General features: G+C 46.9%; 10 protein-coding genes and 1 pseudogene across 10 annotated transcripts; 5 read left to right on the top strand and 6 right to left on the bottom strand.

The window, feature by feature from the left end:
- Nucleotides 1–17,311: 17,311 nt before the first annotated feature.
- Nucleotides 17,312–26,405, top strand: LOC123187286 (NAD-dependent protein deacetylase SRT1). Its single transcript, XM_044599099.1, has 16 exons — nucleotides 17,312–17,431; nucleotides 17,672–18,296; nucleotides 18,726–18,876; nucleotides 19,749–19,778; nucleotides 19,866–19,958; nucleotides 20,298–20,417; nucleotides 20,832–20,932; nucleotides 21,050–21,158; nucleotides 21,632–21,711; nucleotides 23,164–23,242; nucleotides 23,997–24,050; nucleotides 24,127–24,220; nucleotides 24,600–24,679; nucleotides 24,858–24,925; nucleotides 25,050–25,152; nucleotides 25,795–26,405. Exons 2-16 carry the CDS (start codon nucleotides 17,728–17,730, stop codon nucleotides 26,095–26,097), a joined length of 2,034 nt encoding a protein of 677 aa, XP_044455034.1. The 5' UTR covers nucleotides 17,312–17,431; nucleotides 17,672–17,727; the 3' UTR covers nucleotides 26,098–26,405.
- Nucleotides 26,406–27,446: 1,041 nt separating this feature from the next.
- On the bottom strand, nucleotides 27,447–29,855 carry LOC123184561 (uncharacterized; annotated as a pseudogene).
- Nucleotides 29,856–42,334: 12,479 nt separating this feature from the next.
- On the bottom strand, nucleotides 42,335–44,247 carry LOC123184559 (UDP-glycosyltransferase 92A1-like). The gene has a single exon (XM_044596656.1). The coding sequence runs from the start codon at nucleotides 44,195–44,197 to the stop codon at nucleotides 42,497–42,499; it is 1,701 nt and encodes a 566-aa protein (XP_044452591.1). The 5' UTR covers nucleotides 44,198–44,247; the 3' UTR covers nucleotides 42,335–42,496.
- Nucleotides 44,248–48,252: 4,005 nt separating this feature from the next.
- On the bottom strand, nucleotides 48,253–49,210 carry LOC123184558 (uncharacterized). Its single transcript, XM_044596655.1, has 2 exons — nucleotides 49,028–49,210; nucleotides 48,253–48,931 (listed from the first exon to the last, which is right to left on the bottom strand). The coding sequence occupies exons 1-2, from the start codon at nucleotides 49,049–49,051 to the stop codon at nucleotides 48,488–48,490; spliced, it is 468 nt and encodes a 155-aa protein (XP_044452590.1). The 5' UTR covers nucleotides 49,052–49,210; the 3' UTR covers nucleotides 48,253–48,487.
- A 219-nt stretch (nucleotides 49,211–49,429) lies between these two features.
- Nucleotides 49,430–51,155, top strand: LOC123184557 (uncharacterized). The gene is made up of 3 exons (XM_044596654.1): nucleotides 49,430–49,549; nucleotides 49,632–49,899; nucleotides 50,617–51,155. The coding sequence occupies exons 1-3, from the start codon at nucleotides 49,466–49,468 to the stop codon at nucleotides 50,763–50,765; spliced, it is 501 nt and encodes a 166-aa protein (XP_044452589.1). The 5' UTR covers nucleotides 49,430–49,465; the 3' UTR covers nucleotides 50,766–51,155.
- Nucleotides 51,156–74,786: 23,631 nt separating this feature from the next.
- On the top strand, nucleotides 74,787–77,019 carry LOC123184556 (protein FAR1-RELATED SEQUENCE 3-like). The gene is made up of 4 exons (XM_044596653.1): nucleotides 74,787–74,962; nucleotides 75,130–75,294; nucleotides 75,445–75,703; nucleotides 75,798–77,019. Exons 3-4 carry the CDS (start codon nucleotides 75,509–75,511, stop codon nucleotides 76,671–76,673), a joined length of 1,071 nt encoding a protein of 356 aa, XP_044452588.1. The 5' UTR covers nucleotides 74,787–74,962; nucleotides 75,130–75,294; nucleotides 75,445–75,508; the 3' UTR covers nucleotides 76,674–77,019.
- Nucleotides 77,020–77,188: 169 nt separating this feature from the next.
- Nucleotides 77,189–78,746, top strand: LOC123184555 (protein FAR1-RELATED SEQUENCE 5). The gene is made up of 2 exons (XM_044596652.1): nucleotides 77,189–77,457; nucleotides 77,580–78,746. The coding sequence occupies exons 1-2, from the start codon at nucleotides 77,236–77,238 to the stop codon at nucleotides 77,913–77,915; spliced, it is 558 nt and encodes a 185-aa protein (XP_044452587.1). The 5' UTR covers nucleotides 77,189–77,235; the 3' UTR covers nucleotides 77,916–78,746.
- A 17,135-nt stretch (nucleotides 78,747–95,881) lies between these two features.
- LOC123184554 (uncharacterized) lies at nucleotides 95,882–97,369 on the bottom strand. The gene is made up of 2 exons (XM_044596651.1): nucleotides 96,739–97,369; nucleotides 95,882–96,628 (listed from the first exon to the last, which is right to left on the bottom strand). The coding sequence occupies exons 1-2, from the start codon at nucleotides 96,910–96,912 to the stop codon at nucleotides 96,350–96,352; spliced, it is 453 nt and encodes a 150-aa protein (XP_044452586.1). The 5' UTR covers nucleotides 96,913–97,369; the 3' UTR covers nucleotides 95,882–96,349.
- A 1,207-nt stretch (nucleotides 97,370–98,576) lies between these two features.
- LOC123184553 (uncharacterized) lies at nucleotides 98,577–100,143 on the bottom strand. Its single transcript, XM_044596650.1, has 3 exons — nucleotides 99,869–100,143; nucleotides 99,448–99,541; nucleotides 98,577–99,354 (listed from the first exon to the last, which is right to left on the bottom strand). Exons 1-3 carry the CDS (start codon nucleotides 100,033–100,035, stop codon nucleotides 99,280–99,282), a joined length of 336 nt encoding a protein of 111 aa, XP_044452585.1. The 5' UTR covers nucleotides 100,036–100,143; the 3' UTR covers nucleotides 98,577–99,279.
- Nucleotides 100,144–110,134: 9,991 nt separating this feature from the next.
- On the top strand, nucleotides 110,135–114,621 carry LOC123184552 (uncharacterized). The gene is made up of 11 exons (XM_044596648.1): nucleotides 110,135–110,900; nucleotides 111,008–111,166; nucleotides 111,275–111,403; nucleotides 111,505–111,748; nucleotides 111,862–112,575; nucleotides 112,677–113,025; nucleotides 113,121–113,316; nucleotides 113,416–113,514; nucleotides 113,624–113,889; nucleotides 113,989–114,064; nucleotides 114,168–114,621. The coding sequence occupies exons 3-11, from the start codon at nucleotides 111,314–111,316 to the stop codon at nucleotides 114,192–114,194; spliced, it is 2,061 nt and encodes a 686-aa protein (XP_044452583.1). The 5' UTR covers nucleotides 110,135–110,900; nucleotides 111,008–111,166; nucleotides 111,275–111,313; the 3' UTR covers nucleotides 114,195–114,621.
- Nucleotides 114,622–129,440: 14,819 nt separating this feature from the next.
- Nucleotides 129,441–131,262, bottom strand: LOC123184551 (UDP-glycosyltransferase 92A1). The gene has a single exon (XM_044596647.1). It carries the CDS (start codon nucleotides 131,178–131,180, stop codon nucleotides 129,612–129,614), a length of 1,569 nt encoding a protein of 522 aa, XP_044452582.1. The 5' UTR covers nucleotides 131,181–131,262; the 3' UTR covers nucleotides 129,441–129,611.
- Between the last annotated feature and the right edge of the window lie 11,188 nt (nucleotides 131,263–142,450).

Raw genomic sequence — 142,450 nt, 5'->3', positions numbered from 1 at the left:
CTACTCTCCACCCAGCCGGTGCTTGCTGCCCCAATCAGTAAAGAGCCTCTGCTGCTTTACATTGCAGCCACAGGACAAGTTGTCAGTACAATACTTACGGTCGAGCGGGAAGAAGAAGGAAAGGCCTTCAGAGTTCAGCGCCCAGTATATTATGTGTCTGAAGTTTTGACCCCTTCAAAACAAAGATATCCTCATTACCAGAAGCTTGTATATGGGATTTATATGACCACGAAGAAGGTTGCACATTACTTCTCTGACCACTCCATTACAGTCGTCAGCGACGCCCCACTGTCAGAGATTCTGCACAACAGAGATGCAACTGGTCGAGTGGCAAAGTGGGCGATTGAACTCCTTCCCTTAGATATCAAGTTTGAAGCAAAGAAGGCTATCAAGTCCCAAGTAATCGCAGATTTCGTCGCCGAGTGGATTGAACAGCAACTTCCGACTCAAGTTCACTCGGAGCACTGGACCATGTTCTTCGATGGATCTAAGATGTTGAATGGTTCCGGTGCTGGGGTAGTATTAGTCTCCCCCCGAGGAGATAAGCTCAGATACGTTCTCCAGATTCACTTCGATTCCTCCAATAATGAAGCAGAATATGAAGCACTTTTATATGGGTTGCGCATGGCCATTTCACTCGGTGTCCGTCGCCTCATGGTCTATGGCGACTCAGATTTGGTGGTTAATCAGGTGATGAAGGAGTGGGACGTCAGAAGTCCGGCAATGACTGGTTATTGCAATGCAGTGAGAAAGTTAGAAAAGAAATTCGAGGGGTTAGAGCTTCATCACATCCCCGACTGAAAAATCAAGCGGCTGACGATTTGGCAAAGATAGGCTCCAAGAGAGAAGCCATTCCCAGCAACGTGTTCCTGGAGCACATCCACTCACCGTCAGTCCAAGAAGATCCTTTTACAGAAGAAGCCCCGCAGCCGAAAAGTGCCACAGATCCGACTAAAGTCGAAGTTCCTGCTGTGGTCGACCTAATCATGGAAGTCTTGGCAATCACTCCTGACTGGACGATACCGTACATCGTGTATATACTGAGGAAAGAACTCCCGAAGGACGAGGAAGAGGCTCGACAGATCGTCCGTCGATCCAAGGCCTTCACAGTCATAAAGGGACAGTTGTATAGAGAAAGTGCGACTGGAATCGGTCAGAAGTGCATAACACCAGAAGAAGGTCAGATAATCCTTGATGATATCCACTCAGGGACCTGTGGTCACCATGCGTCTTCTCGGACCATTGTGGCTAAAGCATACCGAGCGGGATTTTACTGGCCAAGAGCAAATGAAATGGCAAAGGAGATAGTCGACAAGTGTGAAGGGTGCCAGTTCTACTCCAACATGTCACACAAGCCTGCATCAGCCCTGAAGACCATTCCACTCGTCTGGCCCTTTGCGGTTTGGGGACTGGACATGGTTGGTCCACTGAGAACAGGCAGGAGCGGTTTCACACATGTGCTTGTGGCAGTCGACAAGTTTACCAAATGGATTGAAGCTAAACCTATCAAGAATCTTGATGCTTGCACTGCTATCAGTTTCGTCAGGGGGTTAACATTCAGATATGGAGTCCCGCATAGCATCATCACTGACAATGGGTCAAACTTTGATTCGGACAAGTTCAGAGCTTTTTGCGCCTCTTAGGGCACACGAGTCGACTACGCATCGGTCGCCCATCCCCAGTCGAACGGACAAGCTGAAAGGGCAAATGGTCTGATTCTCAAAGGACTAAAGCCCCGGCTGATGCGTGATCTCAAGCACGCAGCGGGCGCATGGGTCGACTAGCTTCCGTCGGTTCTGTGGGGATTGAGGACCACCCCAAATCGGTCGACTAGAAGAACTCCGTTCTTTCTCGTTTACGGAGCCGAAGCAGTCCTGCCGAGCGATCTACTTCACAATGCGGCACGAGTCGAGCTTTACACCGAAGATGAAGCAGAACAAGCCCGACAAGATGCAGTCGACCTCCTGGAAGAAGAAAGAGAAATGGCTATGATCCGATCGACCATTTACCAGCAAGACTTGCGTCGATTCCATGCCAGAAATGTGAAGAGTCGAGCCTTTCAAGAAGGGGATTTGGTCCTCTGAGTGGATCAACAGAAACCACACAAGCTCGCCCCTACTTGGGAAGGCCCCTTCATCATCACCAGAGTCCTCCACAATGGAGCATATCACCTTTACAATATCGGTCGCCAGATCGACGAGCCGCGAGATTGGAATGCGGAACTGCTCCGCGCCTTTTACACTTGAGTTCTCTCTCGGATAAGATGTAATAAGAAAAACTTCTGCAGTTCATTTTTATCAAAGACAAGAGTGTTCCAATAATTGATGTCACTTTTGTTTGCGTACGAAATCCCCCAGTGGGTGACTTAGCTGCGAATCCATTTCGCCTAAGTTTGTAAAAAAATCCTACCGAGTGGAGAGCAAACCTCCCACTCGGAGGCTTAGCTGCAGCCCAGTGCTCGCCTAAGTGTTTAAAAATCCTACCGAGTGGAGAGCAAACCTCCCACTCGGGGGCTTAGCTGCAGCCCAGTGCTCGCCTAAGAGTTTTAAAATCCTACCGAGTGGCGAGCCAGCCTACCACTCGGGGGCTTAGCTGCAGCCCAGTGCTCGCCTAAGAGTTTTAAAATCCTACCGAGTGGCGAGCCAGCCTCCCACTCGGGGGCTTAGCTGCAGCCCAGTGCTCGCCTAAGTGTCTAAAAATCCTACCGAGTGGAGAGAAAACCTCCCACTCGAGGGCTTAGCTGCAGCCCAGTGCTCGCCTAAGAGTTTTAAAATCCTACCGAGTGGCGAGCCAGACTCCCACTCGGAGGCTTAGCTGCAGCCCAGTGCTCGCCTAAGTGTTTAAAAAATCCTACCGAGTGGAGAGCAAACCTCCCACTTGGGGGCTTAGCTGCAGCCCAGTGCTCGCCTAAGAGTTTTAAAATCCTACCGAGTGGTGAGCCAGCCTCCCACTCGGGGGCTTAGCTGCAGCCCAGTGCTCGCCTAAGAGTTTTAAAATCCTACCGAGTGGCGAGCCAGCCTCCCACTCGGGGGCTTAGCTGCAGCCCAGTGCTCGCCTAAGTGTTTAAAAATCCTACCGAGTGGAGAGCAAACCTCCCACTCAGGGGCTTAGCTACAGCCCAATGCTCGCCTAAGAGTTTTAAAATCCTACCGAGTGGCGAGCCAGACTCCCACTCGGAGGCTTAGCTGCAGCCCAGTGCTCGCCTAAGTGTTTAAAAAATCCTACCGAGTGGAGAGCAAACCTCCCACTCGGGGGCTTAGCTGCAGCCCAGTGCTCGCCTAAGTGTTTAAAAAATCCTACCGAGTGGAGAGCAAACCTCCCACTCGGGGGCTTAGCTGCAGCCCAGTGCTCGCCTAAGAGTTTTAAAATCCTACCGAGTGGCGAGCCAGACTCCCACTCGGAGGCTTAGCTGCAGCCCAGTGCTCGCCTAAGTGTTTAAAAAATCCTACCGAGTGGAGAGCAAACCTCCCACTCGGGGGCTTAGCTGCAGCCCAGTGCTCGCCTAAGTGTTTAAAAATCCTACCGAGTGGCGAGCCAGCCTCCCACTCGGGGGCTTAGCTGCAGCCCAGTGCTCGCCTAAGTGTTCAAAAATCCTACCGAGTGGAGAGCAAACCTCCCACTCAGGGGCTTAGCTGCAGCCCAATGCTCGCCTAAGAGTTTTAAAATCCTACCGAGTGGCGAGCCAGACTCCCACTCGGAAGCTTAGCTGCAGCCCAGTGCTCGCCTAAGTGTTTAAAAAATCCTACCGAGTGGAGAGCAAACCTCCCACTCGGGGGCTTAGCTGCAGCCCAGTGCTCGCCTAAGTGTTTAAAAATCCTACCGAGTAGAGAGCAAACCTCCCACTCGGGGGCTTAGCTGCAGCCCAGTGCTCGCCTAAGAGTTTTAAAATCCTACCGAGTGGCGAGCCAGACTCCCACTCGGAGGCTTAGCTGCAGCCCAGTGCTCGCCTAAGTGTTTAAAAAATCCTACCGAGTGGAGAGCAAACCTCCCACTCGGGGGCTTAGCTGCAGCCCAGTGCTCGCCTGAGAGTTTTAAAAGCCTACCGAGTGGCGAACCAGACTCCCACTCAGAGGCTTAGCTGCAGCCCAGTGCTCGCCTAAGAGTTTTAAAATCCTACCGAGTGGCGAGCCAGTCTCCCACTCGGAGGCTTAGCTGCAGCCCAGTGCTCACCTAAGTGTTTGAAAAATCCTACCGAGTGGAGAGCAAACCTCCCACTCGGGGGCTTAGCCGCAGCCCAGTGCTCACCTAAGAGTTTTAAAAATCCTACCGAGTGGAGAGCAAACCTCCCACTCGGGAGCTTAGCTGCAGTCCAAGTACTCACCTAAGTTTGAAAAATCTTACCGAGTGGAGAGCAAACCTCCCACTCGGGGGCTTGGCTGCAGCCCAGCGCTCGCCTAAGTACGGAACACAACCCAACCCGCAAGGACGACGAGGCGCAAATCGACTGCTACCTTCTCCTTCGGAGCTGCACCACAAATACAAGGTTATTTCGAGTGAAGATCTAGTTCCACTCGACGGATCGACCACGAAGATATTCAACGATAAATCAAGTTCAGATAAGACCCAAAGGTCCCAGGCCTCAGATCAAAGTACTCGAGCCCTCGGCTCGACAGAGTTTAACGGTTACAAAATCCACTCGGCATTCCGAGGCAAATTTAAAGTGAAGCAAAAAAGTTTTTCATTCCTCAAGCGGAGGACTGGAAGGGGCGACGAACTCGTCCAAGTCGATCCCATCTGCAATACGAGTAGCAGCAGCAATGAAAGTCTTCATGAAGTCTTGAAAGCTGTGCTTCCTGGTATTGGCAACTTGGATGGCGGCCAGCTTTTCTTCTCGCGCCTCCTTGCAATGGACGCAGACCAGAGACATAGCGACATCAGCACCACATCTAGCAGAAGATTTCTTCCATTCCGCCACTCGACCCGGGACTTCATCCAGTCGAACCATCAGGGACTCGAGGTCGTTCTGAAGCGTCGTTCCAGGCCAGAGTGATGTGTCGATCCGCGACATCGCAACCTTCAGCCGAGCAAGATAGTCAACAACGCTGGTAACACGAGACTCCAGTCGGAGCACGTTCATAGCAGCCTCATCCTTCATGAGAGAATTGGCGGGATCCAAGCCAGGCTCCACTCGACTGGTTTCCTCTTCGAAGCTCTGGCAGAATTCTGCAAACACGATTCAAGAATAAGACAGTGGCCTTACGCGGGCTTGGTAACTGCAAGACAGCCGGGTCAGAGTAATTACCTTTGAGCATGACGAATAGCTTCTTGGCGAGTCCACCGAGATAAGCCTCCAGATCGTTTCCCTTCCCCGCCAGCTCACCTGCTTGGTCGTGCAGAACCATTTTGTCGTTCTTCAGTCGGCTGACCTCTTGATTAGCTGTCTCGAGAGCAGTTTTCAGTCTGGAGTTCTCCTGTTCAAGAGTTCCGACCGAAGCCAGTTTCTCTTCTACAAGCTTCGTTTTGCTCAAGGCCTCCTTCTGTGCTTCGGCAAGATCTTGATCCTTCTTCTTCAGAGCTTCCTCCAGTTTATCTACAGAACGTCGAGTGAACTCAACATCAAGAATGGGCAAGAAAGGAAAGTCACTCGTCAAGAATGAGAAACCTCACCAGCCATACCTTTTGCTTCGTCTCGCGCCTTCTGCAGGTTCTGTTGAGCGAGCTTCAAGTCAAGGTTGAGCTGGATCTGTTTGTTCTCCAACTCAGTGTAGAGAGCCACAAGTTCACAGGATTTCTGCAAAAGTCAGTCGACAGAGGTCCAAGATAAGTTGCTTCCGAGTAACCAAGAGACAATGATGACGTTTCTAAGACTACAACTGAATCAAAAACATTCAACAGTAGTCTCGGGGACTACACCCAGTGGGTGCACTCAGCGTGCCCCACTGGTTTTGAAAAAAAAATCGACTGCCCGCAGTCGACCGGATACAGTTTCATTCGACATGGCCTGGCCAGACCGAGTGAAGAAGTAAAACTACAACAACACAATATAAAGACTACAGTCGACTGCCAGCAGTCCACAGTAGTCTCGGGGACTACACCCAGTGGGTGCACTCAGCGTGCCCCCACTCGACCAAAAAACTTAACAGAAACACCCAGTGGGTGTACAGATTTAAAGATCTTCGGAAAAGAGATTCTTTAGACAGCATACCCTAACAGAACAAGAAGTGAATCGACTGACCTGGACGTTACTCTGAAGAGCTGAACTCACGTCATAAGCCGCTTGGCTGGCTTCTTGAACCACCTTGACCTGCTCCATCATGATGCCTGCCTGGCGTATAGCTTCCTTAGCTGCACCCACTTGGTCCTCAGGGACGTGGTGTGTGGCAAAGAGCGAAGGCGGATTTACGGTCGACGTCGAGGGTCGCACACTTGTCAGAGGATCGGCGAAAGTCACAGAAGCCCGGGTGGTATCGCCACCGTCTCGAGCTACGGCCTCAGGCGCCGGAGTAGATTGTGGGGTCTTGCCAGCTGACGCCTTCCTGTGCCGTCTCGTTCTCAGCGGCGCTTCGTCTTCGTCGTCAGGAAGGTTAATAACATGAGGAGGAGCTACGAGAAAAATTCAATCGACCAGAGTTATAAGAAATCGCCAGTCGACTCAAGGCAGAACATCAGTAATCATACCAGGGTTGGAAGTAACAGCATCTTCCATCTCTTGATCATCGTCCTTGACGGAGATCTCAGAAGTAGGAGCACTGCAAATTTCGAAAGACAGTCAGTTGGCTGAATGAATCGACCAAGGATCTGTCAATGGTCGACAAAGGAAAACAAGTTCTATTATTACCCAGAAATGGTGGGGACAGTCATCTTCATCTTGGGCAGAGCTTTGGGCGGCTTGGACGGCGCCGCACGTGGGTGCTTGGGAGCTTTTTCAGTCGGCGCTGGAGAAGAGGTCCGAGGGCGCTTCGACGACTGCCCAACGGGAGCAGTCGCCTTACCACGTTCCCGCTCAGGGTCGTGTGTAAGCTTGGATCGCCTTTCCGAGCGGGGAGGTTCAGCTTCCTCCTCCTCCTCCTCTTCGCTGGAGTCGACATCGTCGTCTCCCTCTCCTTCGCCGTTAGATTCCCACTCTCCTTGTTCGTCTCCACTTTCGCCTCCGCTCACCTCCCCTTCTTCGGCCTGCTCCTGTGCTCCATTGGGTGTCGAGTACATCTCTGTAGTTGCCTGGAGAACAGCAGACAAGTCGAAAGTCAGTCGACCGATTCAAAGAGAGCAAATGAAGAAAGCAAGATCTCAGTCGGGAACACAAGGTCAGACCTGGTCCACATCGTATGTACTGTCAAGCGGGAGAACCCTCCTGGCTCCTCGGGGATTGTCTTTGTTCCCTGTGATGCTCGACAGCCACCCTTCCAGCATCTCGTCAGTGACCTCCTCTGGGTGAATCCGAGTGGTGTCGTCGAGACCCGAGTACAGCCACATAGGGTGGTCACGAGCCTGAAGCGGTTGGATGCGCCTCCGAAGGAAGACCTCCAACAAGTCCATGCCCGTCACGCCCTCTCGGACAAGCTGAACCACTCGACCAACCAGCACCTTGACTTGCGCCTTTTCCTCTGGCATCACTTTCAGAGAAGCGGGTTTTTGAGCTCGGTCCAGAGAGAAAGGGGGAAGACCAGTCGATTGCCCTAGGGTCACCTAGTCTTGGCAATAAAACCAGGTCGACTGCCAACCATGGACCGACTCGGGAAAAGTGATAGACGGAAAAGAACTTTTTCCCCTCATCTGGATCGCCAGGCCCCCGCACAGCTGGATCACTTGCGTCCGTTCGTCACTCGACTTGGCTTTCTTTACCGATTGGGAACGGCAAGTGAAGATGTGTTTAAAGAGTCCCCAATGAGGGCGGCAACCCAAGAAACTTTCGCACAAGGAAACGAAAGCCGCAAGATACACGATGGAATTGGGAGTGAAATGGTGGAGCTGCGCTCCGAAGAAGTTCAAAAAGCTCCGGAAAAAAGGATGAGGAGGTAGAGAAAATCCGCGATCGATATGGGTGGCGAGGAGGACGCACTCACCGTTACGAGGTTGGGGTTCGACTTCTCTCCCCGGGAGACGCGCAGCTTCATGGGGAATGACTCCCCCCTCGACCATGTCGTCAAGATCTTCCTGCCGAATCACCGACGGCATCCAGTCGCCCTGGATCCAATCCCTGGGCAGAGCAGTCCTTGAGGAAGATCCGCCCCGAGCGGACTTCTTCCCCTTCCCCTGCACCGCCGCCTTCTTCGCGCGGTCCAAAGCCGATGTCTTGTCCTTCACCATCGTCGCCGGCGAGGCTCGAACGGACCTACGGCGACAGGGTGAGAGCGGAGGTGGCAGAAGACCTTGCGGGGGGGGGGGGGAAGGAGGAAAGGCGAGAGCACACTGTTGGGGAGCCCCGAGCCGGCAACTTATAAGGAGCCGCTTCCGAGTGGCTGACCGGTAGGCCCAGGCGATGCCGTCAAATCCCGCAAGAGGCGCGCGCGCGGTACGTGGTGAAAAAGGTGGCGTGGGGATCGAGGAGCTTCCATCCTATCCCATCCGATTATTGCGGCCGCCCCCGTCCCGCTCGCTTCCCGAAATTCAAATCCCGCGAAATCCACAGGCTGCGGAACAACCCATCAAACAGAAGATCCCGCTTGTGCCGGCGCTCGGTATTTCACAAGTAAGGAAATTCACTCGACGAGAGACCAAGAATGGATCAAGGTGACCGAAAGAAGTCGACAACGTCATCCGTGACGATTGATCCAGTACAAGACATTCGTATAACGCTAAGAACCAGTCGGAAGGACCCCCAACTCCTTCCCCACTCGAACCTCGATCCATTCGGGGGCTAATGATGAAGCTATGTACCTAGGGTAGGGGCATGGACCTGTCCTAAGAGCCCTACCCAAGGACATCCCTGAAAGAAGTCACCTTTCAATCGACTTGAAGGTATCCCACTCGACGGATTCAAGACACTCGACAAGGAAGCTACCACTCGACTGACAGGAGATCTAAAGTCACTCCGCAAGCAAACGGTCGGCCATTAAGTAGTCTTTATGGTCATCATAGCACTTTATTAGGGACGTTACCAGTAACGTCCAGTCTTAATGTATTTTAACCCTGCATTACTGAGGGCCGGAGGGGTCTGGCGAACTCTATATAAGCCACCCCCTCCTCAGTAGCAAGGGTTCGCACCCCTGTAATCCATACACACATAATCCAATCGACCGCCTCTGGGCACCGAGACGTAGGGCTGTTACTTCCTCCGCGAAGGGCCTGAACTCGTACATCCTGGTGTGTTTACAACTTTTCCATAGCTGAGATCTAGCCTCTCCATACATACCCCCCTACATCACTGTCAGAGTTAGAACTACGACAGACACGAGCATCTATTTTGTCAACTTCAACTACGTACATCGTCAAATCTGTGTGTGTATGAGTTATGCCATTTTTTATTGAACTTGATTGTACGTTGAACATAAGAGACTGAGATGTAGTATGTAGTATAGTAATACATATTAATTAGCAAGGCTACTGAAACCATGATGTGATGTAATTATCGATGTAGTTAGAACTCACACACCTTTGTTTTCTAATTGGATAAAATCTCAAAACGTCTCATTTATTTCGAGAGTAATTAATCTGATTCGATATGTGTTCGACTTTACTACTAGCGATGTTAGTCGGTGCTCCCCATGATACCAGTTACCGGCAACCTTTTCTCCTCATTTTTGTATGTTGATGTGTCTGTGCTCCTGAACAATTATTTGCCAATTTTCACATTACTTTGAGATGACAATTTGGTTTTTGAATGGAACATATGTGAGCTTGTTAGGATACTCCAACATGCCAATTCAGTACACTGATATGATGCTAAGTGCAAACACCCGCTCTTATGTATGAACCAACTTATAATTATTTCAATTAATTATATGTATACTTGTCTAATATCATATTGAAATTGTATGCCCGACGATGAGATATTTTTTTGAAAATGTGGGTAAACCTTGACCTCATGCCAAGTGTGATGTTGTTGTTAAGGTGACTAAAGATATTTCCAACGGGAGTGTGTGAAATACTTTGCTAGATTGGGTAAGTGAAAGATTCTAGGAAGGTAAAATTTAAGCTGTACACAAAAAGAAAAAACACATTTGTGGTATAAACATCACAAGTTTATGGTGTCTTCATGATGTGTTCAGTTGAGAGTATACATGATGAGAGTAGGAAACTACATGATATGTTTTTAGTTTTATTAATTGATCCATTCAAACAAAAAAATAGAATATTGATCCATCAAGCAATAAACACCCAATATCCGATTTTGAAACAATGGGCAGTACATATAAATCAAGAAATATAGATAAATTTCCATTGTTATGGAAATATATTGAGCGAAGAATGACTCACAGTCAGAATAAGACTAACATATAGACTTAGCTAGACTGCGCCTAGAGCCACTAGTTTAATCACTCGGAGCGAGGGAACCGGGCGTTTTGAAAGCAGCAAGGAGAGACTAGATCCACTGATTTGAGTAACTTTGCTTGCAGAATCGTACCTTTGAAACCATATACAATATCGGAATGATGTGAAGGGTGAATCGACTCTGCCAGTAGGAAGATGCGAGCATATATTTTGTCAACCTCAGTTACGCCACCAGATCTGAGTGTGTATGACGTATATATGACCCTTTTAGTACAGTTCGACCATACGAGGTATAGCGTGAGAGGTGTAACTACATGTGTATAAGTCAATGACTAAACCTCAGCGTCGCATTGTTTCTAGACCGATGCAAATACAATTTATGCGCTTATTTTTCAATAGGATTAATACAAACAATGAGAAAATACCTCAAATAGTTTAGATTATTCAATGTACTTAATTCAACCCAAGATTGGCTTGACTAATTAGTCGGTGATCGTTGGCATCTCTTTCCCCATGATACCCATGTCTTGCCTAATTATCTCGAACTCCTCGTACAGTCACATGCTATGAATTTTACTTGTTCCCAATGCCCATATTGGCACTGTTTCTAACTGTTTGGGTAAAATATTTTATTGTATACTATATAATTAATAATGAGAGATAATGAATCATTTTTATCATAAATATAGTCTCTTCACACAATCCAATACTGAGGCATTACAATAAATACTCATTATCCCATTAAACTCACATAAATAGATTAGTAAAAGTGGAGCTACTGCATTAAATACTACCATATATAGGAAGACACGTCGAATTTGCATAAAACTAATAACTAGGCCACCTTTTGGGATGGACCTATGAGGAGTAACTTGTACCTATATTTCAAAATATATAGATGACATTAGACCTCCTATGGTGGGGCATCATAACATAGCATGATACATTCTCATGCAATGGCAACTAGGCAATTGATAACATGACATGAATTAAACGAGGGTATCATAAGAAATGAGTTGCTAGTATGAACCATACATAGTAATAATGAGTTCATCTAACATACTAACATATGACATTATTGCACTATGAATATAGTATATCTTACACTAGTATCATATATGTATGACACTAATTTATTATACTTCTGAATACCGCAAATGTCAAGATGCAACTTCATTTGCCTGTTGTTATCATTTTTTGATAAATGGTGTTTTTATTAACTCATTATATAGCACAAAAGGGATACAAAGCATGATGAGTATACACCAGGCCTCTGCATGAAGAGGATGCAAACAAAATAGAATAAAAATGTCTGCAAGAACAATACCATAGTTGATCAAAAACATGCTTAAGGTGGGGAGGGTGGATGGTCTATTCGTAGACTATGTCGAACGTCAGTGGTCACCTGCTCCAAACGCTTACAGACCGCCGTAACTAACGATCAGTGTGCCAATCATTGTATAGTATACCACGAATGAAGATAGTGTGCTCACCAATAGATAACCTACACAGAAGATGAAATTTTACCATTAAAAACTATGTCATTTTGACATAGTTAAAGTGACTATAATAAGACAGACGCTCCCACCCTTATGAGTGTACTAAACTTGTGAGATATGCCATCGAGCCAGTGGCCATACATATTGACTTCGGTCGTGCGTGCTCATATTATCAGCCAACACGGCCTCAAGAGGGCGCGGCGCCAAGCTTCAATTTGTTATTGGTACCATGGGACGTGTATGTCAAGATTCCCAGGCACTGATAGAGGTGGAGAAATTCATGGCGGCTATGATTGGTGGTCTTGAAGCTTTGGTGGAAGGGTGTATTGGATGCGATGAAGACTGTGCCAGGTGTTTGGTGCCTTACAACAGCGGCCTCGGCAAGTGGGGGCGGCAACACTAGAGGACTACATTTTTTGTGGTGCTCCCCGAGTACCGAGTCTCAATTCTCAGAGTGAAAACCCAAGGTCTGGCCTTATTGGTTGCACCTGGCAATGACCTTGTAGAAGGCATTGTTTTTGGGTGAACTCTGACTTTCTCTAGGATGAAAACCCAATATCTTCGACCACGTAACGACAATGCTTGTGCATTGTTTCCTTTTGGAGGTTTGCTTTTGGAGAACCTCTTTTGTAATCCGGGTGTTGTCTTCTATGGTAGTTAGAGTGCTGCTGATGCTAATGATTCATCACCATGGCGGGGTCTTCTTTTCTTCTCTTCTCTCTATTTTCATTTTTGGTTGTGTGTATCCTGGATGCCTTTGGACATCCTTGGTAGGCCGGGTGTAATTGATATCTTCACAATGTTACTAATTTTCCTTTACCTAAAAAGAAAATACCTAGAAATAAAATATATACTAAAAATATTTCCCATCACAAACCTAACGTACACTTTGTGTTCAAGAAATTTACACATTCTCTTGTAATTTTGAGACTGTCGTAATTTTATTAATTACTAGTCAAAGATTGACCCACTGTATACTTCTTAAACGTCATGTAGCTAGGCAGTAGTCCCTTTAGTGATCTAAACGCTCTTATATTTCTTTAGGAGGGAGTCCTTGCTATCTAGACACGACCCCATTAAACTCGATCAAGCTATATATAGTGCAGTTCCACCCTGGTCCATTTTCCTGCTTGTTTGATCTACACTCACTTCAGGAGAGTACTTCCATCGACAGTCTAGCTACCTCGCTTCCACACCAATTTGCTTGATCACCGATGCAAAATTTCCACAGATCGTACAGTTCCACCGACATGATTGGCAAAAAATATAGTACAAGTAAATTAACCACTTGCGCAGTTGCATCGTTTACTTAAGCGCTATAAAGTACACGTCCACCCCTTCACACTGAGCACTCACTTCCTTGGGCATCGGATTAGCCAGGGCTGCGCGGGTGTCCAGGCTCTCCGATGCTCAAGGGAGTGGAGGGGGTGGGGGTGGTGGAATTGTGGACAGCAGTGGCTCAGGATCCGGGAGCGGCACTGCGTCCAGCCGGGTCGTCCCAAACGAAGGCCATGCGAGTGCCGGAGCTACCCATGCAGTCGCCGGAGCTGGAGGCAGCGGCGGTGGCGCGAGCCAGTACCGTGGATCCGGAAGCGGAGCCGGGTATGGCTCCAGCGTCGCTTCTAGCGAGTCAGCCGGAGGAGTATTTGTTGCTTTCCCTGGATATTCTAGCGCTGATGGTACCGGCGGCGGTGGTGGCGGAGGACAAGCCGGAGGTTACGATGGATCTAGCGGTCATGGAGAGGGCAGTGGCACCGGCTCCGGTTCTAGCTCCGCCAAGTCTACCTATTATGGAGCAGAGGATGCAAATGCAAGTGTTAAGGGTAGTGGAGGTGGCAAAGGAGGCGGGGAGAATGGTGGGAGCGGCCATGGCGGCGGGAGCGGATCCGGAAATGCCGAAGCAAACCCTTAAGTTGCCTTTCCGATATGGATGAGTGTTTCAAGTTGTCGCAATCATTTATGTTTTGCTTTTTATCTCTCCCGCTAACAAGGAGAATATGTTTTCTTTCATGTACACTTGTCTTATGATAGTAGAAATGAATAAAAATGTTGCCTTTGTTTTACTCCATCCATTCCATAATGTAGTGCTTCCTCTATCCACGTGCTTCAACTTTGACCGTAAATTTAACTACCAAGACCGATTGCGGCGGGAGCAAAAATTATATCAGTAAATTCGTATTCGAATGAAGTTTTCAGTTATATAATTTTTTCTCCGGCCGCAGTTGGTCTCGTTGGTTAAATTTATGGTCAAAGTTGGACCTCGGGAAGCGCGGGCGCACTATATTTTGGAACGGAGGGAGTAACTATGAATCTGGACATGCAATCTGAAAACGGACAAGAAAGACAATGTTAATCTAATGTTTCATATAAATTACCAATAGGTGATGACTTCCAATGAACTGTTTCCAAAAAAGTAAAAAAATACTCTCTATCGTAAGTGAAAACATGGTTCCATTCGTATGTGACAAGTGATGAGCGTCACCTTTCTCACGAACTACTCCAGCCTTTCCACCCTTCACCCTTGTTCTCTCCATCAACATCTTTTGTGGCCTTTTTCGATAATGCGTCAAGATAATATGAAAGGCACGCCCAGTTTCTGTATCCACACAATGCCAATACCATATGAAGACATTGAATATTTTTTTAAATGTACAAAATGATGGCAAAGTATTATCATGGAATAGTGAACACTGACACCTAGTGACAAACTTTAACTTCAAAACCCACCTTTCATAACCTAGAAAGTGCATATTGCAACCCCGAACTCAAGGCTGTAGTTGTTGTAAAAGAATCAAAGAATTTCTACCGTGTTTTGAAATCTGTTTGTCAAAAAGTGTGAAATTTCCCCATATAGGTCAGCATGTAGTGTTGATTTTACATATTTATTTTATTTTTTCTGAACACTTTGAATTTTTGGTCAAAAATTGACAAAATGGGCTGAAATTGTATTTCTATTGTGTATCCAAATATGTTTGTCAATAAAGTGTGAAATTTTCCCAGATTGTTCAGCATGGTAGTATTGTTCAAATTTTTCTGGGACTTTGATTTTTTGATCAAAATTTGACAAAAAGGTCTAAAATTGAATTTCTATTGTATTATTAAATATGTTTGTTACGAAATGTGAAAGTTTTGATTTGCATAATTTTTTCAACTTTTCATGTACACTTTGAATTTTTTGTAAAATTTTGACAAAAAGTGAGTGCTGACGTGGTTGCTGCATCCCAATCTATTCGATCAAATATTTGCCACGTATGCCAAAACCACCTTTAGGCCAAGTGAGAGGGGTAATTTGAATGGATTTGATTTGAGAGTTGAGTGTTGTGCTCTAACCGGCATTGGAGTTCAGGGTTGTAATTTAAACTAGAGCGAGTTCGGGATTGAAATATATACTTCACTCTTTGTAACCCTGACTCCTTGCAAAAAGGGATAACCCCAAACATCGAACCGCATGCACCATCGGCGTCATATCCAACCACTGAATGCCATATATCAGAGAATCTCACCACGTTGAACATGTTCAACAAAACTTCAAACAATGCCTTCAACTAAAAATTGACACGTGCATGCCTTTATTTGAAATGAATCAAACATGGGGTCTTCACCCCCAAGGTTCTCGAACTTGTCCTTGAAGATCATCACTAACCAGAAGTCATGTCTGTGTTGTCACCCCTGTCGACACTGTCATACTTCTCAGACTCAACCAATTGTAGCAAGACTCGAAACATCGGAGATGCCCTAACATATATCTGGTGGGCGACTGGTACAAGTGCTAGACAATACGGGTGTGTTTGGTAGCATTCGCAACCTAGCATGGTTGTTCTCCTCTCATACATGTTGAGTGTTGACATGCCAAGTACATGCATTTGATGTTCTTTAGTAGCGGTGTATGTGCTCAGACATGCTCAAGAGACTTAATTTGACAGCTTGCATCTGTTTAGACATGCTGAACAATTTCTAATTCTGAATAATTTTTGAATGGTGACCAAAATTTGGAAAATGTGAACACTTTTTTGAAAATTTAAACAAAACTTGGAATTTTGAAAATTTCTGAAAATTTAAACAAAATTTGAATATTTAACCAAAATTTGAAAGTATGAACATATTTGAAATTCAGAACATTTTTTGAAAATTTAAATAAATTTAGGAAAATTGAAAATGTTTGTGAAAATCTATTTTTTTGAATTTATGAACATTTCTTCAAAAGTAAAACAAAAGTTGAAAATTTAAATTTTTTTTGAAACTCTGAACATTTAAAAAAAATTAAAACAATTTTTTAAAATTTTAACAAAATATGAAAATAAAATAAAATCCAAACATCTTTTTTTGTAAATTTATACATTTTAGGATTTTTGAACATTTAAACATTTTTTGAATTTCTGAACATTTTTTGAAATACGTTGTTGCTCTCTTCGCTCGTGCATGCTGACTAGCAAACGAGGGTGTTTTCTCTACGTGCATGTTACAAGGGTATTTGGGCTAAGCTCATGCATGCTAACTAGCGAATGACTGCGGGGGTGTTCTCTTTTCGTGCATGTTACGGGGGTATTTGAGATGAGCTCATGCATGCTGAGGAAACCCCGTGCAAACTACCAAAGTGGGTTGAGTAGGGAATTTTTACCCTCATGCATCATCCATACACCCTATCAAACACATCCTAAGTGTTGACTAGGAACGTAAGCAATTCAAGAAACCTTACAAAAAATGGATATGTGACAACAAGAAAGGCTTGAAACATGCATGACACAGACACATATCTGCACGAAGTGATGTACCTGAATGCACTCATGCTCTCTGGAGAGATGATCCGACACACACCATGGATAATGGACATATGGACAATACGAAGTCCAAAAGGCCATGGTGTTCAAGTAAAATACTTTCCCATGTTTCCTCCCGCACGCGTCATACAAAGTGCCTATACTCGAAGCAAAGACTAGGAAATTAACTGCCAGGTGGAGTTATGAACACAAAGAGTCACAAGGCGCTAGTAGGAAGAAAATAGTTTATTTTTGCAAAGAAAAACTCTTGGGAACTCTCTTGCCCAAGATTATGAAAAAAGATGAAAAACTTACACCAACATCTGTATTGCTTACTTGGATTGGAGGTATGATTTTTCTGAACTTATTTTTGCGCATGTGTGGTTCTGAATATTTGTTGAGAAAGTTCAGTATTGAAGTAAATACCCAAGCTTTCTTCTTTACATTTTTTGAGGCGTTACTTTGTTCTTTTACATTTTTTGAGCAAATGTTCTTTTACATGGAAATCCCTAAACTTTACCAGGAAGGGCCTGCCATATTCTAAGCAGGCTCTAATCTTTTTTTTTCTAGTACAAACAGGCTCTAATCGAACCGGGCCGCACGTACCTTGGGTCCAAGTCCGTTGCCCACCAGCCTTCCTCTCGCTCGTCGCCTTCGTCTTGCCCCCCCCACCCCACCGCCGCCGTCTCCATTTCCCCACCGTCCTCCCTCCTCTCTCCCGGCCGCTCGCTGCTCCCATACCGCCTCCTCCGCTGCCGGGGCAGACTGGACTGGAGATCTGCACTTGATTCGCCTGTCTCGCCGGTAAGCACGCTCCGCGAACGCTTGATTCCAAAGCATTTTGCTCGTCGCGTTCCTTTTCCCCGCTCCCGCCAAGCAGAAATCGATGGACTGTGTTAGGGTTTCGACATTAGGGGGGGAATTATACAGGAGGCGTTGATGTAGTGTCAGGAACTTGCCGGTCGGGGGAATGGATCACCCCGCCTGTGCAAAGATGAAATTTTTGGGGGAACAATTGCTTGACCCAATCCCCCTACTTGTTAGGGCCTGTTTCCGCCAAGCTCCTGCAGCCGCATACCACCGTCTTGCCGCAGGACAGGATGGCCTCCGTCTCCCAGGACGAGCTTGCTCTCCTCTCTGGCAGGGAGCTCGTGGCCCACCTCGCCAACTCCTGCCACAGGGCCGACTTTGAGGCGGTCGCGCGCGTCCTTGATGCGCGGGACCGCAAGCTCGCCAAGGACAAGGCTGCGCTAAAGGCCGTGCTCGCTGACCTAGACGCTGCGAGAGCGCAGGAGCGCGAGGTCGCTGAGGCCAAGTCCAAGTTGGAGGCCACCATACTGCGGAAGAAGTACAAGGCGGCCTTGGACTCGCGCCGCCGACCGCTGGACAGTGCCAAGGAGGTGGCGCACCTGCTTGGGGGCTCGGTACGTCGGGATGAGTCGCGTGTCGAGGAGGCGAATGAGGGGGAGGTGGAGGACCTCGACGATACTGACCTCTACGTGCCTGACTGCGTGTGGGAGAGTGGCGGCGGTGGGATGGAATGCGACGGAGTAAGGAGAGGCACAATGGCGGCGAGGCGGAATGCGGCCGTGGCAGGGGAGGCGCGAAGGCGGGCGGCTGTCGCCGTGTTGGAGGAGATGGGCCCTGCTCAGCTCGGGCGGGGTGAGGGGTGAGTCATGTTTCTGCTCTAAGTTGCCCAGTTTGATGAATTGCCATAAGGGCAAGGTGACATTTTCACTTTTGTGACTAGTTAGTCATTGTACTTAAAAACTGCTTAAGCGTGCAAATGTGGTTTTAGCCAAGTGGTAAGTGCTACTCCCTCTGTTCACAAGTATAAGATGTTCGAACTTTTTTCCGAATTGGATGTATATAACATGTTTTAGTATGTTTATTCGTTCATTTCAGTCTGTTTCTAGTCGATACTGCAATATCCAAGATATCTTATATTTCTGAACGGAGGTTGTATACTTTACTAAAACAATGTACAAGGATATGATCAAGTGCCAAAGTAGAAAGTGATACACGATCAAATTCCCCTATCAAATACTGTTGTCCACAGAATAATTACTACAATGAACAGTCATTTTGCTTCTTTTAGATCGAACAGGAAGACAGCAACGGGTTTGGAGAACCTCAAGAAGAGCAGAGAGATGTCGCTAGGCTATGCAGAGAAGCTGTCTTACCGAGAGGATGTGGGCACTGTGGGCATGCCTGAGAAGTTCGACTCCCCCAAACTCCTCCAAGGGAAGGTTGATCATTTTGCCTACTTCCAAACCCTTTTTTCATTTTGTTTGCTCAGGCTGTAAGTGACCTCTTGTTTATGGCTTTATGCTTCCCTTTTGTTAGGCTAATTATTTCTTGCCTTTTTTTGGGTGTGATTAGTTATGATTGGCTAAGAATAAAGAGAGAAATATTTTTTACCGCAGCGTTCTTTTTTGTGGTTTGTGCAATCAAGACCCATGTGTGCCACTGCTATAAATTAATAGTGTTGGAGAAGTTGTGGTTAGTAAGTTCTATAAAAGATTATCAAATTTGAAAACAATTATTTCATGAAAGAACCAGTGTTTTGGGGAACTGAGTAGCTACTGCATTGCAAAATTATATCGCATTACCATTATATTGGTTTTATAGTTGAATAAATGAAGGAAATAGATATTGAGGCTGTGTGAAACTTGTCGGGCCTACAATTTCGTTGGTTGCGGGGTTTCTAACCTCGTGTGATAATTTCAGGCAGAACATGCCCCCTGCACACCTTTCAGTATGGTCTGTAGTGCATAATACTATTCCTTCATGCTGAGGAATTGTTTGTAGTCTAATCTAGGAGTCTAGTTACTAGGTACTGAAGGGCATAAAGTGTTTAGAGAACAGGGAAAGCTAACTTCAGATCTCATTGTTATTTTTACAAGGGCGTTTTCTGATGTTGAGGAGAAACCCCCAGATTGAAACCATTATTGTCAACAATTGTGGCAAATGTATTTTTTTGGTGGTGGGTGGGTGGTGATTTTGTCCTATTCACTTGTAAAATTCCGTGTTATGACATGTAGTTATTATCTTACTACTTAACATTCTTTTCTGAAGAAAACATTTGTTTAAATGTTCATTTTGCTGGATTATGGTGCAGATAGAAGAGCTTGCAGTTATGGTGCAAAAGGTTGGGTTGCCATCAATGGATGCCAATTAAATTTCTAGTCGTGTTTTATATGTAGCATTATCAGTGAACTAGCCCTTATTGTTTCAGAGTAAGCATCTAGTGGTGTTTACCGGAGCAGGAATATCAACTTCATCAGGCATACCTGATTTCCGAGGCCCAAAGGGTGTGTGGACTCTGCAGGTAGGCTCTGTTGCTTCTTATTATTATGGTTCCCTTCCATGCTTGAATCTATTTCTCTTTAGATTATATTTCGATGCTTGACTGCAAACGTGATATATTTATTTGACTTGAGTGCAGTCTATTTCATGTTTTAATGCATGATTTGTAGATCAGTTAGTTTCCTTATTGTTATCCAACTTAGGTACCCCCAAAAGCTTTATGTAGTTATGCAGTTTTACCATGTTAGCGAACCATACTTATTCATGTAGTAGTTATTATCATAAGCCAGGTGCTAGATTTCATGATAAACCATTGTTTGAATAAATAATCAGTTGTATATATGTCACATTTGTTTTGTAGCGTGCAGGAAAAGGTGTTCCTGATGCTTCACTCCCATTTCACCGAGCTGCTCCAACCTTGACTCATATGGCATTAGTTGAATTGGAAAGAGCAGGTCTCCTAAAGTTTGTCATAAGCCAGGTGCATAATTCAACTGAATGTACTGTATATGGGCTTTTTATTGGTGTCTGTCTCCACTACCAATGACTTGCTATTATAAGGTTAATTCTTAAGGATTTATTTGCTCCGAGTCACTTGTACAAGTTTAACTTTAGGGAACTTTGCTCCAGTTAACTATTATAAGGTCAACTCTTAGGAAACGTTTGCTCTGTTGCAAAATTAGTTATATGAGCTGCAGATATTTATTAGTACTAAAAGTAGACTTATAATATACCAGTTTGAATATTTTAGCTCATGTTTTGTGTTTCACAGATTTTGCTGCTAAGTATGTCCTCTGTTACAATATTCTTTTTGTCGTAAACAAATTGCTTCATTTACCGCAATCGTATTTATGCTATCCATGTAATTTGAGCTTGTGGAGGTTGTGTTTGCCAGAATGTTGACAGCCTACATTTGCGTTCTGGCTTCCCAAGGGAGAAGCTGGCTGAATTGCATGGAAATTCTTTCAAGGAGGTCTGCCCATGCTGTAAAATGGAGTACGCTTTATCTTACCCTACTTTTTTATACTTTCTTAGGGGAACACCACAAATAGTTCCTTTTTCTTCTGTTGGTTTATTCAGATAGCTCTTCCTGAATCCCTCCTCTGTATGAAGGTACCTTCGTGATTTTGAAATAGAGACAATAGGACTGAAGGATACTCCAAGGCGTTGTACAGACAAGAACTGTGGAGCTAGATTAAAAGATACAGTTCTTGATTGGGAGGTACACACTAAGAGCTACAATGTTTTTTTCATCTCGGCGTGTTTTATCAAGAAAATGCTTATTTGTGAACGAAAAATTCTGTTAGACAATACATGATATTACTATTTTAGTGTTGCACTTGCTTAATCTCTGCTACAAGATTTGTGTGTCTCTATTCTAATATGGTTATAATTGCCTCAGTGCCCACAAATATCCCATTTTGAAATCAATCACTAAAGAAAGTATTACCTCAAAATTACCTTCGAGATTCACAACTAGGATGATACTTGGTGAATTTACTTGATTATTATAATATGTTGCTAGAAATATTTGTTTAGGTGTTGTGTTCTCAAAATAAAATGTTTAATAGTGGAAAGGTACTTATGTCATGCTCTCCAGGCAAAATGTTTTAACAATGAAAAGAGAGAGACATGAACTGTTGTGCATCTTCTTTGAAGTTGTCTCAGTTCATTAATAATTCCACTGATTTCCAGGATGCGTTACCCCCTGAGGAGATGAATTCTGCCGAGGAGCAGTGTCGAACAGCTGATCTTGTCCTATGTCTAGGAACTAGGTTTGTCATGCTACCCTCACACAATAGATGCAGTTTTCTCTTCAGTTTCCTTCTTCATTATGGTTACAAACACTGTCACTTGCCAACAAATGTTACTAGTTTAATGATAAATCCTCCTAACTCTTTGCCACATTATTATATATACCATGGAGGCAAATAACGAGGGGTGCATACTTACTGTAGTTAGTACTTCTCTTTTTTTAGTTTGGGAAACTCTCCAGGTGCCATTTGCTTCAAACTGTTTGCAATACACCAACAAACAGTTTTTAGTAAGCATGATTCTCATGTTTAATATGGGAAAAATCAATTGCTCGATTAATAGCTGTACAAAAGTCTGTAGATGCTTCAAAATTTAAATGCACCATTAGTTATATGCATGTATGATTAAACATGCCAGAAACTGCAAGTTTAGTACTATGTCATAGTGTTAGAACTTACGATCCCTGTTTCTTTGCCGAAGTGCTTGGAACAGTGGTTTTGTGTAGATCATCCTTTCGTGGAAATCTGGCGCTAGGATTGATCCTGAGGATGGTGCAAGACTATTGGCTTTAGCAAACGATCACATGTACAACACGCACCATCCTTCACCTAAGTTGCAAAGATGATCCAGTCATTTGGCACGGCTAAATAAGCACCCCCAACCACCATCACCAAAGTGTCTGGAGCCGAGAAAGATGGGAAGTGAGAAAAACAGTAATTCAGTGGGCATGGTTGTAGCCTGTCCCAACTGTGTCAAAAATGCTTGTCAGCGATACATGTTTTTTTCTCTCTTGAGAAAGCGCAAAAAGCTTTGTGTCTTGATGCATAGATAGGTAAGGAAAGTTATTTACAAGACCAAGATGGGCAACAACCAGAATGAAATACACAAACCTTTCAAGAATGGAAAGCTTTTAATCAGGCCGTTGTATGTTGAAGCTGCAACAAAAAGACATCCTAGATTTAGATATAATGGTCAGTGACCTAAGCTGCTGCATGAGATCAACCGATACCAGTCTGTGCATCCCTAGTTCTACTTCAACGAGCGATCTAGTCCTTGCTCCTTTAAAGAATGGAGCTTTGATCTGGATGAAACGATTGTATGACTAATATTTTCCAGTCACTTTTGATGCATCAAAAGATAGATGCATGGTTGAGTCTCAACATTCTTCATGCACTGCCATGTTGCAGTGCAGTGCATATTTAGCATATATAGTAGTCAAGAATTTGAGATCCTCTATCTCCCCCCTTTCTGTGCATGGACTGTGCTACTGCTATTGCTATATACTTGGTTGTTTTTGCCTATGATCCAGTGAGAGGCATTGTGTCCTATCTCCCTCTCATTTGATCAGTCTGACCATTGTTGCTTTCTGTTTGTTCATTGTTAATTCGCAGGTAGCAGGTTGAACATATTTTATGATAATAACGAACCATGATTCTGTTCTTATTTCTTTTCTGATATCCAGTAATGTGCAGCTTGCAGATTACTCCTGCATGTAATATGCCTCTGTTGTCAATCAAGAATGGGGGAAAGGTTGCTATTGTTAATCTTCAGGTGCACACAACTAAATACAAGCATATTGTTGTTTTTCTTTTAAGTATGGACCAAAGAGAAGCACTAACTTGCATGCTTATCTCTGTTTTATATGCATATTGTACTTATGATATAGGCAAATTTTGTTGCAAATCAGTCAAAAATATTAATGCTACGTCTGCACTTTTTGAAGTTGGGAATTTTTTAAGTAGCACCAAACTATGTTTCAACTCTTATATGCCACCATATACTGTTTACCTCTGAATGACTGAGACGCCGTCAGACCATTTTTAGAAATTTTAAGTGTTGTTTATTTGGCTGTTTCATTAGGCCTTACTAAACTTTGTGATTTAAGTCACTCAAATATAAAATCTGAACAATTCAAAAATTGAGGTTTTGAATTCAAGTTTGACTCTGGAACTTATTTTTGAGACATGGCATTTAGAACTTGGATTCCTGATTCAGTTCAAAGGTGTGAATTGAAGGAGATGATTTTCCATGTTTATGATCTCCTAGGAACTGGTTTTGCAGCCTTAACAGGTGCAATATGCCGATTAAATATTTAAATTTGAACAAAGGATATTTACCTCATTTAAAGTTTAATAAATAATGCTCTAGAATGGAATATAATGATTGAAACACTGTTTGCTTAAGCATTTAAAGAACACCAGCGCAATATGGGATAGTAAATCCAAAATACTGCAACTTTCTAATGGCATTTGATAAACCCACAATAAGTAGCATTCTGATTGCTTTACAAAATCTTCTCTTTCAGGCAACTCCGAAAGATAAAAAGGCAAGCCTTGTCATCCATGGGCTTGTGGATAAGGTGGCTGTTTCTGTTCAGTTTCCTTTGTTGCTATTATATGTCTCCTTGCTATTGTAATTTAACCACGTCAACACAGGTCATTGCTGGAGTGATGTGCATTCTGAGTTTGCGCATTCCTCCATATATACGTACTGACTTCATTCAACTTCTTCTTCGGCACACAGTGAAAAGTAGGGTTGTCTCACCATTTCTTAAATCTTCATCCTTACCTAGCTCTGTCAAATTCTAGTAGATACATAAACCAGTCAAGGTTAGTGACAAAACTGAATGTTGGCATCATCAAAACTGCCTCATTAACAAGATTTTGAGCAGCTGAAGATGATAAAATTCTTTGCAAACCTTATGGTCACCATATAAACAGTGAAACTACGAAGTGTGGTATATAAATTTCTGTATGGTGTCCTTCACAAATTGGAAATGAATTTTGATTTCTCATTAAGTTCCTTGTGTGCAACTATCATTGGACAGCTAAATGCTTTAACTGGCTTTGTATGAAAATGGGTTTAAGCACCCGCCTCTCATACTGCATTATCTCTTTCTTCTATTCAGAGAAATGTGTAAGATGGACTCTGCGAGTAACTAGCGTTCATGGCATGCGAGCACCATTGTCATTTCTTCGGTCAATCGAGGTTATTCAAAATAATATGTCCACACTGTTGTGTACTAGTATGCTTATTTTATGCCATTAAATGCTCCTGTAAGGACTAAGGAGATAATATTAGTATTACATCAACAGGTTGATGAAAATCTAGTTTTCATACTTCTGTTACTGATATATGCTAAAAAAAAAATCTTATTCATCAACAGGTTTCCTTTCCAGACAGATCTGACATGAAGCCTGTAGTGCTTATGGAGCAACCGTTTTCTTTGCAGAGGTATATTGGAGATTGCAAAGTCCCCCGGCCAATATGTGCCAACTGATCACGCAGAGAAAGAAATGTTTCAATTTTCAAATATTATGTGCTATGTTTCACATCAGGAAATTGCCTACTTCTGTAGGGAAACATCAATGACTAGCATATTTTCCATGTTGCTGACATTGAACTTCAGTGATGGTTGTGGCTGCTCAAGCTCGTCAATTGAATGCCATGTTAATTTCCAGGTTAGCAGTTGCTATAAACCTTTATCTTCTAACTTTGCTGCCCAAAGTTGATTGTGTAGTTTAAAACTTTAGCAACGAACTAGGAGCAGGAGGTGTTAGGCAGTTAATGTGATAGTGCCTTTGTTTTTTGCGTGTTCTGAACTTCTGATGCAACATGGGTTATCAAAACCCTGCCGTCCTTATGGACAGCCATCCTATCCCTCACTTACTTGTGGACATGTGTTTAGGGAAACAGGGAAATTGAAAACTCTTATTTCTCCAATCTCCATATTAGCATCAATATTCCATGCAATCCACAAGAGTTTGCCCCCATTCCTTTTGTACTGCATCTTGCTCAGATCCGGAGGATCAGTAACTGGCGGAAACCAGCTGGTGCTATTGTAAAGAGGTGTAATTTAAGAAATACCATCGCAATTGTACATGACTGATCATAGCTACTCCAGAGAGCTAAATTTGTCGAAATACCCTCTTCGTCCATTTTCTTTGGTGTGTGAAATGATCAAATGAACCTATTTTTCTCGATACTTGGTACCTCTCTGCATATTATTAATTTTTAGAGTGGTTATTTTGCATAATGCCCTGTGAACTTGTGAGTGGATCTACCATTTTGCTTACCATAAAATTCCAATGGCATCCGTGCAGAAGCAAAAGGAGAGTTTTGTTAGGGATAGAAGCCTAGTCCTGCAGGAGTTGAAGTGCACTGCAGAGCGCCAGTCTCGTGCCGGGCAGCAATCGATTCTTGAAAGGGAGAGTCTGCCAAGAGCCGAGACATCTATATACGCGTTTGTGACCAACATTATCAGGTACGACGCTGCAGATCTCAAGGTGGCTGATCCTAAGGGTAGTTGGATGAACAGCGGCAGCAGTACCAGCAGCAACCTTGCAAAACGGCTCGTGGAAGGTGCTAGTGGCTACTCCGCCTCGACAAAGAAGCTAAAGTGCTAGGACCGGCTGCGTCAAGTTTTCTGATACTTTTGTTTGGAGTAGTTATATGACTTGGTACATGTGTGAGAAGTTTACAATAGCAAGAGTGGTGCAGAGAGTTAGATGAATGGGCGAAGGGAAGGTGGAACATCTTTTCGTTGATAGCGATGCGACCAAAAATGTAAACTGGTTGAGTCTTGGTTGAATCTTTTTCTTGTCTTTTCCTGTAAAGGAAGTCGAGAAACTTGTGAAATGCTGATATCATTGATATCCAAGTGGAACTGGAGGTCAGGTTAATGGTACCGGATGAAAACAGAATTTTCAGAACAGTCCCAGTGAGCATACATCACTTGATCATTTGGCATTAACTAGTCAGCACTGCTGCATCCTCTGCAGTGCTTGGTGGAATTCTTGTGGGTTTATCCCCTATAGGCCCAACTTGTCATGGCGCTGTAGTTCTGTGTTTTTAGTTCCATATTGCCTTTTATACAAGCCTGTTGTGGTTTCTTGAACTTCGGTGTCGTAGTTTCGCTGACCGAGAAAGATTCAGTCAACTTGAAGATTGCTTTGACAACGAGCTGGATTGGTAAGGAATGGTTATCATCTCCCGTGAAGCAAAGTAGTTGATGCTTACTCGATTGTGTTGTTCTAATCCCGAGATCAAACAATGCAAACTTCACGCACGTTGTAACTGTCAACTTCTCGTTGGAGAGTAGCCATGTCGCTCCTCCATTCAAAGCTAAGTTGAGCTTTCGACGAAGCTTTGCCACCTTACATCATTCGCATGGCCCTGAGGACTTTTGCTCCAGCCATAAGAAAACTTGCAAATTCTTCTTCCCTAGTGTCATAAACTTATAACGGTACCCTTGAAGTTCCACATATTTGAGATGCTTATTTAGGCAGATAATAGTATCAACTTCTGGTTGCCACCGTCCAAACGCATGGTTATCCTTCCAAGCTCCAGCCATACGTGAGGCACGGTGATCCAGCTCGTATTTCGTCCTGAAAATTTACACACTTGTATCCTTTCAAAAAAAAAAAATTAAACGTTTTGATCATTTCAAATTCGACCACCATGGAGGCTGACTTATTTTCCCTATACCAACCTAAGCTGTTTGCTTGTTCGAGTATGACTTATTTTCTGTAGTTTGTGAGTACTGCTAGCAAGACCGCGGAGTGGTGTGGTGCATACACACACAAGTGGTTAAGATTAGTGAATATGGGAAAAGAGAAAGAAATATGTAGAGCTAGCTGCTTTCGACGTGGCCGTACTCAGATACAAGCTGCCGGCATCTATGAGGACGGGGAGCAAGAATACCTGGTGATCATGCATCGAGATGACCGAGTTAATCCAAGCACGAAAGGGGAAAGCAAAGCCCGACGATGGATATTATTATTGATTGCCTGTCATAGATATCTTTACAAAACAAAGGCTTATCTTTTGCCAATCATGGTGCTATCTATGGTGGTGTGATAGCATTACTACATAGAATTAACATTCAGAGTGTTAGTGTTACGGGCTCCCCAACTCAGCATCCCGCTCTTCTTTGTTGAACTTCAGAAAAATCAGATTTCAAGAATTCCATCAAAATGGCAACGACGGTGGTGATCTCGCCGCCACTGCTCAGCTGTCTGGCATGAGAATCTGGCCTGCACCGGTGTCCTGTGTAGCAGAGCATCTCCACCCACACTTGGCTGATCAGATCAAGCATGGCATCAGGTGTTTCCAGCCCTTTGCTAATCAGCTTCGAGCCAAGCTGACATGCTCTGTCAAATGTTACACTACTCTCTTTGGTTGTAGCAGCAGGCATATCGACTACTAGATTTTCCACCACAACGGCAGGCTGAGTTTGTTCAGCATTGAGAGCATCTCCATGCCCCTGCATTAACTTGATCAAATCCACGGCCGAGTTGTATTGGAGATGATAGATCACCTTGTTGCACAGTTCAATATACCTTTGGCGACTAGCATTGTCAGGCAGCATGTAGGGACGTGCTGCGAGCAGAAACATCATGTAATTGGAGAGCTCCTGGGTTACCTTTGCAGGATGTGGCAGGCGTTTATGTTCCGCCTCGTACCAGCTGAGGTAGACATCAGTGGCGATGTGCCAAACCAGGATGCTCTCATCCAGCTCAGAGTCCACACTCCAGGCCAGCTCCTCATGCAACCCCCTCTTCTTCAGCGCCGCCCGGCCCCTTGAGTTTTGGATGTGGTCTCGATTCTCTTTGTCGACGCCCACACTTGCCCGCAGTTGTTCCTTCAGCAGCTCGCTGAAATCTAGCGAGACGGGGACAGACAAGGACGTGTAAACCAGTGTGTTCCACCAGTCCTCTCTTCCTATCCATCTCGCGATTTTGCTGCCTCGGCTGTCCTTACAGTGGCTGCACATGTAAATAAAGTTGTGTTGCCCCATGGAGCCTGACCAGTACCTCTTAAGTATTCCTACTTTCTGTATTGCCCGTCTGACGAGCTCCCCAGATTGAAATACAAGTTCAAGAAGATATAACAATGGACGACTAATAGGAGGCATACAACAAGGAAGAATGCGGATGCGGGTGAAACACAGGTACCTCCAGGTGGAGGACATGGCCCTCAGCACTGATGTGATCTCCAGGACGACGGCTCCAGAGAGCAAAACATAAGTGACAACGAGATCTACTTTGCTGAAACCATCTTTGTCACCTACTCGACGGAACAGCAGCAATGCGGTGACAGTGGCCGGCAGCAAGGCAACACGGATGCAATACCCGTACCAATTGTGGATCAACTCATTCTTCCTGTAGAAGATGCCGTGCATCAGCGAGAGTTGGATCTCAGCAACATGGTACATGTCCTCCCAGCTAAAACAACCTAGTTTCGAGTCAAATGCCAAAAGAGGTAACGGCCCCTTAAGTAGATGCTTGGGTACGTTCAACAAGTCATGAGCTAGAAATTGTCCATCCCTCAAAGTTCTGGTATAAGTGAGGTATTCAAAAATGCAACCTGCCAAAACTGTTGTAGTTCTTCCCAGACAGGGCACTACTGCTGGCAGACATGAGTGCCCATACTCTCTCCCCGTACTTGACAACACCAACCACGAACATGAGGATGGTGGCCTGGCCGAGCATGGTCCGGCGGCCGCCTACGAAGATGGATGACTCGTAGAGGACATAGGCGGCCGCGAGGACCTGCACAACGAAACTCTGCAGGTGGCGCAGCCACAGATGGTTGTCCTCGATGGAGTAGGCGGTGATGTTGTCCTGGCCACCAAGGTGCAATAGCAGGAACGGAGCCCAGAACGCCACTAACTGGTGCTCCGGCGACCTGCTGGTCACCGACATATGGCCCAGAGTGTATATGGCCGTTGTGTCAGCCAGTAGATATGCCGACCACACGACGACCCTTAGCACGCCGGAGTCTTTCCGACGGCGGATCTCCGCCGTGATGAGGAGAGTTACCTGGAGTGCTAAACTCAGCAGCACCAGCACTTGGATCCCCCACTCTCTCCAGAGCGCCACTAGCTGATCTAGTCCTCCTGCCATATCGTTTTCACCGCTGGAAATGGACATGCAACGACGACGACTTTTGAGTACACTTCCAGAGCTTTGTCACAATTAAACAAAGCTAATAAGAATGCGACGATATAACTTGTATTTACCTGCCGTGGTTAGCTGGTGGCTTGATCTTCGATCAGTGAGACGATCTGCCAGCTCGGCTGTAGGGTGTAGCTAGCAGAAGACAAACAAAATTGGTCGATCGAGTAGGGATCAACAAATGAGATCTACTGCTGACCGGCTGCTGGAACCTGACCATATGATGCGACATAACATGGTGTAGTGTATATAAGCACATATGCTCAATCATCCACGTGAAAAAAGAAGAAAATGAAAAAAAAGGGAAAGGGAAAAAGAAAAAGAAAAAGGAAAAGGAAAAGGAAAAGAGAAAAAGAAAAAGGCCCTCTTCTTCTTTGTTGCATAATAAAGTAGATATACCTCATGACTGTCTTTTCTAGCATAAATATGCAACGGTTTTCATTACCCCGGCCTTTATCTATTTTTTTTCTTTGCATGATTAGGCAACATTCAGAAGCAGATCCAGTGAAAGGTAAACAAGTACTTGATATCTCTGGGTACAAACCTCCTGTCGCACATCAAATAAGGCCTAAGATGTATTGGGATTGGGAAGCTCCTGACAGAGAATATGCAAAACTGAACATTGATGGGGTGTTTGTCAAGGCGGATGGTACGGCAGGTGCCGGGATGATACTGAGGGTGCAGTCATCTTTGTTGCGACGCGGTCGCTGTTCAATTGTGGTGATGCCCTCGAAGCTGAGATGACTGCGATGAAGGAAGGACTACAGTTGGCCCTTCACTGGACGAACCGATCACTGCTCGTGGAGACGGACTGTGCAGAATTGTTGCAAATGATCAGTGCGCGAGGCGTGGTATTGACTTGGTATTATAGATGTTCCTAAGATTGTTCTGGAAATTTGGTCAAAATTTATGAAGTTTTGACTTGAAAAATCTTATACGCATTGTACCTTGAGACCAAAGGAGTATACAGGTTATGAGGATCATTTGGTGAAGACCTTCATCCTTTGTCGATGAGCATCTTCAGATGGAACTCATAAGCGCATGAGTCATATAAATTGGTCGACTTATTATCAGAAGAATCGATCTCCTTTTATAATATGGATTCACACAAGTATTGCAATAGATCCATTTACAACCTAATGACAATCTCGACTCGCATCACAAGAAGTCTTCCATCCTTCATCACAAGTCGTGGCTGAATTTCCGCTGCTCCAGAGGAAGGGGAAGAAATTTGACACCATTGGTACTCTTGCAACAACCAATTAATGAGGTCCACGGTTGGTCGAGGAGTCTCACCAAGCGTCCGCTTGTAGAGATGGACATGAACAACTTATCCGCAACCCCCTGGCCCAGCCTCAACCCGAAACAAGTATGAGAGGCCTTTCTGGTGTGTTAGATAACCCAGATCACAGAAGACGCCATCAAAAGATTGAGAAAGCAGAATGCTTCCTATAGGATCTACTACATTATTATGCCTTTTGATGGTGTTTTCTGATGTTGAGGAGCTAGCGGCCATCAAGTAGTTGAGACCTTTATTGTCAACAACTATGGTACCCGTTTTAAAAATGCAGATGATGGGTTCAATGCTGTTCATGAAAATATGTATGTTGCAAAGATATCTGGTCAGAATCAAATATATGACAAGGTTGCCAAGACATTGTGATTATCCTTGACCAAAACAAAAGGTATAGCTCTTTAGATTTTGCCATTTTGGGAAAGCTGTTGCAAATGTGCGAAGTAAGGTGCTAGAACTGTCTACGTCAAGTTTTCTGATCTTTTCGTAATTAGGAAGTTGTTATCTGATATAGTAAGGTTGAGATAATTAGATGCATGAAGAAACTATAGAACAAATTTCGGTGCATAGCGAAGTGACCATCTCGAAGGAAAACTGCTGGTCGAAGCACCAGACTGTATCCAGTTTTTTTTTCCTTTTTGTAAGAGTAGCTCCTGAAGTTCAGAGACTCCTGAAATGTTGATATCATGTTATCCAATTGAGAACTGGAGGTCAGGTTAATGGTGCCGGATGAAAACAGAATTTGGAGAACAACCCCAGTTAGTTTACATCTCTTGATCGTTGACCATTGAATATAGTCACTGCTGCATCCTCTGTAGTTTGTGGAGGATTTTCTTGTGGTTCTTTCTTCCTTTTCGTGTTTCGTTGTGATTCTATCTCCTGTAGGTTTCAACACACCTGAGTTGTTTCTAGAATCCTACTACCTTCTAAACGAGTATACTGTGGGTACAGAGAACGTCCATGGCTGTGAACCTATGCTGATTAAAGTACGTTACCGGACACTGATTCCTTGAGCACACGTACGTACGTCGTTCAAGAACCTCGGCATCATGCCCGGCGTTGATGATTTTATCTGGCAATGCATACCTGTGGACACAAAGAACACACTGACCGCTTGTCATGGAAATTTGGAGAGCTGACTTTGTGCTCGGTTGCTGCAAGACCACAACACATCTGTCAGCTTTAAAAAAAAAGAATTTCAACATAAGATTTGTGGCAGACGTTATCGTGTCGAGTTTGAATCTCCAAATTTAAGAAAAAAAATCTGTTCGTTATTTATTTATTTTTTCACGTGCAAGGCTGGGCTCCGTAGATTTTATTGAGAGAGAGAAAAAAAATACAGAGGTTACCAAATTATAAAGGAAACTGACCAAAAAACATTCAACAATAAGGAAAAAAAGAAAGAGAAAAAAACTGCAGATGCCAACCAGCCTGACAAACTGCTCATGCGATAGTTGTTCGTGCATCTCCACTAGCCAGTTTTTTGCATCTGGATTCACGTTCATACTTAACTGCTGTACCACCTCATCTTCTGAGAGCGCCCAAATGCATCTTGACATAGTACACTCTAGGAGAGCATGCCTCCATGAATCCTCCCTTCCGCACAATGAACACAAATGAGAATCTGACATGTGCCGATGGTGTAAGAGATCCGCCGTCGGCATGGAGTGCCTCGCCAGCCGCCAAAGAAAGACCCTGAGTTTTGAAGGTACCCTGATATTCCATAGCATCGCCCAATCCCCGCCATTTGAATTCAGTGTCGAGCCCCCAGGATTGTGTTCTAGCCAGTTTCCTCTGTCCTCTTTTTTGGACATGATCATCCTGTATGCTGATCTCACTGAAAATCTGCCGTTCCTCTCGGCTGACCAGGCCCAAAAATCTTCCACAGCCCTAATGCATATAGGTATGGACAAAATGGCTTCAGCATCAAAAGGTACAAAGGTAGTACGAATTAGCTCCTCCTTCCATGATGATGTGGTCGTGTCTATAAGAGCAGACACTAAGTGTGGCGGGTTGGGAATGAGAGAAGTTATCGGTCTCAAGGGTCCCGGCCGCTGTAGCCAGTTGTCTCTCCAAATATCTGTTGTATGCCCATTGCCAATCCGCCTAACAATGCCTTGCCGCAATACATCTCGCCCATCCAGAACAGCCCTCCATATTTGTGATGGGTGACTGCCTAGTTCTGCTTCGAGGAAGTCTATATTTGGGAAGTATACCGCTTTTAAGATTCTTGCACTGAGAGAGTTCGGTTCATTCAGCAACCTCCAAGCTTGGTGAGCCAACAAAGCAAGATTAAAAATCTCCATGTCCCTAAAGCCCATACCACCAAGATATTTAGGTTTTGTCATAACATCCCAAGATACCCAAGCTGGCTTCCTCTTCCCTTGTTTACCCCCCCACCAGAACTGACGGATTATGGAAGTGATGTTTTCACATAGTCCTCTTGGTAATCGAAAACACGCCATTGAGTAAACCGGAATGGCTTGCGCCACTGATTTGATTAGCACTTCCTTTCCTCCCACTGACAGGAGTTTTTCCATCCATCCTCTCACCTTGTCCCAAATTCTGTCCCTCAAGTATTTGAAGGTACCCATTTTAGATTGACCAACATCCGTGGGCATCCCCAAGTACCTTTCACTCAAAGACTCGTTTGTCACATTCAAAATCTGTTTGATCTCATCTCTCACCGTTTGTGGGCACCTTTTACTGAAAAATATTGAAGATTTTTCATTGTTTATCCTCTAGCCTGAAGCATTACAATATGTCTCCAATAATTCCGAAACCCTAGCAGCCCCTCCCGCACTTGACTTGAAAAGCAACAGGCTATCGTCCGCAAAAAGGAGGTGGTTAACAGCCGGAGCTGTCGGAGCCACCTTGATCCCTTCCAAACTAGACGACTGAGAACTGGATCTTAAAAGGCACGAAGGGCCCTCTGCTGCAATCAAGAAAAGGTAAGGGGAGATTGGGTCCCCCTGTCGGATGCCTCTGGTGGGATTAAACTGTTCTAACTTTTCACCGTTAAAAAACAGAAAAGGATACAGATTGTACCATGTCCATCATAGCTCGAAGGTATGGCCACTCCAGTCTATCATAGGCTTTCATCATGTCTAACTTCAATGCACAGAAACTGTTGGATTTAGCTTTGCTTCTTTTCATAAAGTGCAGGCACTCGTACGCACAGATAATATTATCTGTGATCAATCTTTCTGGGACAAACGCTGATTGTTCCTGAGATATGATGTCTGTGAGGATAACTTTGAGCCTGTTTGCAACTACTTTGGAAGCAATTTTATATATTACTACCCAGAGCTAGACTGTCACACCACGCCAACGGCCTGAGCCCATTGGATCCGAGCGCGAGGCCCATGATCCACCACCCTACAGCACAATCACACCTTCACCGTGAAGAGAAGGGAGCGAGAGGGGAGAATGGGCTGGGGTGCGCCTCGATTCACAGCCGGATGACCCTAATGACCCTAGCAAGCTCGTTGGGCCGCCACAGAATATAAGAGCCAACCCATAAATGACGAGCTCACAAGCAAGTCAGCGGTGGGAAAGGACACTGTATAATGGCTGACATGAGTGTGTGGAGGCAAAGAAGTGTAGTACGAAATGAGAACGTATAACTGCTCGCATGTGTGCATGGAGGCAAAGAAATGTACTGGGAAATGACATTGTACAACGGCTGACGTGTGTGGAGGCAGACCTTGTTGGGTTAATCTTGTTGCACCATTATTTTTGTTGCATGCATTGTTAGTTGGCTAGGAGTTTGTTAGTTTGGGCCGGCTGCATGGGTGCTATTCTGGCTGGGTTCGTGCGGCCTTTGTGGAGATGCTGCACAAGCCAGGATGTGTGTGTACTTGCAGTTAGTGGAGAGCAAACAAAAAAAAAACGGATCAAGCCGTTGTGTGTGACAAGGCTGGCGTCTGTTGCATGTTTCATTATTTATAAGCCTTTGGTCACTGCTAGGATAAAGGAGGAGGCTCGTATTTGGGCGATTGCAGGCGCTAGACACCTGTGTAATGTAATGCCGCGAGAGTAGACTCCTTTCCCCCGCCTTGTGGGTACCTGTTAAAACTTCTCTCTTAATCAATGAAAATGGCAAATCTTTTGCCTTGTTTCAAAAAATAATAATTATTTAAGCCTTTGTAACGAGTTCATTTGTGTCCCATGAGAAATAGAGAAGGAAAAAAACGCTCCGGCTAAGAAGCGCCAGCCAAGCACCAAAAAATTCTTGCATGTGTGTTCTTTTTATGTCCATAAACTTTGTGTTGATCCTTGGTCAAAGATGAGAGATCTGGCTAGTTCTTCCATCTCGGCGAGAAGCTTAGAAAACTTGACCTTATAGAGAGAGGTATTGTTACCTACTTACCTTGTATTCGTTACGCATCAATCTGAAGACGACTACCCTGATCTCTTTCTGTGAAGATCGGATGGCCATAACGGCAACTTGTCTATAGAAGTCACGGGCACGGATACTTTAGCCCCGCGTAAGAGTGACTCCCTTCATCTCATAATATAGTGCACATTGATTTTCATGAAAATCTATCTACACAAAGTTTTACCAAATTTCTAGAAAATATATTTATATATACAATACCAAACATATATCATGTGAAAATATATTTCATGATATATGTAATGGTATTGTCTTGGTAGTATAGATGTTTCTAAATTTTTCTATAAACTTGACCAAAGTTTATAATGTTTTGACTTGAACAATCTTATACGCATTGTACCTTGAGACCGAAGCAGTATACTGGCTATAAGGATCATTTTGTGAAAGGTTACATCCTTCGTCGATGCACAACTTCAGCTCATACGCACATGAGTCATATAAATCGGTCGATTTATTCTTAGAGCTGTCAATCTCCATTTATATTATGGAGTCACGGAAGTATTTCAATATATCCATTTACAACCTAATGACAATATCGACTCGCATCACAAGCTCAAAGTCTTCCATCCTTCACCATGTAACGTCACATCGTGGCTGAACTTTCGCCGCTCCAGAGGAAGAGGAAGAAATCACATCGTTGGTACTCCTGCAACAACCAATTAATTAGGTCCACGGTTGGTCGAGGACTCTCACCAAGCGTCTGCTCATAGAGATGGACATGAACAACTTATCTGCAACCCCTAGCCTGGGTGTCTACCCGAAACAAGTATGAGAGGCATTCCTGGCGTGTTAGAAACACGAGATCAAAAAGAAAAAAAGAAACACGAGATCAAAGAGACGCCATCAAAAGATCGAGAAAGCAGAATGCTTCCTATAGGATCTACTAATTTATCTTAATATAACGTTTGCTGATTTTGATGAGCTAGCAGCCACCAGGCAATTGAACCTTTATTGTCAACAAATATGATAGATGGCTTTGGGGGGATTTTCTTTTTCTTTTTCATATTTTGTGCAATCATGCCCATTTTGAAAATGCTGGTGATGGGTTCAATGATGTTCATGAAAATATGTATGTTGCAAAGATATCTGGGTAGAATCAAATACTCCCTCCACCACAAATTGTTTGTCGCAAATATGAATGCTAAAACTAAAATACATCTAGATACATCATCCATTCCCGCGACAAATAATTCCGGATGGAAGGAGTATATGACAAGGTTTCCAAGACAACATAATTATCATTGACCAGAAAAATGTATATAGCTCTTCAGATTTTGCCATTTTGGGAAAGCTGTTGCCAAATGTGCCAAGTAAGGTACCAGCCGGAAAGACTGGCTAACTACCATAAAACCAACAATCAACAATAAATGTGCCAAGTAAGGTGCTAGAACTGTTTGCGTCAAGTTTTCTGATCTTTTAGTTTTCAGGGAGTTGTTATCTAAGCACCATCATGATCACCATCGTCATCGGCGCGACACCTTGATCTTCATCGTAGCATCGTTGTCGTCTCGCCAATCTTATGCTTCCACGACTATCACTACCGCTTAGTAATAAAGTAAAGCATTACATCGCGATTGCATTGCATACAATAAAGCGACAACCATATGGCTCCTGTCAGTTGCCGATAACTCGGTTATAAAACATGATCATCTCATACAATAAAATTTAGCATCGTGTTTTGACCATATCACATCACAACATGCCCTGCAAAAATAAGTTAGACGTCCTCTACTTTGTTGTTGCAAGTTTTACGTGGCTGCTACGGGCTTAAGTAAGAACCAATCTCACCTACGCATCAAAACCACAACGATAGTTTGTCAATTTGACTCCGTTTTAACCTTCGCAAGGACCGGGCGTAGCCACACTTGATTCAACTAAAGTTGGAGAAACTGTCACCCACAAGCCACCTCTGTCCAAAGCACGTCGGGAGAACCGGTCTCGCGTAAGCATACGCGTAATGTCGGTCTGGGCCGCTTCATCCAACAATACCGCCGAACCAAAGTATGACATGCTAGTAGGCAGTATGACTTATATCGCCCACAACTCACTTGTGTTCTACTCATGCATATAACATCAACATATAAAACCTAGGCTCGGATGCCACTGTTGGGGAACGTAGTAATTTCAAAAAATTTCCTACGCACACGCAAGATCATGTGATGCATAGCAACGAGGGTGGGGGAGTGTGATCTACATACCTAGTAGATCGACAACGGAAGCGTTTGGTTGATGTAGTCGTACGTCTTCACGATCCGACCGATCAAGCACCGAAACTACGGCACCTCCGAGTTCTAGCACACGTTCAGCTCGATGACGATCCCCGGACTCCGATCCAGCAAAGTGTCGGGGAAGAGTACCGTCAGCACGACGGCGTGGTGACGATCTTGATGCATTACAGCAGCAGGGCTTCGCCTAAACTCCGCTACAGTATTATCGAGGACTATGGTGGCTGGGGGCGCCGCACACGGCTAAGGAATAGATCACGTGGATCAACTTCTGTGTTCTAGGGTGCCTCTGCCTCAGTATATAAAGGACCAAAGGGGGGAGGCTGGCCGACCACATAGGGCGCGCCAGGAGAGTCGTACTCCTTCTGGGAGTAGGATCCCCCCCCCTAATCCTAGTTGGAATAGGACTTGTGGAAGGGGGGAAAAGAGAGAGAGGGGCCGGCCCCCTCTCCTTGTCCAATTCGGACCAAGGGAGGGGAGGGGCGCGCGGCCCATGTAGGGCTGCCTCTTCTCTTTTCCACTAAGGCCCATCATGGCCCATTTAGCTCCCGGGGGGTTCCGGTAACCTCCCGGTACTCCGGTAAAATCCCGATTTCACCTGGAACACTTCCGATATCCAAACATAGGCTTCCAATATATCAATCTTTATGTCTCGACCATTTCGAGACTCCTCGTCATGTCCGTGATCACATCTGGGACTCCGAACAACCTTCGGTACATCAAAATGCATAAACTCATAATATAACTGTCATCGTAACCTTAAGCGTGCGGACCCTACGGGTTCGAGAATAATGTAGACATGACCAAGACATGTCTCCAGTCAATAACCAATAGCGGGACCTGGATGCCCATATCGGCCCGGGACATGTCTCCTTCACCCGGATCGGCCGAACCCTTTAGGACAAGGGACACATGATCTGAACAAGGCGAAGGAACATGCACCACCGTAGCATATGCAAACAAGTTCCTCCACGCATTAGTTGCAACTGCCCTGTCCAGTCTTACCTTCACATTACCTCCTCCTCCCCTCTTATTATCATATGTGAAGGGAACACCAACAAAGCCAAGGTCAACTAGGCCACAGGTCTGCAATCATTTGTGGCTCTCCACGCGGTGTAGCAGATAGATGTTCAAAGTCCCACATGGCCTCGTTGAAGTCGCCGACTACAAGTCAAGGTAGGTCATTCGCAACTTTTAACTAATCGATTTTTGACCACATGATGTGCCTGTTTTCTACCCGTGGTTCACCGTAAATACAAGTGATCCTCCATTGCGCCGACCCCTCCTGGACACGGACCACTGCATCTATAAAGTGTTCTTCTTCATCCAAGATCTCCACTTCGTAGTTCTCATGCCAAAAAAGAGCGAGACCACCACTCATACCATTACTGTCAACCCCAGCAAAACCCTTCAAACCAATCCTCCCACGCACCTTTTTTATTTTCTCAGCCTTCTGTCTTGTTTCACACAAAAACACCATACTGGGGGAATGCGACTGACAGATAGTCGCTAACTCACGAACTGTCCGGGTATTCCCCCCTTCCCGGCAGTTCCAGCTTAAGACATTCATTGGGCCCGGCGGTCCCCCTCGAAGGAGGCCGCCTCTTCAGTCATAGTTGTGTCACCATCATCCCCATCTTCCCCTTGCTTCCTTCTCTTCGCAATGGGCACCTTGCCCGGTGTAGACGTCGATTCCGGCCCATTATTCGCCCCTGAACCACTCCCGCCTCCAACATCAGAACTGTGTTCGGGACTTTGCCCGCAAGGTTTGGCACTGGTTGCCCTCGCACCATAACAACACCGTCCACCCCCATCAGCCTCTTGCGGGCCGTCCGCACATCGTCATCACCAATATTGGGAGCTCCTGGCACGGTGTGCACACCACCACCCACATACTGAACATCAACATCTACCTTTCTTCCCTGAGCTTCTTCTGAATCGCCCCTTCCTCCTGAACCTCCTACACCTCTGCCTCCACCTCTACCAGCCCGACTCGCTCCCCCCACGCCTTGGCCTGCTGACCTCCCTCCTCTACCACGCCCTACACCACCTCCCGCCATGGCCGGTTCACTACTCCAATGCATCCAATCCCCCCATTCACACTCGGCGGGATCATGAACCCCGTCCCTGCATTCCTCTACCACATGCCCCATACAGCCACAGAAAAAACAAAAATCCGGGAGCTTCTCACACGTAACAGGGTACCTTTTCATCTCCTTAAGGGTGATACTCACAAACCTCACCAATGGCTTCTGGACATTCACAAAAACCCTCACCCTTAAGTGGCTAGCTGGGTTAATCCTCCCCTCATTAACTACCACCGTAAACGGCAGCTCTCCGACCTTCTTGGCTACCTTCTCCGCCAACTCCCTCTTTCTTGTGAGCCCATTCGGCAAGCCTTTGATCCTCACCCACAAAGGATACATATCCAATGCATATTCAGAGACGTTAGTGAACCCATCGTATTCCACAATGACTACCGGATCTCTTCGAAATTGCCAAGGTCCTCCCTCCATTACCCGTTTCCAATCGCCCAGGCAATGACACTGAGAACAGTTTCGGCCCTTTGATGTTGAAGGTAACTCCTTGGGCACAAGCCCATGCGTTCCTCATTGAATTCAGTAACGTCGCATGACTAAACGGCCTCATAGTATGAACCCGAAACAAGCACAACCAACGAACATCCTTAATCAACTCATCTACCTCTCCTGAAAGATCGAGGTCCTCCTCCTCCTCACCATGAAGCTTTAGGCCTTCAAACACGTCTTCCAACTCTGGGTCCGGGCCAAATTGATCCCATCCAATAGTATCCTCCTCCCGATCTGCATCTTCTTCCCGATCTGCATCTTCAGCCACAGCCCCTGCCGCCTACATGGATCCAGCCCCGTTCGCACCCAAAGGCGCCCCAAACTTCCTCCGTTGTCCTCCTGCAACTCCCGCCTCCGCACTAAACCCTAGATCGCCTTGATCTCCCTTCTTCCCGCCCCCAATCTCCTGGGCTTCCGGTTCCGCCATGCAGCAACATAGGCTCGTTCTCGAGAACCAACCCTAGCGAGTTGTCGGCCGAGATCGCTAAACGTAACGCTGGATTTGTTGGGTGGACTCCGGCGGCGCCGTCGGAGGAAAAGGTGGACTCTAGGGAAACCCTAGAGGAAAAGGTCACCTTCAGGCTATTAGGAGGAGAGGAGCCGCCAGAGAACGATGACGAAAGAGAGAACCCAGGACATCCAGATTCACGATCAAAGTACGTCACTGGACACTGGTTCCTTGAGCACACGTACGTACGTTGTTCAAGAACCTCGGCATCATGCCCGGCGTTGATGGTTTTATCTGGCAATGCATACCTGTGGACACAAAGAACACACTGACCGCGTGTCAATGAATTTTGGAGAGCACACTTTGTGCATGGTTGCTGCATGAGCACAACACATGTGTGTCAGCTTTAAAAAAAGAATTTCAACATACGTTTTATGACAAATGTTATTGTGTCGAGTTTGAATCTCCTAATTTAAGAAAAAAGATATGTCCATTTATTTATTTATTTTTTGATGTGCAAGGCAGGAGCTCCGTAGATTCTATTAAGAGAGAAAAATACAGAGGTTACGAACTTATAAAGGAAACTGACCAAAAAACATTCAACAATAAGAAAAAAAGGAAAGAGAAAAAAAAACTGCTGATGCCAACCCAAACACACCACCGCCACCCAACATGACCTCATCCGGGGATGATGGTAAACAAGATCTTCGGAAACGCCTTCGAGAAGGTAACGACGCCCGAGGACAATGCCGCCACTAGCATCGGGCCCCGTCGATCAAAAAGCATTCGGTAAACCCCGCTCACGATCACCCCACAAAAACCCAGGATAGGTTCGGCCAATCAACAACCTCCAACACTACATGACCCCATCCAGTCATGTCCCAATGGAAGGAAGTACTCTTCAACAATGCCTCAAGGAGGATGACACCCACGGGGGCCAACATCGCTGGCAATGAACCCTGCCAAAGAACATGGATTTCACCTAGAGCCTACTTATGCCTTGCCATCTGTGACCTTGGGGAGGAGCCGGGCCGCAACGAACCTTGCGAGATCGAGTCACAGCTCCACTTGAATTCCTCGACGGTGAGCCAGACCAAAAGGAAAGGAATGACGCCAACGACCACATCACCATGGTGGACTGTCTGTGATGACGCAAGCACCACCTCCACTACTGTAGCGAGGCCTCTGGAAGCCACATCGCCGTGCGCCAGCTGCACGCACACCTCCATTTCTTCCACTAGCAACTTGGCATTGTAGAACTGTTCCGCCGAGAGCGGCCAGCCGACCATCGGCATGCTCGCGGCAAGCCTCTCCTATGCCGAGTTTCACCCTCAGTGCGTCAAGAAGGCACCTGTGGCCGGGTGCGCTAGGACCTCCACCTGCAGTGCTGAGCAGCGCGCCACCAGCCCGCGCCCGGCAACCTCCATCCTCTCCCCGAACCTGTCCGGAAGGCCCGACGGCGGTGACTCACTGCCGTTCACGTCGGCGGTGGGCTAGACCACCCACACGAACTTGTGCCCGCTCTTCTCGAGCCCTATTATCAGCTTCGTCGCCTGCGACGCGGAGATCGTGTATAGCGACCCGAACGACACGTATAGCATCGAGCCTGGCGGTTGCTTGTCGAGCCACGCCAAGATGGGGCGTTTGATGGGGGAAATTTTGGAGGTGGGAGGTGATGGATTGGCTCTGAATACCAAATGATACGAACCTATATATGAATCACTCAGTAGATCATGGATACAAGGAATTCAATCACGGATACAAGTTTCTATCAGCAAGAAAGGGGATCGGGGAAGCTAGAGCCAGGAGGTGGGAGAGGGGAAAACGCCCAACCCAACGGCGGCCAGTTCAGGTTCCAGTTCTTCCATGCCCCTCCACGAAGATGAGTAGTGCCTATATCTTCAGTTCCTGGACCGCTATCAGCTCCTCTGTGTTAAGTGGGTTAGGCTTCATCCCTCGCTTGGGCCAGCCAGGTCGTCCTTGGGCTTCACCTGAAGTGCCAGATATAGTTGTTCCCATGACAGACGATGTACGCGCCATCGCGTCCAAGAACCTCCGCGTCACTCCAAGCGATGAGTACTCGTCGTCGCTGTCCCTCGCCGCGTCGATCGCCTCCTTCATCTCCGCGGCCTTCCTCCTCATCACGTCACGCACTCCGGACGTCTCGCCGAGCACCCTATCCACCGCCTTCAACACCTCGTCCCTCGTCACGGCCGCCGCGGTGCTGCGTGCCAGCTCCACGCACACCCCCATCTCCTCCACTAGCAACTTGGCATTGTAGAACTGTTCCGCCGAGAGCGGCCACCCCACCATCGGCACGCCCGCGGCGAGGCTCTCCTGTGCCGAGTTCCACCCACAGTGCGTTAGGAAGGCGCCCGTGGCCGGGTGCGCCAGGATCTCCACCTGCGGTGCCCAGCACTGCACAACCAACCCGCGCCCGGCAACCTCCATCCTCTCCGCGAACCCGTCCGGAAGGCCCGAGGACGGCGACTCGCTGCCGTTCACGTCGGCGGCGGGCTGGACCACCCACACGAATTTGTGCCCGCTCTTCTGGAGCCCCATTGCCAGCTCCGTCGCCTGCGACGCGGAGATGGTGTACAACGACCCGAACGACACGTACAACACTGAGCCCGGTGGTTGCTTGTCGAGCCACACCAAGATGGGGCTCCTCGATGTCGTCTCCTGCGGGGACGACGAACTTGCCGCTCGGAGCAGTGGCCCGACCGGGAAAACCTGGACATTGTTGAGCGATTGCCGGAGCATGCTTAGTCCCTTGGGCTCCAGCTTCTCGGCGGTGTTGACGAGCAGCGCATCGGCGCGGGAGAAGGCGGCGATCTGCCTGTGGATGAAGGTGGACCACTCGTCGCCGCCGTCAGCCGTCGCGAGGTGGTCGGTGAGCTGCGAGCGGTGGACGCGGATGTCCGGGAAGCTCGGCAACTGGAAGCACTCGGCGTCGTCGGGGACAAGCGGGACGCTGTTCCAGAGCGAGAAGTAGAGTGCCGAGCCGTAGCCGCCGGTGGTGAGCAAGACGGAGTGCGTGACGCCGGGGTCGCCGCGGGCTACGTCCGCCGTCCAGGCCAGGAACATGTCCGCCACGACGTGCACGTAGGCGCGGGGGTCGGAGCGTCTGAGGCCCGCGATGAACTGGTGAAACGCCGGGCGGAGGGACTCGGAGGCGAGGAAGAGGTCGATGAGCCGCTGGGAAGCGCCGACGGGGCTGAAAGGGAGCACGTGGACAGCGACGGCGTCGTGGTCGAGGTGGGCGTGGATGGACTCGGCTGCGTCGACGGTGGCGACGACGGTGACGCGGGCGTCGGGGCGGCAGCGGCGCACGAGGGCGGCGAGGCAGCGGAACGGCGCGAAGTGGCCCTGCGCCATGAACGGGAACAGCACGACATGATCAACGCGTCGGTGGTGATCGGTTTCCGCTGCCATGGCGATCGAGTCGGTGATGGCGGCGGGCAGTGCCGGTGATCGAATTGGTCTGATCTGATCTCGCGGGTTGGTTTGGATTGGAAGAGAAGAGGGTTTTATAACATCTCTACAAACTGTAAGCTCCCTCGAGATCTGATGGCGGTGCATCCCATCTCTCATCTCTCGTCGTGGGCTGCTCCCTCCGTGTATTTTACTGGTTCGGAGCCCGGGTGTCAGTCGCTAAACGTGCAATCTCCCATCTCTCATCATCGTGGGCTGCTTCGCCGCGAATAAGTAATTTTACCGGAGCCGGGATGTACCGGTGTTGGATCCACCGTGTACTTGGGTTGAGATCAAGTTAGCATTTTTCTTTTTCTATGTGCTTCTTCTGCGCAGTAGTTCTAATAACGCCAAATACAATCTGTCATACCTGACATCTTTTCAGTATGGTACACCATTGTGTATATGAGGGAAGAGAATATGAGCGAAGAGAAGGTGAGTGGCTGCATGCATATAATATTATCTCTCTTCAAAATGACTAGCATTTTATTTCATTGTGGTAGTTAGAATAGTAGATGACTTTTGAAATGATTATTCGCCTTCTAAACCTTTTATAGATTTGAATTGCTTGCGCCATGAATTTTAAAATAAGACCAATATTGGATATGTTTCAACTAATTTTATTTAACTGATTTCAAGAGAACATATTCTCAATGAAAAGAAACATATTTCACTCATTTTACAAGTTTTAGAAAACACACTACACTCGTTTACAAAGGATAGACTTCACTCATTTCAGAAAACACATTACACTCAATTAAATAGGATACATTTCACTCATTTCAGAAAACACATTACGCTCACTCAATTGAAATACATATTTCATACGTTTCAAAAAACTGATTTCACTTGTTACAAAAGATATATTTCTCTCATTTCGCTAGTTTCATAAAACACATTACACTCATTTGCAAAAAATAGATTTCACTTATTTCAGAAAATACATTACACTCATTTTAAAAAATTATCAGTTAAAAACTATTTCACTAGTTTCAAAAATAGATTTCATACGTTTCAGAAAACACATTACTCTCATTTGCAATACTAATCTCACTGCAAATTTACGAGATATATTGAAATGTATTCCGCTCGTAAAAAGTATCAGTTTCAAACACAAAAAAATAATTTCACAGCAAAAAAATGGTTTCATTTCACTTTTATTCAAATAACTTATTTCACTCATTTCAGAAAACACACTGCACTCATTTACAAAAATATAGATTTCACCCATTTCATTAGTTTCAGAAAACACATTACACCCATTTTCAGAAAATGTATTACACTCATTTCACTAGTTTCCAAAATAAGTATTTCACAAATTTGAAACAGCGCATTTCACTGATTTGGAAAACTGATTTCATTCATTACAAAATATATCTCAAAAACTAATTGCAATTCGTATTTATGAAAAAATAATTGAAACATATTTCACTCAGCAGAAATATCAGTTTCACACATTGAAAAAGTTGTTTCACACCAAAAAGATATATTTCACTTTTTTCAAACAACTCATTTCACTCATTTCAGAAAACACATTACAGTCGCTCAGTTGAAATACTATATTTCACTTGTTTCAAAAAGCTGATTACAATCATTACAAAAGATAGATTTCACTAGTTCTAGAAAAACACATCACACTTACTCCATTGAAGAAACGGTTTCACAAGCTGGATTATGGAACTCACAAAGAAAACTATATTCAGAAAAGTGGTTTCAGTCATTTCAATAACGGATTTCAATCATTTCAAAAATTGTAATTTGAAATGAGTAAAATTAATATTTTGATATGATTGAAATAGTAAAAATTAAACTAGTTTAAATATACTCAAGATGGTCTCATTCTAAAGATCTTATGTTCAATAATTTGAATATATGAAAATTTTAAATAATAAAACAATGCTGTAAAAAATATTGGCCATCTAAAAATGTAAACAAAAATAAAATGCAGGGATTGGTCTGAGAGAGAGAGAGAGGAGAGATGATGCATGTATGCGTACATCCCACTGCAAAAAGTACTGCTTCTCCTAACATGGCCCTATTAATCTGACATTGATTTGACTATATAAAAAAATTAACTGCCACAATACATGGTTATACATATGAATGGGTCCCACTTAAACACAGATCGCAAAGCATGTGAACGGTGGATGGTTCGCCGATAGCTCCCAGCACCGGTAAAAAGAGTTGTATGTGCTCCACTGCCTACTCACTCCCCGTGTCTGTCATGTCTTCCCATGCACATGCATTTGCGAACTCACTACGTTACCAATTGTCAGACAACTAAGCATCTACTTTGTTTGGCTGAGGATATGATGATCCAAAATGTGATTATTGCTTTGGACTCCAAACAAGTTATCAACACATTTGAGGAACAGTAATGGTGTTTATGGAGCTATCATTAGTGTAATTAGACATAGAGCTTCTTTTTTGAATTGTAATTTCATGTTTGAAGGTGGAGTATCTAATGATGATGTAGATAGGTTGGCCAAGTTTTTTCATTATCTTGATCCGGGGCGACAAACATGGTTGGTCGAACCCCCATGATCCTATTGGTATCGCACATCATGTGGAATTCGATCAATAAAGCTTGGTTTAACCTCTAAAAAAACTAAGCATCTTGCTTTTCACGTGAGTGGATTATATATTGGCAAAGCTAGGATTAGCTTTGAGCATCTCTAGCATATGTGCTAAATTCTCAACCCGTAAATCGATTTATGATTCACCATGAATGATTCTGCAGGCAGCAGGGTATGATCTAGTGGGTAACATGGGTGTCTGGCAACCCCCCCCCCCCCCCCCCCCCCCAAATTATAAAAATAAATTTTACTACTCTCTCCGGTCCTTTTTACTCCGCGTATTAGATTTTTATAAAGTCAAACATTGCAAAGTTTGACCAAAATTATATTAAAAAATATTAATATTTACAATACTGACTATTCTTCATCCTAGGTGAGAAATAATTATTCTTCACCCACCTTAATTTTAACATCTATGCACCGTAATTTTGCGTTTCGTAAATTTTGTCTTATTTTAGATATAAAAAGAGAACGTAAGAAAACCTATAATCATCGTAAAAAATTATGTTACGTAAAATTACAAATGTAAAAACATAGTGTAAAATGTATATAAAATACAATTTTTGACCTATATTTTGTTATTATGCCAAATTTTATGCAGTACATCAATATGAATGTACTATTTGTATTACAAATGTAATTTATTTATGAAATAAAAATAGTTACATTCATCTTGATTCACTACATAAAATTTGGCAAAAGAAAACAAAAATATAGGTCATATGATCAGAAAAAATGCATTTTATGTATATTTTGCACTATGTTTTTATGTTTGTAATTTTACGTAATATAAAATATTTTTTACGGCGACTATATGTTGTTTCTTACAATCTATTTTTACGTATAAAATAATACAAAATTTATTGAACGTAAAATTACGGTGCATTGCTATTAAAATGGAGGGGGGGGGGGCCTGAAGAATAACTATTCCTCACCCAGGGTGACAAATAGTCAATCCCTATATATATATATATATATATATATATATATGTAGAGAGAGAGAGAGAGAGAGAGAGAGAGGAAAGCAAAGATAAAAACTTTCGCTGGCGCGGCTGCAATCACAAGCGCTCATTTGCGTGGGGATCTGGACCATCCTCTTACCTCATTTGCATTTCCATTGCTTTTTTCATTTGATGCGTTTTTCCTCTTATAGAGACAGTGGACCAGGCGGGCTGCAACATGGCAGAAATTAGGCTGCGATAAGCGCAGTGCAGCAGGGCTTGGCCCACTGGCCTTCGGCCCATGCGGTTCCAGAAGAACTGTTCTTTGAAGGTTCGAACCGTTCCCCTGTTGTTTTTTTTCAGTACGCCTTTGTGTTTTAGTGTTCTGTCCAGACTTTGGAGGCCCATAGCTCACGCCACACAGCCCCCTATGGGCCGTGATCGGGCCGCCATGCAGGGCCCGTTTTATGCGTTCCATCTCCTGTGAACCCCCCCCCCCCCCCCCCCCCCACCCCCAAAATAAAATGCATACCATCTCCCTTGCTTTAACTTTTGCCCAGCATATCGTTTTTTCAGTGTAATACGCAATAAAGCAGAATGCAGTTGATGTTTTTTCGCCTACGAGCAAAGTTGTGATGTTAAGGTATTTTAGTGGTAATTAAAGCGGTAGCAATAATTCATTCAGATTAGGATCTGTCCTACAGGCATTTTGACGATTCAGTACTGAACTAACAGACACAAGCTTGATAGATAGGCACCAACAAAGTCACAAGCCATGGCAGAACCAAAATGTAAACTACAAGGCGCTTATTCAGAAGAGTTCAGAGATAGGGATGTTTCAAGGGAATAGTAAATCATACGACTCAACAAGATGACAAGCCCTCTCTAAATCACTATTCGTGGCGAATCGGCCTCTCTTCCCCGCCGTCTGCGTAGATGCGAACGTACCACGCATCAGGCCCGATGATCTGGAAGGTCAGCATGTCTCCGTTCTGCACGCCATGCTGCTTGACGAACTGCACCCATCCGTCTGTCAGGTACATGGAGTCGCCCCCATTCGTCACCCGATTCATCCAAGCAGACCACACACCATTGCCAGTCCAGAGCTTGATGTACCTTGGGCACGGCCCCTCCATTTGTTCCTCCCATCCGCCCGGTATCCTCATCCACGGCATCTGCTTGTTCTTCACCTTGAAGCGGAACGTGCTGTAGGAGGATTCACCGTGGAGACGTCCAACTTCTGCAGCTGCTCCGACGGATCCGGCAGCCCGTGCAGCGTGGCCCCTCCTCACCCGGCCAGCGATGCTATTCTCAACCTTCACCACGGCCCCGGCGCCCTGCTTTTTTCATTTTTGCAGAAGATGAAGCGTTAGAAAGGCCTTCACCGTCTTTTCGGTGTTTTCGCAAGAACTGGACCGGAACAGAGCACTTACATGACAAGCTGCACTGGTTGCCATCCTCTCGCCCACCAAGAGTCAGCTCCGCCGGAAGAATTTTTGCACAGCCTCCGGTGTTCTTTGTGGTGTGAGGAGCGGGCGGGGGAGGCGCTGGGAACGAACGGAGAGCCTTAATTATGTAGATACAGGAGGAGAACACAGGGGTCCAGGATAGTACAGCAAACCCCGAAGGTGAAACGGGCATTCAATCATTCATTGACCCAAAAACGAGTCGTCAGCCATCACCCTTCCCGGCAGCAGTTTTTGTTTGAATTCATTTCTTCATGCCAACAATCTTTGAAGTCTGACATTTCTCTCGCGGGGACAGAATAGTCGTTGTATACAGTCATTGACAAATCACAGTTTTTTTTACCCAAACACACGCAGTTTGTGTATAATAATGAAAAACAATTGACATTGTTTTGCAGTTTTAACATGGATCCCAACATGAAGCAGCTTCAAGGGACTCTGATTGACATAGAAACAGACGCGGAGCAACTTCTTCTGGCAAGGCATCAGGTCTGTCGGTGCTACTGGCTTTTGCTATTCATGCTAGAAGTCTCAGTATTGATTTGTTTTGATCTGTTCTGTGTATGATCAGCTAGTGGAGAACGATAGGATGAGGAATGCTAACAGGGAGGCCCTAACGGCCCTCCGGAAAAAAGCCAAGACAACTAAAACCAGTGTCCCATCTCCATTTGAGATCGTAATGAAAGAGATGGAAGGAACTTCCGCCAAACAGCTAGTGAAGGAGATATGCTCAACTTGCGGGAATCACGACCCCAAAGAACATACCTGGCTAATGTTTCCAGGCTCAGATATTTTGGCTCGTGTTCCATTTCATGTAGCGCACACTGTTCTGGATAAAGGTATTTACCTTCTTGGATCTTGATCCATGCAATCTGATTTATTTCAATTTACTACTGAAGTAGATTTGATATAGGTTTGCACCAACAACTCTGCCATCGATTTCAATATTCAGGTGGATCATGCTTTCAAAATTTATTCCCATGTGTTGTTAATCCACTATGAGGTTTAAATTAGCTATTGTATTTTGTTGTATTCACCAAAAGTCATTGTTGAGCTCAAGGATGTGGGCTTTCGATACCATCGGCACGTGAAGTAGTGATTGGAGTCGCTGTCTGCTCTGTTCTAAGCTTGCATTTTATCTGCAACCTCTTCTGAACGCAAACTGTTAACATGGTATTTTGCAAAAGCTTATTTAGCCAAATGCGTGAATTATCTTCAAAAATTATGTCTCTGATGTTCATGGTCTTGATTGTCACTGTTTTTGCTAAACTTTTGGGGATTTTTGTTTTCAAGAATATCTTGTTGTAGGACCGTTTCCACTTCAACGTTCAAAATTGGAACTCTTTCTGTTTGAACCCTCCATCAACTATATATATGCTTGTGTGCCCGAATGGAAGCACACCCGACGACGCACGAGCTGGTTCAAGCTCGTGGCGTGGCGGAGCCATGTGCGGTATGCACATTTAGCAACACCAAAATTGTGGAATCACAACTATATATATGCTTGTCTAGCTTGTTGAGATTGTGCTGATGATTGTGATATCCAAACAATGCAGATCAAGAGCATCTAGACTACGAGACCAAGAAGCTGCAAAGCTTTGTCAAGGAGAAATCGTTTGCGATCTCCGAGAAAGGCGCCCTCGCGGACAAGATCAGCCCGGGCATCGTGAGATCCCTCGTCAGCCTTGCAGATAAACCTAAGTAGTAGGCGCATGGCGCAAGAGGTGAATGAATCATGTCTGCCGTTCCCAGTCCTAGACAACTCGAATGTCTCCTGAGATGAAGCTCCCACCGGGTTCACCAACCGTGTTTATTAACAGTCCCAATGCATTTTTACCCGTGTCCCGGTTTGGTTTTGCCTTGCTGTGAGATTTGGTTGCTGCTACGAATGAGAGAAGTGTAGTCGATCGGCATTTAACCCTTGTTATCTATCATCACTAGGTGTGGTGTGTTGGCAAACCTGAGTCCTGAGCCTGAACCTGTTCCTGCACCCTGTTATCTTCATCCATATGAAGTTGTAACAGTATGTATGCCGGGAAAGGTTTTTTTTTTTCTCTAAAATTGTGTACCCTTCTTAAGCGAGGACATGCTTATACGGTGGGCGGGAAAGGTCTTTTTTTCTCTTCGATGACATGTTTATCTGTGGGCTGTGGTGAATCTGAAATTCAAACGACGGTTTCCATGCGCAGGTAGGTATAGATATGAAGGACAAGTTGAGAAAGATGGGGAGGCACTAAGGATGAATGTGCCTGGACATGGAGATGGAGAGCCATGCGGTTGGCAGATATTGCGCTTTGCACCTGTAGGAGGCATATGCATGCACTGTATATAGAGCGGCAATGAGGTTGGCAACCTTCAATGGTGCGAAGGGCATGAGATATCTTGGCCTTTTGGTGTGAGGGTGAGGGGGAGGAGCCCAGCACAGCACTTTTTGCTGTATCTCTGGTAGCCAAGCCATGATCCGCTGTTTTCTGTAAGTAACTAACTGATGAAGTTTGCGATGATGATGATGATGATGATGCCTGGCTGTAGCTTCTTGAGAGCCTGTGCCATTCTTCTTCTTCTTCTGTCTGCATCATGCATCTGGTGCATACTGTGAGTAGCATCTTTTCTTTGTCGTTAAATGCGACTGATGCCAAGTCGTCGTCTTCTTTTGTTTTTCTGGGAGGATGGGAATTACTCCCTCCGTCCGAAAATACTTGTCATCAAAATGGATAAAAAAGGATGGAAAATGTTTTTCTAGCGAGGCAGACGTCTGCATCTGGCGGGTGGGCCTCGCCGGTGTCGGTGCGGCGGATTAGCTGATCAGATCCAACCCACCTCTCTGACTTAACGCAAATGCATTTCCTTAATTAAGTCCTTAAGGCTAAGCATGAGAAAGGGACGGCGATGGCCGGCATGCATCACATGACGACAGAGAGAGAGAGCCGAGGGCGCATGTGATCCCATACGTTGACGTCTCCGTTCGCTTGCTCGCCCGCTGATGTTAGTTAGCTGTACCAAACCCCAACGGTCCAGATCGTCCGTGCAGCGCAGCCGAGCATTAACGTACGTGCACGCCGCGGAAATAAAAACCAAAAACCAAAGCAATCAATGAATCTGGATGCAAACAAACATTGGATCTTTCTTTGAACTTTTTCATGGGGCCACGTTTGCAGCAATGAATATGCTGCCGTCTCATGATGCTGCCGTGGCTCTTTTGCCTCTTCTTTCTACGTGGAGTATACAAGTGGGTCGATCATTGCCGGTTATGGGTGGCGATGATGGGGGAACAAAGCGGAATATGGGTCATTTTGGAAGAGAGCATTGCAAACAACACCGGGTTAAAAATGTTGGGCGGGCCAAACGGATTAGGCTATAGGGGATCCCGAATTTTAGTTCAAATTTACCTTCACTCCTTTGTATATTGGTCTAGGGCTGGGCGGTCCATGGCATTGTTTTGTTCGTGTGTAGCTCCGCCATTGCCGGGTAGAGCAGCGTGTGGCGCCTCTCTTTTGATTCAAGGATTTCAATCCATAGTTTCTTATGGGAGCCCTTTGGATCATAGGACTTGGGTGATAAGATTACTATGGAATACGTTCATTTTCCCCTAATTCAATAGGAATCTTATGAAATCTCTTGACACTATCTTTTTCCTCCTTAAGAAGTCCAATGCACCTGCACTCCGTCACTCTCTCTCTCTCTCTCTCTACTCTCCCACATCAATCCTCTGAAATTCCCATGTTTTCTCCTGGAATCTCTTAACACTATGATGAATTCTTATGGAATCTTATGAAATCTCTTAACACTTTTTGTTCCTTTAGAATTTTCTGGATTTTGATATATTATAGGAACTCATAGTACATGACATCTTAATCCTATGTTTTTTTTCCATTCCTATGTTTTCTACAACCCATAGGAGTGGGGATTCTACTTGGGGGGCTTCTATAGGCTTAAGCCTGCCCTCTAAAAATCCCATTTCAGCTAAATATACCACTTGACGATTATATTGAGGTGCTTTACATGCCACAATTACAATGTACTCCCTCCGTATCAAAATATAACACGTTTTTTGACACTGTCTGAGGGAGTACATGCTAATTAGGCTTAGAAACTTGATGTTTTGGGCCTATCCTTCATTGTCATGCTAGATCCGTCACTGGGTTTGGGGGAGACTAAAATAGAATTTGCCCAAAAATGAGTCGTCAGCCATCACCCTTCCCGGCAGCAGTTTTTGTTTGAATTCATTTCTTCATGCCAACAATCTTTGAAGTCTGACATTTCTCTCGCGGGGACATAATAGTCGTTGTATACAGTCATTGACAAATCACAGTTTTTTTTACCCAAACACACGCAACAATGGGGATCAAACGCCCATGCTAACCGGCGCCCTGCATACTCTCAAACATTTGGGCTCCCGGGAAACGGCGTCTCGTGCAGGTCGGCCGAAGGAGGATGGAACATCCGTTTGCACGTGAGAACACCATATTTGTCTCCCAAGGTAGGATTACTGTTGAAGTGAGGCATGCGGGCGGGGGTCCCATGTATCGATGCTCACAAACGAGCCCGCCGGGGACATCTGCATGCATGGATTAGTGCTTGCCCCCCCCCCCCCCCCCCCAAAAGAATTTTGCACAATCATCTTGTTCATTCGTCTCGATGGGATGCATGGAACAGTGCATGCAACCCTCTGGGGGGGGGGGGGGCTTCCACGTCTTGATGCCCACAAACGGGTCTGCCGGGGACAACGGGACGCACTGATCTGTGCTAGGGCATTGAAAGTGGCGCCACCCCTCGTAGTGTCCGCCGAATAGGGAGGACACGAAGTGTGGATTTTTTGGTGTTACCCTAAGGCTCTACTAGCCACCGCAATTTTTTTCTTGGCACATGAGAGCGGATCAATGTGTTGTCCTCTGGGTTGCATGGACGGTTCAATGCATCCCCCGACTGGCTCATTTTTGTGGGCATTGAGTCATGGAAACCCCCGCCCGCAAGCCTCACTTTTGACAGTAAGTGCGATTGCATATCCGCATAGCGGGATTGGCATGTACGATAGGATGAGAACGGCCGCTACCGATTATGGCTACCGCTCAATAAACGCAAGGTTTTTAATGTGCAAGTATTGTTTAAAATATCAGTTTTTTAAAACATTTGCCCTATGATGTTATTTTGTTTTTTGGAACGACTTATTTTTATTTTAATTTTAGAACATATTCGGTCCCCTTTTTTTTATGAAATTCACGTGACGGTTGGTCACACGGACGGGCGGACCATCGCAAAAGGAGTGTTCACTTCTGGTTAAATTAAGTGATTAAAAAAACTGACACAACGTTCGCGTGCATGCGGTGGCGCCTTGCACTTGTCCAAAAAACGAAGCATTTTCTGATTTTACCTTTTCTCCCCTTGTTTTTTAGGGGTTACCCTTTTTCCACTCGCGATTTCTCGTGTCTGTGCTAGCAGCCCGCATATGGGCCAGGCCTATCGCGCAGTGAGATTGGGCCTCAGATCGCTGGAAGAAAGGGAAACCATAGGTAGGTCATGCTGGCGCACAGGGAGCCTCGCATCTTTATCCTCCCGTGTTCGCTTATCACCCCCCCCCCCCCCCCCCCCCCCAATCCAAAAGTTCCACAAACTTCTAATCTTTCCGGTCCGCCCGACCAACCAGAGCAAGCCCATCCACACCAACACATACCCATCATCTCCCATCCGAAAACTTCTCTTTTTTAGAATATCAAAATCCAGATCTAGGCGCAATGGAACTATCCTTGACACACACAATTAGTCTTTCTCTTCAGTGCGGTGGGGTGGGTTGCATCCAGAATAACTATTGATCTTTTAGACATTGTCGTTTTGCCTAATCTTCCAGGTGGCTTTGAAATATCAAACTACAAAGGCGTTGACATAAACAATTATTTTTCTCATCCAGTCGGTTTCTTGGAAAATAAGTTTGCATCCTACACATCGCTTCAACCTCAACTTTTAACCCAGATATAAACTCTGTTCATCTTACTTTTGCTTACTCGCGTAAAACCTCTAGTTTGTTTTGAGAAAGGGCATAACCGCCAAGATACCCAACTAGCAGCTTGGTAATTTTTTGTATGGAAAAAAGGACTCCATCCTACATTTGTTTTTGTAGATCTCATTATATGACAGAACCTAAGTTTTTACACCCACCGTATCAAAATAGATGACTCAACTTTTGTACTAACTTTAGTACAAAGTTGGGTCATGTTTTTTGGAACGGAGGGAGTACATGTAAACCTGGCATAATTCTCTTCATGAATCGTTTCAGGCGGATATAACAGAGACAAAGTTGGACCCAAAAGAAGAACGGAGGGGAGCCGACATTTAACTGATGGCACGATACCAGCCTTCAACGGTGAGAGGCAGCCCCTACAGTTTTCCACCGCACCCAAATTTTATTTTGTAGTCTGTTCAAATAACCGATCAATCTTCGCCCTTGCTATATGTTTTGAAGAAAAAGTCATCCTTAGAGCGGATGTGTTTTTATCCACCCATCTTACTGCTTTCTCTTTCATTTTTGCACGATGATACAAGCAGGACATCCCTGTGCGCATCAAGGAGGAGAATGATGACGAAGTTACCAGAGCCATACCTCGCCGTATCGGATTTCTCTATCCTGAGTTGATGTACCACAACTTTGCTGTCAACATAACGAAGCCACGTCTGGTTCACATGAGGGTCTGCGAAGCATGGGTGGATATGAATGGCGACTTCCCTAGACAGATACAGCTATCATTTTGAACTGTTTTTAGCGCTGTACTTTTTAGGAACGCTGAAGAAGTTTTAACTTATCATCGTTGTAATCGTGTTATTGACCAGTAGTGGCAGTCCAGAACATCCTGATGTAGCGAGTAGTCATCTCGATTATCTTGCTACAAAGCTAGAGAATGTAGGGATCATATCTCCCCTGGAAATAAAACGCCTGGTTTAATGATCTTAACTTTTTTATACACCATGCAATGCAGTTCTTTCTAAAGGCCACATACAGGGAAACATGCATACCAAACCTGTGGAAACGGACGGATGGAGGTTAAATGATAGACATGAAATATGCACCTGAAACCATTCATGAAGAGAATTATGCCAGGTTCATTGGGATTTGGAGAGGTAGGATGTTTTTTTAGCGTGCTTTTGCTGTGGCCTGGTATATACACATGGCAAATAAACGGATTTATGAACGGGCCGTGTACACCTTTTTTTTCATATCTGCTATCGGCAATCCTATGATGTACTGCACATTGAAATTTTCCGAGTCTTCCAAATCTCGCAATAACATGGCTTGTTCGTTGGTTAAACCCAATAAGCTTGTAGCGTTTTAATCAGAGCGTTTTTTTCATTGTTTTTTAAAGAACATAAAGAAGTTTGTATATAAAAGCATTAATTACACAATAGAATTCCCCAAGCATTGCAAATATTTTGCAAAAGTAGCACGCACATGAACATCTTGTTAAAAGATGCTTCATAATAAGGATGTCAACGGAACTTTTCGGCTTACATGCTCGTCAAGAGCTAAATTAGATATGGAAAAATAAACTTTACCAGCTAGAAAATAATAATATTACTGGATACATAGTTCGGCAAGTAGATACGAACTGATTGGTAGTTCTACACACGGGGGAATGTTTTGGGCCATGGCATGTAGACCGTGGTCACCGACAACCACCGACACTGGGTTGAATGTGTTGATGAGTTAACAACCTGCCTTTTTTCTGTATCAAGCAGGTTTATCCATGGGCAAAAGTCGAACGTGATTATTGCGTACGCAAAGTTCTCTCCAACAGCTCTAATCTTCATGTTGTAAGAAACAGCCTCGCCAGCAGAAGATTCACCCCCACAGCCCTTTGTTTCCCAAAATGATGCCGGAATATGGCAATCGAACAACCGCCGTAGGTTGTATGTACTGCGCAAGATCCAGTTCTTGTCTTGGCTAGCCATGTCACAGGACCACTGCTGCATGCTTGCGCCAAGAAGACGAACAATGCAAAGCTCTGACTTCCCAGACCTTGCAATCATGTAATCCATGTCCATGGCCGTGCTAAATGATTCAGGCAGATCTACTATGCCGAACGCCCCCGATGTCAGCTCACATGAAAAAAGCACACCCACGACATACATCATATACAGTACTCCGTCTATCACCAGCCCCCGGGTGGTTTCATGAGGAATGCAGGGGGGTCATGTATGATAGGGAAAGACACATTGACCCACCATCTGTCGTCCAGGAGTGTGCAGACGCGAAGACAATAAGCACCGGGGTGGATGTACAGACCATCATGTACCTGTGGGCAGCCGTCAAAGAATGCCTTCACGCCGTCGATGACAACGAAGCACGCACAAATAGATGCGGGAGCTTCTTGGAAGAAGTCGTCGCAAGGCAGAAGGTGGCGAGTTGTGGTAATAGGTTCAAGGATTGAGCGCTTGGCGTACCCTCTCGGCGCCATCTTCTCCCTCAGGACAACCTCGCTGTAGCCGGAGAAGAGCACAATGTCGAGGCTGAAGTCGCCGACGAATGCAGCCTCCACCTCCCAGGCATGCGCACGGACTCCCGAGTCCATGACCGGCATGGGGGTAAACTCGACATACCTCATGTCGTGCCCCCACACGCCGTACTCGACAACGATGCCGAGAAGAGGAGGCGAGCGCTCCGCCGTGAACTTGACAAGTATCTCCTCCCTTAGAGCGGCGCTTGCCCACGCCTTTGAGACGACACCACAACGAAGGATGCTTTTCACACTGTCTACCCTAACAAGGACATCTTCCAGCAAATAGTCTAGGCCTAAAACTTGGGACATGGAGTCCTCAAAGCGGGCGCCAAGGATGGAAGGCAGGAGCCGGCAAGTTGCTCGGCCGCAGCCATGAACTTGGGACATGGGGACGACGGATGTTGCCGGGCTGCTTTTTTGTCCTAGAAGTGTATGCTCAAGGAAGAAGAAGCAACCTACGCCTAGAGGAAATGCCTCTGCACCCACGGTGTCTTTGTACTGCGGGTCTGGCCGGTGCAAGAAAGTAAGCCGGGTTTGATTAAATCGCGCGATAGGCCGTGCGGCACACCGACATGCCTACGATGCAATGAATAGGGCTGCAGCATGCGACGAACCAACTGGAGGCCAGCTCCGCCATTTTTCCTTCAGCTAGCAGGTCGCAATTTTTTTTGGAAAGTTGACCAATGGCATTGAAAGTTCTATTGTCGAATAGGGGTGCACGCACGGAGGTGCTTGGTTATAACCAGCGGAAACTAACGAATGACCACACGAGATCCGCCCGCCCCCGACGGACACCCCCGTGAGCCGCGCACACACATGCACCGCGTGAGTGCATGGGGGCTGCTGCGTGCCAACGTTTTTCAGACCAGGCGAGTTTGGGACAAGCATTTTTGGTTGGCCGGGTGAGTGAGTGAAACGCACTGAGGATCGGACCAACCAGACCGCCCGACCCAGGTACTATTTGTTCGAGTTTTTCTTAATCACAATAGGAGCGTATATAGCCGTGATGGGCAAAATCTGACCCCTCGGACGCCCGGAGGGCACGTCTGTGCACAGCCAACTGTGTTCTCGTTAGACTCAAAGGCGCCGTCGTCTCCCACGCCCCCCCCCCCCCCCCCCCCAACGATGACGGTCGACTTTAAATCTATAATGGATCTGTTATGCGACGAGTCGACGGTCTCCATAATTGTCGTGGTTTTGTCACGGCAGATGTCTTATAAAAAGGACTTAGTCGTGGAGCCATCGCGACGGGTTAGCTTGAAGGGGTTAAAGAGGACACAGGGACGCAAGAAAGTTTATACTAGTTCGGCCCCTTCAATGAAGGTAAAAGCCTACGTCTAGTTGTGATAGAATTGATGGGGTTTCGATGACTAGGGAGCAAACAAGCTTCGCCTATGTCTCGAGTTATTGTCTGTTGTCCTTGAACCGCCGCCGAGTCGTCCCCTTATATACACGGGTGACGCCTGTCGGTTCACAAAGTCCCAATACCGGCTCATAGATGTGTCCGGTTTGGTCTCTACTTATTCCAACGTACAATACAAGTTTAACTGCTAACGCCGGTTTACGGCTACAGGCCTTGAACCCACCATGGGCTTTGAGCCCTCATCCGTCTTCTTGGGCTTTAACATACTTAACTACCGACAAAGTTAACCCGGCCCAGATAGGCCGGTTTACGTCCAGTAGTAATATCCCCAACATTAGGCCCCAGATCGATTTGAACATGTTCATGTCAATCCTTTAGCAAAAATCTTCATCTTCAATATCTTCTTGTAGTTTGTTGAACCGCCGTGATGTCATCTTCTCTGGTCGTTGTAAACCGGAGTGACGTCACCTGTCATAACGAAGCTATCCATTATGCTTCCTTGTTTAATAGATCTGCGGAAATCGAGGCGACAGCTCCGTTTCGTGGCCCCTTGATTGTCGCGCCTGACACATGTCCCTTTGCCTTATAAATAGGACCGAAGGGTCATTTCTTTTCGCCCCTTCATGCCTTTCTTCTTCGTCTTCCTCGCGTCACCAGCCTCGGAGCTCCGCCGCCACCGTCAACTTCTGCACCAACCTTGGCCGCTGCATCAACCTGAACGCACCAGAGCACCGCGGCAACCTTCCGCGTCTTCCTCAACTCTGGTAAGCCTTCTACTCTTCTCAACACAGATCTGTTCAAGGGTTTCGTGTTCTTGCAGTGTTCATCACTTGTTCATGTTCATATACTAGCTCCTGGATGCATCTGTGGATCCTTGCTCTGTGTAGCGGTAGGTTTTAGCATCTGCCTTCAGTTTCCTGCTTCGAGACCATAAATCTATATGTATCTCTGCCCATTGATTTAGTACTGTTCTTTCTTGAACCTTGAATATTTTCCTTCTTTTCTGAACTTGCTTCAGATCCGTTGCTGTAGAGAAGTCTTGTGAAATCTCTTTCTGTAAACTTACTCATTTGCTTCAATGTTTAGACCAGGCGGTTTAACTTTGTAGAAAAAATTGCCAAACCGGTATATACCATTAGTCCCCTTGTTGAACTGCCAGACGTTGTTGCTTCATAGAACTCCGGTTTAGATAGATCTGTCTCCGGTTTAACATTGCACATTCCAATGTATCTTGATCAATGCATTTTTGAACCGGGATCTTCTACCTTGTAGATTTTCTTATGGCCAAGCAAGTATATAAGTGCAATTGGGTTCCTTCTCGCGTCACAGAGGCTCAACTGGACGATTTAGTCCTGATTGGCACTTTAGGCAGCAAAGATACCATCCATTGGAGGGCTCCTGGCAAAGAATGCCCTCCCACACCTCAAGAAGGAGAGGTCGTTGTTTTCGTAGATCACTTAGCCCGGGGCTTTAAGCCGCCCGATGCTAAATTTTACCGGGATGTTTTAGCCGACTTCCAACTCCATCCACAAGACACTGGCCCCAACTCTGTTACAAATATGTGTCACTTCCAAGTGCTCTGTGAGGCGTTCTTTTAAGAGGAGCCCATAGTGGAATTGTTCAGAGACCTTTTCCATCTAAACCGCCGTACTGAGTTTACTGACGGCTCCAATACGGAGTTGGGTGGCGTGGCGATTCAGAAAAGGAAAGAGGTCACATACCCTCACACCAAACTACACAGCCACCCCAAAGAGTGGAATCAGACATGGTTCTATTGCAAAGACACCTCCCCTGCTGGTGAGAATCCCTTGCCTGGCTTTTGTCCGGAGCGGCTCAGCAATACTCACCCTTTTCCGCAAAGGTTGACTGCCCAGGAGAGAAGCAAATATGCTCCTCAACTGTCGAAGCTCAGAGCCTTTATGGCCAACGGTTTAACAGGGGTTGATCTCGCTCGCTGTTGGATATCATGGAGCATACTGCCTCTGAGTCAGCGCTCCGGTTTGATGTGCGAGTATACTGGCAGTGTTGATGACCCATTGCGACATTCCAACATCCAGCTCACCGACGAAGAAATCACAGAGGCGGTGAATAAGATGCTGAATGAACCGGAACACATCTATGCTAAAAACGGCCTGCTTCCCTTCTGTGCCACCAACAAACCGCCAGCTGTAAGACTTTGATTTTTCTTTTTGCTGAATCTGTTATTGATATATCTGGTCATTGTTTAATATCAGTGTCTGTGTAACCAGAGCAATGATCCGTTTTGGAGCAAGAAACTGCCGCAGGAGAAACCAGAAAAACCAGACAAACTGGAAAGAGCAACCCGGCAAAAGACTAAAGCTGTGAAGAAGACTGCCCACAGGAAAAGAACCATTGCATCCTTTAATCCGGCCCCTGATGATGATGTGGATAATCCGGACCTTGAGGTAGGGCTTGACTCACTTGGCTTATTTTTCATGCGTCTTATTGATGATGATATTTGTCAAGATGATGCCGAAGCCAGCCATGCTGATGCTGCAGAGGTAATTATTCTCTCTTTCGATTCAGAATCTTTGCCTTCACTAAAAATCCGTCAGGCAAACCGGAAAGTTAAATTTTCTCATCCTCTTGCTTATTTGGATCCCAAATTCCTTATGAAGACCCAACAGCACGAAGCTCGTCGCACCACCCGGCACAGCGGCCAGATAGTTACCTCCGCCAGTTTACCGAACCGCCGCTCAGAGGTCTCTAATTTGCTTGTCAGTGCTTGTCCTAAAGCGGGCTGGTTTCGTCAACCTCTTAATCCATCTGACCCCGATTACCACGTTACCTCTCACTCATCTTCCGGTGAATCATCGGCTACTCAACTGCCACCGCTCAAAACGGTGCTTGGATAAGCTATACTTATCATAATATTTGCAGTAGATTACCTTGGAACATATGCTGTATTTGATTTTGTTATTCTTTTCAGGGCCAAGCCTAGGCCAAGCAAGAAGGCTCGCTTGGACAAAGCGGCCGAAGAGGATGCCGTCCTTGAACCGGGCAAAACACCAGATCTTGAAGTGGCTATTCCTGAGGATATACCCAATGATCCGCCGCAGCAAGACGGCGATTTTATTACTGAAGAAAGACCTATTGATACATCCAGTCCTGTCAATCAGCCCACAAGTTCCATCCGGATTGAGAAATCCACCGGTCCAACCAAACCTACTGACAAGCCAACAGCCCCAGTGCAAACCGGCGATGCCAAGGATGATGAAGTTGTCATTACTGGCATTGGCCATACAGAGCCAAGCAATCCTGTCGCTTTGTCCAAACATACTACCAAGGAAGAATTTGCTGCCTTTGGCAAAGGCAAGTGGAATGCTGATCTGGCGACTTACGCTGCTCTGAACGCCCAAGATATCCATTCTGGCTACTTGAACCAACTGTATACCATCGTGACTATGAAGCCGGTCTGGTTAACATGATGAAAGATAAATACAAGGTAACTTCCATATGCTGTTTCCTGCTTGTATGCTTCAATTCTTGCTGACTCTCCTAGCCCCCAAGGGCCGGTTTGTAATCTTCTTTCAAACCAGGACTTACTAATATAAATCTTAATGCTTTGAAATTCGCTGATGTAGCCCCCAAGGGCCGGTTCAACTTAGCGTAGTTAAGCCGGGACTTTAAGTGATTGAGCTTGCCGCATCAGAATATATACGAGCGAATAGTCATTAGCCCCCAAGTACCAAGTTGAATACTTGTATGGATCTTGGGACTTTGTAAGCAATTGAAAGATGAAGATCAAATATGCATTAGCCCCCAAGTGCCAAGGGAATAACTTGTTGTGTGGTTGGTACTTCAATCCTTGTACCATTTTGCTGAAGCATATAACTGTCTGCATGCAGGCTGAGCTGAAGACGAAAGAAAGCCAAGTCGCCGATCTCCAAGAAAATCTGAAATCCCAACAAGCTGAAACCTCCAAAGCAAAAGAGGAATTAGCCAGCGCTTTAAGCGCCATGGAACAGCTTAAGGAGAGCTTCAAGAAGAAGTGGGCGGATTGGGCCACTGAAAAGCCCGTTTTAATCAAACGAGCAGAGGATGCTGAGGCTGCACTAAAACCGGTGGCGGATGAACTGACCAGCATAAAGCGGCACGTGCATGCCATAACCACTACTATCTTTGGTAAGCCAGTTTGACTTCTGAATGGATTCTGTCGTCCTACAGAGCTGCCGGTTTGTTTAACCCTTTATGATATTTCAGGGACACGCATTGGTCACTTGGGGTCAGATGTGCAGAAGAAATTGAAAACCGCCTATACGTTGATCGAACAACTGTACACTGGTGCACAGCGTATCATCTGTACTGCATCCCACAACAAACGGGCGCCCACTTTGATTCAAGACACTCTGATGAAACTGTCGGTGCTTCCTGCCCGGGTTGAAGAACTGAAGAAATCTGCTGCTCGAACCGGTGCGATCAATGCCTTAATCCGGGCAAAAGCTTGGGTGCCGGATTTTGATCCTATTGAAGCGGCTCAGGGCTATCCCAGCTTGAAGGAAGACGGGTCAGAGTTTGGTGAAGCGGATCTGCGAGCAATAAACCGGGAGGTGCGTCCGCTAGCTTGTCAATTGGCTGAAGAAGCAGACTTGTCTCATTATCAAGCCCGATACGACAATCAGAACAAGCGAATAGCTGCACCAATTCATGAATCGGAAAATCTTATCCCTCCAATCCGTAAGCATACTTACGCTCCCGATATTGACCCGTCATTGCTGATCCATGATGAAGCTGTCTTTCAAGCATTAATGGGAATCGACTGGACAACTGTTGATTTCCAGCCGCTGGGTAGAGAAACTGAAGCTGAAGCGGCGCGGGATGATCCACAACCATCAGGCCAGGCTGGTGGCCAAGCGTGAACCGGAAGCCGGTTTAAAACTGCTTCTCCCTTGCGAAAAACAATGATCTTATTGTGGGCACCGTGTTGCCTTGTAATAGGCTAGCTGACACTTTTGATGTTGATATGCCTTTGTGCATAATTACTGCAACTTGCTCTTCCTTTGGGTGATGAACTTTCCAAAGTACTTTCTGCAATAAAAAAATCTTAAAGTGCCACCGCGGTTGTACCGTCGGGCGAAATATGATGTCTGCATACATGAAATGAAAACATCCGAAATTTTGAAGTATATAACCAAATTTTTGAGATACATAATATCTGCCATCGTTGAGCGTGAAGTTGGCTTTGCTAATCTTGAAGCGGAGCTTTATAAACCCACACTGTTGGAGGAGATAGCAGCTCCTATATGTATATGATGCCGGTTTACCATGTAAACCATGCCGGGTTATACTAAACACCGTGTTACTCCATAATAGGATGTTAACAAAAAAGATCAAACCGGACAAATAGTCTCTGGATTGAAATTAACCGTGTTCCGTCAATTGACTGTTTAAACCGGCTTAAAACTTTGTCGGTTTAAAAAACTGCAATAGAAAGAAAGAAATATCTTTCAAAAAAAAGTGAAGCAAAGGCAAAGACAAAACCGTTTTGCAAAAAAGAGGCTTATTCGAGCTGATCAGATGGCGTTACCATGGCCGAACACGACCAAGCTCCCGATAGGTGTAACTATGGTTCTAGTCAGCCAGGTCCCCAAATGAAACCGTGGCATTTATGCCGATCAAGTGGCATGGTAATGGTTCGGGTTCGACCAAGCCCCCAAGTGATTCTATGGCCTTAGGCCGATCAAAAGGCATGACTGGTTCAGACGTGACCAAGTCCCCAAGTGATCTGGTGGCTCTCGCCTATCAAAAGGTATTGTATTGGTTCGGACACGACCAAACCCCCAAGTGATATAACATGATGCTTTTAAAAAGCTAACTCAAGGGGTAAACCAGAGGCCGCTTTAGAACAACTCCGTGTAACCACACATGATGTAAAAGAACAGATACCCCGCTTTAGCTGAGGTTCCGGTTTATTATATTTAATCATAATATATACATCGTCCTAATATGTACATAAGTAGAGCTAATGGCTCAGGTATAGTAAGGCCGAAGATGAGCTGTGTTCCACGGCCTGTTGGTCTCCTCCTCTGATGTACGTGAGTCCTTATGTTCTCGAATATCGATCAGATAGTATGACCCGTTGTGTAGATTCTTGCTGACCACGAAGGGCCCCTCTCAAGGTGGGGACAGCTTATGCATATCAGTCTGATCTTGGATGAGCCGAAGCACCAAATCTCCCTCCTGAAAGGTTCTGGTTCTGACTCGGCGACTGTGATAATGACGAAGATCCTGTTGGTAAATCGCCGATCGGGCGGCTGCTATGTCACGCTCTTCATCCAACCGGTCAAAAGCATCTTGTCGTGCTGTCTTGTTGTCCACTTCAATATAAGCCGTCACACGAGGTGAATCATGACGGATATCACTGGGGAGAACCGCCTCCGCTCCATAAACCATGAAGAACGGTGTGTATCCTGTTGATCTGTTGGGTGTTGTATTGATGCTCCATAACACATATGGTAATTCTTCTACCCAACAACCCGGCGTTCTCTGCAAAGGAACCATGAGCCGGGGCTTGATGCCTCTCAAGATCTCTTGATTAGCCCTTTCTGCTTGACCATTGGACTGTGGGTGTGCCACTGATGAAACGTCGAGCCGGATGTGCTCCCGTTCGCAGAACTCCTTCATGGCACCTTTGGACAAATTGGTACCATTATCTGTGATGATACTGTGTGGAAAGCCAAACCAAAAAATCACTTTTTTGATGAACTGAACCGCCGTGGCCGCATCACACTTGCTAACAGGTTCTGCCTCCACCCACTTTGTAAACTTGTCAACCGCCACCAGGAGGTGGGTCTTCTTATCTTTGGACCTTTTGAAAGGCCCAACCATATCCAGCCCCCAAGTCGCAAACGGCCAAGTAATTGGAATCATTCTCAATTCTTGGGCCGGTACATGAGCACGTCTTGAAAACCTTTGGCAACCATCACATCGTTTGACCAGATCCTCCGCATCAGCATGAGCAGTTAACCAATAGAAGCCATGGCGAAACGCTTTAGCCACCAGAGATTTTGAACCGGCGTGGTGACCACAATCTCCTTCGTGGATCTCATGCAAAATTTCACGGCCTTCTTCAGGAGACACACAGCGTTGAAACGCTCCTGACACACTGCAATGATGCAACTCGCTGTTGATAATAATCATGGACTTGGATCGCCGGATTATCTGTCGGGCTGGAGTCTCATCCTCTGGTAACTCGCCCCGGTTCTTGTACGCCAGGTAAGGAAGCGTCCAATCCGGAATAACATGAAGAGCTGCCACCAATTGAGCCTCCGGATCAGGAATAGCCAAATCCGCTTCACCAGGGATCTTGACCGACGGGTTGTGCAGCACATCCAGAAAAACATTGGGTGGGACCGGTTTGCGCTGAGAGCCCAGCCGGCTTAAGGCGTCCGCCGCTTCATTTTTCCGCCGGTCCACGTGGTCCACCTGATGGCCTTTAAAATGACCTACAACAATATCCACCTCACGACGATATGCTGCCATGAGTGGGTCCTTGGAGTCCCAAGTGCCAGACACTTGCTGAGCCACGAGGTCCGAGTCACCGAAGCACTTAACTCGACTTAGATTCATCTCCTTAGCCATCCGGAGACCACGGAGCAAGGCTTCCTACTCAGCTGCATTGTTAGTACAAGGGAACATTAAGCGGAGAACATAACAAAACTTATCACCTCGTGGGGAAGTTAATATGACTCCAGCCCCCGAGCCTTCCAATTGCCTGGATCCGTCAAAATGGATGGTCCAATATGTGTGATCCGGCTTTTCTTCAGGTGCTTGCATTTCCGTCCAATCATTGATGAAATCAACAAGTGCTTGAGACTTAACCGCCGTCCGAGGCACATACTTCAAACCGTGCGGCCCAAGCTCTATAGCCCACTTGGCAATCCGGCCAGTTGCTTCCCGGTTCTGGATGATATCCCCCAAAGGAGCAGAACTGACGACCGTAATTGGGTGCCCTTGGAAGTATTGTTTAAGCTTCCGGCTTGCCATAAAAACTCCATACACCAGTTTCTGCCAATGGGGATACCTTTGCTTGGACTCAATGAGTACCTCGCTGATATAATAGACCGGACGTTGAACCGGATGCTCCTTACCTGCCTCCTTTTGCTCCACCACAATAGCCACGCTGACCGCCCGAGCATTAGCAGCAACATATAGCAGTAACGGCTCCTTGTCAATGGGAGCGGCGAGCACAGGCGGATTGGCCAATTGCCGTTTTAAGTCCTCAAATGCTTCATCAGCAGCAGAACTCCAGACAAACTGATCCGTCTTCTTCAACATCTGATACAAAGGGATTGCCTTCTCACCAAGACGACTGATAAACCGGCTTAACGCGGCAATCCGGCCTGCCAGGCGTTGAACATCATTGATACACTTCGGTTTAGCCAGGGAGGTGATGGCTGTGATCTTCTCCGGATTAGCCTCAATTCCCCTATTGGACACCAGAAAGCCCAATAACTTGCCCGCCGGTACACCAAAGACGCACTTGTCCGGATTAAGCATCATCTTGTATGTCCTCAGGTTATCAAAGGTTTCCTTCAAATCATCAATCAGAGTCTCCTTCTCCCTGGACTTAACCATGATATCATCCACGTAAGCATGTACATTACGGCCAATCTGCTTGTGAAGACAATTTTGTACACACCGTTGATAAGTTGCCTGGGCACTCTTGAGCCCAAAGGGCATAGACACATAGCAGAAGGCTCCAAAGGGAGTTATAAATGCCGTCTTCTCCTGGTCCTTAACTGCCATTTTGATCTGATGATAACCAGAATATGCATCTAAAAAACTTAAACGCTCACAACCCGCCGTAGCATCAATAATTTGATCAATACGGGGGAGGGCAAAAGGATCTGCTGGACAAGCCTTATTAAGATCTGTGTAATCCACACACATGCGCCAGGTGCCGTTTTTCTTAAGGACCAGCACCGGATTGGCAAGCCACTCAGGGTGAAAAACTTCAACAATAAAGCCAGCTGCTAAGAGCCTGGCTACCTCTTCTCCAATCGCTTTGCGTCTTTCTTCGTTAAACCGGCGGAGGAACTGTTTCACCGGTTTGTATTTAGGATCCATATTAAGGGTGTGCTCAGCGAGTTGCCTCGGGACACCTGGCATGTCAGAGGGCTTCCATGCAAAAATGTTCCGATTCTCACGGATGAACTCGATGAGCGCGCTTTCCTATTTCGGATCCAAGTTGGCACTGATGCTGAACTGCTTGGACGAATCGCCAGGTACGAAGTCAACAAGCTTAGTTTCTGCTGCCGATTTGAACTTCAGGGCCGGATCATGCTCCGTAGTTGGCTTCTTTAATGGAGTCATGTCCGCCGGATCAACATTGTCCTTATAATACTTCAGTTCCTCGGTGGCACAAACCGACTCTGCATAGGCTGCATCTCCTTCCTTGCACTCCAAAGCGATTTTGCGGCTTCCGTGAACCATTATTGTCCCCTTGTGACCCGGCATCTTGAGCTGCAAATACACATAACAGGGCCGTGCCATAAACTTGGCGTAGGCCGGTCGCCCAAACAGGGCGTGATATGGACTTTGGATTTTCACCACTTCAAACGTCAATGTCTCCAACCTGGAATCGTGATCATCCCCAAAGGCCACCTCCAGGGCTATCTTACCAACATGATATGCTGATTTGTCAGGTACTACACCGTGAAACACCGTATTAGACGGTTTGAGATTTTTATCTGTTAGTCCCATACGACGAAAGGTCTCATAGTACAAGATATTAATGTTGCTCCCTCCATCCATGAGCACTTTGGTGAACTTGTAACCTCCCACCTGAGGCGCCACCACCAGAGCCAACTGACCCGGATTATCAACCTGGGGAGGATGATCCTCTCTGCTCCATATGATTGGCTGTTCAGACCAGCGTAGGTAACGGGGTATGGCCGGTTCAACAGAGTTAACCGCCCGCCTCTGAACCTTCCGGTCTCACTTGTCCAAGCTAGTGGTGAAGACATGGTACTGCCCACTACTCAACTGCTTTGGGTTGCTCTGGTAACCTGACTGTTGCTGCTGTTGGTTGTAACTACCCTGGTTGTTCTGACTATTTTGATTATTATGTCCGCCCGGATTACCATTAAATCCTGAACCGGAATTTCCTCCGCCGTAACCCGGCCCGGACCCTGAGCCACCGCCGGAGCCGTGATCATACCGGAAAGCATTAGAATTCTTGAACTCCTGCATAATGAAGCAATCCTTCCAAAGGTGGTTTGCTGGCGCCTCCTTCGTCCCATGTCTTGGACAGGGCTGGCCCAGTAGATAGTTTAGGCGGTCCGGGTTAGGGTTGGGTGCCCCGTTGCGATTTTTCGGTTTACCCTTGCGTCGCTGGCCATTGTTTTGCGCGTTGGTATTAGCCACAAAGTCCATGTTACCATCTGCTTTACGCTTGCCTCCACCACCATTGCCTGCCCAGTGATGCTGTTGACCTTTGGAGTTGTTATTCCTCTTTCCCTTCCCGGCCTTGTCATCATCAGATTCGGGATCCTTGATACTATCAGAATTAGCATACTTCACCAAAGCGGCCATGAGGGTCCCCATGTCAGTGCAATGACGCTTCATCCGTCCCAACTTCAACTTTAGGGGCCCAAACCGGCAGTTGCCTTCTAGGGTTAATACTGCGGTGTCAACGTTGATGCGGTCTGATGAGTGCAATACTTGTGAAACCCGGCGCACCCAATGAGTCGTTGACTCTCCTTCCTCCTGGACGCAGGCAGCTAAGTTCACTATCGACATAGGCTGTTTACATGTATCCTTGAAATTGCTGATAAACCGGGCTCGTAGTTGGGCCCATGAACTGATAGAATTAGCCGACAAGCTTTTTAACCAAGTGCGGGCCGTTCCTTCAAGTATCATGGTGAAGTATTTCGCACACGCCGCGTCATCCACATCAAGCATCTCCATGGCCATCTCATAGCTCTCCACCCATGTCTCTGGAGGTTGATCCGCCGTGTAATTTGGTACTTTGCGCGGGCCTTTGAAATCCTTGGGCAGGCGCACATTGCGTAAAGCGGGGATAAGACAAGGCACCCCCAAAGAATAAGAAGTAACACCAGGTTCGATCGAGATAGTTGGACGAACCGGCATGAGCTGCCGAGCCTGATGCTGTGCGGCTAACTCGGCCTCCTTGCGCGCTCGGGCCCGGTCCACCACTTCCTGAGCGCTATCAGCACCACCCGCCGGGTTTTTGCCACGGGGTGCTCCACGTCGTTCATTACTCGACACTGCCGGTTCATCCACATGCCTGCTATAGCTCCAGCTTGGACTGGGGGTCGAGTGGATCCGGTCGCGGCTGTACGAGTATGCTTCCTGTTGGACCAAAGCTGTCCTCAGAAGCTCCTTGACCCGTCGCGTCTCTACTGCCTGCGGCAAGTCACCTTCAATGGGAATGGCCTCCAGCCGTGCAGCAGCGGCGACGAGATTGTCCATTGGGTTGGAGTAGTGACCCGGAGGTGTTAAAACAGCCTGAGGTATAATGGTGTTTTGACGAGGCGGGTCCATCTGACGAGGCTGAACCGGTGCACCGGTCCCAGGAGCTTCCGCCCGGTTTCCCTCCAGCGGATTACTGGTTCCTGCTCCTAGGGTGTTGAAAAGGTCTCTGGCCTCGAAAACCGGAGGCAAACGGGATCGGTGCTTCCTTCTCATGACTTCATGCGATGCGCTCTGGTCCAACATGAGCCTGTAGGCTTGTGCGTCTAGAGCGGCCCGCTCTGTGGCCATCCTGGTGTCCTTAGCTGCCAGATCCGCCTTGGCCTGGGTGATCTGTTCCTTCACCTTTGCAATCTCCGCGTTGTGAATGCCCTGATCCGCCGGATTAGCTTCCGCCATAAGCACAGCCAATGCATCAAATAGCTCTGATAGAACTTGAGCCGGCGGGCGCACAGGGCCTCCTGCCCTGGCCGCCGTCGCCGTTGCTGAACCGGAGGTTGTTGCCATAGCGGTCGAAGAATGAAGCGCTGCTTGTGTGCCGGCCATGAATATTCCAACCCGGTTGGGCAGATCAGAGGGGTCCGAAATACTGTCGCCATCGGAACAGCCCCCAATCCAGCCGTCTTGTAGCTGATAAAGAGATTCGGTTTTCGGTCGATGACTCGTCCTCTGAACAAACGACGGTCTCGCCGCGAGATTCCGATCCATCCTCATAACTTCCTCCATGGATGACTCCCACGAAGGCACGCTTCATGGCCGGCTTAACCCGGGCGGATCGCGCACGCTGAGCCGTCTCGACGGGGTCGGTGCAGATGCCCGGCTCAGGGCCTGGTTCACCGATCTTGCCAATGAAAACGTGAATGCCACCAAAGGGGACCCGGTACCCGTACTCAACTGAGCCGGCCTCGGGGCCCCAGCCTGCATCGTCGACGTAGAGCTTGCCGCGACGACTCTTAGTCATCCGGCCTACAGCGTAGCCCTCGAGTCCTTCAAAGCGGCCCTCCAAGAACCTGAAACCATCGTGCGATAGCCCCACGGTGGGCGCCAACTGTCGTGGTTTTGTCACGGCAGATGTCCTAGAAAAAGGACTTAGTCGTGGAGCCATCGCGACGGGTTAGCTTGAAGGGGTTAAAGCGGACACAGGGACGCAAGAGAGTTTATACTAGTTCGACCCCTTCGATGAAGGTAAAAGCCTACGTCTAGTTGTGATGGAATTGATGGGGTTTCGATGACTAGGGAGCAAACAAGCTTCGCCTATGTCTCGAGTTGTTGTCTGTTGTCCTTGAACCGCCGCCGGGTCGTCCCCTTATATACACGGGTGACGCCCGTCGGTTCACAAAGTCCCAATACCGGCTCATAGATGTGTCCGGTTTGGTCTCTACTTATTCCTAACTTACAATACAAGTTTAACTACTAACGCCGGTTTACGGCTACAGGCCTTGAACCGACCATGGGCTTTGAGCCCTCATCCGCCTTCTTGGGCTTTAACATACTTAACTACTGACGAAGTTAACCCGGCCCAGGTAGGCCGGTTTACGCCCAGTAGTAATATCCCCAACAACAATGGCACGTTTTTTTGCAACACCGAGATTGTTTGCACCATACGGGACACCGTAGAATGTGACATCCTGCGCCCCGATATCTTTTTTTGCACAATCACCGTTGTTTATTCGTTTTTGGTGTCTGGGGCTTCCCATTTTTTGCACCATATGACATCATGTTGACTGCAAAGGTTGGCTTATTGGCAAAGTAAGGCTTGCAGGCGTGTTCCCACGCCTCGATGCACACAAACGAACCCGCCGGAGGCGACCGGATGCATTGGACCCTCTCCGGAGGCGGGACTTACTTGTCCAAGTGAGACTTGCGGGACTGGGGGCTCCCATGTCTTGATGCCCACAAACGAGCCCGCCCGGGGGGACAACGGGAGGCGCATAGATAAGTACATGTAACGGGATGCACGGATCTGCTCGTAACCGGAGCTGCACTACTTCGGTTGCAGTCCGGCGAGGGCATTGAAAGCCGGGCCATCCCCCGCAGTGTCCGCCGAATAGGGGGGGAGGGAGATGAAGTGTGTCCACTTGACATTGTTAAAAATCCTGCATATGGCCGTGCATTCAAAATGGTTAAAATCCTTGCCCGCTCAATTTTTTAGTCTTGAAAACTTTTTCGGGGGACCCGCCATGGGTATAAAGTTGCCAATGTCATCCGTAACGCTTACCCGCACCCTGTTCCAAACACATCCCGCGAATGGTAGGGATAGAAAACGGATTATCGTCCATCACACGGAGGTCATCTTTATGTAGACATCATGCAAGTCATTATCCCCGAACATTCGACTTGTTAAATGGACGAATTCCATCCACCATCTTCCCATTTACCACCCAAAAGGACGGAGAAAACGAAACTCCACCCTATTCGCTAAGATTTTTGCACAGTCCGCCCTGGGCAGTCTATCGCTGAGAAGGCGGGAGCCATGGGGATTGACGCTGCCCGCCTTCAAGCCATCGCCGAACGACTAATTTGTTGTCGATCTTCTGCAATTCAACATTCCATTTTAACCGGATGGAGGCCCGACGGTGCCTCGCGTGGGAGCCTGCATGGTGTCTGGACGGGCCGACAGCCGCCCTGATGATGTCTCCCTCGTCCACATCGTTTTCAACCTGACGGGACGCTGCGGTCAAAATTCTCGTGTAAGTGAGGCACGAAAGGGCCAGAGAGCAGCATCTGGGGGTGTTTGAAAGGCAGCCTGCCAGCCCACGATCATGAAGTGCATTTCAAACCTCCGCTCCAAAGGAAATGCCCCCCTCCCCCCACGGCCTTTCGAGTGCGGAGGAGGACATGTACAGTGTGTCGTGGAGGGCCCAAAGGGGCGGACTAGTAAAATGGGGGCTATTCCCCGAGACGAAGTTTAACTTCATTTTTAAGATGAAGAGCAAATGCATGTTTATCTTCTCTTGCCCCCCTTCTTCACACATTAAAGCTCCATTCGTTGATGTTTCTCGAGAATCTTTGCACTAACTCGCAAACAAGATAGCATGTGTTTCCTAATAAGGTTATTCTTTTTTTCTTCTTTCTCTGTCGGTAGTCCCGCGGTACCATCACGGGTGTCACAGACACGAGCACATTAGAGGAACTTAAACTGTGGAGTGAAGTTGTCCTCCTTTCAAGTCACCCGCTAAACGTCTAAACTGGTGTATACGTTCCACCAAACAACATTTTTGGGTTTCACAGGATGGGAGGAACAGTTGCAGGCTTCTTTTCACGAGTCTCCGGGGGTGCCTCAACCGTCGTGCGTGAGGTTCGGTCATGGTTGATGCAACGTGGCCACTTCCTCCTTCCCCCACCCCCGGGCAAGGGCAAGGGCAAGGCCGACGATGTCTAGGGCAGCGTGCGGGGCGACAGCAAACGGGTGCAGACCTTTTTAATGTTTAATTACATCTAAGTGGACCTTTGTCCGATGTTTCGACCGGCCACTTAGGTTTAATTATGTATAATTTTTTATTTCGTGCAATTTTTATTTCACGCCGGCACATTTGGGTCGCCTTCCCCGTTGGGCGGTCAAGACGACCCATTTTTTTTAAAAATGCGGACGTGCATGTCCGCCTGGCCGACCCAAATGAGACAAAACCCACGTCCGTTTGGGTCGCCTTGATTGAAGTTGCTCATAGTTCACTCTCTTATTAACATATAGTAATTAACCATTTAATAGGATGGGAGGAACAGTTGCAGGCTTCTTTTCACGCGTCTCCTGTGGCGCCTCACCCGTCGTGCGTGAGGTTCGGTCACGGTTGATGCAACGTGGCCACTTCCTCCTCCCCTCCCCTCCTCCCCCTCCCCCCTAGGCAAGGGCAAGGGCAAGGCCGACGACGTCTAGGGCAGGTGGGAGGCGACTGCAAACGGGTGCAGACCTTTTTACTGTTTTATTTAATGTTTAATTATATCTAAGTGGACCTTTGTCCAATGTTTCGACCGGCCACTCAGGTTTAATTATGTATATTATGTTTATTTCATGCAATTTTTTTTCATGCCGGCACATTGGGGTCGCCCTCCCTGTTGGGAGGTGAGACGACCCATTTTTTTTAAAAAATGCGGACGCGCATGTCTGCCTGGCCGACCCAACGGACAAAACGCACGTCCGTTTGGGTCGCCCCGATTGGGGTTGCTCTTAGTTCACTCTCTTATTGTGAAAAGAAATGTCTTGCAATCGCTGGGCATTGGTGCCAGTCCTGCGCCGCCCATGCCAGCGTACACGCAGCATCCCGTGAGCAGGCCCCAGCACTGCGCCGGCCATCTCTGCAGGGAGCCCCCCCCCCCCCCCCCCCCCATGACCCCTGTTCGGAGGTCAAACTCGCGGGCGGTGGCTGCCATCCTATAACTCGCGGGCGGTGGCTGCCATCCTATTCTATCTCGCCCGCCCAGAGAGACAGAGAGTGAGAGAGAGAGAGAGAAGAGCGACCAGAGAAAATGGTGGATCCTGGGAGAGGTAGAGACACGGCCTCGACGGAGCAAGACCAGCGCCCCGGACAGTGAGCGACATCCTTCTTTGGGGGGAGAACGGCGGTGCTGCGCAGACTATGGAGGTAGACGATCTAAAAGGTATGGATCTGAAAACTTTTTTCCACCTTTTTGACACTCCCCCTGTATGAAAAAATTCACCATTTTCTCATCTTTTTAAGATCAGCATATGCAAAAAACTGTATTTTACAATGCTCTCTGCTATGATGGTCAATCGTTTTTCGTGGCACTGCATGCGTGAACCTCAGGCCCTAGCACGGACCAGAACGAACCAAAACCAGCAACCAAGAACACGCCTGCCGCCGAGACAATTGATTTGGAACATACAGACGAGGGGAATGGTACCAAACCAGCGCAAGTTGCCGAAGAAGACAACCGTTGCAAATCAGATAGGGATGGACAAGATGTCAAAGGTAATCCTCGCATTAGGCAAACCATCGTAGTTTCTTCATATAGAAAGGACTAGATCATTTCAGAATCATACACATTATGGTTGGAACTATGCGCACGCTATAGGTCCAACATGGATCCAAACCCCTTACTGCGTCGTATTAATCATACAGGAACAAAAATGGGAAGCCATTCAGAGCAGCAGCGGACGGAAGCCTTGGGGCAATCGAGAGGGCGATGGATGAAGCAGTGAAGCTCGGAAAAAAAATTGTCTTCGAACCAGCTGTGGGCATGGCTTTCAACTCTGAGCAGGAGGCATACGAGTTTTACAATGCATATTCATGGGAAGTCGGGTTTGGTATCAAGTGTGGCAACAAGTACGTCAACGGCAACAATTACAAATCCAAACAAGATATATTGTGCTCATCCGAGGTTAGCTAAAATCGGTCAGTTTTTAGATTCTTCATGTAATTTGATATGACGCATGCTGCTAACAGTCCCATCTCCTTTTTTAACTGGGATAAAGGGCAAAGACAGTAAACAAAGCTCAAGATCATCCAGGACGCAATGCCGGGCGATGGTCAGGATTCTACGGACCGAAGACGACGGTTGGTACTACGCCACAGTTGTGTTGCAGCACAACCACATGATGGCTGAATCAATAGGAGAAAGAAAAATATGGAAGTGCCACAACCACATTGACTCATCGGTTAAAGAGCTAGTGAGTCACCTTCATCTAAACAATGTTTCACTCACTAAGGTTGACGGCGTGATGTCAGATATGCATGGCCGGTACCAAGATGTCCCTTTTCGGAAGAGGTCTCTGCAAAGCATGTGTGCAGCAATAGCACACGAGTCTAGCCAGGACGACATCAACAAAACTCTTGCTTTGTTTTCAAGCATGCAAGGTGAGAACAAAGGCTTCTACTTTGCGGTGAAAACCGATGAGGAAAGAAGAGTATCCGGTCTGTATTGGTGCCACCAGAAGAGCAGAGCTGATTATACGTGCTTTGGCGACGTCGTGACCTTCGACACAACATACAAGAGCAACCTGTACGAGATGCCAGTGGGTATGTTCGTGGGGGTAAACAATCACCATCAATGCTGTGTTTTTGGCTGCGTCGTTCTCCGTGAAGAAACTGTCGAATGTTTCGAGTGGGCTTACACAACTTTTCTGTCGTCGGTGGAGAACAAAGTACCACAGACGTTTCTAATAGGTTATCTTCTTTTCCCAACAAGCGCAATGCAAAAAATGTTTCTTATTAGGCATCTAGCAGTCTGTTTTCCCTATTGCAGACCAAAGCAGGCAGATGGAGCTTGCAATAGCTGCTGTCATGCCAACCACGACGCACCGATGGTGCAAGTGGCACGTGTTCAAGAAGATGAAGGAAAAGGTAGGTAATTTATATAGGAAGGGTTCCGAATTCCGCATCGAAATCGACATGCTGATCAATGAGATGATGACTGTGGATGAGTTCGAGAAAGAGTGGGATACATTAATGTATACTTACGGTCTGGATAAGAACTCATTCATGAAGCAAGTCTATGATGTTAGATATAAGTGGGCAAAACCATATTTGAAGGATAGCTTCTGCGCGAAAATGTGCAGCACTCAAAGAAGTGAGTGCATGAACAATGTTTTGAAAAGTTATGTAGCAAGATCAGCACCCCTGAACAGCTTTGTTGTCCAATTCAACAAACTGTACGCCGACAGATGTTCCGAAGAGGACTATGAGCATGCCCATATAAGCAAGGTATGTTTCAAAGAGAAACAAATTGCATTTTTGCTCGGCCACATATGCATATCATTGTATTTTTTTCGCTTTCCCCGTATGCTGTATCTGGCGATGTGCCAACTAATGCCAACAAGCGAACCTTTTTTCTTTACACTTCTGCAGGACGAGATAGTCCTGAAATTCAATCTACCAATAGAACGCCACGCCTCCCGTGTTTGCACAAGAGCAATGTTTAGGATTTTTTCTGAGGAGCTATTCCATTCTGGACCATATGAAGTGAAGGGCAACCAGCTTGATGGGAAGATGATAGTAGAGCATGTAAATGCTGAGACCAGGAAACGCTGGTGCAAGGTCAATTACGAAGTAGATGTGGACAGAGAAAGCGACACATACATATGCGAGTGTGGCATGTTTGAGCATTCTGGCATTTTGTGCAGGCACATTCTGAAGGTGAGCATTTTTTTGCTTTTTTCACAACATAAATGCATGCCAGGCCATGTTTTTGTCCAGAAACCCTTAAGCGTGTTCTCCCGCAAAATCATAAACAATTTTCATTTTTCCTAATTTGTCAGGTCATGCTTCATGTGAAGCTGCACACAATTCCAAACCAGTACATACTAAAGAGGTGGACAAGAAATGCACGCGACAATCTACCGAAGCATCTGAAGTGCTACCAGGAGGATGCAAGTGTGCAAGTATCCCAGACATTCAGACACAATCTCATATACGTGAAAGCACTTGAGCTAGCGAAGTTGGCAAACACGGCTGTCCCGACATTTCAGCATGCAATCAATAAGTTTCATGAAATGCAGGGAGAGCTGCTCAAAATGATTGCCATTGGGGGGTATGAAAACCCTACAACAAAGATCAGGAGTTCATCTGGTACAATGGGAGACGGGGGGAGCTAGGACAAGATTGACGCCAATAGTACACCTGATGCTACATGTAACTAGGGACTGCATGACGACGAGCCTGTCGAAGACATGGACCAAGACATTTATGAAGACGTGCTAGCTCCTGAAAAGAAAAGATCAAAGGGGAGGCCGAAAACCAAGCGCATGAAATCATCATCAGATATTGGTACAAGAAACAATAAGAGAAGCTGCTCCATATGTGCGTCCGAAGAGCACAGCACAAACTCATGCCTGTGCATTGAGGTTCCTGCAGCCGACCCCCAGGGCCCATATGCTCTGGACGATGATGTAGCAGGGGTGGCGGGGGCAGCTGAACGCAACATCCTCGCACCAGTGGGGAGCAATGCATTTGGGCGAGACGAGGAGGCAGAGCAGAACACAATAAGCCGTTCAAATCAGAGAAACATCAACAACAAACCACCCTCTGCTCCCAGGAAATGCAAGAACTGCAACCTAACTGGGCACTATGTGAGCACTTGTCCGATATACAATGGCCCCAGGAAGCCACCCAAAGAAGTCAAATGCACAAAATGCAAGCTGGGGGGTCACTACCACACCACTTGCGGCGGTGATACAACCTACAAGCACAAGCATGATCCTTAGATCAACATAGCAGCTGAAAGTTTCGCGGAACCCCTCCCGATCATGAAAAAATGGCCACATCTTGCACTTATCAACATGCATATCCCCCATCCACCATGAGCGGAGTTATATCTTTCGGACTAATATTTATGTTTTCCTAGTTGAAAACTGTGTATTTGGAGATTTTTTTACCTATTTGTTGTAAGCTAACTATTTATTAGCACATGTGTGTTTTATTCAGTATGGTGCAAACGACTATCTTAGTTTATTGTCTTCTCTGCCGTATTAAGTTTTTTTTAAATCGTAATGTGCTTTTATGCTTATTCTGCTTACTATACATTTTTAATTCTTTTAATTGCTTGCTATATGATCTGCACCTTTTTTCACCGAACAACCATCTGACATGTGATATGAAGCATGCTAGGGAAGCGTTGGTGTGATGGCTTTTTTGGTCCTGTCGCATTGATTCTTTTCGAAAATCGTTTTTGCCCGACATGGTACTTTTTTTGTCTACAACTCTGAATTTAAATTATAACAGGCCACCGTTTTTATATGGTTTTTGCAATATAATTAATAATAAATAAAGGGCCACAGATGATGAACAACCGCCCAACACGAGCGGACTTCTATCCCTTTTACTGAGTTAAGAAATTTCAATTTGAAGAGCTTCTGCAGATTCTCTTTCTTAGAAATGTTTGCCCGCAGCTAACGTAGGAGATTACAGTTAGCCCCCCCCCCCCCCCCCCCCCCCCCCCCCCGTGCTAGGTTGCACCCGCCACCCCGTGTGTAAGGGCCATTTGGAACCAACACAAAAACATACTAGCCATTAGGACACCACGTTTGTCCCGCTGGGTCTTTGCAAGCCAGCTCGTGCGCAAACCAATCAAGGAAAAAAGACGATGAAAAAACGCCCACCATGAGCGCTCTTTTTATCCTTCTTACAGAGTTTTACAATTTTCCATTTGAGGAGCTTCCAGAGTTTCATATTTCTTAGATTTTTCCCGCCCGCGCCCAACGTAGGTGGTTTTCTATTAGGGGGGTGGGGGTGGGTTCGCCCGCGTGCAAGGGCCCATGAGCAGTCTTGTATATTTCTCACCAAGTTTACGATTTTCCATTTGAAGGGCTTCTGCAGAGTCATCTTTCATTTTTTTTTCGCCTGCAGCCAACGTGTGTGGTTACAATTAGGGGGGTTTTCACCCCCTGTGCAAGTTTGCAGTGATGCCCCGTGCTCAAGGGCTCGTTGGAACCAACAGAAAGAAACCTAGTAGCCGTAAGGGCACCGCCTTGCGACTACTCGGTTTTTGGAAGCCAGCTCGTGTGCAAACAAAACGATGTAAAAGATGACGGAAAAACGCCCACCACGAGCGCACTTCAATCCTTCTTAGCGAGTTTACAGATTTCCATTGTAAGAGCTTCTGGAGATTCAACTTTCTTATAATTTTCCGCCCGTGGCCAACGTAGGTGGTATTCTTTGTACGGTGGCTTTCACCCGTGTGGAAGGGGACGTTGAAACCAACAAAAAGAAACCTAGGCCCCCCCTAGGGACACTGCTTTTTTCTAGTGACCGCAACACAGCTCTTGCAAAAACAGAAGCAAAAAAAATGATGAGGAAACGCCCACCATTAGCGGACTCGTACCTTCCTCACTAAGTTTACAAATTTTCCATTTGAAGACCTTCCGCATGTTCATCTTTCTTATAGGTTTTCGCCCGCGGCAAAAAAAGGTTTTTCATCCCCCGTGCGCATGGCAAGCAAAGGCGTACTCGTGCCGACGGCCAATGTGGGGGAAGGTTGCACTGCCGCCCCTATGTCGAATGGGCCTGTTGAAATGAGCAACAAATTGTGGATACATGATATGCTCAGAACCTCGCAGCCGTGATCCATATCTTGCCCCAAAATGATAAAAAAAAGGACGTACAAGATGTCCTAGGTCAACAAAAGCAAACATCACGTCTATATTAAACTGTAATGGTCCGATAGGTACCCTCGCGGATAATTACAAGTTTAACAAATTGAACAAGGAACTACAGTACTTAAAAGAATACAAGCCGTCTCTGGGCCGATGCACTAAAATAGGAAAGAAACCTGGACAGGTCAAACCTTGTTGATTTGAAGAATGAAGCGTTGAGTGTCTCCAAGATGATGAGTACTTTAAAAATCACCAAGATTAACAGGAAGGCGAATATGGTGGCGCATGAGATTGCAAAATTTAGTTTTATAAATAGGTCTGATGGTATTCTTATTAATAATGTTCCGCCCTGCGTGGCAAGAGTTGTAACGAATGATTGTACGAACATTTGTGTCAATTAATTAATATATGGGTGGGGTTTTTCAAAAAAAAAAGGAAAGAAACATTAATAAATGCTAACACTAAAGATACAATGATGCATCGCGGCTCGGTGAGGGAAAGCATCAACACAGCAAGACGGTCAGAACAAACGTGGGGCACGTCTAGAGATGACGGGGCGACAGCGAGTAAGCCGCCGGACTGCCGTCCATTGGGGGGGCCATGCAAGGCACCATTGCGCCCCCTCCCCGGAAACATAATACAGGGTGTAAAGTTGTTGCAGCCCGAGCATTGACGAGTGGATGCCCGTCCCGTCAACATACCCAGGGACCCATGGAGATGTAGACGGCACTGCTTCACTGACCAGGGGGCGATGCCCACGTCTCCCCAAACGGCGCCGAGCAGACAGTGCTTCGGGAGCCGGGGGTATCTCCTGCACCCCGTCCACATGGATGAGCACGTGCCGCCTTTGAAGAAGACCACACCTGTAAACCAGGCTGTGGAGCTGCTCCACCTCCACAAAGCCTGGCGGCAGATTGATGACAGCAAGCTCTTCATCCAGGGCACAACCATCCGCGAGGTCGAGGCGCGAAACGCGAGGAATGATGTCTGGGTGATCAACCTCTGCGTGCAGTACGTAGAAGGCTACTTCCCTTTCCATGTACGTATCAAGCTCGATGGAGACGATCCTGCACATGGGTAGGAGCTTCTTCACCGTCTCAAGCGACCACGCCTGCTTAGGGACTCGCTCCAGGAGGACACGCACTCGGTAACGTGGACGCACCAGCTCGGCGTCGAAGTCAGGTGTCCATTCCTGGACGCGGAATGGTGTGGCCCGGTCGTCGTGGAACACACTCACAGACGCAACTCGATCGCGCCACCTCTCATCCGTGAAACGGACGAGGTGGGAGCTACACGAGATGATGGAGACGTCAACTGGCGCTCTCGGGATGTCGTCGAACTCGGCGAGGATGGCTTCCTTCACCTCTGCCGGTTCGACGCATGGGCCGGTGATCACCAGCGCCGTCGCTCGGAGACGTCTCTCTTCTTCCACCATGGCGGGGGTGCGCTCAATCACGCGGTGAGACATCAACGGACGGCTGTTTGGGTCGGACGAAAACAACATCGGGGAGGGCACGGTGTCCATGGTGTGGGTGTTTTTGGTTGTTGTCTCGCACACTACAGCAACGCCGAATGGTGTTTTTCTGTGCTTTTGGCAGGACCAGCGGACCCCCTTATATGAACATGCACGTCTTAGTTTTTAAACGCTCCACAAACCGACACTGCTGTGGTAGAAACATGCACGTATAACGTCTTTGATTTTAAGGCTGGGCGGCCACAGTCCGATGGCGTGCACCCAGGACACACGATAGCATTAATTACGCCCCATGAAAACGGGGCACGCGGACTCACGCATCGGTGGCTGAACAGCACATACAGAGGTCAGTACTGATAGGAATGCTCGAATGGGATACTGTCTGCCTATCAATGACACACGGATGTGTTTCTGACGCTTACCATTGGAAATTCATGACCCGTTTGGACCATTGATCTGCGGACGGATCGTTCATCGAGGAGAGGAAGATCTTGGTTCTGCGCGCTATGGCGTTTTGGCTGCACTATCTTTGCATGAAACATATCTGTTCTCTGACGACGCATGCACGGCAGAGAGGAGATCAAAGAAAATCAACAAAAACACGCAGCACGTGCAGGCAGTGGTGACCATTCTGCCATCCATTTTCACCCACATTTTTTTTACTAAACAGCGGATAGAACTGGATCAACAACAACACGAGGATCTGGACGTCAACTTGAAGCACAGTCAGACTAGTTCGAAACAAAGAAATCAAACAAAGATTGGTGAGACAAATCAACCAACCGTCAGACGGAAGATAACCACAGCCAGGGCAAAGAGCAACACCCAAAGCACAGCAGTCCCTAGACGGGTACGCCCCCACAAATCATGTCCTTGGACAGAACCAATGTATCGTAAACCGGAACTGCGGAGTTCGTCGTTCTCATCCTCCAGCTGAAGAATCCTGTCACGAAGATCCACCAACAGCTCTCGCATGTATGGGCTCGGCCTGGGATCAAGCCACTGCTAGAGAGGTCGGCGGCAAACCTGCATGCATAAACAAGCTCGTCGTTTGAGGCGCATCGCCAACCATTAACCAAGGCCCGCAAGAGAGAAAGATGATATGCTCCTTACCTCCGCGCGTTTGCAAGACAGGTACCTACGGCCCGGGTTGGCGTCTGTCCATGAGGTCAGCCGTGCTGCCTTGGCGCCGCAACTGCAGAAAACGGCTGGCTCGTTGTCCAGCGGGTTCCCGACGTACGGCAGAGGCGGTCTTCTCCCGCTCGCCGACCGAGGCACGGCGGAGCTACTGCTGGACATGGCTGCAAGGTGCTTAACTGCGGAAAGACAGGGCGAGGAGGGCCGGTGGGGGAGGAGGGGGGTGGCGCGTGCGCGTATGCTGTTTGGCCCGATGGATTTTGGACGGTTTTGTAGGGACGCCCAGCTCGTCGGGCGCCGTGCGGCCTATGGGCTGTTTGGTTTCTAGCCACATTTTGCCACACCTAACCTTAGGCAAGTTTGATCAAGTTAGATAGGTGTTTGGTTCTAGCCACGCCTAAGGCAAGTATTTTTTATGAGCAGTGAATCCCATATGTCATAGACACAAAAAGTGTGGCAAGATTCTCTTAGGCAAGCCAAAGTGTGGCTAACAATTTGAGCAACTCAACTAAGGCAAGTGTGGCAAATATAGCAAAAATCATGTGGCAATATATGGCAAAGATAGTCACAATTCAAACAGCCCCTATGTATCGCCAGACTCAGAAGTTAGCAGACGGTCACGGGCCCTGATGAACTAACCCAAAAGTTCAAAGCATTGGCAGAAAGATACATACGACAGGCAGTACGAGACAAAAAACGCATGCATCGTTTTTCTTACCGGAGCGCACAGTAAAATCTAGTCAGAATTTAAAAACGCCAACCAACCGACCAAAAACCCATCACCACCCGCCACTGCCTACATCCCGACGCCCGCCACGTTGCTCGGTACAATCACTACACCTCACGCGTCGAAACACGTACTGCATGGCTTCATCCATGCACACCTCACGCACCGGCAGCGGGCACACGTAGACGCCATATTGAACATAAGCCACAGCCTTGCGCCTGGTGCTTTTTTAACAAATCGGATTTGGGTGCATTTTTGGGTTATGCTCTGTAGTTCTATTTAGGTTCGCCGGCGTCTCCATATCTCCGTTTCCGTCTCGCTCCGGTAGCTATGTCCCCTGGAGTTCATAGGTTCGCCGGCATTTCCAGTCCTTAGTTTGTCTAGGGCTTAGTGCATCTTCAGCCGCCTCTCAAGACGCCCCCACGGCAATTTTTTCAGCGCCGGCAGTAAAATATGCTCTCACTCGCGCCCCAAAGCTTCAATTTTCGTCGGATTTAGAGAAAATTGATGCCGGCAATCTCACCCCAAACCCATCCCCAAGGGGAGCAGCTGGGCATGCCGGCGATGCCTTTTTCTTGCGCTTGGCCCACCGTCGGCCTCACACAACCTCTCTCCTCTCTTCCCGCTCCCCTCGCTCGCCCTCATCTCCCCTACCGCCCAGGCCCCGACCTCGACGAGGCCGGGGTGCTCACCCACCACGCGCTCCACTCCAACTGCCGCCCCTCCTCCTTCACCTGCGTCACCGTCCTCGCCGCGCTCCTCCGCGCGCGCCGCCTCGACGACTTCTTCGCGCTCCACCGCTTCGCCCTCCAGGTCGTCGTCCCGCCAACCGCCGCCACCCACGCGCTCTACCTCTCTGCTCTCGCCGCCTGCCGCCTCCCTGACGCCGCGCTCCTCCCCCTCCGCCTCATCGCCCGTGCCCCCCTCCCCGACCGCCTACAGGGTCGTCGTCAGGTGCCTCGTCGCGGATCACGGCCGCCTCGCCGACGCCGTCGCGCTCAAGGATGTGATGCTCGCCTCCGGGTTCGTCGGGCCGAATCCCCATGTCTACAACCTCCTCATGGCCGGGTTTGTGGAAGCCGGGGATGAGGCCAATGTTGGGTTTCGTAGTAATTTCAAAAATTTTCCTATGCACACGCAGGATCATGTGATGCATAGCAACGAGGGGAGAGTATTGTCTACGTACCCAACGCAGACCGACTGCGGAAGCGATGACACAACGTAGAGGAAGTAGTCGTACGTCTTCTCGATCCAACCGATCAAGTGCCGAAACTATGGCACCTCCGAGTTCGAGCACACGTTCAGCTCGATGACGATCCCCGGACTCCGATCCAGCAAAGTGTCGGGGAAGAGTTTCGTCAGCACGACGGCGTGGTGACGATCTTGATGAACTACAGCAGCAGGGCTTCGCCTAAACTCCGCTACAGTATTATCGAGGAATATGGTGGCACGGGGCACCGCACACGGCTAAGGAATAGATCACGTGGATCAACTTGTGTCAACTTGTGTTTCTTTGGGGTGCCTCTACCTCAGTATATAAAGGAGCCAAGGGGGGAGGGGGCGCCGGCCAAGAGAGAGAGGCGCAGGAGGAGTCCTACTCCTACCGGGAGTAGGACTCCCCCCCCCCCCCCCAATCCTATTCCAACTAGGATTCCCAAGGGGGAAAGAGGGAGAGGGGTGGCCGGCCACCTCTCCTAGTCCTAATAGGACTAGGGGAAGGGGGGAGGCGCGCAGCCCCCTTGGGTTGCCCCTTTCTCCTTTCCACTAAGGCCCATGATGGCCCATATGGCTCCGGGGGGTTCCGGTAACCCTCCCGGTATTCCGGTAAAATCCCGATTTCACCCGAAACACTTCCGATATCCAAATATAGGCTTCCAATATATCAATCTTTACGTCTCGACCATTTCGAGACTCCTCGTCATGTCCGTGATCACATCCGGGACTCCGAACAACCTTCGGTACATCAAAATGCATAAACTCATAATATAACTGTCATCGTAACCTTAAGCGTGCGGACCCTACGGGTTCGAGAACAATGTAGACATGACCGAGACACGTCTCTGGTCAATAACCAATAGCGGGACCTGGATGCCCATATTGGCTCCTACATATTCTACGAAGATCTTTATCGGTCAGACCGCATAACAACATACGTTGTTCCCTTTGTCATAGGTATGTTATTTGCCCGAGATCCGATCGTCGGTATCCAATACCTAGTTCAATCTCGTTACCGGCAAGTCTCTTTACTCGTTCCGTAATACATCATCTCACAACTAACATTTTAGTTGTAATGCTTGCAAGGCTTATGTGATGTGTATTACCGAGAGGGCCCAGAGATACCTCTCCGACAATCGGAGTGACAAATCCTAATCTCGAAATACGCCAACCCAACATCGACCATTGGAGACACCTGTAGTACTCCTTTATAATCACCCAGTTATGTTGTGACGTTTGGTAGTACCCAAAGTGTTCCTCCGGTAAACGGGAGTTGCATAATCTCATAGTCATAGGAACATGTATAAGTCATGAAGAAAGCAATAGCAACATACTAAACGATCGGGTGCTAAGCTAATGGAATGGGTCATGTCAATCAGATCATTCTGCTAATGATGTGACCTCGTTAATCAAATAACAACTCATTGTTCATGGTTAGGAAACATAACCATCTTTGATTAACGAGCTAGTCAAGTAGAGGCATACTAGTGACACTTTGTTTGTCTATGTATTCACACATGTATTATGTTTCCGGTAAATACAATTCTAGCATGAATAATAAACATTTATCATGATTATAAGGAAATAAATAATAACTTTATTATTGCCTCTAGGGCATATTTCCTTCAGTCTCCCACTTGCACTAGAGTCAATAATCTAGATTACACTGTAATGATTCTAACACCCATGGAGCCTTGGTGCTGATCATGTTTTGCTCGTGGAAGAGGCTTAGTCAATGGGTCTGCAACATTCAGATCCGTATGTATCTTGCAAATCTCTATGTCTCCCACCTGGACTAGATCCTGGATGGAGTTGAAGCGTCTCTTGATGTGTTTGGTCCTTTTGTGAAATTTGGATTCCTTTGCCAAAGCAATTGCACCAGTATTGTCACAAAAGATTTTCATTGGACCCGATGCACTAGGTATGACACCTAGATCGGATATCAACTCCTTCATCCAGACTCCTTCATTTGCTGCTTCCGAAGCAGCTATGTATTCCGCTTCACATGTAGATCCCGCTACGACGCTTTGTTTAGAACTGCACCAACTGACAGCTCCACCGTTTAATGTAAACACGTATCCGGTTTGCGATTTAGAATCGTCCGGATCAGTGTCAAAGCTTGCATCAACGTAACCTTTTACGATGAGCTCTTTGTCACCTCCATATATGAGAAACATATCCTTAGTCCTTTTCAGGTATTTCAGGATGTTCTTGACCGCTGTCCAGTGATCCACTCCTGGATTACTTTGGTACCTTCCTGCTAAACTTATAGCAAGGCATATATCAGGTCTGGTACACATCATTGCATACATGATAGATCCTATGGCTGATGCATAGGGAACATCTTTCATATTCTCTCTATCTTCTGCAGTAGTCGGGCATTGAGTCTTACTCAATTTCACACCTTGTAACACAGGCAAGAACCCTTTCTTCGCTTGATCCATTTTGAACTTCTTCAAAATTTTGTCAAGGTATGTGCTTTGTGAAAGTCCAATTAAGCGTTTTGATCTATCTCTATAGATCTTAATGCCTAATATGTAAGCAGCTTTACTGAGGTCTTTCATTGAAAAACTTTTATTCAAGTATCCCTTTATGCTATCCAGAAATTCTATATCATTTCCAATCAGTAATATGTCATCCACATATAATATCAGAAATGCTACAGAGCTCCCACTCACTTTCTTGTAAATACAGACTTCTCCGAAAGTCTGTATAAAACCAAATGCTTTGATCACACTATCAAAACGTTTATTCCAACTCCGAGAGGCTTGCACCAGTCCATAAATGGATCGCTGGAGCTTGCACACTTTGTTAGCTCCCTTTGGATCGACAAAACCTTCCGGTTGCATCATATACAACTCTTCTTCCAGAAATCCATTCAGGAATGCAGTTTTGACATCCATCTGCCAAATTTCATAATCATAAAATGCGGGAATCGCTAACATGATTCGGACGGACTTAAGCATAGCTACGGGTGAGAAGGTCTCATCGTAGTCAATCCCTTGAACTTGCCGAAAAACCTTTTGCGACAAGTCGAGCTTTGTAGACAGTAACATTACCATCAGCGTCAGTCTTCTTCTTAAAGATCCATTTATTCTCAATTGCTTGCCGATCATCGGGCAAGTCAACCAAAGTCCATACTTTGTTCTCATACATGGATCCCATCTCAGATTTCATGGCTTCAAGCCACTTTGCGGAATCTGGGCTCACCATCGCTTCTTCATAGTTCGTAGGTTCATCATGATCTAGTAGCATGACCTCCAGAACAGGATTGCCGTACCACTCTGGTGCGGATCTTACTCTGGTTGATCTACGAGGTTCAGTAGTATCTTGATCTGAAGTTTCATGATCATTATCATTGGCTTCCTCACTAACTGGTGTAGGTGTCACTGAAACAGTTTTCTATGATGAACTACTTTCCAGTAAGGGAGCAGGTACAGTTACCTCGTCAAGTTCTACTTTCCTCCCACTCACTTCTTTCGAGAGAAACTCCTTCTCTAGAAATGATCCATTCTTAGCAACGAATGTCTTGCCTTCGGATCTGTGATAGAAGGTGTACCCAACAGTTTCTTTTGGGTATCCTATGAAGACACATTTCTCCGATTTGGGTTCGAGCTTATCAGGTTGAAGTTTTTTCACATAAGCATCGCAGCCCCAAACTTTAAGAAACGACAACTTTGGTTTCTTGCCAAACCACAGTTCATAAGGCGTTGTCTCAACGGATTTTGATGGTGCCCTATTTAACATGAATGCGGCCGTCTCTAAAGCACAACCCCAAAATGATAGCGGTAAATCTGTAAGAGACATCATAGATCGCACCATATCTAGTAAAGTATGATTACGACGTTCGGACACACCATTGCGCTGTGGTGTTCCGGGTGGCGTGAGTTGTGAAACTATTCCACAGTTTTTCAAATGTACACCAAACTCGTAACTCAAATATTCTCCTCCACGATCAGATCGTAGAAACTTTATTTTCTTGTTACGATGATTTTCAACTTCACTCTGAAATTCTTTGAACTTTTCAAATGTTTCAGACTTATGCTTCATTAAGTAGATATATCCATATCTGCTCAAATCATCTGTGAAGGTGAGAAAATAACGATATCCGCCTCGAGCCTCAATATTCATCGGACCACATACATCGGTATGTATGATTTCCAACAAATCTGTTGCTCTCTCCATAGTACCGGAGAACGGTGTTTTAGTCATCTTGCCCATGAGGCACGGTTCGCAAGTACCAAGTGATTCATAATCAAGTGGTTTCAAAAGTCCATCAGCATGGAGTTTCTTCATGCGCTTTATACCGATATGACCTAAACGACAGTGCCACAAATAAGTTGCACTTTCATTATCAACTCTGCATCTTTTGGCTTCAACATTATGAATATGTGTATTACTACTATCGAGATTCAATAAGAATAGACCACTCTTCAAGGGTGCATGACCATAAAAGATATTACTCATATAAATAGAACAACCATTATTCTCTGATTTAAATGAATAACCGTCTCGCATTAAACAAGATCCAGATATAATGTTCATGCTTAACGCTGGCACCAAATAACAATTACTTAGGTCTAATATTAATCCCGAAGGTAGATGTAGAGGTAGCGTGCCGACTGCGATCACATCGACTTTGGAACCGTTTCCCACGCGCATCGTCACCTCGTCCTTAGCCAATCTTCGCTTAATCCGTAGCCCCTGTTTCGAGTTGCAAATATTAGCAACAAAACCAGTATCAAATACCCAGGTGCTACTGCGAGCATTGGTAAGGTACACATCAATAACATGTATATCACATATACCTTTGTTCACCTTGCCATCCTTCTTATCCGCCAAATACTTGGGGCAGTTCCGCTTCCAGTGACCAGTCTGCTTGCAGTAGAAGCACTCAGTTTCAGGCTTAGGTCCAGACTTGGGTTTCTTCTCTTGAGCAGCAACTGGCTTGATGTTCTTCTTGAAGTTCCCTTTCTTCTTTCCTTTGCCCTTTTTCTTGAAACTAGTGGTTTTGTTAACCATCAACACTTGATGCTCCTTTTTGATTTCTACCTCCGCAGCTTTCAGCATTGCGAAGAGCTCGGGAATAGTCTTGTTCATCCCTTGCATATTATAGTTCATCACGAAGCTCTTGTAGCTTGGTGGCAGTGATTGGAGAATTCTGTCAATGACGCAATCATCCGGAAGATTAACTCCCAATTGAATCAAGTGATTATTATACCCAGACATTTTGAGTATATGCTCACTGACAGAACTGTTCTCCTCCATCTTGCAGCTATAGAACTTATTGGAGACTTCATATCTCTCAATTTGGGCATTTGCTTAAAATATTAACTTCAACTCCTGGAACATCTCATATGCTCCATGACGTTCAAAACGTCGTTGAAGTCCCGATTCTAAGCCGTAAAGCATGGCACACTGAACTATCGAGTAGTCATCAGCTTTGCTCTGCCAGACGTTCATAACATCTGGTGTTGCTCCAGCAGCAGGCCTGGCACCCAGCGGTGCTTCCAGGACGTAATTCTTCTGTGCAGCAATGAGGATAATCCTCAAGTTACGGACCCAGTCCGTGTAATTGCTACCATCATCTTTCAACTTTGCTTTCTCAAGGAACGCATTAAAATTCAACGGAACAACAGCACGAGCCATCTATCTACAAACAACATAAACAAGCAAGATACTCTCAGGGACTAAGTTCATGATAAATTTTAAGTTCAATTAATCATATTACTAAAGAACTCCCACTTAGATAGACATCCCTCTAATCCTCTAAGTGATCACGTGATCCAAATCAACTAAACCATGTCCGATCATCACATGAGATGGAGTAGTTTCATCGGTGAACATCATTATGTTGATCATATCTACTATATGATTCACGCTCGACCTTTCGGTCTCCGTGTTCCGAGGCCATATCTGTATATGCTAGGCTCGTCAAGTTTAACCTGAGTATTCAGCGTGCGCAACTGTTTTGCACCCGTTGTATTTGAACGTAGAGCCTATCACACCCGATCATCACGTTGTGTCTCAGCACGAAGAACTTTCGCAACGGTGCATACTCAGGGAGAACACTTCTTGATAATTTAGTGAGAGATCATCTTATAATGCTACCGTCAATCAAAGCAAGATAAGATGCATAAAAAAATAAACATCACATGCAATCAATATAAGTGATATGATATGGCCATCATCATCTTTTGCTTGTGATCTCCATCTCCGAAGCACCGTCATGATCACCATCGTCACCGGCGCGACACCTTGATCTCCATCGTAGCATCATTGTCGTCTTGCCAATCTTATGCTTTCACGACTATTACTACCGTTTAGTAATAAAGTAAAATATTACATCGCGATTGCATTGCATACAATAAAGCGACAACCATATGGCTCCTGCCAGTTGCCGATAACTTGGTTACAAAACATGATCATCTCATACAATAAAATTCAGCATCATGCCTTGACCATATCACATCACAACATGCCCTGCAAAAACAAGTTAGACGTCCTCTACTTTGTTGTTGCATGTTTTACGTGGCTGCTACGGGCTTAAGTAAGAACCAATCTCACTTACGCATCAAAACCACAACGATAGTTTGTCAAATAGACTCCGTTTTAACCTTCGCAAGGACCGGGCGTAGCCATACTTGGTTCAACTAAAGTTGGAGAGACAGTCGCCCGCAAGCCATCTCTGTGCAAAGCACGTCGAGGGAACCGGTCTCGCGTAAGCGTACGCGTAAGGTTGGTCCGGGTCGTCTCGTCCAACAATACCGCCGAACCAAAGTATGACATGCTGGTAGGCAGTATGACTTGTATCGTCCACAACTCACTTGTGTTCTACTCGTGCATATAACATCAACATAAATAACCTAGGCTCGGATGCCACTGTTGGGTTTCGTAGTAATTTCAAAAAATTTCCTACGCACACGCAGGATCATGTGATGCATAGCAACGAGGGGAGAGTATTGTCTACGTACCCAACGCAGACCGACTGCGGAAGCGATGACACAACGTAGAGGAAGTAGTCGTACGTCTTCTCGATCCAACCGATCAAGTGCCGAAACTACGGCACCTCCGAGTTCGAGCACACATTCAGCTCGATGACGATCCCCGGACTCCGATCCAGCAAAGTGTCGGGGAAGAGTTTCGTCAGCACGACGGCGTGGTGACGATCTTGATGAACTACAGCAGCAGGGCTTCGCCTAAACTCCGCTACAGTATTATCGAGGAATATGGTGGCAGGGGGCACCGCACACGGCTAAGGAATAGATCACGTGGATCAACTTGTGTCAACTTGTGTTTCTTTGGGGTGTCTCTACCTCAGTATATAAAGGAGCCAAGGGGGGAGGGGGCGCCGGCCAAGAGAGAGAGGCGCAGGAGGAGTCCTACTCCTACCGGGAGTAGGACTCCCCCCCCCAATCCTATTCCAACTAGGATTCCCAAGGGGGAAAGAGGGAGAGGGGTGGCCGGCCACCTCTCCTAGTCCTAATAGGACTAGGGGAAGGGGGAGGCGCGCAGCCCCCTTGGGCTGCCCCTTTCTCCTTTCCACTAAGGCCCATGATGGCCCATATGGCTCCGGGGGGTTCCGGTAACCCTCCCGGTATTCCGGTAAAATCCCGATTTCACCCGGAACACTTCCGATATCCAAATATAGGCTTCCAATATATCAATCTTTACGTCTCGACCATTTCGAGACTCCTCGTCATGTCCGTGGTCACATCCGGGACTCCGAACAACCTTCGGTACATCAAAATGCATAAACTCATAATATAACTGTCATCGTAACCTTAAGCGTGCGGACCCTACGGGTTCGAGAACAATGTAGACATGACCGAGACACGTCTCTGTTCAATAACCAATAGCGGGACCTGGATGCCCATATTGGCTCCTACATATTCTACGAAGATCTTTATCGGTCAGACCGCATAACAACATACGTTGTTCCCTTTGTCATCGGTATGTTATTTGCCCGAGATTCGATCGTCGGTATCCAATACCTAGTTCAATCTCGTTACCGGCAAGTCTCTTTACTCGTTCCGTAATACATCATCTCACAAATAACATTTTAGTTGTAATGCTTGCAAGGCTTGTGTGATGTGTATTACCGAGAGGGCCCAGAGATACCTCTCCGACAATCGGAGTGACAAATCCTAATCTCGAAATACGCCAACCCAACATCGACCATTGGAGACACCTGTAGTACTCCTTTATAATCACCCAGTTACGTTGTGACGTTTGGTAGTACCCAAAGTGTTCCTCCGGTAAACGGGAGTTGCATAATCTCATAGTCATAGGAACATGTATAAGTCATGAAGAAAGCAATAGCAACATACTAAACGATCGGGTGCTAAGCTAATGGAATGGGTCATGTCAATCAGATCATTCTGCTAATGATGTGACCTCGTTAATCAAATAACAACTCATTGTTCATGGTTAGGAAACATAACCATCTTTGATTAACGAGCTAGTCAAGTAGAGGCATACTAGTGACACTTTGTTTGTCTATGTATTCACACATGTATTATGTTTCCGGTAAATACAATTCTAGCATGAATAATAAACATTTATCATGATTATAAGGAAATAAATAATAACTTTATTATTGCCTCTAGGGCATATTTCCTTCAGCCAAAGCAGTGGAGCTGCACCAAGAACTGCAGGACAAGCTTGGTGGCGAGGCGGTGGCGGTGGAGCCGGAGGTGGCAGCGGCGCGCTGCACCAGCATGCGGCAGAAGCACCGGTAGAGGACGGCGCCGGTGGAGCTCAGGACTCATGCTGCTCTGCTCGAGCTCGGCGACAAGGTCGGTCCGCCCGTGGCCTAGGGCGGGCGCGGCATGAGCACGGCTTGGGGGTGGACACGGCTGGAAAGTTTATCACCCCAGGCCTAAATTTCCGTCGGCAGCCCCCAGGGAGGCGAAAAAATGCCTCCTCGGGGGCTCAATCGCTGGAGATGCTCTTAGCCACGCATCCCCCGCCATGTAACGGAGCTCGCAAGTCCGGTGACGGCCGGTGCCTCCATCGGTGTCGGGCGTGGCTTCCCTTCCCTCTAGTCGCAATTTCAGCCTATACTCGACTTCCTCTTCTTTGGCCAGGGAGAGAAACCGCCGTATTTCTATGATGGCACAGGAGAACACTTGGGGGCCTCTTTCCCTTCTCGGGAGTGCTGCCACACGCGCATCACCCTTGTGCTGAACTTCGCTGATGTCGGTCGTCTAGTTATCGGTCAGATTTTTTGTCTCCGGCTGGCAATTTCGGCCGTGTTCATCTTTTTGTGTACCTCACAAAAAATAACGACGGTGGTTTCGTTACATTTTGTATGTGAAAATGGTCTTTATCAAAATAAGTATCAAAGACACCGCCTTCACCGGGCCCGCGGTCGAGGTGGATCGGTGACAATGAACCCCAACACCCTCTACCCAATGTATTTATAGATCGAAAAAACCGAAACGTACCGGCCAACGAATTGGTAAACCCTAAACCGGCGACTATAGAGTTTTTCTCATATAGGTGAACACTGTTTTTCAAAACCACATTAGCGCTTGCATTACTCTCCGTATTTTTTTACTGCTCAAGACCCACATATCGAACTGAATGAACCAAATGAACTGGTAAAAAACCTTCTTCCATTTTCGTTTTCCGGTGTTTTTTTTCTTAGAAACGACCGACATTAAGAATGGAAATCAGTGAGGTTTTTGTGTTTGTCCGATGATCTAGCCCCCCTACGAAACTATCATTTGGTTTTACAAACCTTTGTGTGTTTCAATTGATGGCTAGGCAATCGCCAACAATCTACGTTTCATTTGTGTTGAAACGGGGCGGTTTCACTTCAATTAATTAATTGTTGTTTCTGGGCATACAAAATGGCAGGGCTGGCAATTTCGGCCGTGTTCATCTTTTTGTGTATCTCACAAAAAATAACAACTGTGGTTTCATTACAATTTGTATGTGAAAATGGTCTTTATCAAAATAAGTATCAAAGTCACTGCCTTCACTGGGTCCACGGTCGAGGTGGATCAGTGACAATGAACCCGGACACCCTCTACCCAATGTATTTATAGATTGAAAAAACTGAAACGTACCGGCGGACGAATCGGTAAACCCTAAACCGGCGACTATAGAGTTTTTCTCATATAGGTGAACACTGTTTTCCAAAACCACATTAGCGCTTGTATTACTCTCCGTATTTTTTTACTGCTCAAGACCCACATATCGAACCGAATGAACCGAATGAACTGGTAAAAGACCTTCTTCCATTTCCGTTTTCCGGTGTTTTTTTCTTAGAAACGACCCACATTAAGAATGGAAATCAGGGAAGTTTTTGTGTTTGTCCGATGATCTAGCCCCCCTACGAAACTATCATTTGGTTTTACAAACATTTGCCTGTTTCAATTGATGGCTATGCAATCGCCAACAATCTACGTTTCAATTGTGTTGAAACGGGGCGGTTTCACTTCAATTAATTACTTGTTGTTTCTGGGCATACAAGATGGCAGGATGAAGCGGCATCACTATTCCGGAAAAGAAATCGTGTGGACATAGGTACTGCATTCAGAAGGTCGTGTTTAAGGATTGTTTTCGCTCATATAATCAAACCGGCTTGTGTGGTAGGCATGATGCCGTTCCCTCATTTTTTTAAGCTCTTGAACCAGTGTGCACCGTTTTTTGATAAAGATCGTTTTGTCGTTTATTTATCAGAAGGCTGTGAGCTTGTTGTTCTTTGATGGTACGGAATAAAGATATGTAGACTCAGATTGAAAAACCATTGGAGGGGATGAGAAAAAAAAACTTCCATGTGAGATAAAACTGATCCGTTAAGTCTGCCGTTAAATTCGGATAACATCAATTACTAGTTATGTAAAACATCATAAAAAGATACATGGATCAGACTTTGATCCGAATCTGATCCGGACGGAGTCGTCCTGGTACTGCAACTATCCTTCTGGTACAACATTACATAGGAAATAAATGGCGCAATCACAGCGCGGGATAGAAGCCATGCATCCAACCCACTACTAGGATGACCATTCTTCAAACATGAGCGGGGAAACGGGGCAGCCATGCGACTGTCACGGGGACTATGTTGCTCATGAAAGCGTGCTGGGTTGAGTCGAAGAGGTCGAGCACCCGACCAGCCTCCATGTCGATGCAGTACACCTGGGTGTCGAAGCCGAAACTCATGAAGAGACGACGAGCACCCTCGTCAACAGCCACCAGGTTGATACAGAAGAACTGGGTGTCCCATATTGGGAAGTCGATCCCCCCTTCCGGCGCCACTCTGATCCACATAACATTCGTGCTTGGGACACCAAACATATCAGGAATCGACACGGAGTACCTCTCCACCCACCCACCCGTTGGTTCGCGGTCCCATACACGCACGCGAACGCCTTAGGTCTGAGCGATGCACAGCTCACCGGACGTGGTCCGTGTGACTCTGTAGTCCGTACCTCCAGCGTCTGGGACGACGGCGAAGTCTCCCGGCAACTCAACGGCGTCGAACGTGTGCTCGTTGGCGTTGTACGCCACAACCCTGCCGACCACGTACACCATGTACATGACGGCATTCACCACCACGGCATACGGTCGCTGGAGGAAACGCACGTCGTTGCCACCGTGCATGGCTCCCGATATGGCGTGGTGCCACCCGCCTTCAGTGAACACGTTCACCTGCTCAAGCCCAAAAAGTGTGCCATGAATTACAAACGGATACAGCAGACGTTGCAGCTAGTGACGTTTAGCGCTTAGCATGCAAGACGACTAAGGATGTGCGTGCTTACGTGGTAATGAACGTCCAAGTGGTCATGCATTGAAACGCCTTGCGGCGTCAACTCGAAGTCGGCTGCCGGATCCCGCATGAAGAAACCGTGCTCGCCCCCCGCCTTCGCGAAGTGCCCCCAGGTGTTGGGCGTCGCCGCGGCCACCGTAGGAGACAGAGGCAGGGCCGCGCCCATCGGCCCGACGCCCCCACTGGGTGTATCACCATGTAGCTAGGGTTTGGCAGTTGCTCCTTCGCCATTAGCCCGGAGTCGCCGGAGACCAGAGCAATGATGCTCCGCTCGGGGTCCATGAAGTGCTGCGCCACAGTCTGCGAAGCTTGCGCGAGGCCACGCCCGATACCAGTGAAAGCAAAGTAGCACGAAAAATTCCACAGGATATGATCGAACTCCACCGCATACCCTATGAGGGGAGGGGCGAACCTTTCCCGGAAGGCCAGGAGGAAGCCTGGCAGCTTCGCCGCGGCACACCACGTCGGGGATACAGCGGCCGCTCGAACCAAGTCCGCCGCACCGTCAACTCGCATGAATATCTCCCGCAGCAGCTCCAGGTCTCCAAGGACAGCTTCCATCGAAGAGCAGCCAGCCATTACGGCCTTTAACACTGGCTCAGAAGCGAGGAAAGGGGACTGTGCGCGAACGGCAGGCAAAGAGGTAGTGGAGAGAGCGTTGTTTCGCCCGCGCGTCCCGCTTCTTATATTATTCTGAGAGGTTACATTGCTTACGTTCGCCAGCGAGCCAGCAACAGTGAAGGGCACCCCGCGTGCGCTGCGCTTGCTTAAGGCGTTCAATGCTTTTTGCCCCCTGGCGTACGTGCGTCCTTCACTCTGACAGGATTCGCCCATCCTTTTTTTAACCTAAGAATTCGCCCAGCTACTGCGTGAGACCGGAAAGAAAATATTGAACACTCTTTACAAGGAAGGACTTTAAAAAGATGTTCTTTTTGCATGAACCTACGAAAACGGCGGCAAAAACCGATTTTTTTGTGCTAACGACATGTAGTTTTTGAAATCCATTTTTTACATGTCACACCACGACCCGGCGGTATTTTCGACGAAACCGATCCTCGAATTCTGTCCATGGTGGAGTTAATCCAAGGATGTGGTGGTGCCCTTGCAGTCCTTTTCGAGGAAACAACAGGCAAGAGCAGTGCTATACAGACGACAAAACACGGACGATTCATACACGACAGTGAAATTCAGCCGTGCATGCATGTGTATAGTGGAGCGACAGCCGTCGGATTCTTAGTCGTCCTCACATCGTCTACGCATTTGTCGTTTGTAGAGCAGTTTCGAACAGGCAAAGGGGCGCACTGATGGACGAATATTTTCGTAATCTCAAGGTACATTTTTGCACGGGGTAACAGTAAGCGATAAACGTTTCCACGCACCCCAGTCAGTACCGACGAGGGACCACCCTGGTTTTATTTCTGAAGGACCTCGCATGCGAACTAAATCCCTCCATGACGCTCTTGCCCGGTTGAGGGGGTGACTTGCACGTCAAGTGTTGGGCGCCCGGTAGTCAAAGAAGGTGAGCGATGCAGCGATCGGCGACACTATAGGGGGCTTTGCACTATCACGATGGGTATAGCGTTTAGGGGGTTGGGAAAGGTGGATAGTCCACTTCAATAAAGGCCCGTTTTACACAAGGGTGAAAAGTTATGCAATGAAAAATGAGGTGTCACTTCAATGTCATGTGTCGTTATGAGAAAAAAAACATTTTTGACGTGGCACTTGCATGTTCGATTAGACGAATCCTCGTTCGCATTTATCCGTTCGCAAACGCAATATAAAGAATGCTAAAAAATTAGTGTTGTCTTGGCAGTGGAAACGACGTTAAGCGATTACAACTTAGTCACCGTTCTTGTTCACACAGTAATGCGGGTAATAAAAAACTCAAGTCGTAGTGAAATTACAGTTCGCCACTAGCAATATAATGCCTGAATAGCACAACACAATCTAATTGATATAGGCAGGAACAAAGTTGACAGGTACCTTTGGCGGCCATGTCACGGTTACAGACGCCACCTTGCATACATAGGTGCTCCTGGTGTCTTGCAACAACCGCTCTGCATGCATGGTTCTGGTGTTGATTCAGAAGACGTGCCCGGTGAACCCAATCCTCACGACAATGTGTTGCGCGTCGCCGGTGGCTGCAAGTATCCTGACTGAATAAAACAAAGCACTCCACAATGGAAATGATCCAGAGGCAACACGCGCCCATGGCGGCGAATCCTCATTGTGGCCAAAAAAATCTGGAACAGAAAGTGTTGCCTTGCGAATCCATCTTCCTGATGCTTCCATGTCCCAGACATAGAGACAGGTGCCCTGCACCTGCGCCATGCATATGATGCCAGTGGTGGAAATGGTGACTTGGTAGTCCGTCCCTCCCATGAATCGGTTGGAGGTGAAGTCTGGAGGCAGAGCAACGGCTGTGAATGTTCTCGTGTTCAGGTCGTAGGAAACAACCTTCCCCATCTCATACATCATATACAACATGTCCTGATGTATAATAGAGTATGGGTGTCGGAGGAAGAACGTTGTCTCACCCCCCCCCCCCCCCCCCCTCCATGGCTTCAGAAACTGCAAGCTCCCATGCCCCATCGACGAATTCGTTGACCTGCTTGAGAAAAAGGTATGGTACGATTTTTTTATTAAATGAATGCGATGGATACTTATATGTTGACAGACGCAAACTCAATCAAAGACTTACGTGGTAATGCACGGGTTCGTCCATCTCCGTGCAGATCGCGCCGCAGTCCAACTTCACCCTAGGTGCCGGGCAGACCAGGAAGAAGGAGAACTCCCTGTTCACGATAGAGAAGTGGCCCCACGTGTTCTTATTGGCAGGCTCAAACGGATGCTCAAAAGGAACAATTGCTCCCAACTCAACCCCGTCCGCGGCGGGCTTGAGCTCTAGATAGCCAGGAGCCGGTGACTGCTCTCTACCGAAAATGCGGGAATCACAAGTATCCAAAACAAGAAGGGTACTTTCCGGGTCAACAAAAGCTGCTCCTACGCGCATGGAAGCTTCCTCAAGGGCGTGGCCGATGCTAGGCTCCGATAAGTATATAGAGTAGTTCGAACAGAGCTATTCTAACTCCACCACATAGCCTAAAAGAGGAGGGGCCAACCTTTTTCTGAAGGATTTGAGGAAGCCAGGCATGTTGGCAGCGGCGCACCACGCCGGCGACACTGCCAACACCCTCACCAGGTCGCCGCAGCTGTCCAGCCGGATGAAGATCTCGTGGAACACGTCTACGCTGCCCAACGCGGGGTGCACGGAGGTGCGTCGGCCCATCTCCTTTGCGGATGTAGCGAAGGACGACCCGGGAGGAAGGAGAGGGGGCGAACGTGGCGGATGGGGATATGTGTGTGTTGGGGGGGAGCGTTTGCTTCAGGGTCTTGGTTTTTGGGGCGAACGGATAGATGGTGGATGCGGGGAAGCTCTGTTATAACTGATGTGCAACACGAGATAATGGTGGTTGCGTGTGGATGGATAGCCAGAATGCCCATGCCCCTACTCTGACTGCCTACTCCTTGTATTCAAGTGGAGGGATTCGCTCGCTTGCCTACTGTCAGGAACCAAAAGCCAACGTTATTTTTTTTTAAGGAACCGGCAGGAGCACTGCCTTTTCATATAAGAAGGAGAAGAAGGTTTATGTACAAGAGTGTTCCGGTTTTTAGAAGAGAAACTGAACAAAAACCCCTAGAAAGAAACCCACGATGGCACTAGTCAGCCAATACCGGTTGCCACATGTGCCCGGCCAAAGGCCCGGGACCTGTGCCCGGCCAAAAGCCAACGTTATTAATATCCCCGTTGCTAGAGCGTAGCATGCGACCCGTTTTATGCTCAAAGATAATCATAAGCAGCTAGTTCATACGCCGGGAAGGCATATAACCAACATACCCCCTCGCTAAAAGTAGTGGCTGCTGGCATAGCAACAAGCCATTTTTGCTGTTGAGCATGCAGAACACCGTCAGTTCGCACATCAGTCAAAGTAGGTGCATTAGCGTTCTCAAATTTTGTCTGTCATCGAGGTACAAAGGAATTGCTCATCCTTGTCAGTTAGCACAGCGGTGCCGGTCCATTTTCAGAGATGCATTACCCATTAATATTAGTCATTTTTTCTGGCTGGCTGTCCTCACACTTCAGCAGGGGCGGAGCCAGGATTTGGGTATAAGGGGCGCCAAGTTGAGTTGATAAAAGAATTGTCTAGAGCGGAAAAATAGCTACCATAATACCATAATAATATGTCACTTTGAGGCCATAAAAACATTGTATACATTTTTATTAGTTTAATTTTGGCACTACATTTATCAATAAGGAGAAAAAAATTAACATTTTCATGCGAAACGAAGTTAACTACTAATTTTTTCCAACATAGATTTTTCATACAATACCGAAGAAAACATCTCCTATTTGGCGGTTCCTAAAAAATAACTAAGCTTTAGCGTGTTTGGCGGTTCATACAATACCCAAGCGCAAGTTTCAGAAATAGCTTCACAACACATACAAAAGAACTGAATCTGATATATAATTTTGGCACACCAAGAACTAAAATTTGATGTATAATTTCAACATGTACAAGGACTAAAATCTGATTTATTATTTTGACACGTACAAGAACTAAAAACCATTAGCATCACAACAGAATAATTGAGAGAGATCAATACGGTAATCACTAATGCTACTGCAAACCTTGGGTAATTCCTTCTGGACTGAAGAATTACGGAGGGCAGCATGAGGCAGAGCTCTTCATCCCATCGCGGCACACATGTGTTTTCAATCTAATCACAGAGGCAGTGAGGGGCGGCGGTAGCAAGGGCGAGGGGAGGAGTGGAGGCGGCAGTAGGGGCGTAGGGTTAGGAAAGGCAGTGGCGCAACGCTAATCACACAGAGAGAATCCCTCCTTTTTATTGTCGGAACCTCACACGCGTCGAAGGGGGGAACCCTCTTTTCGCGCACAGGGAACTCGTGCAGCACCCCAATGTGCACACATGCACCCCCAGATCTCCCTCAACAGTACCCGCCATCTCGAGATCAAGAACCGTCTTACTTCATTTGTCGGAACCACACCCACTTCGGTGTGGCGGGGACCCCTCTATTGCGCGGAAGGAACCCTGCAGAAGAGCGTGCACCGTCCTTCTTTATTGCCCCCCCCCCCCCCGCCAACTAAGATGAGCGGACCCCTCTGTTTGAGCGTAAGGAACCTTCCATTAGGAACACCCTGGCGGGCAGGGGGACCCAGCCATCTTGATACTTGATAACCCTCCTTCTATATAGTGTGTACCTCGTGCACACCGATTTGCAGAAAAACAAGGCCATAAAGAATCATGTTTCCGCATCGGGATGAATCTTCTTTTGCCGAAAACTCTGAAAAATCGTTTTGAGTTTTTCTTTTCTTTATGTGAATGTTTTCCAAGATCCTTGTCAGCCGTCTTCGAAAATGTGTTATTTATTCCACCCCGAGCTTGAGATGCCAACATTCCCATAACCCCCCCCCCACCACCACCACCACCACACAGCACGCGGAATCTCTGCAGAGGGAACCCTCCTTCCTATTGCCAGAACATAACCCACATCGAAGTGGGGATCCCTCTTTTCGCGCACGAGGCCCACTCAACGCACCCCATGCGCATACATGCACCCCATGCCCACTCAACATCCCCCCCATCGCAGGAGCAGGAACCGTCTTTGTTCATTTTGTCGGAATCGCATGCACTGCGATTGGGGGAACCACCTGTTGCACGTAAGGAACCTTGCAAAAGAGCAAGCACCGTCCTTCTTCTTTTTGTCCTAACCCCTGCCCATTAAGATGAGGGAACCCTCTATTTGCGCGTAAGGAACCTTGGAGTAGGAAAACCCGGGATAGTTTGTACCTCATGCACACAGATTCGTGAAAAAAGTAAGGCCATAAAAATATTGAATAGCTTTCACATGTCATTCATCTTTTTGCATCAAAAAAGAATATTCTGACTAAAATCTCCGAGAATCTTTGGACGCTTCTTTTTTTTGCAAAATGCCTTCCAAATTCCTTGTCAAGCTTCTTCAAGAACGTTTTCATTGTTTCCGCCCCGAGCTTGAGCTTCGATACAATACCCATAATTTTCTTCTCACTTTCTCAACTCTGTCAAGAAATGTTTCATAGACATTTGATGCCTTAGCACCGAATCATCCCCCCATCATGTCATTTTTCTCTTGTAATGAATGAGACGTGTCAATCCCGTATGCATATGGATAGGCGACTCTTCAGATTCGTACGGTTATAATCCATATGCATGCGACGCCAAACATCCTATATGCATTCCCATACCCCCCCCCCCCCCCCGCCACCACGCAGTACGCGTGATCTCTGCAAAAGATAACCCCTCCTTTTTATTGTTGGAACCTCACACAGGTTGATGGGGGGAACCCTCTTTTCGCGCACAGGGAATTCGTGTAGCACCCCAATGCGCACACACCCCCAATCTCGAGAGCTAGAACCGTCTTCCTTCATTTTGTCGGAACCACACCCACTTCGATGGGGGGGTGGACCCTCTCTTGCGCGGAAGGAACACTGCAGAAGAGCGAGCACCATCCTTCTTTATTACCCGACCCCCGCCGACTAAGATGAGCGAACGCTCTGTTGCGCGTAAGGAACCTTCCATTTGGAAACCCTGGGGGCAGGGACCCGACCATCTTGATAATTGATAACCCTCCTCTATATAGTATGTGCCTCATGCACACCGATTTGCGGAAACATAAGGCCATTCATCTTTTCGCATCCAAAAAGAATCTTCTGACATAATCTCCGGGAATCTTTGGACACTTTTTTTATGAAGAAATGCTTTCCAATTTCCTTGGCAACCTTCTTCAATAACGTTTTCATTCCTTCCACCCCGAGCTTGAGCTTCGATACAATGGCCATAATATTCTTTTCAATTTCCCAGCTCCGTCAAGAAATGTTTCATAATTTTTGTACGCTCCTAACTCATACCTGTGGTTCGAACCTACTTGAAAATAGCAATCATCCATTTTTTTGATTTATTACCCCATCTCGTTTTGAATCTAGATATGCGAGGCTACCCCCACATCATGTTTAGTAACGATAAAACGAATTAACTGGTGGAACCAAAAACAGTAAGGCGCAAAGCACCATCGTGCACATGTTTACAGCGATTTAAACCAATTATACTCGGTTTATGTAATTAAAAAAACAAAACACCAGACCGCCATTTACTTGTAATTAAAACCGAGATATGAATAAAATGCAAATTGCTTGAAATTAAAGGGAAGAACCGAACGGCTCTCAACAGAAAACACCAAACCGCCATTTGATGCCTTAGCACCGAATCACCCCCCCCCCCCCCCCGCGTCATGTCATTTTCCCTTGTAATGATTGAGACGTGTCAATCTCGTATGCATATGGATAGGCGAGTTTTCAGTTTCGTACGGTTATAATACATATGAGTGTGACGCCAAATATCCTATATGCATTCCCATACCCCCCCCCCCCCCGCAACCACGCAGTACGCACCATCTCTGCAAAGAGAACCCCTCCTTTTTATTGTCGGAACCTCACACGGGTCGAAGGGGGGAACACTCTTTTCGCGCACAGGGAACTCGTGCAGCACCCCAATGCGCACACATGCACCCCCAGATCTCCCGCAAGAACCGTCTTACTTCATTTGTCGGAACCAAACCCACTTCGATGGGGGGGCCTCTATTGCGCGGAAGGAACCCTGCAGAAAAGCGTGCCCGTCCTTCTTTATTGCCCCCCCCCCCCCCGCCCACTGAGATGAGTGAATCCTCTGTTGCGCGTAAGGAACCTTCCACTAGGAACACCCTGGCGGGCAGGATACCCGGCCATCTTGATACTTGATAACCCTCCTTCTATATAGTCTGTACCTCATGCACACTGATTTGCGGAAAACAAGGCCATAAAGAATCTTTTTCCGCATCGGGGTGAATCTTTTTTGCCGAAAACTCTGAAAAATCGTTTTGAGTTTTTCTTTTATTTATGCGAATGTTTTCCAAGATTCTTGTCAGCCGTCTTCGGAAACGTGTTCTTCTTTCCGCCACGAGCTTGAGATGCCAACATTCCCATAACCCCGCACCCACCACCACGCAGCACGCGGCATCTCTGCGAGAGGGAACCCTACTTTCTATTGTCGGACCTCACCCATGTCTAAGTGGGGAACCCTCTTTTCGCGCACGAGGCCCACTCAGCGCACCCCATGTGCATACATGCACCCCAGGCCCACTCCATCTCAGGAGCAAGACACGTCTTTGTTCATTTTGTCGGAACCGCACGCACTGCGATGGAGGGACCCTCTGTTGCACGTAAGGAACCTTGCAAAAAACCAAGCACTGTCCTTCTTCTTTTTGTCCTAACCCCCGCCCGCTAAGATGAGGGAAACCCTCTGTTGCGCGTGAGGAACCTTGCAGTAGGAACACCCCGGGGGGCAGGGCCGGCCTTTTCTTTTATTGTCCTACCCCCCCCCTCACACTAAGATGCGGGAATCCTCTATTATGTGTAAGGATCCTTGCGGTACGAAACCCTGGGGGCAGGGCCCAAACCATCTTGATAATTGATAGCCCTCCTTCTATATAGTCTGTACCTCATGCACACCGATTTTCGCGAAATAGTAAGGCCACAGAAATGTTGAATAGCTTTCACACGTCATTCATCTTTCCAAATTCCTTGTCAACCTTCTTCAAGAACATTCTCAGTGTCAACCTTCTTCAAGAACCCTAACCCCCCCCCCCCCCCGCGCGCCACGACGCAGTACGCACCATCACTGCAAAGAGAACCCTCCTTTTTATTTGTCGGAACACCACACAGGGAGAAGGGGGAACCCTCTTTTCGCGCACAGGGAACTCGTGCAGCATCCCCCATGCGCACACATGCGCCCCCAGATCTCCCTCAACAGTGCCCGCCATCTCGAGAGAAAGAACCGTCTTACTTCATTTTGTCGAAACCACACCCACTTCGATGGGGGGGACCCTCTGTTGCGCGGAAGGAACCCTGCAGAAGAGCGAGCACCGTCCTTCTTTATTTGCCCGACCCCCGCCCGCGAAGATGAGCGAACCCTCTGTTCGCGCGTAAGGAAGCTTAAATTTTAGGAACACCCTGTGTGCAGGGGCCCGACCATCTTGATGATTGATAACCCTCCTTCTATATAGTCTGTACCTCATGCACACCGTTTGCGGAAAACAAAGCCATAAGGAATATATGTTCCGCATCGGGATGAACTTTTTTGCCGAAAACTATGAAAAATCGATTTGAGTATTCTTTTCTTTATGCGAATGTTTTCCAAGTTCCTTGTCACCCTTCTTCGAAAATGTGTTTTTTTCCGCCCCGAGCTTGAGACGCCCACATTCCCATAACCCCGCCCCCACCACCACGCAGCACGCGACATCTCTGCAGAGAGAGACCCTCCTTCCTATTGTCGGAACCTCACCCACGTCGAAGTGGGGAACCCTCTTTTCGCACGCACTGCGATGGGGGGGACCCTCTATTTGCACATAAGGAACCTTGCAAAAGAGCAAGCATCGTCCTTCTTCTTTTTGTCCCAACCCCCGCCCGCTAAGATGAGGGAAACCCTCTGTTGCGCGTGAGGAACCTTGCAGTAGGAACACCCCGGGGGGCAGGGCCGGCCTTTTCTTTTATTGTCCTACCCCCCCCCCCCTCGCACACTAAGACGAGGGAGTCCTCTGTTACGCGTAAGGATCCTTGCAGTACGAAACCCCGGGGGGCAGGGCCCAGACGATCTTGATAATTGATAGCCCTCCTTCTATATACTCTGTACCTCATGCACACCAATTTTCGTGAAATAGTAAAGGCCATAAAAATGTTGAATAGCTTTCACACGTCATTTATCTTTCCAAATTCCTTGTCAACCTTCTTCAAGAACGTTCTCAGTGTTTCCGCCCCGAGCTTGAGCTTTGATACAATACCCATAATTTTCTTCTCAATTTCTCAGCTCCGTCAAGAAATGTTTCATAGAAAATTGATGCCTTAGCACCGAATCGTCCCCATGTCATGTCATTTACGCTTGTAATGAATGAGACGTGTCAATCCCGTATGTGTATGGATAGGCGAGTCTTCAGATTCGCATGGTTATAATCCATATGCATGTGACGCCAGACATCCTATATGCATTCCCATACCCCCCCTCGCGCGCCACCACGCAGTACGCGCCATCTCTGCAAAGAGAACCCTCCTTTTTATTTGTCGGAACCCCACATGGGGCGAAGGGGGGGAACCCTCTTTTCGCGCACAGGGAACTCGTGCAGCACCCCCATGCGCACACATGCACCACCAGAGCTCCCTCAACAGTCCCCGCCATCTTGAGAGAAAGAATCTCCTTAATTCATTTGTCGGAACCACACCCACTTCGATGGGGGGGACCCTCTGTTGCGCGGAAGGAACCCTGCAGAAGAGTGAGCACCGTCCTTCTTTATTACCCGACCCCCGCCGACTAAGATGAGCGAACCCTCTGTTCGCGCCTAAGGAACCTTCAATTTAGGAACACCCTGTGTGCAGGGGCCCGCCCATTTTGATGATTGATAACCCTCCTTCTATATAGTCTGTACCTCATGCACACCGTTTGCGGAAAACAAAGCCATAAGGAATCTTTTTTCTGCATCGGGATGTAACTTTTTTGCCGAAAACTAAAAATCGATTTGAGTATTCTTTTCTTTATGCGACTGTTTTCCAAGTTCCTTGTCACCCTTCTTCGAAAACATGTTTTTTTCCGCCCCGAGCTTGAGACGCCAACATTCCCATAACCCCGCCCCCACCACCACGCAGCATGCGGCATCTCTGCAGAGAGAGACCCTCCTTCCTATTGTCGGAACCTCACCCACGTCGAAGTGGGGAACGCTCTTTTCGCGCACAAGGAACTCGCACAGTGGCCCATGTGCATACATGAACCCCAGGCCCACTCAACATCCCCCCATCTCAAGAGCAAGAACCATCTTTGTTTCATTTGTCGGCCCCTGCACGCCCTGCGATGGGGGAACCCTCCGTTTGCGCGTAAGGAACCTTGCAAAAGAGCAAGCACCGCCCTTCTTCTATTGTCCTAACCCCTGCCATTAAGATGAGGGAACCCTCTATTTTGCGTGTAAGGAACCTTCCAGTAGGAACACCCGGGGGCAGGGTCGGCCTTTCTTTTATTGTCCTAACCCCCGCACACTAAGATGATGGAATCCTCTGTTACGCGTAAGGAACCTTGCAGTATGAACACCCGGGGGGTAGGGCCCAGGACATCTTGATAATTGATAACCCTCCTTCTATATAGTCTGTACCTCATGCACACCAATTCGCGAAAAAAGTAAGGCCATAAAAATGTTGCATAGCTTTCACACGTCATTCATCTTTTTGCATCAAAAAAGAATCTTCTGACTAAAATCTCCGAGAATCTTTGGACACTTCTTTTTTTTTTGCAAAATGCTTTCCAAATTCCCTGTCAACCTTCTTCAAGAACGCTTTCATTGTTTCCGCCCGAGCTTGAGCTTTGATACAATACCCATAATTTTCTTCTCACTCTCTCAACCCCGTCAAGAAATGTTTCATAGACATTTGATGCCTTAGCACTGAATCGTCCCCCATGGGGGCAGGGACCCGGCCATCTTGATAATTGATAACCCTCCTCTATATAGTCTGTGCCTCATGCACACCGATTTGCGGAAACATAAGGACATTCATCTTTTTGCATCCAAAAAGAATCTTCTGACATAATCTCCGAGAATCTTTGGACACTTTTTTTATGCAAAAATGATTTCCAATTTCCTTGGAAACCTTCTTCAAGAACGTTTTCATTCTTTCCGCCCCGAGCTTGGGCTTCCATACAATAGCCATAATTTTCTTCTCAATTTCCCAGCTCCGTCAAGGAAAATCTTTCATAATTTTTGTACGCTCCTAACTCATACACGTAGTTCGAACCTACTTGAAAATAACAATCATCCATTTTGTTAACTTATTACCCCCAGCTCGTTTGAATCTAGTTATGTGAGGCTACCCCCACAACATGTTTTGTAACGTATAAAACGAACAAACTAGTGGAACCAAAACAGTAAGGCGCAAAGCACAATTTGTGCACGTGTTTACGGTGATTTAAAAATATTATACTCGGTTTATGGAATTTAAAAAAGCCACAACACCAAACCGCCATATTTTCTTGTAATTAAAAACCGAGATGTGAATTAAATGCAAATTACTTGCAATTAAAAGGGACGAACCGAACGGCTCTCAACAAAAAAATGCTCCATACGGGGGACATGATAAAATTGTGCCGGCCACTACTTCTCAAGCATTTTTCGAGATACCCAAAATAAAATTACATGTCACAGGAGGTGATGCATATTCTTGAGAAGGGTAACAAGATGAAGAAACAACCCAAACCCAAAACAAACATAATTTATACCATAAAAACGCGGCCTCCCGCTGTGACGCATTAGTACTCAACTATGCTTGCCGGTAACTTAGGCGGCCAGGACCTACTGCATCTCGGGGCTGCGGCGGAAGCAAAACGTCGTGTGCATCAGGCCAAAGGAACGAGGCGTGGTGCCTTCGCTGGTACAGTGAGGCTTGTACGAGCAGTACATCCCGGTGAGGGCCACCTCAAAAGGAAAACAGGAGTAGGAAGTAGGGGCGGCATAAAAACAAAATTATACCGACCAAAGTCAAACAAAAAAAATACCTGCACCGCCCAACTAACGCATCTCGTGAGCCCTCGAATCCCGGGTTTCAGAGGTTTCATGGGCTTTCTTGTCGGGATCCACTTGTAGGTAGTCAGGCTGACCGGGGAGGCCGGCCCGTGCTTGGATTCACGAGGAGGCTAGAAAACATATGCCCAGCCGCTCCCTTGTACACCAGGTTGGGAATTTGCTCTGGTGCTAGAAGTCCAGATAGCAGCTGGAGAACGACGAACTCCGGCCCCTCCTAGTGCGCCGGCACACAGCAGATCTAAAGGTATGAATTTCTCCCTGAAGTGTTTTACATCGAACTAGTTGAGGAATCCAGTCCGAGCCGCAGTAGTTGTCATGCAGTGACTGCCATCGCCGTTTGCTCGCCCCACGGGGGCTTGCTCCCGTTCGACATTCTTAATCCGAGAAATGAGTTAGCATTTTTCGTTTGTGGATCAATTGATAATGTCCAAGCATGCACACTAGCTCATGCGGCGTAGAGAAAGAACTTGAATTCATAGATTATCCTTTTGGCCTTTCCAGCGCACAACAATCTGTCCAAAATAAGGCAACCGAGGATCCCTGCTGACGAGTGTTTTCAATTCTGAATACAAGAATCTTTTTTTTACGCAGGAATTTTGGGGCAGCAGGATGGATGGCTACGGGATCCCCGCTTCCGGCCCAAGACCCCCCCCCCCCCCCCCCCCCCCCCGACGCTTCGACGATGCATCCTCTGAATCAGAAGAAGAGGAGGGGATCGGTTTCCCTGCGGGAGGTGGCATTGCGGAGTCAGAATCAGACGAAGAAGACCAGAACCAGCGCAATGGGAAAGCACCTGCAATCAACTCGAGGTGCAGTGTTAAGAAGCTTCACGATTTGCTAGCGTCTTTTGACGAGGAAAAAAACAATATGTCGTCGAGATGGATTTCGGGGGGCTGCTGTAGCTCCCAAAGATAACCAGGATGGATAGGCATTTCTTAATGTCTATTCTAGGTCATATAGACAAGGAAGCAAGTTCTATCACAATCGACCACAAGCACGACGTGCAGTTCTATGAAGAAGATGTTCATACTGTCCTTGGCATACCTTGTGGAGTTGCGCCTGTTCGGGATCCAAGGCGTCATGTTTCAGAGGAGGTGCTCACGTAGATCAGAGCCATGTTTGGTATGGGATCAGGAGAGCACAGTATCTTGCCAATTGTTGAGGCTGTGAAGAAGACATACGGCCGCCGTATGACTGTTCAGGAGAAGAACAAGTTCAAAGTGGGGCTAGTTATATGTGCATGCACATACCTCCTCGCCCCAACACTGAAGAACGACTACTTCTGCACCGATTACTGGGGCGCTTTGGCCGCGCCTGATCTCATACACATGCACAACTGGTGCAGATACACAAGAGAATAGTTGCTAGTTGCGGCAAAAAGGGTGAAGGCAGATCTCTTAGGAGGCCGTCAGAAGTCAAACCTATCCGGTTGTTTGCCATTTATTCAGGTGACGCTTCAACATGAATCATAACAAAAATGTGTAGCTAAACAATGTTTTTGGTTCTCAGGCGAAGTCCACATGTGCTTTTCTGAACTAGAAGTGTTTTTTCACAGGTATTCTATCTTGATAACCTAGACGCTGCAGAGAGCAACATCGACCACACGGTACGACCTAGGGTGAAAGCATACAGCTACGCTCTTATGAAAACAATCATCTAGAAGGATGTCAAGTCGCGCAAAGGAGATTACCCTGTTGTGTATGGCAGACTGCTGGTGAGGGTTCGAAACTATGCATGTTTTTCACACCCACGCCCAGTCCTAATGCAGCGTTCTCACAATATCTTTTTCTTTTTGTTTTGCCTAAACATTGTTAACCAAAAGCCGAGGGCAGAAACAGAGGTCTGTTACCATAGAAACCTTATGAACAGGATGCGTGCGGCGGGCACATCAACAGGACCGGTCCCTGGGCGCATAGCGGCATCGAGCTGCAGTTCGATAGACATAAAGGAGGTATAGCACGACACTAATAACAATAGTTGAGGGTGACAAAACGCCAAAATGAATCAGAAAACTGACCGTTTTTTCTGTGTAAAAATGTGCATACCCTACAGGCATCATATATTGTCTTAGACAAAATATCAAAGTTCACATCCAGGTGCGAAGAGGTCCTTCTTTCGACTGCAAGGAAGAAGGAAGAGGAAAATCACCGCCATTTCAATGGACTAAATAGCCTGAAAAATTCAGCTCAACACACAATCAAGAGGGAGGCAAAAAGAGTGAGAGACGAGTTCTTTTCCTTCTTCTCAATTATCGAGAGGCAAGATGCCGAGACGAGGACAAGGAGGAGTGATACAAGTAAGTAATGAAAAAAATGCTTAATTTCTCTTGCATACGACATGTCTGCAGACCATGTGTTGTTGTTCTTGCCTGTTTGCGAAGGACTTCATTATTTGCAACAAAATATGCAGGTAACAATGCCAACTCAACGGGATGCCGTGCGACACCCCCAATGACAGACACTGCTGCGCCGAAAGCTCGCGAAGCGGCCGAGACACCTCCAGTCAGCGTCAGACATCGAGGCAACTCTAACATATCACCGGAGGTCGTTGAGGTTTCTCCTCGACGATTTAAGAGGACATCCAAGAAACCAAAGAAAGTAAGATTCGAGTGCGAGGCGTCAGATATCATGGACATCACAGATTCAGAAGACAATACAAACATGGTCAATTCACCAGTTCCACCATTTAATCCTGCCAACACAATGGGAGATTGTCACGTTGAAGGCAACTCGCCCAACTGTAACATCGTTCTAGACAGCCTCATAAGAGAAGCAGAGAGATGCAACAGGGCAGGCAAGCAGTTTGATGAGAGTTCCGCCGCAACCAACAAGTCAATTATGGACATTGTACCAGGGACGTCGTCCCCCGACCGCGTCGGGGGCGCGGATGTTGCATCAACATACCCCGTTTGTTGCACTCAAGACCCTAATTACCACAACAACCGCCAGTGGGACTACCCTGATGGACACCCACTTCTTGAAGAGACGCCATCGTTTGACTTGGGCGTCATCACACCCCCTTGCAACAAGTCAAAAAGTCCCAGTCTGGTTAGTATTGCTACCATGAGGGACATCACCCGGAGAGACCTTTTTGGCGCGGGCGACTTTGGAATGAGTACTCCAGGTAATTCTTACTATTCGATACAGCCCATGTTATGCGTTCGATTTTTCTTGCTTTTGTTTTCGAACGGTATAAACAAGGAAACGTCATGTGTTATGAAACAGGGTCTACTAACCTCGGGACACCACCAACGCCTTTCCACATAGCCAGTGCAAGTGTAGACCCAACTCAGCAATGGCAGCTCGTGTGTGACGTTTCACCAGTTAGTTGCACAAGGTCTGTAGCCACTGGACTCTTGGACTTCAGAGAAGAAGTGGGGGCAGATTGTGTCAACCTCAACAAGCCAGTAGAGGAAAATTCACTGTCTACACCGCCACCGAAAAGGAGAGTGGTGCCCGGACCTGCCGGACGATCGCCTTTTGTGACGCAGTACCGTCTGTCCGAGAGGGCGTCGGGAAACGCCACCCACTTATATCTAGTATTCTCGCAGATGAGTGGCGCAGTGTTAAACAAGTAAGTTTCCTCTGATACATTATTTTTATTCGGAGATTATCGCATGAAGATCAAGATGAACAAAAAAACTGAACTGCTTACCAATGTCTCCGCAGCAACTGGGTTGTTAGCCCATACCCTAGTTACATAGAACTGATGGGCGCCATACTGAAGAAGCAGCTTAGCGTTGGCAGGTTCATAGAGATAGATCTAATGAATGTATTCATGCGAAGGTTCCAGCAGCTAGAGAATGTTTGGGCAAGAAAATACGGTGATTCATCCTGGAGGCATTATCTGGAGCCGGAATTCGTGGTAACAACAAAAACTTCTTTCATCAGCAATGTTACGGGATCCCCATTGGTGAACCATGTCTAATATTTTTGTCGTATGCGCCACTGGCCAACCCTGTAGAGCCACGTGTTGTGCGGCGGTGATTTCATTCGTCACGACTACGGAAGGAACATTTTTGTTGGCCACCATATCTCCCACGATGTCAACAGATGCCCTATGGTAACGCACCCACCTTTTTGCATTTTTCATTTAACTGTGATTGACACTAAACGATCAAATGCCGAATGCCATCTTCATAATTTTTCACGTCTTTCCTTTTCTGGTGTAGATGGTTTTGCCAGTGCACCACACACACGCCTGGTCTACATACATCTTTGATTTCCCGAGGAGGAGAACAACAATTCTCGACCCTATGATAAACAACGGAGACAGGCCGGCAGACGAACTCCGAAATGAGCACATAAAGATAGCTGACGAGCTACGCGCTGCGCTAATGGTTTGCATAGCCGAATACTTTGATGGCTGGACGCCCAAGACCAAAGGGTGGCAGAATTGGTTCCCAAAGCTGACCACAGGCCCTTGGGTCTGCACCCGGTACGAGCTTCATGCCACATAGAAACACCTTCCTCATATACCCCCATTTTAGTGAGCATTTTTGCGAACTACATATATGTGTGCCAACTTGTTTTTCAGTGCATCCAGCGGGGTCGTTGCACTACATTACGCAAGGCAGTGGATGGGGACAAAGTTACAGAGGACACTATCGCCAGTAAGCATACCTAAAGTTTTCCCCTTTTTTGTAAAAACTAATTTGATATATCTGACAAGAATGATTTTTATTGAATATACGTTATGTTTTACTATACAAATAGGGGATGAGTTCGACCAATCTAGGATGATCCTGCTTTATGAAGTCTTGGGCCTAGCTGGCAACATTGGGCAACTACCAGCGAAATTCAAAATCTGCCAGACAGATTGCTGAGGAAGCAAGCAAAGTGGCATGTTCGCTGCAAAGCTACTCTCATGAGACACTGGTGTGTCCTACTGGAAATGTGGTGTTCAGCAAAAACCCAGCAGAGAGCAAAGTGCGGCAATCACCATGACCGAATTTAGTTCCCGACAAACCTGCTTTTTGCCAAAGAGACAGTGTTTCTTACGCATTCGGAAGCTCTTTTTTTTCCATTCAACTCTGCTCTAAACAGAGATTCTATCTAGCGCTCTAACGATGTAGTTTAGTTGGAAATGTTTCCATCTCGACAAAATTATCTGCGTGTTGTAATATTTTTTCAAATGGACTAGTACCGTTCGAAATTTAAAGAAACTTTAAATCGCATCATTGGTCATGGAAAAAAGCAGAGATCGGCAAACGCAGGAAGTTCCGAACTGCCGTCAGGCCGTTGTTACGATACAGACTGTTTTTGTGGCAAATGTGCGATGATTTTTTTGAAGTTCAGAATTGAAAACTAAATGGGGCATTGAAAACAAAGGTGGCTGCCTTTGCACGCATTTGAGCCGTCAGTCTGCTCTTTGGGCGCAAACAGAGGGTGAAGATCACCAAGACCGAGCATTTCCCTACCCATTGAACGAGCACTTGTAGTGATCATCATCGACGGTGGTGAAAAGGTTGCCCATAGCAACATGAGCTCCAATAACAGACCTACAAACAGAACAACATGTCAAGCACACTAGCAGAGGGTTCTGGGGTGGATATGAAAGAACGGTGTTGTCCTTCCTCACCTAAGTTGCTCCACATCGGCGCCGGTTTGAGATTGGATCAGAGTGAATGAAGCGCCATTCTCTAGCTCACTGAACATTTTTCGTTGGGACAGAGGGACCGATGCAGGTGCAGGAAATAAGTACTAAAACAATCAAATGTTTTACATTACAAACTACTAACCAATACACTTACAGAATCCCTGGATGGTAGAACACTCGCAGCACGTCGTCGAAGAGCCTGTTGGTGGTGTCCGAACTCAAAGATGATTGCTCGTGCGCAGCTACAGCCAAGTCTATCCGTCTAACATCATCTTTCTTGTCTTTGTACTGCACACAACACATGAATAAATGAGCCAAACAGAAAGAGTTTTTGAGTATGCTAAAACCTGAAATAAACAACCAAAGAAAAGTGGACCATGCCTTTTTCTGAAGATCCAAGTGAACATATATGCACTGGAGGAAGTGATGAGTGATTGCATTGTAGTTTGTCACCATGCTATAATGAAAAAATGTAGAAAGATACATTTATGTTAAAATCAGTAACAGAACACGTTTTTGAGGAAAACTACTGCAACTCCGATCCCAAAACTGTTTAGCTAGAATGTCCGACGCAAACCTCAGCGTGTACACCCGAATGTGTTTCATGCAACCTTCAGCCTTTACAGATCCATTCACTATCACGTAGTCGCCATCGCTGTTTTTGTTATATGATTTTTATCATTGCAAACTGGGTAAGCGCGAGGCAGATTTGGCGTTCAAAAAAAATTGAAACAGTTCATATACACGAAAAACGTAAACGGAGAGTACCTAACACAACGCAAGTCCGGCATGTACTCCGACTGGATCGTCCTGAAAAATGGTCAGGCCAAACGCTCAGTCGTTTTTCGATAGTAGCTCCTAAACTTCTTTTCACTGATTTTTAGGGGCCTAAATAAGTATCATATCCTGGCCTGAATGGCTCCAGTGCCGTCCGCGAGGGTGAAGTCTGTCTCCTCATACGTATCCCTACGGTTCAACATCCTCCCAAGAAGACGGGCCTAGAAGCAAAACGTGTGAAGGAATTCCGATGAAAAACAAAGGGACCAACGTCTTTGGATGATCGATGTACTGCAAAACAAAGATTTAGTACGTAGCAAAACAGTCTTCACCTACGAAAACTAAAAAAGACCTACAGATGCCAGGAGTACTTACCTGCTGCCCACTACTCTGAATGGCTGGAACACTAGCGACGTTGACGGAGGCAGGGACGATGGCTCCTGCAAACACGCTTTCAGTCGGGACAACACTGACACGGTGGCTTGGCCTGCTTGCACTACGATCTCCAGACGGATCCATCTCCCTTGTTTACGATGAACACCAAACTGCGTTGCTGCTTGCAGAGGAAGGGGAGGCCACGGCTAAGGGCAGAAATGTTGTGACTCAAAATCCATAGTAGCAAAAAGAAGGAAGCTTAAAACGTGGCTCAATTGATTGCGTCCGGATGGACGGTGGGGTTCAGAGGGAGGCGCAGTTGGACGGCGCCGTGCATCATAGGGGATTAATCACGTACTTTTTTTGGGGGGGGGGGGGGGGGGGGGGGTGCATTCAACGTGACTTGCCCTGCTGCAACATAAAAGATCCATCCAAACGCATCCAACATCGCGCCAGACGGTGCGGAACCTTGCATGCTGCGCTGACCAATACCAAGAATGGCAGGTTTCAACACCATCACGAGGGCAGCGCAGCATGGAACCTTTTTGTTGTAAATGGCTGCAAGTAGACCCTGTGCCCTCTGCCGTACAAGAAAGGAGCCGCTGCCATCGCCCTAAAATGCACTGAGATGTCAGCCGCTAGGCTTCCATACAGGGTGCACGCTAGCATAAAGTGCCGCTCAGACCTTTCCTCTTTGGTCATGGCAAATATTAACAAATCAGAAATATGAAACCTTATCCACAAACAGTGTGGATCTCAAAGAGCATCAACGGTTGTGACTGAAAGAGTATGTAGTATGTAGTATGTAGGACAATGAGTATGTAGTATGTAGTATATAGGACAATGGATTTTTCCATATATATATATATATATATATATATATATATATATATATATATATATATATATATATATATATAGGACAAATGTTTCCTACAAGCAATGGTAGTTATCACCACTTGCGTTTCGTATGTTGTATGTAGTATCTAACGAAACCGAGAGTATGTACGTGTAGTATGTAGTATATAACAAATGATTAGATAGTATATATACTAATTTTTAGGTAGTATATACGTTGTTTTGAGTATGCTCTTTTTACGTATAAATATGTACGTATTTCACAAATATAACAAAAACTATGGGTTCATATGCAATTTTTTCATGTAACTTGCTTTGAAATATCTTAGATATATTATATGAACATATTTAAAATAATAAAATTGTATATATATAGTACCAAATGGTAGTATATGAGATATGTGGGGTAACTACCACCGGGTGGTAGGATGGATTTTTCCATACACACACACACACACACACACACACACACACATACACACACTATGAAACTACATTTCATAACAAATCTAACAATATTTATTTGGCATTGTGAATGTTGATAACTTTTTCTATATGTTTTGTCAAAATAGAGATACTTTAACTTTGGACAAAACTTATATGCAGACTAAAAATGACCTGGGGAGTATATACATTAACACTAAATATCCATCAAGTTGTTGCTATTTTCAGACTATTTATTGAGACTATGATGATGTTTACTGTAAAATTTGAACTGTGGCACCCCAAACTTGCGATTCTAGGTCCGCCACCGGCAGGCAGTTTATCCCCGTCATAGAATATATGCCATAAATGGTACTGCAAATTTAAAAACTTAACTTAAAAAAGTTCCCATTACATATATAGTCTGGACCATGCCGGAACTAAACTCGACAGAAGGCCGCTCGCGGCTCACAGTCTCATGTCGAGGAAGAACTCGCGTGCCGAGTGGTAGAGGGTGTTGGCGAGGTCGTAGTCCGCCTTCGCCGCCTCGAAGCGTTGGCAGTGCCCTCTTCGCCGGCCTCCAGCGCCTCCTTTGCGGTGAAGCGTGCGATCTACACCTCATGGAGGTTCTTCATCGCTGGCCAGAGTGCATCATGGAGCTCATTGTAGCACTGCCATGTGTGGTTGCCGCCAGTGCGGGAGAGGGCACTGCGGTTGCGCGCCTGCCCCCGAGTGCCACGGCTCGGCAGGAGGCCGGTTGGAGCTGCCGGCCTCCGCGTTGTTCTTGCCGCAGTTGCGTGGCGACGGCCCGCGGCGGCCCCCCACGTCCGTGACCTTCCCCCGACATGATCTAAGCTTGACAGGGGGTAAATGGCCGGATGCACTCGCCGGAGCTAAGAAAAGATTGCGGCGGTGGGAGACAAATATATCCCAGGCAGGAACCCTAAAATGCCCCCCTCCCCGTACTTATAGCGGCTTGAGGGGGCGTTTGCGGGCCTCCCGTATATCTTTTATGAGCCGGTGCAAATTTTCCGCTTCTATTCTAGCCTAAAATAACCCGAAAACACTAAACTGCCGCAAATATATGGGCCGGCACTGAGATAGCGCATTTGCTAGAGATGCTCTTACCTTAACATATATTCAAATGGGAAACACACATGGGTACGCATTTTTTTTTGGCTCACGGCTCCATGGAGCCTAGATTTTAAAAAATATATATATATATACAGAATGAGGTTTCAAGCTTAAAAAAAATCTTTGACAAGCACATATGGATATTCTTTGTGTAACTTTAAATTGTAGTAGTTGTTTTGTGTTCAGGTGTATCTTTGGTTTTCACCCTACATAAACTGAACTGACTGTATAAACTGAAATGATTTTCTCTAACTTTCCTACTTTGTTGGTGCGTGTAGGCATGGGCCCATGTACGACGCATTCCCGCATAAAACTCAATTCAGTCATGCCTCTGCCTTTCAAAATCACTCTCTGCATTGGTTTTCGTCCCCAAAAGGACTACAATATCTCAACCTAGTCCCCTCCCAACAATGATTTTAGTACTAATGGCACAAGGCCTAACTATGTCAGCTGTTTGAGAGGTGCCCATGTTGTCTTGGATCTCTAGCACCCAATTTTTTCCTTCTCTGCCTAGGCTCCCCCCAGCGCCAGCTGACATTGGTATTCTATTCCCTCCGGTCCTTTTTACTCTGCACATTGAATTTGCCGAAAGTCAAACTTTGCTAAGTTTAACCAAATTTATATTAGAAATTATTAGCATCTATAATATCTAATAAATATAATAAGAAAATATATTCCAAGATGAATCTAATGATATTGGTGTTGTTATGTGAATGTCTATAATTTTTTTTATAAATTTGGTCAAAGTTGGATGAGATTGACTTTGGACAAACCTAATATATAGAGTAAAAAGGACCGGAGGGAGTACCATGAATCCACCACCAGAGAGAAGAACTATGGCATGGCTTGCTTCTGGTCCACCTGAGACCCTAGATTTCGTGCAAGCTGATTGTACTGATACTTTGATTGAGTAATACAAGCTTCCATCGCAAAAAAAAAAGGAGCCTAACTCAATTAGTCAGCGCAGAATCAACAAGCCACGCCACCCCTCACAAAACACATGAAGAATAACCCACACGAGCTGACCCTCCCAGTAGCGAACTAGTTTGCCCCCTTCCCCAGAGCGAAATAACCCCACACGCCGATATTTTGGGTGCTCATATCCAGTACTTAAGGCATCAAAGTGACCCTATAGCACACACTAAGTCGTGATCCACTAAAGTTCACTTGATTATTCGCTTGCTGGGCACGCTGGATTTGTTTTTGCTCGTTCCTTTGCTACATGCAGGCTCATGAAAAAAAACAGCTATCTTTTCTTGTTAGCGTTGAAATAGTTGGTGAAATTAAAAACAAAGCATGGGTTTAAGAAAGATGTTTGTAGATTTTAACAAATGTTTTTCAAAAATCTCATGATTTAAAAAAACTCATGGATTGAAAAAGTATCCCAAATTAATTTTTTTAATAATTTTAGAAATATTCATACTTTCAAAACAATGTTCTTGAATGTCAAAAATATTCATGAATTTAAATAAATGTTTTTAAATTTTAAAAATATTCACAACTTAAAAATATCAGCGAATTTGAGAATTTTGCGTGAATTTGTTTTTGCAAATTTAAAAGGTCATGAATTTATCTAAAAATGTTCATAAATTTCAAATGGAACGAAAAATAGAGAATAAAAATGAAAATAAAAAACTAGATATAAATAAGAAAGAAAAGCAAAAAAAGAAAAGAAAACATGCAAAACCAGTAGATGAAAAATAAAAAAACTGGCCAAAGGAAATTCCTAGAATGTTACCAAAACTGGGATAACCAAATTGTACGTTCTCATTTCATTATATTATATATTTTTAGCGGATCTTGTTTCATTATATGAGACCGCCCGTTTGGAAGCCCACAGAAAAAACAATTATTGCCGGACGCATAATACATCGATCCACACTCGCGATTGCCTTGCGAAGAGGCCCAAATACAACCCGCAATGGAAAAGTATTAACTCGTTGACATGTGGGCTTACAAACATAAAAACAACGTGTATGCATTTCAAGGCGTCATTTTCAAAATGAGACCAACCCAAGGTTAACCCTGGTTCGCAATTTTTTGTAGGAAAAACTCCGTGAGCACCACGTATCCGAGCCGAGACTCGAACTCGACTGGGGTGGCAGCAACCCAACTGCCCAGCCAACGGGTCGACGCCCCGTCCTAAAAAAATGTAGACAAAGAAGTATAACTGACTGCCTGGCTAGCATGTGTGTGTGTGGAGACAAAGAAGTGTAGTAGGAAATCACATTGTATAACTGCCGGCATGTGTGTGTGTCTATGTGGTGGCAAAGAAGTGTAGTAGGAAATCACATTGTATAATCAGCTACCTGTTGTATTCTCTCCTATCTTCTTCTTCCTCCTCAAACACCCGAGGCCATCAGATCTGGCTAGCTCTTCCATCTCGGTGAGACGCTGAGGAAACTTGTATCCAAACCTGATAGAGAGAACTATTGTTACCTCGTAGTCGTTACACATCGACCTGAAAACGACTACCCTGGTCTCTTCCTATGAAGATCAGATGGCCATAAAAAAGCTTTGACTAGAAGCCCTGGATGTGCGGGTACTTCAACCCCGCGTAAACTTGGAGAGTGACTTCCTCCATCTCATAATATAGTGCACATTGATTTGCATGAAAGTCTATCTACACAAATTTATACAAAAATGTATTAATATAGACAATACCAAATATATATCATATGAAAATATATTTCATGATGTACCTAATGGTATTGACTTAGTATTATATATGTTTTTAATTTTTACATAAATTTGGTCAAAGCTTATAAAGTTTGACTTAAAAAATCTAATAGGCATTGTTCCTTGTGATCGATGGAGTATACTGGTCATGAGGATCATTTTGTGAAGGGTTGTGTCGATGCGTAACTTCAGATGGAACTCATATGCGCATGAGTCATATAAATCAGTCGATTTATTATTCTCCGAACAATCAATCTCCTTTTATATTATGGATTCAAACAAGTATTGCAATAGATCAATTTACAACCTAATGACAATCTCGACACGCATCACAAGAAGTCTTCCATCCTTCATCGTGGCTGAATTTTCGCCGCTCCACAGGAAGAGGAAGAAATTTGACATCGTTGGTACTCCTGCAACAACCAATTAATTAGGTCCATGGTTGGTCGAGGACTCTCACCAATCATCCGCCCATAGGGATGGAAATGAACAACTTATCTGCAACCCCTGGCCCGGGCCTCAAACCGAAACAAGTATGAGAGGCTTTTCTGGTGTTCTAGAAAACCGAGATCGAAGAACACGTCATCAAAAGATTGAGAAAGCAGAATGCTTCCTATAGGATCTACTACTTATTATGACCTTTTGGTGGTGTTTTTTATGTTGACGAGCTAGCGGGCACCAGGAAATTGAAACCTTTATTGCCAAGAATTATGTTAGGTGGCTTTGGTGTGTGTGTGTGTGTGGGGGGGGGGGGGGGGGTTCATACTTCACGCAATCATACACGTCTGGAAAATGCAGATGATGGGTTCAATGCTGTTCATGAAAACGTGTAGGTTGCCAAGATATCTGGATAGAATCAAATATATGACAAGGTTGCCAAGACATTGTGATTATCCTTGACAAAAAAAGATATAGCTCTTCAGAATTTGCCATTTTGGAAAGTACTTGCCAAATGTGCCAATTAAGGTGCTAGAACTGTCCGCGTCAAGTTTTCTGATCTTTTCGTTTCTAGGGAGTTGTTATCTGATATAGTAAGGTGAAGAGAATTAGATGGATGAAGAAAATATAGAACACATTTTGGTGCATAGCGAAGCGACCATCTCGAAGGGAAACTGCTGGTTGAAGCACCAGATCCGGGTTTTTTTTCTCGTTTTTGTAAGAGTAGCTCCTGAAGTTTAGAAACTCATGAAATGTTGATATCATATTATCCAATTGAGAACTGGAGCTCAGGTTAATGGTACCGTGAAAACATAATTTGGAGAACAGACCAAGTGAATACACATGAAAACAGCCACAGTGAGTTTACAACTCTTGATCGTTGACCATTGAATATAGTCATTGCTGCATCCTCTCTAGTTTTAGGAGGATTTTCTTGTGGTTCTTTTTTTCTTTTTGCGATTCGTCGTGATTCTATCTCCTATAGGTTTCAACATGTCATGGCACCTGAGTTGTTTCTAGATTCCTACTACCTTCTAAACCAGTATGTTGTGGGTACAGAGAAGCGTCCTTGTGGAAATTGTAGAAGCGTCTCAACTCCCGTAACATGGGAGCCCGCATGATATATATTGATTGAGGCGAGGCCGGATCTCGCAGAGGCATACAAGATTAGGTTGTTCAACAACCGGAGAGATACATGGAGAGATAGAGGAGGATAAAGATAAAATGATAACCATGCTAACAACTAGAAAATATATCTCCTAACTACTCTAGGGCGTGGAGCCGCACCAGCCAACACATATGTTTAACACTCCCCCATAATCACAACTATGACAAGTTGAGATTACGTTTAAACTCTTCAAAACTTTTAGATGGCAATGCCTTTGTGAACCCATCTGCAAGCTGATTTTTGGAAGGAATAAATCTGATCTCAAGCTGTTTATTGGCAACACGTTCTCTTACAAAGTGGAAGTCTATTTCAATGTGCTTTGTCCTGGCATGAAAGACTGGATTAGCAGATAAATATGTAGCACCAAGATTGTCACACCACAAACAAGGAGGCTGAGTCTGAGTCACCCCAAGTTCTCTAAGCATAGACTGAACCAAATGATTTCTGCCGTTGCATTTGCTAATGCTTTATACTCTGCTTCTGTACTTGACCTGGAAACAGTGGCTTGTTTTCTTGCACACCATGATATCAAATTGGATCCATAAAAGATAGCAAAACCACCTATTGACCTTCTGTCATCTAAACAGCCAGCCCAGTCTGCATCTAAGAAGGCACCGACGAGTGTGGAAGATGACTTGCTGAATGTAAGACCCAAGTGTATAGTGCTTCTTATGTACCTGAGAATTCGTTTTGCAGCTGTCCAGTGAGTTGTGGTAGGTGCATGAAGATACTGACACACCTTATTGACTGCAAAAGAAATGTCAGATCGAGTAAGAGTCAAGTACTGAAGTCCACCAACTAGACTCCTGTAACCAGTAATATCCTCTTGGTGCAGAGACTCTCCTTCTGTCAAGGATAAAGGTTCTGAACTGGACAAGGGTGTTGGTGAAGATTTACAATTCTGCATACCAATTCTACTTAGCAGTTCAGTGTCATACTTTGCCTGAGATAGATGAATACCATTACTATGTTTCTTGACCTCAATACCCAAGAAGAAATGCAGATCTCCCAAGTCCTTGAGTGCAAACTCAGAGCCTAAATCCTTAAGTAATGCTGTCACGGCTCCATCAGAAGAGCTAGTGACAATTATGTCATCAACATATATTAAAACAAATATGGATGTTGTGTGCTTGTTGTAGATGAACAAGGAGGTGTCAGACTTTGATGGAACAAAGCCAAGTGACTGAAGTTTCATACTTAACCGTGAATACCATGCCGTGGGTGCTTGCTTCAACCCATACAGGGCCTTATCAAGCTTGCAGACATAAGATGGTGCATCTTTATCTTCAAACCCAGGAGGCTGTTTCATGTACACTTCCTCTTCCAGAACACCATGAAGGAACGCGTTCTGGACATCTAGCTGCCTCAGACTCCATCCCCTGGACACAACTATTGACAACACAAGACGAATTGTTGCATCTTTAACAACAGGACTAAACGTGTCCTCATAATCTATTCCATAACTTTGCTTGAAGCCCTTGGCTACAAGTCTTGCCTTGTATCTGTCTATGGTACCGTCAGACTTCTTCTTGATTCGATAGACCCACTTACAGTCAATTAGATTTCTGCCTGGTCGAGGGGGCACTAAGTGCCATGTTTTATTTTTACGCAACGCCATGATTTCATCTTCCATGGCCGCCTTCCACCTAGGATCACCAAGTGCTGTCATTAAACTGTTAGGTTCACCAGTTGTGCAGGACATACCGATTTTAGAGAAATTTTTGTAATTTAAACGAGCAATAATTCCCTTCTGTAGCCTTGTGCGCGGCTCCACAGGAGAAGCCACAATAGACGGAGCCGCAGAAGATCTGCCAGCCGCATCAGCCTCAGGTGCTGGCTACTCAGATCTCGAGGAGGATTGTGTCGCGCCTGTGGGCGACAACCTTCGAGGCGAGGTGGCGGGCCCGGTCGAATCCGGTGCATGCAGCCCAGCCGGAGTGGCGGGCCCTGGCGAAGCCGAAGCGGGCCAACCAGGCGAGGCGGGCTCAGGCACGCGGATATCTGTCCGCCACGCGTCGTCAGCCGGTTGGCACGGAACGACGACGCCGCTGCCCTGATCACGCGCCCGCTCGAGGCGCTCGGGCCCCGAGGTGCGACCAGGTGCTGTGCGCCCGGATCCCGGATAGGATATTGGGTCCGGCTGTAGGGATCCCGAGGCAGATCCTCCTCGATTTGCATCCGTGTCGCCGGTTGGGGGGCACATGAAATCACGTCTGTTTGGACTGCAATTTTCTTCTCCATCTGAATTTAAATCTGCAGCAGTAATCTCAGGCATAATATGATGATTAGAGGCAAGTTGGTCAGTACTATTATTCTCTCCCCCATGATCAACGCCGGTTAAGGTAGAGGGCAAAAGAAGAATTTCTTTGCGAAGTAATGTGCCGGCATTGGGGTGGAGTTTAGCAAAGGGAAACACCGTTTCATCAAAGACAACGTCGCGGGAGATATACACACGTCCCGTGGCTACATCAAGACACTTAACCCCTTTGTGCTGTGCACTGTAGCCTATAAAGACACATTGTGTTGATCGAAACATAAGTTTTCTATTATTATAGGGACGAAGGTTGGGCCAACATGCGCAACCAAACACACGAAGATGGGAGTATTCGGGTTTGATATGAAGTAGACGTTCAGTGGGTGTTTCATGATTAATGACACGACTAGGCAAGATATTTATGAGGTGCACCGCGGTGAGGAATGCCTCATCCCAGAATTTTAGTGGCATGGATGCCCCGGCAAGGAGGGAAAGGCAAACATCAACAATGTGTCTATGCTTGCACTCCGCTGAACCATTTTGCTGGTGAGCGTGAGGGCAAGAAACATGATGAGAAATCCCTATCCATTGGAAAAAGGAGTTAAGTTTCTCATATTCCCCTCCCCAATCCGACTGCATGGCAAGTATTTTGCAATCAAATTGTCGTTCGACAAGAGCTTGAAAGTTAAGAAAGACTTGGAAGACGTCGGAGCGTTTCTTGAGGAGGTATATCCAGGTATACTTACTAAAATCATCAATGAAACTCACGTAATAGGTGTGCCGACCAACAGAGGAAGGGGCTGGTCCCCATACATCTGAAAAGACAAGCTGCAAGGGTTTTGTTGAAACACTATTGGAAATAGGATATGGCAAGTGGTGGCTTTTTGCTCTTTGGCAAGAGTCACAAATAGTTTCATGATCATGCTCGTCAACAAATGCGAGCTTATTTTTGCTAAGAATTTGATAAACAACGGAAAAAGAGGGGTGGCCTAAACGATTATGCCATCATTCTGAAGACACCTTGAAGGCTCCGTATGCCTGCTTATTGAACTTGGAAATTGTGGGGATCAACGGGTAGAGGCCTTGCACACATCTACCGCGATAAAGCACCCTCCTCGTGACCTGATCCTTGATCAAAAAGAAGAAGGGATGAAACTCTATGAAAACACCATTGTCAAGAGTAATACAATGAACTGACAGAAGATTTTTTGATGCATTAGGAATGTGCAGAACGTCATCTACACGAATATCACGATGTGGGGTTTGAATAATAGACTTGCCAACATGACTTATCATCATACGTGGATCGTTTTCAGCGGTATGGACTTGATCTTGACCTTGGTACTTCTCGTGCATGGTCATCTTCTCAAGCTCAGAGGTGATGTTCTCATTCGAGCCAGAGTCAAGATACCAGTTGGAGTCAACTCCGTATGAGGCATCTACCGCGGCTGCAACACGCCTCCTTCGAGAATTGTCCTCTGCATAGCGCCACTTGCACTCTTTCGCAATATGGTTAGTTTTCTTACAGATTTGGCATTTGTTTTCATACTCCTCATACCCCGCGAAGCGACCGCCTTGATTGTTGTTGTAGTAGTGGCGAGGGGGGCCGTTGTTGTTGTAGTAGCCCCCGCCACCGCCGCCACGATGGCCACCGCCTTGACCACCGCTGTTGCCGTAGTTGTTGTAGCCGCCGCCACCGCCATGGTTGTAGGCGCCGCCACCCGCGCCAGGATAGCCGCCGCTAGGGTTTTGGACGCCACCGCCAGGATAGCCCCCGCCGCGGCCGCCGTTCTTCTGGTTTCGGTAGCCGCCTTTGCCACCACCTGAGCGACCTCTGGAGACCGTGTTTGCCGATGACTTGAAGCCATCGGCGCCGTTGAACATCTCAACGCGCTGATCAAAGTTGGCTACCATCGAGAAGAGCGCGTCGACGGTGATGGGCTCGGTGCGGACGTCGAGTGCAGAGATGATCGGTTGATACTCCATGTCAAGCCCGGCGACGATGAAGGAGATGAGCTCTCCCTCCCCAAGCGGTTTGCCCGCCGCCGCAAGCTCGTCAGAGAGGGCGCGCATTTGCCCGAAGTAGGTGGAGGCGGATTGAGATCCTTTCTGGGCATTGGTGAGGGCGGATCTGATGTTGTTCACGCGAGACAAGGAAACTGCAGAGAACATATTTGCTAATGCCGTCCAGATCGCATGAGATGATTCAAGCGAGGCCACTTGAACAAGCACCTCCTTGGACAGATTACAAAGTAGATATGCCACGATTTGTTGATCTTGGACTAACCAGGTATTATGGGCAGGATTGGGAACTACCTGCTCCTTACCATCTTTGTCTTTGCTAGTGATTGTTTTGGGAGGCTCCTCTATGGTTTGATCTATGTAGCCAAACAAGCCAGCGCCCAGTATCTGGGATCACGCTTGGGCTCGCCAGAGAACGTAATTCGTCCGGCTGAGGGGTTCTGATGTGTTGTAGTTGAGGCCGGAAGAGGTGATTGCGGTGGAGGAAGACATGGCTGCGGCGTGGTGGATTGAAGTTGGAGAGGATGGAGAAAGATGAGCTAGATGCTATGGAAGAGGCCTGCTCTGTATACCATGTGGAAATTGTAGAAGCGTCTCAACTCCCGTAACATGGGAGCCCGCATGATATATATTGATTGAGGCGAGGCCGGCTCTCGAAGAGGCATACAAGATTAGGTTGTTCAACAACCGGAGTGATACATGGAGAGATAGAGGAGGATAAAGATAAAATGATAACCATGCTAACAACCAGAAAATATATCTCCTAACTACTCTAGGGCGTAGAGCCGCACCAGCCAACACATATGTTTAACAGTCCTCAATTGTGAACCTGCGCTGGCTAAAGTACCTCACCAAACACCGATTCCTTGAGCACGCGGACGTCATCCAAGAACATCAGCCTCATGCCCGGCGTTGATGGTTTTATCTGGCAGTGCGTACCCTTGGACACAAAGAACACACTGATCGCATGTCAAGAAATTTTGGGGAGCAGACTTTGTGCTCGGTTGCTGCAAGAGCACACAACAGATGTGCTGGCTTTGGAAAAAAGAATTTCAACATCCGTTTTGGGACAGATGTCATTGTGTCGAGTTTGAGTCTCCAAATTTAAGGCCAAAATATCTATCATTTTATATTTATTTTTTATATGCAAGGCAGGAACTCCACCGATTTCATCAAGATAGAAAAAATACAGAGGGGAAACTGACCAAAAACCATCTAACAAAATGCAAAAAAAAAGAAAGAGAAAAGAAAAACTGATGAAGCCAACCCAAATAAACCGCCACCACCTGTGGTGATCTCATCCTAGAATGATCCTAAACGAGATCTTTTGAGATGCCTTCAAGAAGGTAACGGTGCTTGTGAACGCCACCATCACAGGTATATCCAATCGATCAAAAAGCTTTCGCCAAGGCTAGCGCATGATCACCCCGCCGAAACCCGGAATAGGTTCAGCCAATCCTACAACCTCCAATGCCACATCCCCTCCATGCAGTCATCTCCAATGGAAAGAAGTACTCTTTGACAATGTCTCAAGGAGGACGCCCATGAGTGCCAACATCACCAACAACGGCCCCCGTCGAACCTTACGTGTCACTATCTCTGACCCTGGGGAGGAGCCAGGACACAGCGAACCTTACAAGATTGAGCCGCGGCTCGACTTCCATGGAGGGGAGCCAGAAGAAAAGGAAAGGAATGACGCCCACATCACCATGGTGGACTGCTTGTATTGACACCAACACCACCTTCACTATTGCAGCAAGGGCTTCGGAAGCCATAACGCCGCACACCACGCCAGCACCACCGCCGCGCCAAGCCGTTGCCAGACAAATCGAGCACAGCCACTGCAAATCCGCCTGGAGAAGAATGCCACGTAGCATGGTCGCTGCCCTGGCCACCACCCCACCGTCCACATGGCCTAGAGCGGTCAATGTCGCCGCTAGATCGCCGCACCACACGTCGACGGCCTTAGCCCATTGGATCCGAGCGTGAGGCCCCGGAGCCACCACCCTACAGCACAGTCGCACCTTCACCACGAAGGAAAGAGAGCGAGAGGGGAGAATGGCGCTTGCTGCGCCTCGATTCACAGTCGGCCGACCCTAACGGGTGCATCTGAACGAGCCAGTTAACGGCCGTCAGCCCCCTGCCGTCACGGTTTTGCCGTGTCAGCCCTTCGCCACGTCACATGAGTTCAGTGTTTTTTGTTGCTGATTAACGTTGCGTTCAATGCATTGTACGATGAGCACACAAAATGATGATATATATTTTACTAATCACAACATAGTTGTGGTGATTTTATGGATTTAACTCAACTCACTGGTGCAGCCATTTTATACTCAGTTGCCATGTCCCGAATTACGAATCTAAGCTCACACGAAAAAACTCATGATCGAATGCAGCCGATCGGACCGGCCGTGGCGTCTACTACGATCCCATTTAGCTTCTAGAGCACGAAGACATACACGCCATCGCGTCCAAGAACCTCCGCGTCACTCCCAGCGACGACTCCTCGCCGTCGCCGTGCCTAGCAGCGTCGATCACCTCCTCCATCTCTGCGGCCTTCCGGCTCATCGCGGCGCGCACTCCAGACGTCTCGCTGAGCACCCTCTCCACCGCCTCCGCCACCTCGTCCCTCGTCACGGCCGCCGCGGCGCCGCGCGCCAGCTCGACGCACACCCCCATCTCCTCCGCTAGCAACTTGGCGTTGTAGAACTGCTCCGCCGAGAGCGGCCAACCGACCATCGGCACGCCGCAGGCGAGGCTCTCCTGCGCCGAGTTCCACCCGCAGTGTGTCAGGAAGCCGCCCGTGGCTGAGTGCGCCAGAATCTCCACCTGCGGTGCCCAGCACTGAACCACCAGCCCGCGCCCTGCCGCCTCCATCCTCTCCGCGAACCCGTCCGGAAGGCCCAATGGCGGTGACTCGCTGCCGTTCACGTCGGCGGCGGGCTGGACCACCCACACGAACTTGTGCCCGCACTTCTCGAGCCCCATTGCCAGCTCCGTCGCCTGCGACGCGGAGATCGTGTACAGCGACCCGAACGACACGTGCAGCACCGAGCCTGGCGGTTGCTTGTCGAGCCACGCCAAGATGGGGCTACTCGTCATCGTCTCCGGGGACGACGAACTTGCCGCCCGAAGCAGCGGCCCGACCGGGAATATCGGGACATTGTTGAGCCATTGCCGCAGCATGCTTAATCCCTTGGGCTCCAGCTTCTCAGCGGTGTTGACGAGCAGCGCGTCGGCGCGGGAGAAGGCGGCGATCTGCCTGCGGAAGAAGGTGGACCACGCGTCGCCGCCGTCGGCCGCCGCGAGGTGATCCGTGAGCTGCGAACGGTGGACGCGGATGTCCGGGAAGCTCGGCAGCCGGAAGCACTCATCGACGTCGGGGACAAGCGGGACGCTGTTCCAGAGCGAGAAGTAGAGCGCCGAGCCGTAGCCACCGGTGGTGAGCAGGACGGAGTGCGTGACGCCGTGGTCGCCACGGGCTACGTCCGCCGTCCAGGCCAGGAACATGTCCGCCACGACGTGCACGTCAGCGAGGGGGTCGGAGCATCTGAGGTCGACGATGAACTGGTGGAACGCCGGGCGGAGCGACTCGGAGGCGAGGAAGTGGTCGATGAGCTGCTGAGAAGCGTCGGCGGGGTGGAAGGGGAGGGCGTGGACGGAGATGCCTTCGTCGTCGAGGTTGGCGCGGACGGAGTCGGCCGTGCCGGAGGTGGCGACGACGGTGACCCGGGCGTCGGGGCGGCAGCGGCGCACAAGGGGGGCGAGGCAGCGGAACGGCGAGAGGTGGCCCTGCGCCATGAAGGGGAACAGCACGACATGATCGGCGCGTCGGTGGCGATCGGTTTCAGCTGCCATGGCGATCGAACCGGTGGTGGCGACGTGAGGTGCCGGCGATCGAATTGATCTGGTCAAGGGTAGTTCGCGAGTGCAACGCCTCGTGGGTTGGTTCGGTTTGGATGAGAGGATCAGAAGCATAGTTTTAAATAGCGCGCTAAGCATCTTAGCGGCGGACCTCTTCCAAATGCTATAGCGTGCTATAGCGGAGCTATAGCGCGCTATTTAAAATGTTTGTTTATTTTTTTGGACCAAAATCTCTTAGCGCAAGACCTTTTATAAACGCTATAGCGTGCTATAGCGGAGCAATAGCGGGCTATTTAAAACAGTGATCAGAAGAGGGTTAACATGCAACTCGGGTGCGCCGAGTCCGAAGCTGTTCATGATTCGGAGAATACACTACAGGAAAACGTACTCGGCTTATAGTCGATTAAGCAGAGTACAGATAGAAGAAAAATAGGCAAACAGAAACACTCGGCTTACTTGAAAATAAGAGTGTAAACCAAAAATACACTTGACTTAGAGAGAGCTCGCCGTACAAAACAATAAAGCTCTCGAAACTAGATGCATGAACCAAAAGTCGGTCCGCTCCAAGTACGAAATCCAACGACAACTTTACATCTCGTTCAATAAAGCGACAATTTTATGCAATTAGCTTGAATAAATGCGAACGATTGAGAACATAAAAAAGGCAACGCCCAACAAAATATTTCTAAAGCGACGGCATCGAACACCATCCCAAGACCATTGGCAGCATCAAACGGCATGCATTGTCACAGAATTCATGTTTTCAGTACACAATTTCTCCACGGGAGCTGCCCGCTCGCATTTCCCTCCCCCCATCACGTGCCCGGCGAATTTCACGCAGGTCCAAGAAACGCATGCAAAGCCTGACCTAAACACATCATCCAACTCTGCAATACGGCTGCATATAGAAAAAAAACGTGCCACAGAAGGGCGATGCCACCAACGAAGAAAAACAAAGCATGAACACGAACCTGAGAATCTACGAAAAGCCAACGAAACGCCGGATGCCGGCGACGCCGAGCAGGCTTGAAGCCGCCGCACTGAGTAAGCTCAAAGAAGCCCCTAGAAAACAAAGTGAGGAAAACGAAGCAACGAAGGCGGGTGTGCACCACGTCTGACGAACGACATAATACAGTGATTTATCAAAATATTCAACCGACTTATTAAAAAGACCTAAATGCCCCGACATTGCTCACCCCGACTCGAACAGCCCGAGCACCTCAAAGGGAGCGGCCAGGCCCCGGACCGGCTCGGAAGAACGAGGCAGCCAGCCCCTGCGGCATGCAACCACACGCTAACAAGGGTAGTAGGGTGTGAAGCATGCGCAGCCAACCAGCCTCAACAACAACGCAACCCGACAAGGAGCATGCAAGGCTGGCATACAGATCGGGCTCGCGCCGACGCGCGCGAGCCAGCGGGCAAGATGGTGCATGCGAGCGGGACAAAATACCCGTAAGCCAGATGGCTCGAGCATGCCCCTGGACCACGCGTGATGAACCCCCGCGGTCCACCCATCATAGACCCCCGTGGCAGGCTGCTCTGGTGTGCCCCGTCCATACAAATCGGACGGCGAGAAGAGCCCCTAAGAGGCCCCCCTCATGGAACGCCACCGCAAAACGGACGACACGGAGGGCACTCTCGCTCGCGAAGGCCCCCAGGAGGTGAGTACTCCAACATCCTTTATAAGAGTAATAAGGGTTTTCCAACTAGTGTGTGGGCCCATACGACCACCCTCTAGCCAGGCCACTTGACCATGTGGGACCCACCCGACTGGCTCCGATCGCCCTAGAAACTTCTTGGTGAAAAAAAGATCTTAAAATTTTCTTGATTTTTTTGGCTACATAAAATTTGATTTTCCTCAAAGTCTAAAAACACGCATAAACAATAACTATCAATGACCACTTGATTATTAGGTCAGTCCAGAAAAATAATAAAACTTAATGGAAAATTATACAAAATTGATAATAATAATAATAATAATAATAATAATAATAATAATAATAATAATAATAACAATAACATGAAACGATAAAAAAATAGATATGTTTAGGACGTATCAGTGCTCTACCTTCAACAGGACCATGAAGGTGTCTGGGCTTGAACAATTGGATCCATGAGTGTCTCCATATCCGTGAGGAGATTGTAGAAATGGGTTAAGGTCACCTACATGCCACAAAACTCAAAGACCTACTTGGCAACAATGTTGAAGTGCATCTCCTTGAAACCTTTGTTAGTCCTCACCTTGCTGGATAAGATGTCCCACATATTTTTAAGCACGAATGTGAACAAGAATGACTGTCATTTCATTGCATTCCTCTTCCCGGACGCCCTTATTGTTGCCTTTCTAGCCTTGATGGCTGCCCTAGTAGCAACAACATCAGCAGGAGGAGGAGGAACATGCACTGCCATGACAAAAGATGGTTACACAACCCGCCTCTCGAACACAATTGAATGAATAGGCATCTGCTCACATAGCGGCTGGAAGTCCTAAACATAAGAGGGACATAACTAGTTATCGGATAAAACAATGCCCTGACTAAGACCGGTGTCCCTGTCCAATAATGGCTTGCATCAGGACCACTGAACAAACACAATGCATACTACGCAGGGACTGATCTTCAACCACAGCAGATGTAGCAAACTAGCATTTTACCACACTAGCGCATCTAGGAAACTACTCCCTCCATCTCATAATGTAAGACGTTTTTTGACACTAGCATTCAACACACTATTATCTATACATGGTCTGATCAATGCATGAACACACCAATGCTGACAAGCAAAACCTAGCATGAACACATCTGATCTACCACATCATCACATGCTTACAAATTAAAAAAAAGCGAGATTATTCATAAATTTGAGAACATTTTCTAGAACATGAATATGTTTAAACTTGAGAACATTTTTTATATACTCCAATATTTTGGAACATCTGAGAATAATTTTAAATTCTATTACTTTTCTGAAAAAAGAACATTTTTTAATATTTAAGAACATTTTATAAAATTCCTGAAGGTTATGGAGAAATTTAAACATTTTATAATTTTTTTAAAATTTTCAACTTAATGAATATATTTGTAAATCCAAGAAAATTTTAAAAGAAGTAAAAAAATATGATTTTTTGAAAGGAAAACTGGCTGAAAGACTGAGGGAAGAAAATCTGTTTGGTAGGATCCAGCGTCTAATGGGCCGTCCCAGACGAGGAAGTTGTGTTTGGTCGCGATGCTAGTTGGGCCCGTGACCAGCAGAGACGCAGAACACGCGTCGGACAGTGAAGGAATATAACGCAACCCACCCAGCCTTCTTCTAACCCTAAAAAAAAACAGCCTTCTTTCACCGTCAAAGAACCCTAGCGAGGAGGCGGCGCCGGCGGTGAAGAAAAAACGAGGGTCGAGAAGGTGCGAGCAAAATTGCGGAGGGGATCGACGACCCGTGCTCCGACATGCCGCAGGTATCAAGGGCGCGCTTGTGTAGGCGGAGGAGACGTCCCTCGCAACCGGCGAATGCCGGATTAGATCACGACATCGAGTTGAAATCAACCTGAAATCTAAAAAGCGGCCGGCCACTAAATAGACAGAACGAGCGGCCGAACGCTCACCGCTCGATCGACTCAGATCGTGCGGCCCGCAACGCCAGGTGTTACCTGGTCGGCGAGGCAGTCACGAGCACCGCGCTACACGACAGACGTCCAATCTCTCCTCCTCCACCTTCTCCTCTTCAGCCACGCCCATCTTCCCCCGTCGTTCCCCTTCCCCATCCACCTGCCCCCGAGCAGCAGGGAGCATCGGCGCCTGCGCTACGTCGCCATGGATGGCCCGCCCCGAGTAGCAGCCAGCAGCCAACGACGTGAGGCTGGGAGTTCCTCTCCTCCCCGGATCCCGGTGACGGCGAGATCCAGCAGATGTAGACCAACCGGCGGTTGTCGTCGCCACGGCACGCGGCCCTCTATGGGCTTGTGCTTCCGCTCGCCTGGCGACGTGGTTCCCAATGACTTACCAAATGGCTGCTTCGATCTGTGCCCCGATGACATGCCTAGTGCCCCAAGAAGGTCGTATCTTCTCCTCATCCACTCCTTTTGCTCTCTTTCTCTCTCTTCTTCCCTAGCCTGATGCGATGATTTGCCCCCAACAAATCCATCAATTTTTCATGTTTCCTTGCCGGGAATGAATAGATTGGATGTGTTGGTTCGTTGCTGCAGGGACGTGCTGGAGTCCTCGTCCACTGCATCTAGTAATTACAGGCCGCAGCATGGGAAGATAGAGAATCTCTGCCAACATTTCTGCTCAGACTGCGTACAACTACAAAGTGTTGCAGTACCCAGATCAGAAGCCTCTGCATCCTGAAACGGCACCTTCGCCACTTGCAGATCCAGAACAAGTATTTACAGGGTAGTTTTAGTTGGCATCTATAGTAGTTTTAGTTGCACACATAGTTGTTTTTCGTTGGACATGATTATTGGAAAGTTGCACATACGGTGATCATTTTTGTTGGCATCTATAGTAGGTTTAATTTAATTGCACACATATTTGTTCTCAGTTGGATACGATCATTGGGAAGTTGCACACACAACGATCATTTTTTGTTGGCATCTACAGTACTTCTAGATATTACGCACATAATTGTTCTCGGTTAGATACGGTCATTCGGAAGTTACATACACGGTGATCATTTTTTGTTGGCATCTATAGTAGTTCCAGTTGCACACATAGTTGTTTTCAGTTGGACATAATCATTGAAAAGTTGCACACACAAGGATTATTTTTGGTTGGCATCTATAGTAGTTCTAGTTGCACACATAGTTGTTTTCAGTTGGACACGGTCATTGGAAAGTTGCACACACGACGATCATTTTTTGTTGGCATCTATAGTAGTTCTACTTGCACATATAGTTGTTTTCAGTTGGACACGGTCATTGGAAGTAGTTGGCAGGGGCAATAGAAGTAGTTGCACAGAATCTGCTAGGCAGTTGGCCAGGGCAACAGATAAAGTTGCACATCTCACTGACATGAATTTGTTGAATGGTGAAAAAATGCACATCCATAGACCATGAGGGTGCAGAAAAGTTGTATACAGGTGAGATCTTTGAAACTAGATCCCGCATGGGTATATTTTGACGAATTTTTTTCGATGCCAACTTTGGAGCTATATAGTGCAACTCTATTACTGCATTGTGCAACTTTATTACTACATCGTGCAATTTTTTTCCAAAACTAATGTTTGGAGCTGCGCCTTCGTATGAGGTTACAACCTAGCAACCACGACAACTTTGATGTGCGACTAGTCTATTGCCTCGACGAAAGTCGATGTGCAACCTCCTCTTGTAATGTAGTCTAGTCGCACACACATTGATATTTAGTTGGCTTGTAATGTAGTCTAGTTGCACATACATTGATATTTAGTTGGCTTGTAATGTAGTCTAGTTGCACACACATTGATGTTTAGTTGGCAGGAAGACTAATTGCACACGCATATGCTTAGTTGGCTTGTAATTTAGTCTAGTTGCACACACACTGATGTTTAGTTGGCAGGACACTAGTTGCACACACATATGCTCAGTTGGCGTGGCAATTTAGTCTAGTTGCACACACATTGATGTTTAGTTGGCAGGACTTTTTTGGCACACACACATATGCTCAGTTGGCGCGGCAATCTAGTCTAGTTGCACACACATTGATGTTTAGTTGGCAGGAAGACTAGTTCGTCGAAACATCCCCATGCGGGATATAGTTTTGAAAAGCACGTCGCGAGGATTCCAGCGGTGAAAACGGATCTTAATTCCGACGCGCGGTTTGGAAGATATAGCTTTTTGAAAATTTGAAAACCGAAACAAATGCATATGTGATCTGTTTTTTCCAACTGACTGTGACCGGTGTGAATGTATTAAATGCTAAAAGATACATGCGCTAGCGGACAAAAATTACACACATGCATGTCTATTTTAGGCCAGCCGCTCGCGCATGTATGGCTGGCCGCTCCATCGCGCTAGTGGGCAGCCGGCCGCCCACTAGACGCTCCCTGAAATCAATTTACTGCGAACCAACCACAGAAGAGGAAGAGGAAGAGGAAGAGGAAGAGGAGGAGGAGGAGGAGGAAGAAGAGGAGGAGGAAGAGGAAGTGGAGAAGGAAGAAGAAGAGGAAGAAGACGACGAGGAGGAGTTGGCTCCTGAATCCTCCATGAAGGAGCAGAAGGGGGACTTCGACCAGCACCGCGAAAACTGGGAGATCTCATTCGGCAAAGGCCGGTTCGACTTCGAAGATCTGAGTGAGTAACCGATTAATTCCTGCTTGCCTTTCTTCTTCAGTCCGGCCGGTCGACTCAAACTGTTTCGCCCCGTGCATACCCATGATTTACATTGCAGCAATGCTGAGCCCAATGCTCTTCACGCACTGCTCGCCGAGCCGCATCCCGGGAGAAGCCATCCTTTCCAAGACCCTTCAGGTATACTCCATCAAAATCGCCAAGACAAAACACCTCGAGTGGCCGCTTCAAGTGTACGGCGTCGTCGCCGCTCGAGACTATGTGGAATCACAAACGCAATGTCCTCTTCTTTCGTCGAAGGGGGCGGAGCCAAACTCTCACCAAGAAAGTACGGGCCTTCTGCCCAAGTGCTCATTATGTATCCTTGTTTGTTCTTGTTGCCGCTTGCTTTCTGATTAGTACATGACTGGTTGATGCTTTCAGGATCCTTATCTGCACTTGACTGGCCCATCTCGCGCGCTCATGTGCCGCGATCCCGTTCACATAGAATTCCAACTCATGGTGAAGGGACAGTCTCGGTCTGAGGATAGGACGCTCTTCACTCTATCCGTGCAGATGTACAATCCTTCCTGGCATGATTGGTGTTATAGGTGCTTCTCCAACTACCTCTGCAAAATAGAGTTGTGCTTTGAACAACTCGACTGGTCACGCCAGGCCACCATCTTGTCTGCCCGTGTTACCCAAGGGTCGCCTCTTAAACATGGTGGGCAAATTGTTTGTCGCGCCTCGCCTTGCGAGGACGATCCTAATAAGGAAATCGTGCTGTTTGATTCAAAGTATGGAACAATGAATATGGAATCCAATGAAACAATGTCTATGGATTCAGATGGTTACCTTGCTCTGTTTAGGCGCGTTGTGTCTGTACGAGGAAGGCTCAAAATTTTCATCTACACCTACTCCCGCTCTGGTGCTATCGCTGCTAGTGGCCGTGTCTTGTTCAAAGCCAAGGATTGCCAAACAAGCCAGGCTACATGTGTCCTCCACAGCTGCAAGCCATCTAGAGGGAAGAAGACCTCTTCTAAAGGTAAAGACTCTAAGGTGAAGATTACTGTTGCTTGGTCTCGCTTGGTTAGAAGCATAAATGATATGAGCCAAATACCTTTTGACGATCGTCTCCTGCTTGGCTATGCCGATGCATGATATCGCGGTATAGTGCTTGGAGTATCTTTTTTGATGCTCCAGTTTGTGTTGGCAGACTGTTGTGCAAACTTAAGTTAACTGTTATTTCTTTGTTGTGTGAACCGCTATTATATTACTATATTATGTGGAGTAGTCTCTTTGTTATGTGGACTGTTACTATTTGTGTTCATAATGAGTAAACATTGTCATTAATCAGGTTGTCCATCATGTCCTTCTCTTTTGCCGTTTTTACTCCTGGATTCCTTTGTACATAACAATTAACATCAGAGTTCAGAAGAGATTAGTGTAACATATATGCTGCTGGTGCATTTTTACTTTGTGTATTTTGCATTCCCTGAAAGGGCATAGCAAGCGAGAAACCATGATAAATTAAAACAAGAAATATTAAGGTATGCCCTGATTCTTCGCTGGTGTGACCGGTGAATGATATATGTAGGGGTTGGGATGATGTGTGTAGATCTAGGAGCTGTGTAAACACTGTAAACATATACTCAGGTTGAATAGTATTTGGAAGGATATATTGCCGCTTGTAACCTGGGAAGCATTGATATAACTGAAGTATGAAATGAGAAGTGATGTATGATACAAGCAGATCATTGGACTAAGCTATTTAGCACTTGATGTTTAGCAACTGTAAGAACTAATAATATTAATCTCCCTAAGGCTCTGTTCGGTTAATCCCCTCACCAAAGGGATTGAAGGGGATTGGGAGGTTTGATGAGGAATTTGACTTGCAAGGATTTTAATCCCCTCCAATCCCTTTCAAACCTCTCCAAACCCTGCCTAACCGAACAAGGCCTAAAAATGAACACATCAATTTGGGCTAGTCTCAACTATCACACATTCCCCATCATGGAAGACTTTTTACAAATGCACCTGAGCAGAATACATGTTATGATTATGACAAGAGGTTGTGACTCTTTCAAAGTTGTACAAGTTCACCGTTGCTATAATTTGCCTCCTATACATGGAGAGCATATGAAGTTAGACAGTATTATGATAGACTGCAGCTTTTAGCTGATGAAACTGATAGTTTTGACAGTGGCTTGAATTGTGCCTCATAAATAAATGATCAAAGTGATAATTTTTGGGAAACCATTGTTTTCAACCGACTGGTTTCTCGGCTCGTAAGTCGCCTCGAACGATCGACGCGTGGCGAACTGGGCCACCAACCGCTCATCCCCATCCAACCTTATCCTTAGCGAACCGTTTAGATATTTTCCCCTCAGTCTTCATCTTCCCTTCGACAAACAGCAGCTAGCAATCTCCCTCCCTTACATCTTGCTACTGCCATGACCTTCTCACCGTTTGCCGCAAGCCGTCTTCCCGGGGACGGTGCTTTGCTGCACCCCCAGTCGTCGCTCGCCTCGCGCTGCTTTAGGATAGGCTGGGAGGACGCTGCTGCCATGGTCGGCGGCGGAGTTGCGTTGCAGCAGGTGGTGCACGACGGCGCTGCTGCCACACCAACGTTGTAGCTGCGTTGCAGTAGGGAGAGGCTACGAGCTGCTTCCATGGCCGGCGGCAAAGCTTCGTTGCAGCAGGCGATGCTACGACGGAGCTGCTGCAAGACGACGGTGGAGCTTCATTGCAGCAAGAGAGAGCTTCAAGCTGCTGCCATGGCTGGCGGCAGAGCTGCGTTGTAGCAGGCGATGCTACGGCGGAGCTTCATTGCAATAGTAGAGAACTACGAGTTGCTGCCATGGTCGGCGGAAGAGCCGTGTTGTAGCAGGCGATGCTACGGCGAAGCTTCTGCATGCCAACGACGGGGCTACCCTACAGCACGAGAGAGCTACGAGCTCCTGCGTGAAGAGGTGGTGAGTTGCAGACAAGCTGCCATGACCCGACATCATGTGTTCTGTTGTAGACGCGTCTGCCATGGCCAGCGGCTGTGCTGCGCGGGGGAGGCACCAGGTGGCTCGCCGGCGAGCGAGAGAGGCATTGTTGCAAGGGAGATCACAACGCTGCAAGCCTTCATGGCCTCTTTGGCGGAGCTTGCCGGGGGGAAAGACAATGGCGAGTGTGGAGGCAGGACGAGGAAGGAAACGAAGCAGCGAGGCACAAATTGGTTGCGTGAGAATGACGTGCTTCAGGGTTGACCAATCGAACGGCTGTGTGAGACTGAATCGGACGGCCGGTGAGCCGACTGATTCCCCCTTGAAATTAGCCGCCTGACGCCTAGCAGTCGCCTATTTTTTGAAGTGGTTTGACTTTGTGCTCTAGCTGATCATAGTGCCAGAGAGAGGGAACTATTATTGCATTATAGTAGATCAAGTAGCTAAGATGATATTTTCACCAGAGAGAGGGAACTATCATCATTGCATTAGTACATCAGTAGCCAAGACTATTTTCGTTAGTGGCCGCGCGGGCTGATTGCGGGGCAGGCGTTGTGTTGGAGCCTTGGAAGATACCTCATTGGATGCGAGGCATGGGAGATGCGAAGGTCTCGACCGACGTGCCCTGCGTGTGCTTCAAGGACACGGTCTCCATGGCGTCCATGGCTGGTCCTATAGGGCATGTTTGGTTTCTATAGCGAACTAGAATGGCACGGGTCAGACCTGCTCCTAGCCTCGTTCATGCGTTTGGTAAGTAGGTGGAAGCAGAACCAACTCGTTCCCACTGAACGAATATTCGGTCCATATCCGAAACCTGCTGATACCTCCAAATCGGAGGAATCACGCGGAACTGGTCGCTCTTTCCTCTCGCTCACCCGAAAGCCTATCGCGTCTCCTCTCTCGGAGCCGCCTCCCCCTCGTCTCCCCCTCTCTGATTTGCGCCGCCGGCTCCCTCGTCTGGATCTGCGCCACCGGCTCACTTGTCTCTTTCTCTCTCGAGTGTAGCAAAGTAAAGGAAGAAGATGGGGTGGCAGATCGATCTAGGAGGCGGCGACTGCTAGCAAGAAATAGGCTCAGCAACGGCGGCGAGCCAGAAACAGGCGAAGAAGCGTCAGCTAGCAGGGAGACGGTCGGTCTGGTCTGCCAACCGCGTGCCTCTTGCGGTGGTCCACTTGCAGGATGAGAGTTCGCTGGTGTTCTGGACCTCTCGTCGGCGGATTTTTGTGAACCGAAGCTGGGGCAGGGCCCCGCCCCTCGACTGTAGTTCCTGCTACAGTGCCCGTTCCTCTATTCATGGCTTGGCAGTGGCATCGGCGAGCAGAGGAGTGCCAGCTCACCAGCGGCAAATCACTACAAAGAAATTCCGATGAACATTGTGTATCCTCGTGGCGTGGTTTTCAATTGCAACACAATAGTTTAAAGGCCTTATAGAACTCATTTGTGAAACGGTCTGGACCTAGGCTTCTATTGTTTTAGTTGCAAGCTGCCCATAAGAGGAGGCTGCCGGTCGTTGCACTTAAATTGGATTTTCAAAAAGCTTTTGATTCTGTCAGTTGGACATGTCTTTCCCAGGTCTTGGAAGCCAGGGGCTTTCCCACACAGTGGGTACAATGGATTCATGCACTCCTATCTACAGGCCGCTCTAGAGTGCTTATCAATGGGGAATTGGGCGATCCTATACTGGCTAAATGAGGTTTCACGCAAGGGGATTCTCTGTCCCCGTACCTCTTCCTGCTTGTGGCCGCCGTACTTCAGAGACTTTGCCACCTGCACTTCTAGAATGGCAAGCTCGTGCACCCCCTCGGACAAGACAGCAATGATTCCTTCCCAGTCTTACAGTATGCGGATGATACGCTGATCATCTTCCATGGTGATGTGCAGTAGGCCAACATGATCAAGAACATTTTGTCTGCTTTCTCTGATTTCTCAGGGCTGAACATCAATTTCCACAAAAGCACTTTGGTACCCATTTGTGTGGACGCGGATGTTGCTTCTGCGATTGCCTCTCAACTTGGCTGCCCGGTGTCCTCCTTTCCTTGTACAAACATGGGGCTGCCGTTGTCCATCCACAAGATCAAACATGTCATGCTACTCCCAGTCATCCAAAAGGTCGATGCCGCCTCTCTGGTTGGCTGGCCTCTTTTCTCTCCTACGGTGGGAGGCTGACGCTGGTC

The sequence above is a fragment of the Triticum aestivum genome, chromosome 2A (genome assembly GCF_018294505.1).
Source record: "Triticum aestivum cultivar Chinese Spring chromosome 2A, IWGSC CS RefSeq v2.1, whole genome shotgun sequence".
Taxonomy (NCBI): domain Eukaryota; kingdom Viridiplantae; phylum Streptophyta; class Magnoliopsida; order Poales; family Poaceae; genus Triticum; species Triticum aestivum.
This window is presented reverse-complemented; position numbering and strand designations above follow the sequence as displayed.

Bases quoted from the DNA above. Each gene is read 5' to 3' on its own strand.
- LOC123184558 (XM_044596655.1), bottom strand. From the start codon at position 49,051: ATGGCAACCAGTGCAGCTTGTCAT. The intron at 48,932-49,027 runs GTAAGTGCTCTG...TGAAAAAAGCAG, and splicing joins CAACCAGTGCAGCTTGTCAT to GGCGCCGGGGCCGTGGTGAA.
- LOC123184556 (XM_044596653.1), top strand. From the start codon at position 75,509: ATGGATGAAGCAGTGAAGCTCGGAAAAAAAATTGTCTTCGAACCAGCT. The intron at 75,704-75,797 runs GTTAGCTAAAAT...ACTGGGATAAAG, and splicing joins ATATATTGTGCTCATCCGAG to GGCAAAGACAGTAAACAAAG.
- LOC123187286 (XM_044599099.1), top strand. From the start codon at position 17,728: ATGGCCTCCGTCTCCCAGGACGAGCTTGCTCTCCTCTCTGGCAGGGAG. The intron at 18,877-19,748 runs GTTGATCATTTT...ATTATGGTGCAG, and splicing joins CCAAACTCCTCCAAGGGAAG to ATAGAAGAGCTTGCAGTTAT. The intron at 20,418-20,831 runs GTGCATAATTCA...TGTGTTTGCCAG, and splicing joins TAAAGTTTGTCATAAGCCAG to AATGTTGACAGCCTACATTT.
- LOC123184551 (XM_044596647.1), bottom strand. From the start codon at position 131,180: ATGCTTAGCGCGCTATTTAAAACTATGCTTCTGATCCTCTCATCCAAA.
- LOC123184559 (XM_044596656.1), bottom strand. From the start codon at position 44,197: ATGAGAGATGGGATGCACCGCCATCAGATCTCGAGGGAGCTTACAGTT.
- LOC123184557 (XM_044596654.1), top strand. From the start codon at position 49,466: ATGGATCCCAACATGAAGCAGCTTCAAGGGACTCTGATTGACATAGAA. The intron at 49,550-49,631 runs GTCTGTCGGTGC...GTGTATGATCAG, and splicing joins TTCTTCTGGCAAGGCATCAG to CTAGTGGAGAACGATAGGAT. The intron at 49,900-50,616 runs GTATTTACCTTC...CAAACAATGCAG, and splicing joins GCACACTGTTCTGGATAAAG to ATCAAGAGCATCTAGACTAC.
- LOC123184553 (XM_044596650.1), bottom strand. From the start codon at position 100,035: ATGGGCCGACGCACCTCCGTGCACCCCGCGTTGGGCAGCGTAGACGTG. The intron at 99,542-99,868 runs GTTGGCCCCTCC...TATCGTGAACAG, and splicing joins CTCAAATCCTTCAGAAAAAG to GGAGTTCTCCTTCTTCCTGG. The intron at 99,355-99,447 runs GTAAGTCTTTGA...TTTCTCAAGCAG, and splicing joins ACGAACCCGTGCATTACCAC to GTCAACGAATTCGTCGATGG.
- LOC123184554 (XM_044596651.1), bottom strand. From the start codon at position 96,912: ATGGGCGCGGCCCTGCCTCTGTCTCCTACGGTGGCCGCGGCGACGCCC. The intron at 96,629-96,738 runs GTAAGCACGCAC...GGGCTTGAGCAG, and splicing joins ACTTGGACGTTCATTACCAC to GTGAACGTGTTCACTGAAGG.
- LOC123184552 (XM_044596648.1), top strand. From the start codon at position 111,314: ATGAACAGGATGCGTGCGGCGGGCACATCAACAGGACCGGTCCCTGGG. The intron at 112,576-112,676 runs GTAATTCTTACT...GTTATGAAACAG, and splicing joins CTTTGGAATGAGTACTCCAG to GGTCTACTAACCTCGGGACA. The intron at 113,515-113,623 runs GTAACGCACCCA...TTTCTGGTGTAG, and splicing joins ATGTCAACAGATGCCCTATG to ATGGTTTTGCCAGTGCACCA.
- LOC123184555 (XM_044596652.1), top strand. From the start codon at position 77,236: ATGTTTAGGATTTTTTCTGAGGAGCTATTCCATTCTGGACCATATGAA. The intron at 77,458-77,579 runs GTGAGCATTTTT...CTAATTTGTCAG, and splicing joins TGTGCAGGCACATTCTGAAG to GTCATGCTTCATGTGAAGCT.